At 40.8% G+C, this 109,073-nt stretch overlaps 1 protein-coding gene and 1 non-coding gene across 9 annotated transcripts; both read right to left on the bottom strand.

Annotated features, from left to right (window-relative positions):
- Positions 1-2,370: 2,370 nt before the first annotated feature.
- On the bottom strand, positions 2,371-105,791 carry SIDT1 (SID1 transmembrane family member 1). 8 transcript variants are annotated; one of them, XM_061167198.1, is made up of 26 exons: positions 105,540-105,790; positions 104,857-105,425; positions 72,902-73,023; positions 71,772-71,942; positions 63,400-63,445; positions 56,103-56,204; positions 55,402-55,485; positions 53,473-53,560; positions 51,857-51,928; positions 51,170-51,263; positions 40,015-40,058; positions 32,227-32,298; positions 30,749-30,894; positions 29,908-29,981; positions 28,828-28,894; positions 27,067-27,140; positions 25,558-25,681; positions 25,242-25,359; positions 21,517-21,653; positions 20,777-20,885; positions 16,444-16,523; positions 12,952-12,998; positions 7,388-7,493; positions 7,187-7,297; positions 5,884-5,997; positions 2,371-4,525 (listed from the first exon to the last, which is right to left on the bottom strand). In XM_061167198.1, the coding sequence occupies exons 2-26, from the start codon at positions 105,064-105,066 to the stop codon at positions 4,463-4,465; spliced, it is 2,475 nt and encodes an 824-aa protein (XP_061023181.1). In that variant the 5' UTR covers positions 105,067-105,425; positions 105,540-105,790; the 3' UTR covers positions 2,371-4,462. The 8 variants fall into 8 exon arrangements, with proteins under 8 accessions (XP_061023181.1, XP_061023184.1, XP_061023182.1 ...); XM_061167201.1 differs by lacking the exon at positions 105,540-105,790 and adding an exon at positions 82,660-82,847 and having other exon boundaries at positions 104,857-104,974; XM_061167199.1 differs by having other exon boundaries at positions 16,444-16,520; positions 104,857-105,789.
- LOC133074259 (U6 spliceosomal RNA) lies at positions 41,672-41,778 on the bottom strand. Its single transcript, XR_009697112.1, has one exon. It is a non-coding gene; the product is annotated as a U6 spliceosomal RNA (small nuclear RNA).
- Positions 105,792-109,073: the final 3,282 nt, after the last annotated feature.

Here is a 109,073-nt window from a genome sequence, read left to right on the forward strand (position 1 = left end):
CTAACCAATCTTATTTGAACTCATGTGTGTTAAAGCCTAAGATTTAGCAGGTGATTAATCTTATGGATGATGGTGTGTTAATATGGAGGAGACATTTGAACTTAGCCACACAAGTATATCTTGTTCCCACTGAAACTGTTGGTAATTAGTCAAATCCATTTCCTCTGCATTCCCTAATCAAGGTTGTTTTAAGACTCCCATGTCCTCCAAGCTGCACGTGGCCCAGACGGTAAGTAACCTTCTTTGCCTGAGATGTTTTCCAGGAACCTGGAGTCAGCGGCATCTAGCTCAGCTGAACTGGTTGAAACTAGGTGGGATCCCTGACCCTCCAACTGGGTATGCGTGGGTGTCTACCTGTGCCATTTGGAACATGCAGAGGCCCGTAGGCTAGTTATGAGAGCAGGAAGGATGTTGACACACCTTTTCCCCATCACCTATTCCAGTCTCGCCACGCTCCCTGCGCCCCAGCCCACCGTGCTTCGGGCTTCTTTATTCCTCATCCCAGATAAACCCTGCCCCGTGCCTTCGCGAAGGAGGATCTGAAGTTTGTTCTGCCATCTACTTGGATGGCTGCCATGTAGATAAACCCTGTCTTTGCTGCGAACCTCAGCGTCTCGGCGTTTTGGTTGCTGTACGTCGGGTAAAATGGACCTGGTTCTAAAACACTACCAAACAGCATTAAAAACAAAGCTCCCCACCCCCCCAAAAAAAGACTATAAGCTGGGCAAAATTATGGTAAACAAGGGCTTTACCTTACTTCGGGCAGATGCTGGTTCTATCTTTACTCGTAATGATTTTCATTAGTTTCACCAGGAGTCAGTCCCAGGCCTCCTCTGGGACCGGTTTTGTCACCTGCAGGCTGAACATCCCGGCTTTCCCTACAGATAAGGGTGGGGAGGGTCAGGGAAACGTTTGCACAGGGCATCCCCTGGACCGTGGTAGCAGTAACTGCTGGGGAGAGGACAAAGTCTAGGTTTTCTCTGAGATTCCCAGGGCAGAGCTGGCAGTAATGAGGTGTGACTTTGTGCACAACCAGTCTTTCCACTTGGCCCTAGCTTTGGTAGAGATTTTTCATCTGTGTGCAGTCTTAAGGGCCAGAGACAGTGATACACAGCTTTAAAAGGACAAGGAGGGGAGGGAGATGTTTGTTAACTCTGGACAGTTCCTCTGGAGGTGGAGAGTCCTCCTGGCCCCTTCAGGGCTTCCTGGGACTGAGGACAGAAAACAGCACAGCTGGTTTCAATGAAGGGCCCCCATGGGTGAGAGATGCCAGCCAAGCAGGGGAACCTGCCACCCTGCAGGATTCGAGATGTGCGGGTGAGGATCTTTTCTTTGCAGGCACTGCTTCTCCTGCTCTGCACACCTCCATGGACTGTCAGGTAGATGTGGCAGGTGAAGACCAGAGAGTTCCAGCACTTTGCACAAGGTAACACAGCATGCAGGTGAACATATCTGGACTAAAGTCTGACTCAAGAATTTTTCCAAGATTCATCTAGTCCTTCTATGAAGAATGTTTATCTTTGTTTTCCCCCTTTCCCCAAGTTTTAAACAGACTGTCTCCTAGGAGGAGAAACATTTGGGTATTATTGTTCCCCTGACACACAATTTGTGACCCCACAGACCGTTCTGGGGGCTGCCTGGAGCCGCAGAAGCAGCAGCTGCCAGTCATTGCCCCAGGTGCTGACTCTCTCAGCCATGGAAAGTCCCTTCCCCAAATAGACTCTGGTTTTCCACTGGCTACTCCTACTGCTAAAATAAAACTAGGCTGACCCCTCTACCACCCAGTGCTAACAGCTGGGGCTTCATCAGAGGTGTGAAGAGGCCATTTCTCATGTGCCGTTTTGCTCCTCTGGCTGCCACGTCTCTGCCCTCCAAGTGAACTGCTCTCGTTACTCTGTGCCTCCGCCAAGATCCTCCTCACAGGCTGGCTGTCTCCTGTTACCCTCCTGTTGAACTCGGAGTTGCCTTCCCCTCATGTAAAGAGAGAAGTCCATGAGCACAGAATTTGCACAGGCCTGTGCTAAGCATGGATGAGGGACCACTATGAATAACTCTGGCCATCCCCTCCACCCTGAGTTCCTATCAACCCAACAGACACAGTCAAATGCCTTTCTTGTATCTTCCTACCACTGCACAAATCAGCACTATAGAAAGAACTAACAACAAATACATTTAGAATTGATATTTATAGGAGCAGGCTTGGTCTGGGTTTTCAGTCCTGCTGTAGAGAATAAAACTGAATCACAATATGTGAGTTTAAGCACTAGGCAGACACTGTCAGAAAACAATGCTGAATAATCATCCACCCATTTCTACAGGGCCCCCTCTCCATTTCCATGGACATATTTCCCAGACAAGCTACCAAACAGGTTAATTGTCCTACAATTTATTCACTTCAGGCCACAGGGGTGCTTGAACAAACTTTGTTGTTTACATCCTGCCCCCACCTTTTTTGGATACAAAATCCTTTAGTGCATTAAAAATAATTAGGTCAACTCAGCAAAGTTAAACAGGTTTGAAATTTGTTTTAGATGTTAGATTGATAGAACCATTTACTAGGTGGCCTTCATCTGGCCTATGTGTTCAGTTCAGTTCAGTCGCTCAGTCATGTCCAACTCTTTGCAACCCCATGGACTGCAGCATGCCAGGTTCCTCTGTGCATGGGATTTTCCAGGCAAGAAAACTGGAGTGGGTTGCCATGCCCTCTTCTAAGGGATCTTCCAGACCCAGGGATCGAACCCATGTCTCTTATGTCTCCTGCATTGGCAGGTGGTTCTTTACCACTAGCGCCATCTGGGAAGTCACATGGCATATGGAAGCCAACAATTTTTAAGAAATAAGGAATAACAGAAGACCAATTACAAATTTGGGAGCATTTTAGAAAAAAAGGTCACAATGCTTCATTGAAAGCATCTCCGTGTTCTTAAAATTAGGGAAAGTTTGCTATTTAAACTTCCAAAATGTGTTCTGAACATTATTTTAGAGAAAGAATAATATATTTTAAAAAGGGTGGCTGATCCATTTCTCTAATGAAAGATCAGGAAAGCAGAGGTGAGAAAGTAACTTCAGTTTCACAGGCAGACATACCTGTGTGCATGTGTTTGCATGTACAAGAATGATGGCATCCTAGCCCAGGTAACAAGGGAGTTTGGTCAAAATGAGACTTCCTGGGGGCAGAGCAGCCACCAGCGTGAGAGTGAGGGTGGGAGGTGCTGAGCTTTTCAACACTGTCCTGGGGAGAGAATGTGAATCCGAGACAACCCCAAACTGGCTGAGCTCTCTGCCACTGGAGAGGAGGAGGGAGATGCGCTCACCCTGAGAGTGGCCTCCAGAGAACCTTGGGGGGAAGGTCTGGAGCTCTGATCTGCATGAAGCAGCAGAGGAGGGTCATGGTCAGTGGCACAGGAGCCTGAGAGCAGTGACCCTGATGAGAACACTTGTGTCTTCCCCAAGGGAGATGTGGGCACAGGATGGAGCTATTTGAATTGGAGGTACTTTTGCCTTTGCTAAATCTGTTCCAGGAGCCCAAGTCTTTTGTGCAAGGCCCGTTGACCTGATGCTGATGTCACCAGTCTCCTAGTGCTGTCAGGCATTCCTCTTGCTCCTCCTGATGGCAGAAGTTTCCCATTTCCCCTTCCACCTTGGAGCTGATCTGTGGAGAAACAGGGCCTTCCCAAGAAGATAGAGCCTGAGTCGTGGGGTCAACACACAACAGTGGGATGAAGACTCAGGGAACAGGGAAGCACCCACGCCTTGGTCCCAGAGACAGTTACCCGCCAAGAGTGTGTGACAACCTGGAGCCCAACCTGGAGTCTTCCTAATGCTGCTAGGAACCTGAGGGAGGCGTACAGCATCCCTGCAGTGGAGGTGACCAGCTGGTGCTATAGAACATCTATCCCAGTTGGGCAGGGCCTTGGAGCCACCCCTCTACCAGACTTCAGGGAATCACATCATCCCAGGACCTTGGAGAAGGAGGCTGGTGTTTGGGGATATCTAGAGCAGCGGATGTTGCAGAGGTGCATAGGGGGCCAGCCTGGAGTTTCTGGGCAGGAAATCTGGGCTGCTGGCCTCTCTGGGCAGGAAGGCAGGTGGAGGGCAGAGTGTAGCATGGTTCTGCCATGGCTGGCGAATCTCAGGTGAGGGTAGGAGGAGTCCCAAGGTGGTTGACTTCGATGCAGCTTGACCACATCTAGTTCAGAGTTGCAACAAAAGGGGATGGTGAGTGTTTCTGACTCTGGAGGGCTCATCTTTGTTCACAGCTGCAACTTCTCTTCTGCCTCCCTTTCTTGCAGGTTTGGGTCCCCCTTAGCTCCTCTCCTCCCTGTGGGAATGTGTACAGCGCTCACCCGACAGCGGGCAAGTGGAGCGTTTGGCAGTGGTGACTTTGCTGCAGTCCCTATGTTTTTCATGAAACAGCACCAAGATCAGTGGCTCTCTCTCCCTGGCTCTCTACGCTGGAGGCTTAGAAGACAGGAATCTGGTCTCTCCGAACCAAATCCAGGTCATCATCTAGGGTTAACAAAACCTGAAACAAGACGGGCAGAAAAATGAGAGGAATGCACAGTTGCGATAAGTCCCTGTTTTCTAAGGCTCACAAGTGTACTTAATTGTTTTCATGTCTTCTGCAGCACTGTGCTCTAAATAGGCACATGTAATTCCGCAATTCATTTATTCAAGTATCTATCAAGGGTCTATTAAGTGCTATTCTAGATGCTAGGGATACAGCTTAGGATAAAAGAGAGACACATGTCTACCCTGATGGAGCTTACATTTGAGAGAGGGCTTCAGACATGAAGCAAATGCAGGAACAGAGGCTACTATGTTAGATAGCAGTATGTACTAAGGATAAAAATTAAACTGTGGAGGGAATATAGGGAGTATGGGATGGGATGAGGTAAAAAATTTTTTGGGGGGTAGCTGGGACATCATTACCACTTAGAAGGGGACATTTGGGTGGGGACCTAAAGGGAATAAAACCTTGTTGCAATAGAATATTGCTATAAGAATTGTTCCCCCACCCTCCACTTATAGTTCCCTCTACCATCACTCTCTCTGTGATGGTAGAGGGAACTCTTAGCTCCACTTTTATTATCTGTCTCCCCAGAGAATGTGAGATTCAAGAAAGCCTTAAGGAAGAATGTTTATACAGACTGGTTAAACTTCCCAAACTGGCCACTAGGAGGCAGCCCCACTCCACTCTTGAGGTTCCTAAAGGGTCAGGGTGAACCCTGGAGGCCCCTATATCTTGTTAAAAGAACTTGTGTGCAGGTACCATATACTTTTATTTTGGAAAAGTCAAAATTAAGATGGAATTATGCTGGGAGTTGTCATCCTGGGTTGTTATAACATGCACAGCTTCAAGGAAGGTGTGTGGGCAAAAAACAAAGGAACTTCAGGAGAGATTTGAAAGAGACTGGTTAAAAGGCAACAAGAGGCCTGGCTGCTACCCTGAGCCAGTCGAGGAACTTGTAAGATGTTTGCATTAGTAAGGTATGTGGCGAGACTAGGGGGGAGGGAGGAATGTGAGTATGACACAAGAAGGAATCACCTAGTGTGGCTGAGATGGTACCACCTAGTGTGGCTGAGTGCCACCAAAAGCGCTTCCTGGGGGAGCTGGGCATGTGAGTTCTAATCACCAGTGCAGTCCAAGCATTGTGCAACTGAAGGAAAATGATTTTATCACTGTGTCTTAAAATATTGAAGAGTAAAAGAACAAAATGAAGATCTAACTAGAGGATACAACGTTAAAAAAAAAAAGATAATCTGTACATTGAATCATAATGAAGACTTGGAAATTAAAAATAGGAGGATGTAAGTAAGGGGGGAAGAGGAAAAAAGAGAATACAAGATGTAAAGAGAGAAGAAAAGTTTTTATAAACTCACCAAGAATGAGAAAAACAGGGCAGTAGCAGAGAGGAAGTGCCAGATGTCATGGTCGTCAAAGAAATCCAGCAGGGTGCATTCTCGGTTCTTCTCCCGGGATTCGGCTGGCGTTCCCTGGAAGGAGGTGATGCAGGATGTGGGGGAGCAGTCCCACAGTTCAACTCCGTAGAGGACGGAGCATCCAGAAACCTACAGTCGCTACTAGATGCCTGGGTCACTACATGATCATTAGCTTCCAAGAAAACATACGTCCACACAAAAATGTGTCCACAGATGTTCATAGCAGCAGCATTCATAAAAGCCAAAAACTGGAAACAACCCAAATGTTCATCCATTGAACATCTGCTAAAATGAGGCATATTCATACAATGGGATGAAAAGTGAAAGTGTTAGTTGCTCAGTGGTGTCTCACTATTTGCGACCCCATGAACTGCAGCTCACCAGGTTCCTCTGTCCATGGCATTCTCCAAGCAATAATACTGGAGTGGGTAGCCATTCCCTTCTCCAGGGGATTTTCTTGACCCAGGGAATGAACCCTGGTCTCCTACATTGCAGGAAGAATCTTTACTGTCTGAGCCATTATTCAGCAATAAAAACACATCATACTGACATAATGTGATCTGTACATGGGTGGACCTAGGAAACATTACACAGAGAAGGCAGACTCAGACGGCATACGGTTCCATTTATATGAAATGTCCCAGATAGGTAGATCTATAGAGACAAAAGATTAGTGGTTGCCTCAGGCTAAGGGGTTAGGGAGAAATGGGGAGTGACTGCTAACGGATGTAAGATTTTTCCTGGGGTGATAAAAATGTTTTGACATTGATTGTGGTGGTTATGGTGATGGGGAGCTAAGACTTCCTCCCTGTTCTATGCCTCACATGCATCACCAGTTCCCTAGGCCTCACCTTTCCTATCTGTGAAATGGATTTATACACACCTGCATCTGGGTATCTGGATGATGACTATGATAAGGTGGAGATGATAAACTAATCAAGCTTTCTGTACATATTAAGCATCCATTGGGAACAGGATTGCAATCATAATACAACACACAGTGAAGATCACATTGGCAGTGGGGATAGGACTTCATGTTAAAGAAGCGCCACCCAGATAATAATGACACGGCATTTATTGAGCATTTATGTGTGGATATTTATATAAAACCAACCCCTTTTAAAAAAGCTTTCACATTAGAGAATATAAAAAAGATAAACAGCAATAAGCCCGTGAAGAGAGGGAGGTAGGAAGGTCAGAAAAGCAAGATGGAGAGAGCACATTGTCCATTGTCTTCTCTTACCTCCCAGCTGCTGAGATTCTGGAAGAAAAAATACAGGGCGGCAGCCCACACGACAGCGGTGGCGACAATGCAGAAAAGTGGGATCAGGAGGATCTTCTCGGAGCTGCGAAGCTGTGGGTGAGAAGCAAATGCTGCCAGGCTGCATGCATCACCTGGTCACCTGAGGGGGACCCGTGGTGCCCAGCCAGCAGCCGCTCTTACCTTCATGATGATGTAAAAGGCCAGGTAGAGCAGCAGGTTGCAGATGAAGATGCCCAGCATGTAGGAAGCGAAGTCCCTGGGTCGGTTGATGAATCCAAAGAGGGCACTGAGCGCACAGAGGAATTGTTGTGTAGCCAGGAAGCTGGATTTGTAGTATTACCGACCCTTCCAACCCCCACCCCCATTTCTGCTGGGAGGGGAATTAAAAATCTTTCAACTTTCAATTTATTAAATCTCTTTCAGAACATTCATTTTAATGATTACAAAGTTCCTATCCATGGATGTACCTAAACCATACTCTCTAGTTGAAATGAGTTTTCTCTTTGTCCTTCAGTTGTTCACTATTATAAAAAACTGCAACAATGAATACTTTTAGACATATCGTGCTTTTTTCTTTTTGCATTTAAGATGATTAGATTACTAGACATAGAATTGTCTCAGCAATTGGTTTGACACATATTACCAATTTTTAGCTAGCTGTCTAAATATTGAAGTTTATTTGGTTGGGGTTTGGCCTTAATTTTATTCCAAATTTCTACTCGGTTATAACAGAAATCTTTATTATGTGGGGCTTCCCTGGTGGCTCACGTGGTAAAGAATGCCTGCAATGCAGGGGATAACAGAAATATTTATTATATAGCTCTTTCTTATCTTGTGGTTTTGAAAGCTTGTTTTTAATACAGAAACACTATGCACATGTATGATATATAGTTGGATTTCTGGCCTCTTCATTCTGATTCACTAATTTATAATTTTGAATCAGTGCTTCACCATGTTATTATTGTTTTATAGATTATCTAACATAGGTTGTCAGATGTAGTTTAGTCGCCAATTTGTGTCCGACCCTTATGACCCCATGGACTGTAGCCCACCAGGCTCCTCTGTCCATGGGATTTTCCAGGCAAGAATATTGGAGTGGATTGCCATTTCCTTCTCCAGGGGATCTTCCTGACCCAGGGATCAAACCAGGGTCTCCTGTAATACAGGCAGATTCTTCACCAACTAAGCCACCAGGGAACTCCCGACATAGGTTAGGCTAGTTTGCACTATCCAATATGGTAACCACATGTGGCTATTTAAACAAAAATTAAATAAAATTGAAAGTGAATTTTCTCAGTCAGACCCCATTTCAAGTGCTCAATAACCACAAGTGGCTAATAAACATTTAAGCTTTGTTCCAGAAAGTTCTGTCGAATAGTGCTGGGCTGTCACTATACACCTCTGTGCCTTCTTTCTTCTGTTAATCCTCTGCAGAGACCTTTGAAAATTTTGTCTAACTAGGTAAATAAATTTCCAAATAAAATCCTATTAACTTAGTTCCATTTCTGGTTCTAAATTTGCACCTTACCTTGAGAATTGATATCTTTACAATAGTTAATCTTCTCACCCAGGGCATGCTATCTTTCTTCATTTAGCTAAGTTTTTGTCTATATCTCCTAATGAGGTAGTTAAATGTTTTGCAGAAAGAGCCTACATATCTCTCAAAGTTTATTCCTAAGTATTTAAAGTGTAAAGCTGTTATTAACATTTTTGTTCCTTTTTTAAAACATATTTTTTATTGAAGTATAGTTGATTTACAATGTTGTGCTAATTTCTGCTGTACAGCAAAGTGACTCAGTTACACACATATATACATTCTTTTAGTGTTCTTTTCCATTAGGATTTGTCTCAGGGTACTGAATATAGTTTCCTGTGCTATACATTTAGGCCTTGTTTATATTCTATATGTAATAGCTTGCATCTACTCACCTCAAACTTGCAGTCCACCTCTCCTCCATCCCCCTGCCCATCCCCTGCACTTGGCAACCACAATGTGTTCTCTATGTCTATGAATCCGTTTCGTGACTAGGTCCATTTGTGCCATATTTTAGATTTCACATATAAGTGGTATCATATGATACCTGTCTTTCTCTTTCTGACTTACTTCATTTACTATGATAATCTCTAGTTGCATTGGATGCATCCATGTTGCTGCAGATGGCGTTATTTCATTTTTTAATGGATGAGTAATATTCCATTGTATATATGTACCACATCTTCTTTATCCATTTCTCTGTCAGTGAACATTTAGATTGTTTCTATGTCTTGGCTATTGTGAGTAGTGCGTCTATGAATGTATAAGTGCCCATTTCTTTTTGAATTATAGTTTTCTCCAGATATATGCCCAGGAGTGGGATTACTGGATCATAGGGCAATTCTATTTTTAGTTTTCTAAGGAACCTCCATACTGTTTTCCAGAGTGGCTGCACCAACTTACATTCCCACCAACAGTGTAGGAGGGTTCCCTTTTCTCCATACCCTCTTTAGCATTTGCTGTTTGTAGATTTTTAATGATGGTCATTCTGACCAGTGTGAGGTGGTACCTCATTGTAGTTTGATTTGCATTTCTCTAATAATTAAGTGATGTGGAGCATCTTTTCATGTGTCTACTGGCCATCAGTATGTTTTCTTTAGAGAAAACGCTATTTAGGTCTTCTGCCCATTTTTTTTTTTTTTTTAATTAGTTGGAGGCTAATTACTTCACAACATTTCAGTGGGTTTTGTCATACATTGATATGAATCAGCCATAGATTTACACGTATTCCCCATCCCGATCCCCCCTCCCACCTCCCTCTCCACCCGATTCCTCTGGGTCTTCCCAGTGCACCAGGCCCGAGCACTTGTCTCATGCATCCCACCTGTTCTGCCCATTTTTTGATTGGGTTGTTTGTTTTCTTTATTATTGAGTTCTATAAGCTGGTTGTATATTTTGGAAATTAAACCCTTGTTGATCACATTGTTTGCAAATATTTTCTCCCATTCCATTGGTTGTTTCATTATGATTTCCTTTGCTGTGCAAAATCTTGTAAGTCTGATTAGGGCCCATTTGTTTGTCTTTATTTTCATTTCTATTGCCTTGGGAGACTGACCTGAGAAACCATTGGTATGATCTATATCAGAGAATATTTTGCCTATAATCTCCTCTAGGAGTTTTATCAAGTCATATATTGTGTTTAAGTCTTTAATCTATTTTGAGTTTATTTTTTTGTATGGTATAAGGGTGTGTTCTAACTTGACTGATTTATAGGTGGCTGTCCAGTTTTCCAAACACCAGGCATCAAATCGGGATTTTATTGTATCGGGTATTGTAATGGGAAAAGAGACTTTTTCCCATTGTATATTCTTGCCTCATTTATGGAAGATTAATTGACTATAGATATGTGAGTTTATTTCTCGGCTGTCTATTCTGTTCCATTGATTTGTATGTCTGTTTTTGTGCCAATATCATGCTGTTTTAATTGCTGTAGTTTTGTAGTATTGTCTAAAGTCTTGGAGGGTTATGCCTCTTGCTTTCTTCTTTTTCCTCAGAATCATTTTGGCAATTCAGGGTCTTTTATGGTTCCATTTAATTTGGGGATTGTTTGTTCTAGTTCTCTGAAAAATATCATGGTAACTTGAAAGAGATTACATTAAATCTGTAGGTTGCCTTCGGTAGTATGACCACTTTAACAACATAAATTCTCCAAACCCAACAGCATGGGATAGCTTTCCATTGATTGTTTAAAAAAATACCTTTTAAACTCACACCTAAATAAATATATAAAATATTTAGGAATAAACCTGACAAAGGAGGTAAAACATTTATATGCTAAGAACTATAAAATATAATAAAGGAAATTAAAGATGATTCAAAGAAATGTTTTTGTTCACTTTTTATTCCAACTGACTTTGTTCTATGTAATATAGGAAATTTCCTCTTCTCACAATTTGAAATCTTCAGTGTATTCTAAACTCTTGTATACTTTTCACACAGATTCATCAGTTATTAGTATTTTGCCACATTTGTTTTATTTTCTCATTCTGTCTCTCTATATGTATACATACATCTCTCTATATATTAATATATATTAATGACTTTTGTAATATCCATGGGAAACTGATGGAGACCTTAGTGAGGAGGTAACCCCCCCTACTGGGCAGTCACAGTACTAGTGTGTCATTGTGCCTCATTTCCCCCTACCCTGCAGGCATTGGTGTCCCACAGAGCTCCTGCTAAGAAGAGAAAGGCCATACACCTTGTCTTGTGAGCAGACTTGGTTTGATTTTAGTTCTACAAGAGGCAAGGACAGGCCAGGTGATTCTGACCCTCTGGACATTGTCATCGGTTTTACATTATCATATCTCCTACCAGCACCCTCCACCCTGTCTTACAAAGTCACTACAACCGTAGGGTCTTCACTAAAAGGGTGGCCAGGAGAACATCACAGGTGATCATGGCCAAGAAACACCCATCTCAAAGTGTCCCTCAGTAAAGCACAGTCCTTCACAGGTATGGACCTTCCCCAAGGTAACCCCTGGGGCAGCAACATTGTGGGAAGTTTATTTTGGATGCACATGGCCCCTAAATAAGATTCAAATTCTCATGACTTGATTCTGGTTTTCCTGGGGTGTGCTTCTTTCTTCATATCTGATACCTTAAAGGGAGGAGGAGGAGAGTCATCTATCTATCAAAGGTCACTGATCAGCTAAGAACCACTAATACAAGCAGCTAAACTTACTTATTTTTTGAGAGAGAAATAAAATGTCACTCATTCACATTTTTAAGTATAAGTTGCAAACACTAGATACATAATATATAGCTAGCATAAACGTACTTTTCCTGCACTGTTCTACTTTGAGGTCATTTGAGGAAGCAAAGGGGCTTCCCAGGTGAGTCTAGTGGTAAAGAACCTGCCTGGTAAAGAAGTGAGAGACACGGGTTTGATCCTGGAGGAGGGCATGGCAGCCCACTACAGTATTCTTGCCTGGAGAATCCCATGCACAGAGGAGCCTGGCAGGTTACATAGTCCATAAGTTGCAAAGAGTTGGACACAAGTGAAGCAACAGCATGCATGCAAGAGGAAACAAAGCCAAGGTAATAGTGAAGGAAAAGAAAAGGAAGAAGAACGATACACGCAGAGTAGGAAGACTGAGACCTGGAGGGAAAGAAAGAAACAGGAAAGAGACTCTCACACACACACACACACCATCCCGTTCCCCCTAGTAAGAAAGAGAAATGCCTACTGGGTAGCATTATGGAAAGCTCTAAAAAGTTTAAAATGGTTGCATTTTTGACTACTGGCATAGTTAATCTCTCTCTTTATAAATATGTGTGTGTGTATGTATATGCATATATAGCTAATCTAATTTATCCACATAAATATAGCAAATTTGATGTTTGTCTTGTTGAACAAATGAGTTCCAGGCATCGACGTGTGGAACTCATTGCTTTAAGGTAGGCCACTGCTCGGAGAAGGCAATGGCACCCAACTCCAGTACTCTTGCCTGGAGAATCCCAGGGATGGAGTCGCACAGAGGTGGACACGACTGAAGTGACTTAGCAGCAGTAGCAGGCCATTGCTAGTACACAAGTGCATTTTTTGCAGGGCAACAAGTAGCTTTCTTTCAAGTCTCTAGAACAAGCCCAGTCCCACACTCTCCTTAATTTCAGATTTCTTTGTAAAAATAACAGCCAAGGAAAGCTAAGCCACAGTGTTACAGAGAAATTAGTAAAGAGAAAGACATGTTTTCCTAAGACTACTTACAAGGACCAGTTAACCAGGTTCCCCACGATGAGTAATACCATTCTGTCCTGGAAAGGAGGAGAGAAAACAGTGAATGAAAGGCTGAGTGCACTACTTCTTACTATATGGGAAGCATCAATTATGGGAAAACTGCTTTAGTGAAAACAGTTTTTATATCGATATAGGAGAGCTGTGCCTATGAATGAACACTAATCCTCTAAAGGACTAAATGGTAAAACCTCCAACTGCAAGCAGATATGACCTCCTCCCTGTAAAAGAAGGCCTAGTAAGTAAAGTCTTGCTGTTTCCTTCCTGTTTTTAAAGGAGCTGGGCATCTGGGATTCTTTCCCTGGGTTGTGGTGACTGGTGGGACCTAAGGCAGCTCTTGAGACACAACTGGAATTTGTTTCATTACTCTGGCTCCAAGGAGGTCCCATAGCTCTCAGGCTTCTGGTTTCTAGACACACGATTTGAACACATTATTGACCGGAGACATATCAATACGTTTTAGAGAATGATACAATTGACATCACCGTGAGAAGCTGTTAGCACCTAAAATTGACCAAGAGCTCATAATGTAATTCACGATTGTTGTTATCTTTCACATTTTGCTCCATTTGGTTTTTGTTCCAATCTTGTGTATATTACAGGGCTTCCCTCATAGCTCAGTTGGTAAAGAATCCTCCTGCAATGCAGGAGACCCTGGTTCGATTCCTGGGAAGATGTGCTGGAGAAGGAATAGACTATCCACTCCAGTATTCTTGGGCTTCCCTTGTGGCTCAGCTGGTCAAGAATCCACCAGCTATGCAGGAGACCTGGGTTTGATCCCCGGTTGGGAAGATTCCCTGAAGAAAGGAAAGGCTAGCCACTCTAGTATTCTGAACTGGAGAATTCCATGGACTGTATAGTCTGTGGGGTTGCAAAGAGGCAGACATGATTGAGTGACTTTCACATCACTGTATATATTATAAACTCAAGTGTATTACTATAAATTTTTTTAAATGATATATCACAAACTTTTGAGTGAAGAAGAATTTTTTGGTGAATTTTATGCAAATAGTTTCTCTGATAGTCTGAGTGACATATATACTAGTGTCTGAGAAGATCATAGTTCTTCAGAATATGGATCCAGATGATGTGATTATTAGACCAACAAAAAGACAAAAAACTTAGTGATTGATTCTGATACAGAAAGTGAAAATGAAATTCATGGTGCTAGAGAAAACTTCACAGGTGTGTCAGTTGTATATTGAATGTAATAACCTGCATAGTGCTAGTGAAATAACAGAATTTTTGGCTGGCCAAAATAAAAATTGCTGGCCACAGGCATTAGTTTCTGCAAAAATCCCCTGGTCAAAGATTAAACTTATTGGTATGGGAGAAAATAGAGAGGTAAGGTTCATCTCAAGGGACAATTACTCTAACAATAACTCTAACTCTATTATTCATAATCTGCTTGTAAAACTTTTAGGTGCTATCTGATTATACTTTAGTTTTCATGGCCACTCATCTGTTTTAAAGTAGTGATTCTCTTTGTGGGTAATCTATTAAATTTTATTAAATAAAATCTATTTAATTTTAATAAAATTAAAATTTTATTTAATAGATTTTAAATAAAAATCTATTAAATAAAATCTATTAAATATTAAATAAATCTATTAAAAGAAATATCTTCCTTTAAAAAAAATTAATTCACCTACTAGAAATACCAAAATCCAAAACACTAACACCAGTTGCTGGCAAGGATATGGAGCAATTCTCATTCATGGCTAATGGGAATGCAAAATAGTCCAATCATTTGGAAGACAGTTTCCTAGAAAACTAAACATACTTTTACCATGTGATCCAGCAATTGTGCTCCTTGGTATTTACCTAAAGAAGCTGAAAACAGGCCTATGCAAAAATGCCCACATTTTATAGCACAGTTTTTCATAACAGCCCAAACTTAGAAGCAACCAAAATGTCTTTCAGTAGGTGAATGGATAAATAAACCATAGTACATCCAGGCAATGGAATATTAGCACTAAAAAGAAATGAGTTATCAAGCCGTGAAAAGACATGCAGGAAACATAAGTGTATATTGTTAAGTGAAAGAAGCCAATCTGAAAAGACTATATGCTGTATTATTTCAGTCATATGACATTCTGGAAAAGATAAGACTAAAGAGACAATAAAAAGATCAGTAGTTGGTGGGATTGGGGAGGGAGGGGGTGGGAAGAATAGGTAGGGCACAGAGGATTTTTAGGGCAGGGAACTACTTTGATACTGTAATGATGAATTACAAACTCATCAAAAAACCCATACTATGTACACCACCAGGAGTGAACTGTAATGTAAACTGCAGACTTGGAGTGACTATGATGTGTTAACAGGTTCATCAACTAACAAACACGCCCCTCTGGTAGGGATGTTGATATGGGGGAAGTTGTGCCTGTGTGGAGGAGGGGCATTTGGGAAATCTCCATATTTTCTTCTCAATTTTCCCCGAACCTAAAACCTTTTAAAATACTCTAAAAATAGTCTATTTTAAAAAATACAGCATGCATAAATTAATGTAAAAACAAAAGCACTAATTTCCCCATAAGGTTCACATCTGAGGCTTGTCTCCCATAATACTCACAGGTCCTAATGGGATTTTACATTCTCTCCTGAGTAAAACCCTCCAGCCTCAATTTCCTCAATTTTTAGTGCCTATAGCTCCTGCCCAAACTCTACACGGTTAAAGACATTCACATTTATATATTCTTTATATAAAAATCCTTCTGATTATAAACTATCAGCAGGAATTCAGTGGACACCTATGTGCCAGGCCCAAAGGGCCTGGTTCTGACCACAGGCCTGGGTAAAGACTGGGGCAGTGGCTCAGAGGACGGATGCAAGTTCTCTGGGGTCCCTGGCCAATGAGCCAAGGCAGCTGAGACCAGCACCTTGATCCCTCTGCTCACTGTAGAAACATGTAATATACTGAAAACTATAAGGCAGAATATTTAGCAGTGTATTTTTACCAAGAACCAATAACTATAAATTTGAAGAAAGCATTCCTACTCACTGTCAGAATCAAACAGTACACAAAAAGCAAACAAATGAAAACTCTGGAAAGTATAAGTTCCTGATGAAAGTGATTGGAATGACCATATGATCCCATTGGCTTGGGATGGTCCAGGTGTCATCATTAATACTGCCTTCTATTCACAAATGAAATAGTCATACCTCTTGGGATGATTATTTTACAGGGACACTCTGTCTTGATCCTCCCTCCCTAGCAGTCATCACTGTTTGACAGTTTTATATATATTTTTTCTTTATATATTAGCAATTTTTATGTAAAAAGGGCACCATTTCATCTTGTCTTTTAAGAGTGAGAAGAAAAGGAAGCAAGATGCCTCTTCCCTCACTAACTGGACCTCAGCCACCCTAGGCCATCTGGCCCCCTTGGTTTGGGGAGCCTTGAGTGACTGTCCCGCTGTCCTATTGTCTGGGAGAGGGCCAAGGGACACAAGGACATGCACGTACCATATACAGAGGCCGGCTGCACTGCTGGATGCAGTCCGTGTAGAGCACCATAGCGGCCCGCCGGAAAATTCCCCAATCTGCTGATGACACAATCACATGGTGAGAAGGCTTAGTCACTGATAATATAGAACACTCCACTGTGGCCCGAGCTTTTGTGGCCAGGATGAAGATGTCCTCACCTCATAAAAGCCATGCTTTGCACCTAATAGGTCAGTAATAAATACTTGCTTTAAAAAATGCACCACCACCCCCACCGCCACCAGGGATTTCATGGCAGGTGTGCCTTATCCATGCGGCATCCCGCAGAAAGGCAAGCAAGATGGACACAGGGGACGAGCACTCACAGATCACTCGGGCAGTTGGCCAACCCGCCTATGGTCTCCTGTGGCTAAGTTTCGCTCTGTTGATGGTTTACTTTAGTGCTGTTTTCTTTACAGCAGAGATGTGATGGGGCTTCTCAAAAGTCACCTTAAAACATCTGCTCTCTCTAGACCATGGGAAGTCGTAACTTGTAAAGATTCGAATTTGTATTTCTCAGTGTGGTTAAAAATCAGTAAAAATTAAACCAGGGGATACTAGGGACTATTGAGCATGTCCAGAAAGCCTGAATGTGGATTGAAACAATAGTCAAAGGAACATAGATGGGAGAGAGAGAGGGGGGAGCTTTTTTTTTAATGCAATCCTTCAAAAGGATGGTATGAAACACATTGAGTGTGCATGTTATAACTGTTATATAAACAGGACCAGAGCCCCAGGGGGGGGCTGTCCTGTGAGCCATCCGCGTGTAGATGTCACAGGCAAGGCTGGGGTCTGCCTGAAGCGAACATTTCAGTGAAGGTGGACTCCAGGTCTGTTGTGACTGCTGCTATTTAACACGGCCAACCCTGGGTTCAGCTGAAGCAGCTGGACTAGATACACTCTGGGGCCGGGGTGGGAGGGGGATGTGCATGCACTAGCCCAGAGGAGGTGGGTTGGTTGGGGTGCATACCTGTCTCTGAGTCTCTGTCTGTACCCCCTTCCCACCAAATCCTGCCCAATCTGGAAGGGGTGTTCAAAAAGCAGACTTGGCAGGTCAGCCAGGCAGGTTGTTTTGTTAAGGAAACAACCTAGAAAACCCCGGGAAGGACAGCTGAACATTACCTGTGTCAGACACATCTGAATCAGTGGGAAGCAGAGAAATGAGAAGAAAAAAAAAAAAGATTTGTAAGAAGGAAGCCAAACAGGTAAACTACTGATTGTTTTATTTTCCTCTAGAAATGGATGACTTTAATTTTGTTTTCTGATTACAAAAGAAATGTTTTCTCATAAAGAACACAGACTGCTTCTGCCTGTTTCACATGTACAGAGCATGAGTCAGACTTTTCTTTCCCTGTGCTTTTTTGTGCACTCCTTGCAGCTTATACCCCTTCCTCTCTCTGTGGTCCTTTTGGGGAGGCAAGGGACACAATAGTGATTTGGGCAAGTAGTTCTGTAGTTTTCTGTCTGGGTTTCCCTGGTGGCTCAGATGGTAAAGAATCTGCCTGTAATGCAGGACACCTGGTTTTGATCCCTGGGTCAGGAAGTTCTCTGGGAGAAAGAAATGGCAATCCACTCCAGTATTCTTGCCTGGGAAATCTAATGGACAGAGGAGCCTGGTGGGCTATAGTCCATGGGGTTGCAAAAAGTCAGACATGACTGAGTGACTAACAACACTATACAGTGCTCTGCCTCCTTGCTGTCACTGTTCCTGTGTCCACATTTATTTTCAGGAAAGGCTGAGGGCCACAGGAAAAGGAGTCTGTGATTTGAGAAAGCAAAGGCAGTTGTCTGACCACTCTCCACTAACCCAACTTCTTGCCTCTGGATTAAATGCAGATGCAGTTGTCACAATGAAATAGCGAATTTTCCTTTTGACTCTGGTAAATCTGTAACCACTTGGGGAAGACTCCCTAGGTACAGGAATTTAAAATATTCAGATAAGCTATGTGAGGACTATCTTCCCTTTGCTTCTCCAGACCCACCTGCCATGTCTCTGTCCCTACTATGCCTGGGGAGGCTGACTATAGGGACCATGCAGTGGGTCCCCTTAATTCCATTGGGTTTGGACAGTGAGAAGCCCCAGCAGGAGACTGGAGGGACAGAGAAAGGACAGTCAGTTCAGAGTACGATAGTACTCTGCCTGTTACCCGCCCTGTGAGGCTGCCTGTCAACCAAAGGACATTGATCCTTTCCTGCTGACTTGCTCTCCATGATGCACTCCTTCCACATCTTGGTAACCACTTCCTCTGTGTCCTTTTGGGCTTGTGGATAGTAAGCTTCTCTGCTCCTAACCTCAGGTTACTTTCATTCTTCTCTACCCCATTCCTATCCTATGGAGAGTCCCTTTGTGAATAAATCATTTGTCTTTGGGCATGGCATTTTTTCCTGTTGGGACCCTGACAAACTATTTCATGGTTATAATAGACTACATTAAATTCCTCCTTTTAAAAAAGGTATGGGGCAAAGGTGATACAAATATATTAAAAGCACCTCTATCTATTAATGGTCATGACCATTACATGTATCTGTATTCAGTTTTATTTTTCCAACTTGGAAAACCCAGAAAAATAGTGCTTAAATTATTTTCCTTTTGAGAGTTTAGTTTGTACAGTTTCATTCACTTTCGAGTATGGAGGATGGGACATGAACAGAGAGCTGTACCAGATGTCCTACACAACTAGCTCATGATGCGTCCACTGGAGGAGTTGGAGGTACCCTGGCTACGTTAACACCAAGTACTAATCTACTGACCATGCCAAAAGGGAAAATTAAATTGATAAAATGAGAGATTGTTTTATTTTGTTGTCTAGTCTTAAAGCTGGGCTTCTATGGTGGCTCAGATGGTAAAGAATTCTTTACCCAGATGGTAAAGAATCTGCCCACAATGCGGGAGACTGGGTTCGATCCCTGGATTGGGAAGATCCCCTGGAGTAGGGCATGGCAATCCATTCCAGTATTCTTGTCTGGAGAATCCCCATGAACAGAGAAGCCTGGCAGGCTACAGTCCATGGGGTCGCAAAGAGTCAGACATGACTGAGCGACTAAGTACACAGCACAGTTTTAAAGCCAATTGTTATATAGAATTGCTCTTAGATCTGGGCAACGGGGGTGCCATATTTGAAAGGCCCTCATTCCCCAGTGAGTGAGGAGTCTGCAGAGCAAGGGGACTGCTTCTCCCAGGCCACATTCTGAATTCCTGGACCCAAGAATTCCCTGCCCTGATGGCCTTGAGTTTTCTCTCAGAACCTGTATAAACTTTTCCCCTGGTTTATTTTCCTGAGGGCAGTATACACTTCTAGAGGCAAGGAATGGCCAATTGGATGTTGGACAAGTGTGTCCATATGCATACCTGTGAGACCCCTTTAGATGCAGGACAGAGCCAGGAGTGGGAAGAAAAGAGGGGCAGGGGCTGGAGACCAGCTCTCCTATAACAGCTGTGTTCTGTTCTATGTTCTAGGGTATTCTCCCATGCACCTGAGAATTTTAAATTTGAGCTTGTACCTTTCAGGTTGTAATAAAGGTGTATTTATTAGTTTTCTTTATAACATAAACATTTTCATATGTTTGGTATATAGACTTTTATTTACAATCTTGCCTTGGCTCTGAAAATATTAGGGATGAGCCTCTATGTTTATATATGTTGGTTTTTCTTGAAATATACAAATGAATATTTGAGTCTGACTTCCTATACCTTAAAATGATGGGTGAAATTTAGATGCTCTAATATGACTTGCTCCCATGTATGCTGAATGACCAACAGTAGATCAGAAGCTGATTTCCACAGGATCCTAGGCATTCTAACATGATCTGTTCACAGTGTCAGAGAATGTTAGGCAGGTATCCTGCCTCTGAGATTGGCAAGTTGGTCTCTAAAAGTTCCAGTCCCAGAATTTGAAAAGAATATATAAATTCTCGATAGCCACTTAGCATGGTTAGAGAAATACTCTTTTTAAATAGTACAAACTGAGAAATACTCTTTTCGGTGGAACTAGCAGTGTGATGATCATACTGTTCTGCAAACACACTTTCAAAGCCTGGTGAATTGCAAAGCTTTCGAGACTTGGAGTTAGAAGGATTCCTCAGCTCTGAGCTAGCTTAGTTTCTCAGTTGAAAACATAACTAGTGATAATAAGTTGCTGAAATTTTATACAGGAGAGGAAGCTCTTAGAGAAAATATATGCTAATAAACACACACAATTCAGAGCATGTGTTCACGGTGACCAATAACACTCCCATTTAGGATAAGCAGGACAATTTCTTCTCAGGGAGGGGGCTGTTAAATGGCATGTTTAGTACAGAGGAACAGGTGACTCACCTATCTTGAAACGACCCATGTAGTAGATCTGGGTGCTGAGGGCCAGAGAAGCCAGAATATGGATTGCAGAGAAGATGACCCAGAACCACACGTCATTTTTCCCAAACACCTAGAAGTAAAGACAGTAAGTTACCATCATCTATTTTTTCCCCCAAAGAACTCACTAAAGTTGTTCCGTCTCTTGTGCATGCATACGTTGTCAAAAACCGAGCTGTGTTTATATTTTGGATTTCCCTGTCCTCTGGGCTCTCAGGGATCTTACTACACTTAGAGAAGGAGAAATAATGGCTACCTTGCCACATGAAAAAGAAAGAAATGGAAAAGGGCAGCAGAGGGTGAGGCAGCTGAACAGCAGTCAAAGAGGCAGTCGGTCTACAGTTGGAGGCTGATGCTCTCCAAATAACAGAAGATGACTGACACTTGTCCACACACGTTTGGGAAGTGGCTTCTCTTCTTTCAGGTCAGTCTCTGTCCCACTAGGGCCTATGTGTGTCTATTCCAGTTTTACGTGAGTCAGGTCCCAGCTCTATATTAACACTATCCAGGGTCAGTTATACAGGGATCTGTTACAGTATCAAAAATTCTAGCTAAATAACAAAAATGCCATGAATGGACCAATGATGAGAGTGTGTCATGGGCCAAGGATTATGATTAATTAAACCTGTACACCTGAGGTCCAAAAAAACCACAAACAATAAAAAGCCTCCCAAGAGGGCTGCTGGTCGTGGGGAGGGACACACCACTCCGAGGACGGTGAGTGTGATGACCAGGGCAAAGGAGGCGTAGGCGGCGTAGGCGCTGGCGTTGATGTCCGGGTGGCGGGTCTGGTAGAGCTTCAGCATGCAGAGGCCGGCAATCATGTACATGAAGGAGGTGTCTGAGGAGGAGCCGAGACAATCAGGATCCAGTAGGCGGCAGACAGATCTTTAGAGAATCCTACCCTCCCGGCCTTAGAGTATTTGCTGCCCTCAGCCCGTGTGGTGACCTCCAGTGTACTAGCCTCCCCAGAAACATTCGAGGCAAACTCTACACACTCCACTTCTCACCCCCTCCAAGAGGGGGGCTCCTAGCTCATAAAAGAAAAGTATCAGATGATATGATGAATAACTGACTACCCCCACTTGCAGGGGTGAATGTGTATAAATGCCCCTGTCCAACAATGAAAGAACCCCTAACAGTGACAGGATAGTGTGACAATAAAGAGAGTCCCAGTTGGACGCAGGAGGTCCTTCTCAGCGCCCTGAAATGTAACCACACTGATTACTGCTCATGTACACAGCTTTCTAGCCTAGGGACAGGAGACACCTAGAAATTACACATGGCTTAGCTGTATGAGGGTTGCGGTTGTTTAGTTGCTAAGTCATGTCCAGCTTTTTTGTGACCCCATAGACTGTAGCCTACCAGGCTCCTCTGTCTATGGATTTCCCAGGCAAGAATATTGGAGTGGTTGCCATTTCCTTCTTCAGGGGATCTTCCCCACCCAGGGATCAAACCCACGTATGATCCACCCATTGCAGGTGGATTCTTTACCATCTGTGCCACCAGGGAAGCTCCAGGAGGATTAGGGGACTGTAAATTAAAACAACAATGTAATGTCCCATGTTACTAAAAAATGTGGCAAACTGTAAATATCTAACAATAACACAAATTAGTGATGATATGGGGGAAATGGGAACTCTCACTCAACTAGTGGGAGTGCAAATTAATACTCTGGGGAGAAACTTAGCTTTTTTCTTTTTTGGTAAAATGGAAGATGCATAAAGCAGGTGATTCCCAAATTCTACTTCTAGGTGTTCCAGGGAACCTTTCTGAAATGTGCACAAAGAGACATATATGAAGATATGCATTGCAAAATTGTCTGTACCTGACCTGCCTCTTGAGAAATCTGTATGCAGATCAGGAAGCAACAGTTAGAACTGGACATGGAAGAACAGACTGGTTCCAAATAGGAAAAGGAGTATGCCAAGGCTGTATATTGTCACCCTGCTTATTTAACTTATATGCAGAGTACATCATGAGAAATGCTGGGCTGGATGAAGCACAAGTTGGAATCAAAATTGCCAGGAGAAATATCAATAACCTCAGATACGCAAATGACACCACCCTTATGGCAGAAAGTGAAGAAGAACTAAACAGCCTCTTGATGAAAGTGAAAGAAGAGAGTGAAAAAGTTGGCTTAAAGCTCAATATTCAGAAAACTAAGATCATGGCACCCAGTCCCATCAATTCATGGCAAATAGATGGAGAAACAGTGGAAACAGTGTCAGACTTTATTTTTGGGGGCTCCAAAATCACTGTACATGGTGACTGCAGCCATGAAATTAAGATGATTACTCCTTGGAAGAAAAGTTATGACCAACCTAGACAGCATATTAAAAAGCAGACACATTACCTTGCAAACAAATGTCCATCTAGTCAAAGCTATGTTTTTTCCAGTAGTTATGTATGGATGTGAGAGTTGGACTATAAAGAAAGCTGAGCGCCAAAGAATTGATGCTTTTGAACTGTGGTGTTGGAGAAGACTCTTGAGAGTCCCTTGGACTGACTGTAAGGAGATCCAACTAGTGCGTCCTAAAGGAAATCAGTCCTGAATATTCATTGGAAGGACTGATGTTGAAGCTGAATTTCCAATACTTTGGCCATCTGATGCTAAGAGCTGACTTATTTGAAAAGAGCCTGATGCTGGGAAAGACTGAAGACAGGAGGAGAAGGGGACGGCAGAGGATGAGATGGTTGGATGGCATCACTGACTCAATGGGCGTGAGTTTGAGTAAACTCCGGGAGTTGGTGATGGGAGGCCTGGCATGCTGCAGTCCATGGGGTCGCAAAGAGTTGGACACGACTGAGCAACAGAACTGAACTGAACTGAGCAAAATACTGGCAACCTCAAAGTGCTGTTCAACAGAGAAATTAATAAATGCGGTATATTTTTATTACATGGTGACAATCTTAAAAAATGAATGAACTGGATATCCTTGATTCATTACCAATAAATCTTGAAAACATTGTTGAATGAAAAAAGGGTGTAGAACACAGTGTGATAAATTATTATTAATTTGTTATTCAAATTAAAATGAAAAACTATTCAAATGAAGAAAAATTATAAAAACAAACTAGAAGTATAATATAAAATTAATTAACTAAATATAATAAAATTAATAAATTTAAATAAAAATTTAAATAAAAATAAAATTAATAAAATATAAAATTAATCATAGTTGTTGCTTCTAAGGAAGGAGAGAGTGGACAAGTTTGGAAAGCAGTTCAAAATGGGACCTCAACTTTACACAATGTTGTATTTTTTTAACAAAGTAGATTAAGGCAAATATTTTAAAGTTTTGGCATTTGTTCCTTCTGAGTGGTGAATGGTATTGTTCTCTATAGATTTCCTCTATTAAAAATGTCTTCTAATTTTAAAAAGTTAAAATATGACAGAATTTCTGTGGTGTTAACAGCTGGAGGCTAGAGCACAAACACAAAATGACTATTTTCAAAATTCACATCCTCAAGTGCAGAGGACATTGTTAATTGCCTTCTTCCAGTATCACCTATTCCTGCTCCATCCTAATAGCATGAAGATGCCAACTCAAATATCTCAGCTCCATTTCTGTTCAGAAATGCACACCTCACAGCCTGTTTGCTTAGGAAGGCTCACAGCACTTCTGGTTCCAGGGAAGTTTCTCCCTTGTCTAAAGGTAACCTCCCCTCCTTTGACATGGTGATTGGTGTAGCAATCCTGGCCCAAACTAACACACACACAGAAAGAATCTGAAGTGCATTCAGGGCTGTGTGAGCTATTGAGGAGTGAGGGGCTGTCATCTGGGGAATCTGGGGAAAAGAACTTTCCTCGATTTCAAATGATGGCTCCTGGAAGCCAGCTTGCTGCCTCCCCCAGACATCATGGTATGGAGATACGAAGCAAAGACCCAATGTAGCTATTTTTGCCAACAGGAGGAAACACAGCCTGAGGAGAAGACTAACATGCAGTCTGGGTGCAGCCAAGGCGGGTGGTCACAGAGCAGTGGAGCCAGGGCCACCGCTGGATTTGTGCTGATAAATATACTGGTTATTTAATCCGATTAGAGTTGGATTTTTTTTAAATTACTTTCAACCCAAAGCAGGCAAACTGCTAAGTTAAGCCAAGCTACATTGAGGGAGATTTCTAGATGCCTTGTTGGTAGATCTACATGACCTGCTGCCTGACACCTAACCCACTGCCTACCTGCAGACCTAGCCATGAGATCAATACTCAGTGTTCAGTGCTTTCTAGTCGATAAAATGTGGTCAGGGAGAAAAAATAATACAATGTGGGAAAATCATGCCCTGAGGAGAGGTACCCTCTGATCACTTCAGTACACGTAAATGTCATTTAATCCTTGCAGTTACGAGATTGGCATTTTTGAGAGAGTCCCAGGATAAGACTCCTATACCTCAGATCTGTGTAGCTGATATAAATTGTGATTACCGAACTGGAAGTTGGAGTAATTGGGGCAGACGTGGTAACAAGCACTGAGCACCCCTTCCATCATCAGTGCAATGCCCATGGCATAGAAGAGACCGAAGTGTTTGGGAATCCCGTACTCCTGAAAAAGCAGGAAGCATGGTCAGTGGGAAGATCCTCATTAGTGATTTTGCCACTGAACCCAGCACCCATGCTCTCGCCCTGTGTGGTCCCTTACACATGATCCATCATCACATCAGATGTCCCTCCTACTTGCAGATCCTGCTTGGAACCATAACCCTTCCTAGCTCCCACCTCCCTCTACCTGCCCTCTACTCACCACAGCAAAGATATCCTTGGCTTTTAGAGCTTTTCGATGGAGAATATCCCGGTGCAAGACTATCAGCAGGAAGAGGCAGCCCAGGAGCACATGGCCCAGGTTACTGAGAATGTTGTTGAAGGCACTAAGGAGATAGAGACAGTGAGGGAGTCAAGACATCTGAGAGCTTCAGAGACTGAACGAAGGCATGGAGGAGCGAGTGTTTTCTACCAATAAACTTTCCATGAGACTTCGGGACTGAAAATCATCAGAGAGCATCTTTGTCCTAACTCCATGTTAGGATGCTTTGCTTAGCCTGTGATAATGTGTCCATTTCCTCCCAGGAATGCCTGTTCAGCCTCACTGACACCCATTGATCCTCTCTTGTCCCGATGGCACTGGCAGGGAATGAATCCTAGGAAAGAGAGCTATTCTGCAGATGGGTAGCTGGGCCATTCAGCTAGTTGCAAGAGTGAATTCAAATACATGGACCCATGTTTTATGTCAATATTCAGCTCTGTAACTGTGAATTTCAGGATAAGTATCAACTGGTCACAGTCAGCAGATTTCTTTCAGAAAACTGAGACTAGTTCATTCTGGATGAAGAAGCCAGGCTCCCAATTGCCAGGAAAATCCCTCTTTCCACTTCACCATGTTCTGGAGGATGGAGCACAGCCTTGGGAGCAACAGGTCCAGCTATGAGGCCCAACATCACTCACAGTTGAGGGAGCTTCTGTGAGTCCTTGCCTTTCTAACTAAGCCTTAATATCTTTATCTAAAAATGGGGGTAATGAGACTTCTCTGGTGATCCAGTGGTTAAGGCTCCACACTGCCAATGCAGGGGGCATGGGTTTGATCCCTGGCCAGGGAACTAAGATCCCAATGCTGTGCAGTGCAGCCAAGAAAATAATTTTTTAATGATAATAATAATTAAAAATAATCTCCTTAAAAATAGCAATAAAACTACTAAATTAAAAAAAAAACAGTGGTAATAATAATCATATCTGTCTCATGAGGTTGTTTAGTGGATTGAATGTATTTGCAGCTCATGCCCATAGACAAGGGTCATCACAGCTAGGGACCTGATATTTTCAAACACATCCCACCTTCTCCTTAGCAGATTATTCTTAGTGCTGTTTCCTGAGCTCCTCCCCCGCCATACAGGAGTGGGAGAGGAATACCTAGTCTCAAATCCTTGATTTCATTCCTGTTTACCCTTGATTAGGGCTTCCCTGGTGGCTCACGTGGTAACAAATCTGTCTGAAATGCAGAAGACCCAGGTTCAATCCTGGGTAGGGAAGATCCCCTGGATAAAAAAATGGCAAGCCCACTCTAGTATTCTTGCCTGGGAAATTCCATGGACAGAGGAGCCTGAGGGGCTATATAGTCCATGGGGTCCCACACTTACTTTTTGATTGAGGTAGTTTCCTACAATTGTTTCTAGTATTTTTTAAAAATACACATTCCACACCACATTACACAAAAAGGCATCTCTCATTGCCTCATGGGCAACCAGAGGACTGGGCTTACCTCAAGAAACCCAAGGGGTGAGCACAGAGGAAGTTATAGTAGCAGATATCCTGGTTGCCAGTGACGTTGACAACCTGTAAAAGCAAGAGCGAGAAGAGGAGATGCTGTCTGCCTCCATCCCCTGAGCCTGAAATCACAGAAAGCAGACCCCAGTGCTTGCAGTGATCAACTGTCAGAGATTTACAGTGTAACCAGTGCTCCTTCTCAACAGGGGATGAGTCATTATCTCCAGCCTTTACACGGTACAGACACATTTCCTTTAAATGCTACCATCTTGCTTTGAACTGAAATATTCTGTGTCCCTCATTATGTAGCAAGGCAGAATTCAACTGAAAACATTTCCTTTGTTCTCATTGTAAAAGGATTCAGAAAGGATGCTAACATTGGGGCCTGCCTATCAGGACTGAAACAGTACATCCTATTTTCTAGATGAATCCTGGGAGTGTAAACAGCTGTCCCATCCTTTGCATTGAATTGAAAACCGCAGGGCAGGTGGACATAAGGAGATATGTCGTCAGTTTTCCATATTATCACTATCATTAAGAACCTTCCTAGACCACAGGATAGCTGTATCTTCTGACAGAGCCCCAAAGTATTCAGAGAATATTTAGAGTATAAATCGTGGTGCTCAAACCTTATAAAGTCCTTGTCCTCATCACGTATTAAGTATGGAATTGGTGAAATATTATTAAACTGTTGACTCTCAAATGTGGGTGTATATTGGAATCACAAGGAGTTTCATCAATATTGATCCTGATTCCACTCTGATCTAACTGCTGTGGGGTACAGCTTGGACACTGGTATTTTAAAAAATCTCACAGATGATTTGAACACACAACAAAATTTGAGAGCCATTGTATTAGAAATACCTTTAACCTGGTGCTATTCTAAATGGGCTTTTTCATGTGTCTTTGATCCTAGACAAGATCAAACGTGGGGTGCAGTGGGGATTCTTAAGCTGTTTTAATTATTGTTTTTGTTTTAATTCTTGATTGCCTTTGCAAAATCTATTCATTTATTCTTTATTGCAAAGGGTCTTTGTTGCTGCATGTGGGCTTTCTCTAGTTGCAGCTAGTGGGGGCTACTCTCTACTTGTGGTGCGTGGGCTGCTCATTGTGGTAGCTTCCCTTGTTGTGGAGCATGGGCTCTAGAGCACAGGCTCAGAAGTTGTGGCACACAGGCTTAGTTATTCTGTGGCATGTGGGATCTTCCCACACCAGGGATCAAACTCGTGTCCCCTGCATTGGCAGGTGGATTTCTATCCACTGTGCCACTAGGAAAGTCCTTTGTTTGTTTATTATTTATTTTATATTTCCTTTTCTTTTAATATTTTATTAGTGAAGCTGTTCTTACTTTTACAAAAAATATTGTAAAATATTTTTACAGCCGGGACACTGGCTAAATTAGATATCAGGTTTCTTTGTTTTGGTCTGAAACTTTACCCATCATCCCACGATGATCAAAAGTTCAGACTGGTTAAACAATAGACATAGCTGATAGATACCAAGACTAAATGAGTGCAAGGTAATAATTTCAGATTGGTAGACAAAGTGATACAAGAGGTCTGTGATAAAACATTGGGGAACTAGATATAAAGCTCAGTCAAAGACGACTGGATTTCTCAATGGAGAAATCCTGTGGGAATCCAAATGAGAAATTAATTCTTGGGCAGAGCTCTTTATATCTTTCTCTGTGAATTATAGCAAAGATCTTTCTCTGTTGTATGAAAGCTGGGATTCGGGGGTTTGAGGCAACACTTACTGTTTGGTAGGTGATAACCAGTTGGATCACAGGCAGTGCATAAAACACAGCAATGGTAATGATGTTCCTATGCAGACAAAAGGAACCAGAAATGGTTATTTCCAAATTAACAATGGAATTTTTGCTCTTTTATTTTTTCAATCTTTCCACCCATAACTGCCTACTTAACTCACAAAAGTGATTAGAAACTGATTACATGGTTCCTATTTCTCCAAACTTTCTCTCATACAATCATTTGCATAACAGGGTAAATAATACTTCTGGTTTAACGAAACTATCAATAAAGGCCTATCTCTTTAGGATATCATTAGATTAAAAATGATCAGAGAGTAGGTAATGGGTGATGGATCACATGAAGGGAATGTGGCTCTCTTAGCTACCTCCTAGTTCCAAAACGCTGGTCCCACTATGCTATGGAGTTCCACGTGACCCCCACTGGCTGGCTCTTATTTCCCTCTAGCATCCATGTCCAAGTAAAAGGTCATCCTTCCAAAGAAAAGAATGAGAGGAATTGTCACACTGTCAGTCGGGGGTTTCTGAGGGAAAAGAGGGGACCCGGCCAGGCACCTCAGGCTTTCTGCCTGGAAGAAGGCTGCCTCTGTGTGGTCTATTTATCACAGGTCTCTTTATCATTGGCTGATGGTATCATCTTGCCTCAGGGTGATTTCTAGTTACCCTGAGGTGCTGTAGGAGTCTCATCCCAGAAATCACTGGCTCTCCTAAGGGTAAGTCCTGATGAGAGAAGAGGGAATGATTCCAGTTTAACATGCCTCTTGGAAGATGGTTTTAGTATCTTCCTGGAAGAGGATTTAATGTGTCCCTAAAAACACGGGATTCCACTACTGTTCTTATTTATACTTTGTATGTATTTCACTTAGGACTGGTTGCCTTTGATTGTGTTTTGTCTGTTTTTCCTATGCATTGTGGCTTAAACCCTTTAAACACCTATATGTGTATCTCAGTAAACACCAAAACGTGTGATTTGGTCACTTATATGGATCACATAAGTCACTGTGGCTTTTACAAAGAAAATTTTAATTTTACTAAAGAGAGCCATAGTCCTTCTCGTCATCTACTCACCAAAAATAAATCTTATACTTTTTGCTGACAATTCTTCGGTCCTTCCTGGACAGATCTGACAGGTAAAGGAACACCTGGGATGCCAAGTAAAAAGAGAATGCAAAACTGTACTTGGATTTCTTGCATAAAATACAAAGAAGAGCTTTACACATTTCAGTTTAATCCCTCATTAGGGATTACAATTATTAAACAAGACTTTTCTCGTAATTTTGCTTTTCCTAGGATGCCTTTAAAAATCCTAGTATTTCCCTTGGCTTTAGGGAAACTGGCTGATGTGAGAAACCCATTGGGAATCTTGAATGCTTCTTAAATCTCAAGAATTGATTTCCCAGTTTTCAGAGATGCCCACTGTGTGATTCTTGAATTACAGAGTTGAAACCATGCCATTCACCTTCATGTCGCTTACTGGGTACAACATAATCTGATACATATGAGTCAGAAAGAAATGAGCTTTTACTCCTGAAGCATTTTATGTCTGGAACCAGGGAATTTTTCCAAGTACACCCTTCAGTGGAATCTTTTCCTCCACCTGGTTGGAACCCTTCCTCATTTTTGTCCATAATCAGCCACTTCAGATCCGTGAGCATTTTAGTGCTCTGTTCTCTATACTGCTGTCACTTTTTCCCTCCAGAAAGGAGTGTTAATTAACTGAGTATTGCTTTTAGTAGGTAGTTAAGCTTTATCTAAAAAGCCCCCTGAGAAATTTGACTTCCCCTGAAGAAAAAAAAAAAAAATATATATATATATAAATATAATAAAGGCAATTGAGGCATTGTTGAAGTTGTATTTGACTCCTGAACTTTCTGTCCTCTGGAGGGTATGGCCAGGCAGAGAGAGGTACCTTGGTGCGGATGATGTTCTTATCACTCTCAATGTCTGGCATGGTGTCAAAGTCACTTTCCTCCACAGAGCTGTCAGTGTCTGACTGGCATGGCTGTCTACCATCAGAGGAGGACATTTGTCTGCCAGGACTGGAGCTTGACTCATCTGAAACAGAGGAGACTCTTCTGCCTTCCCAAGCTGAGAAGAACCCGTGGAACGCATCTCTCTTTGCAAAAAGCACAGTGCTGACTCATTCTAGGACACGTTATGTTGGTAAAACCAACTCCTTACCCACAACACATGTTCTCTCAATTCTTCCTCAATGGACTTCTGATTTTCCTTGTCTCCTATTTTTATATTTAAATCACCTGTTTCTAGGGCTAAATACAAAATATAAAGGCATCTGCTCTATTAACTCTTTAGATGCAAAGATAATATGCTTATATTTCATGTTTCATATTTTGAAACATGAACATAAATATATAAACATACACATGCATGAACTTATGTATAGCATCTACCACATGTATATGTAAGCACCCACATATCCAGCAGCTATATATTTCTCATGGATAAGGTATTTGTACACTGAAATCCCTCACATGCTGTATCTGTGATTATATAATGGAAACCACATTCTCAGGAAGAATCCTTGTGCTCCTGTGAATGTTTCCGAGAGCAGATGGGAATTTGTGCAGCTTAATGAGCACATGAGCCAAGCCTACCTTCCACTTTTATTTCTTCTGTTCAGATGGTTAAAGAAAAAAAAAACAAAACGACAAAACCCTATTCTTGCAGAGCCAGAAATAAGCCTCCGGCACTGAGCCCACATGCTTCTCAAAGTTACAGAATAACAGGGCAGGAATACAGGATTCCCAGCCCCTCTATACTGACAGCTTAAAGCATACCATTCATAGACCTGTAAGCATCATAGAAGTATGTGGAAGCATCAATGCCCTCCAATGCTAACAGGACAGGGATCAGAATTCTGTCCCCTTAAGGCCACTTAACCAGCCTGAGGGTTGCCATATGAATGACTGGGTGTTAGTGAGCAGGTTCAATTATGAAGTTAGCCCAAATGGAGGATTGCTAGGCTTCAGTCATGTTCACCTGCTGCACAGCCTCATCTTCTGAGCGCCCTTACTCCACTGAAACCTGAGGATGAAACAATCGGTCAATTGATGTTGGGCTCCCTGACATCAGACTTTTGATGCATTTTCCACACCCTAAACTCAGGCTGGGTATGAAAAAAACCCCACAGGAGTTGACAGCAATGGTACAGAAAATTCTGCTTGAATGTGGCTAGTAGACTCAAGAAACAGATCAATAGAACCAGAAAAAAAGCTGGAAGGAAAACTCCAGATCACCCAGTCAATTAATCTTATACAATGACTACCTTGCCCACTTTCACAGTTATTAGTGGCTGGAGGGCCACTTGTATCCTATTCTTGGGAGAATCAGGAGACACTTCCATGAATGGACTCATTGTAAAAATACCTATTGCCCCGTAATTGCTCCCTTCAGGGGTACTGGCAGCAATGGGATTTGACACCGACATATTTCCAGAGCCTGTTAAAAAAAAAAACAAAGAGGCAAACGCTTTGTGTCTAGTTGCTAGAATGAAAGGACACAACTTTAAATAGTTTGATTGTCTTTTCACTCTAATATAAGGAGCCTTCAGGTCAATTTTATGGTATGGAGGCCAAATGTAGTTCGCCACCCGTTCCTGCATGACCCTTAAACTAGAAATGGTTTTAAATTTTTTAAATGGTTGGAGGAAAATCAGAAAAGCAATATTATTTTATGACAGGTGAAATTTTAGATTTTAAGTGTATATAAGGCTCTACCAGAACACAACCACTCATTTGAGTCTGGCTATGGCTACTTTTAGCTACCAAGGCAAAGAGGAGCAGTTGACAGAGACTCCATGGCCTGCAGAGCCTGAAATATTTACTATTTGGCACTTTCCAGAAAAGAAATGTTGCTGATTCCTGCCTAACAATATTGCAGAATCACAAGGAGTGTGGGTCTTGGAATCACTGTGAGAAAGGTCACCACTGAACACAAACACCAGAAATAAATTTCTATGATTCAGGCACTGTAATTCAGAGGTTTATTTGTCACAGCCATTAGCAGTACCCTAACTGTAGGTAGGATTAGCCCTGACAGGAAAGAAATTACTGCACTCCTTGGAACAAACAAGAGTGAACTATGTACAGGAATATGGGTTATTTGGGTCATAACACAGAGATGGAATGGACTTCCCTGGTGGCTCAGACAGTAAAGGATCCACCTGCAATGCAGGAGACTTGGGTTCGATCCCTGGGTCAGGAAGATTCCCCTGGAGAAGGGAATGGCAACCCATTCCAGTATGCTTGCCTGGGAAATCCCATGGACAGAAGGCCCTGGCAGGCTGCAGTCCATGGGGTCGCAAAGAGTTGGACACGACTGAGTGGTGAACATTTTCACTTTTTTTCAGAGATATAATAGGTGTGTCTGTTGTCAAATGGCTGTTGGCAGTGAGAGAAAAATATTTCTAAGATGGTGCTCCTCAAACTACTCCAGTGAGGTTTGGAAAGCCCCAGAGAAAACTGCCTCCTAAGCTTCTCACTGGTTATTTGAAAAGATGCTATCCCATTGAGTTTATCCACTTATGAGAATTAGGAGGAGCTGAACAAAAGAACAGAAAAAAGGATGCAGGCATCTATGCCGTCTCTCTGACTCTGACTTAGTGCCACAATATTTCCGGGGGCTACAATCATCTGTGAAGACACCAGAGAACATTTCTCTGCTGCCTCCTAAGCTTTGTCAGGATCTGGGATATTGTCAGGCTGGTGGGAATTTCCATCATGTGTCTTCTTCCTGAGAGGTGAGATTGCTTGTATCACACTACAGGTGAAGAAGTCTGTGAGTTAACTGGTCAGTGTCTTGTACTTTTGCAGAGAAATCTATTTTCAGTGAAGACATGTAAGATATTCTATATTCTCATTGCAAATATATTTCCATTTCTTCTTTGAAAAGATCATCTGTAATTCTTTACATTAATGCTACAGTTTGCAACACATGTAAAAGAACCAAAAGCCTCAGACAATTAATTGTTTGTCACAATCAGTTCTTTTCATCCAGCTTTCAAACTTCATTCCCACTGGTGGACAGTAAAAACATTCATAGTTTGGGGAGCCAATCTGTAGGCTTCATCATGTTTTTACTCTCTGTGGGCCTATTCCTTTCCTCCATGGAGAAAAATAACTAAATCCTAAGTTCTAAACATTTAACCAGTGAACAAATCAATAGCCTTGGAGACTCAATTTCCTCCCTCCTTTTGGTAGCCTAGCCAAGAGCCAGCTCAGTTGGACAGCAAGGCCTCTGGCTAATGCAACATTCCTGGCAGGCAAGGCAATTCCCAGGACTCTCACAATGGACCTTGGCATTGTTCCTAGGCTTGGGACTCCTTGATATAGTTCTTACTATTTAGAGATAGTAGATGTTCCTTGGCTTTTCTTGGGCTTACCCATAAATATGTAACATGGTATCAACACCATCTGTGCTTTTTATCCAACTTCAAGGCAAAGAAACAGGTTACTTTCAGACTCTCAAGAGTGAGAGATTAAATCTTTTGAGCACAGTAAGAGTATTATGGGAAGATGCCATGTACAGTTTGACCGACTCTCTTTGGCCAAGGACAGATTTGGCTGTATTTGGGCAGAGCGCTTTGCTGCTGCCACTATTGAGGGTAACAAGTACTATTACCGCTAGGACTGCTCCTAAGGCTTCTGTACCATTGCTGCGGTGGCTACTGCTACAACTACTGTCACTACTGCTGCCGCACGTAGAGTGTCTGGCACACAGGTTGTGATAAACATTAGGCAGCAGTGGTGACAGTAGTGTGTGTCAGACACTCTTTTAAGTTCTTTCCAAGAATTCATTCTTTTTAATTTTTCAATAACCTTGTGACATGGGTACTATTACTATCACCATTTTATTTATTTATTTATTTATTTTTACTTTTATTATTTTTTTTTCCAGTGGGTTTTGTCATACATTGATATGAATCAGCCATGGATTTACATGTATTCCCAATCCCGATCCCCCCTCCCACCTCCCTCTCCACCCGATTCCTCTGGGTCTTCCCAGTGCACCAGGCCGGAGCACTTGTCTCGTGCATCCCACCTGGGCTGGTACTATCACCATTTTAAAGATGACAAAAAGGAGGCACTCACAGATCAAGTCATTTGTCCCGAATCACTTAGATAGTGGATAGATAATGGTTCATTGCACTGATCTCAGTTAAAATTTATCTTCTTAATTGAAAAAAAAGGAAGGGATTTTCCTTTAACATATGAATAACTGGCAGTGAGTGTGTTGCTTTTATAGTGCTCATTTTTCAAAAGAGACAAGGAATTGAGGCACATTTGCATTTCCACTCATATGTTCAAAAAAGGTACCTAAGCACAATATTTGTTTTTTAGATGGGCTGCTGCTGTTTGCCTGTAATTCCTTATAGTGTGTTCTTTTTATCAAGGTCATTGTGTATGTGTGTGGGGAGAGGGGCAGGCGACTGTCAAAGAAACCACCATTCTGGTCTCTTCCTTAGGTGATGTAACTTTCACATTTCCCTTAGTATCTTTCACATTTTTCTCTTTTCAAGCCTAAATTCCCTTCTTTTAATCATTAACTTAGGTCCTTGTTTACAGTGTACTTTAAAAAAATATTACATGTGAAAATAGTGAAAATGATACTAAAATCATAAACTGCAGAATTTCGGGTCTTTTCTGTTCCTAGGAAGCCCTCTGGTACGGGAAAGAGATGAATGTGTAGGATAATGCTTGAGTTCCACTGTGGTGGGGGGTTGAAGTGGTCTGTGGGAGGCAAAGGGTTTTTGTGTATGTGATCAAAAGAGGCAAAAAAAAAAAAAAAAAAAAAATGCGAAAACTAAAATCAAAGCAAGAGTGCAAACAAAAACAATCACTGTTTTGTTAGGCAACAACTTCACTAAAAAGAAGAAGCCAGCTGTGTAAGTTTGTTCAGACTTGGATGATTTCTGCACTCTACTCTGGCTCACAGTTGAGCAGGACCTGGTTTCAGTATAGTCCCCAGTCCCTTGCACTCCAAAGCAACCACAACACCAACAGTTCTGTGATGGACAAGAGCATCAGAATTTTCATATGAAGTACAATTGTTCCAAATCTGTACACTTTTATATGCACAATTAAATAGGAGACTGGCCAACATGGGATAACAATATTCTGTTAACTTTTCTAATGTCTAGAAATGCAAGAACCAAAGCACTGCCTCCCAAATTTCAAATGTGATTGATGCTCCCAGAAGGCAAGCCATATTTCTGTTTAACTATATGGTATATAGAAAGCAGAATTAAACACAATATACCAGTTTATAGGACAGACTGAGATGTTCTGGCTGGGAATAAGCAAACATATAAAGTTGTGAATGAGCTCATCTTAATGAGGAAACTTGTTCTGGTATGTTTTTCTTTACACGTGAGCCCTTTGCCATCTGTCTGCTTTGCTAACTTAGAATAGGATATGCTTGCTTGCCTGCCTTTTATGTTAATTGCTCCATGTGAGGAGAAAAACTTCATTTCTTTTTGAGCAGGCTTGACTCTTTCAGGGACTTCACATTTATAACTGTCCTGCATGCGTCTATCTCTAGCCTTAGAAGGTTGGAAGCTAAGAAGGAGTTGGAAATGATGTGAATGAGCTGCTGTAAGGTTTCATTTTTATGCCAGTTGGCTACCTATTCCAGCTGGTGTCATGTTGTATTAATATGCCAAAAGTTGAGGAGAAAATAAGGAAGGCCACTCATCTTTTCAAGGATGTAAAACTAAAATTCCTCTAGAAGAAAAAAACAGGCAAGCAAAATCAAGGAAATTTGGAATCGATCGGAGAGTCAATACTAGAACCTGAGACCCGTTACCACAGATTCTGAGGATGGCTTGTGTTTCCCGAATCGTCTGCACTCAGCACACTGCTTGTCTTCTCCCTTCCGGACCCTGCTGTCTGCTGGGAGGCTGATTCAGTAATAGCTCCATCCAGGGAAGGATCTGATTGGTCATTTGGTTCCTCAGTCTACAGACTAGTCAGGTTTGTCCAGCTCCCCTACTTGAGAAAGTACCCCCTTCTTAGGCTGCAGGCAGCATCATGATGACAGCGCATGTGTCCCAGAGGCCTGTGAGTTATGCTTCGTCTGTCTCTCTTTTGAGGTGGTAACTGATTTCTGTACAGGCTCTTTAACGGTGATGTGAAGTGTAGGGTTTCTCCACTGACAGAGTCCCTGAGTGATAGAATGATAGTTGCTCAGTCGTGTCTGGCTCTCTGTGACCCATGGACTGTAGCCTGCCAGGCTCCTTTGTCCTTGAAGGAAGGACACAGAGGCTTGCCTGGTGTCCCTCAGATTACCAGAGAGGCCCCTGTCTTAAGTGACAATGGAGAATATGGGATCCATCCAGTCATACCACAGTAATCAGTAACCTTCTCGCCCGAAGCTGCTCTTTACAAACACTATTTCCACTTCATCTGGGCTCCAGGGTCTTATCTCCTTCTTCTTCCCATGAAGTATGAAAGAAATTCTTTTGCTTTTTTAGTTCAGTTGAAGCCAGTGTCAACATTTTTCAAATAAGACTTACAAACTGCAGGACAAATCAGTGAAAAACAAAAGCAGGGGAGCTAACAGATTTTCCAAATGCAGCCATTCTGCTGCTGCTGCTAAGTCGCTTCAGTCGTGTCCGACTCTGTGCGATAATTAAGAGCTGCCAACCATTTGGCGAATTGTAGGGACCTGGCTCCATATCCTCCACCTCAGGCACACCTAAGGTGAAAACATCAGGCCCAGTTCCTCTGATGTCTACCTCCACATTGATTGAAGCAGCCAGCAGGCCAAGTCTAGTGGGATCCCCTCTTTCAGACTCTGCTCCTAGCATTTTTTTCTAGGCTCTAGCCCCCAGGGCACTTCCTGTATCTCTGAGCTCAGTTAAACTTCCTGTAGCTCCTGTGGGCACACTGATCCTGGCCATTCTGTACCCTTGCTCTTCTCCAGAATTTCCTCCCGTGAATCTCTCACATTAGACTACAGGTAAAATCCCTCACTTGCTTTTGTCTCTTGCTCCAGACTGGTTTCTCAGTGATCTGCTTCCTACGATTAAGAGTCACTAACTGGTTCTTTCCTCGGATGGAGATTGTCTTCCCTGCTCTTTTTTGCAGCACCTGAGTCTTGTCTCACCAGTGGTCATGTGCTGTCTTTCCCCATAGCCTCTCTGCATGACAAAGGTCCCTTTCGTGCATGTGTGCTCAGTCGCTTCAGTTGTGTCTGACTCTTTGTGACCCTATGGACTGTAGCCCACCAGACTCCACTGTCCGTGGGATTCTCCAGGCAAGAATACTGGAGTGGATTGCCATGCCTCCTCCAGGGGATCTTCCTGATCCAGGGATGGAACCCATGTCTCTTGCATCAGCAGGCAGGTTCTTTACCTCTAGCGCCACATGGGAAGCCCACAAAGGTTCCTTGCTACTGCTAAGTCACTTCAGTAGTGTCCGACTCTGTGCGACCCCATCCCTGGGATTCTCCAAGCAAGAACAGTGGAGTGGGTTGCCATTTCCTTCTCCAATGCATAAAAGTGAAAAGTGAAAGTGAAGTCGCTCAGTCATGTCCGACTCTTCGTGACCCCATGGACTACAGCCTACCAGGCTCCTCCGTCCATGGGATTTTCCAGGCAAGAGTACTGGAGTGGGGTGCCATTGCCTCCTCCGACAAAGGTTCCTTACTTCCTCCTAATTTCAAAGCCCTTTGGCATGAACATTCTTATTTTCTAACTAAGCTAGGATTTTGTTCCTGTCTTCTCACCTGTGCCTGGCAGCCCACATTTTAAGTCAGTGATTCTCAGTTGGGGGTAGGAGTAGGGAGAACATTTTGCTCCCAAAAGGACATTTGACAATGTCTGGGAATATTTTCTATTGTCACAAGGAGGGAGTGTATTATTGAATTCCAATAGATTGAGGTGAAGGATGTGGTTAAACATCCTACAATGTACAGGGCAGCTCCCAACAATAAAGAATCATCTGACTGTAGTGTCAATAATGTTGAGTTTGAGAAGCCCTGATCCTAGAGAAGGATGACCTAACCCTAATTCTATAAGCAGGCTTGACTGATCTTAGGTAAATAGATTCCTTTGCAGTGACTGGTTTAGAAATAAGTATATGATCCATTCTAGGCCAATGAAACATGAAAGAAGCTTCTAGGTGCTTCTGAAAAAGTCCTTCCCTCTGGACATTGTCAGTGAGGACCTACCTCACCACCAGCACTAGGGGAAAAGCAGAACCAGGGGAATGGCAAGCAAAAGGACCTGAGCCACTGGATTCAGTGAATCCTGAAGTCCACCTTGTTGCTCAACTTTCAGGGAGAGGAGACACTCTTTATTGTTTAAGTATGTTTGAGATAAACTTTGTTGTTACCTGTAGCCACATGAATCCAACTGATGCATCTTTATTTATTTAATTTTTGGATCACTCATCCATTTCTGCTTGCCATCTGAAGGGTACCTCTAGCTCTGAGCTAATTTTCAGAGCCTTCTTGATCTTGTCAACACTAAGTAACTCACGCTGATTTAGGCTTTTTAGAAAATAGGATACATAAAAGGTAACAACTTCCAGTTTTAAAATATAAGTCCTGGGGATGTCCTGTACAACATGGTGACTAGAGTTAATAATAATGTACTGCATATTTGAAAGTTGCTAAAAGAATTGATCTTAAAATTCTCACCACAAGAAAAAATTATGTGTAGTGATGGATCATCTTGGGCTTCCCCGGTAGCTCAGATGGTAAAGCGTCTGCCTGCAATGCAGGAGACCAGGGTTCAATCCTTGGGTTGGGAAGATCCCCTGGAGAAAGAAATGGCAACCCACTCCAGTACTGTTGCCTGGAAAATTGCATGGTTGGAGGAGCCTGGTAGGCTACAGTCCATGGGATCGCAAAGAGTCAGACACGACTAAGCAACTTCACTGGTGGTGATGGATGTTAATTAGATTTCTAGTGGTGATCATTTTGCAGTCTATACAAGTATAGAATCATGTTGTACACCCAAAACTTATACCGTGTTATATGATTGGTTCTTACTAGCTCTGCTTTCTGTAGAAAGACTACAGATTAGACTACTCTGGAGGGATGGAAATCAACAGAGGATTTGGAAATCACAGAAGTCAAAGAGACAGAAGTACCAGTAACAGTTATCTTTACTTGACATCAGTTTGAATTGAAACCAGGGGTTTTCCTTACCATCATTGGAACCAAAGCTTCCATCAGTGGATTTTCTCTGAAACCTGCAGACAAGACATACACATGTTCCTAAGACAGCAAAAACCTAAGCATTTTATGTTTGTTTCCATAGACTTTGTTGCAGATTTCTCTGCTGGGATCTCAAACAGACCTTTGGAGGTACAGAAATTGGAACTCTGACACACTGCTGGTAGAACTGTAAAATGGAGCAGCCACTTTGAAAAACCATTTGGCAGTTCCTCAAAAAGGTAAACCTAGAGATGCAATACGACCCAGCAATTCCACACCTAGGCACATACATGCCATTTATTTCCACATTCGTTTATTTTCAGATCATTCACATGCCGTAAAATTCATCCTTTAATGTGCACAATTCAACCAATTTTAGTATATTCACAAAGTTGGGCAACCATCACTATTCTCTACGTCCAGAACATTTTCATCATCACCCAAAGAAATCTCAAACAATAGCGGTCACTCCCCATTCTCTATTTATCCCTGTCCTGGGGAACCACTAATGTACTTTTTACTGCTATAAAATTGCCTATTCTGGATATTTCATGTATAAATGGAATTATATTGTATGTGGTCTCTTTGGCTTCTCTCACTTAGCATAATGCTGTGTGGTAGCATGAATGAATACACAAGTCTTTTTTAAATGTTTAATTTTATTGGAGTATAGTTGATTTATAATGTTGTACTAGATTCAGGTGTACAGCAAAGTGATTCAGTTACACATATACATACATTCATTCTTTTTTAGGTTCTTTTCTCATATGGATTATCACAGAATATTGAGTAGAGCTTCCTGTGTTATACAGCAGGTCCTTGTTGATTATTTATCTTATGTATAGTAGTATGTGTGTGTCCATCCCAAGCTCCTGATTTATCTCTCCACTCTATCTTTCCCCCTTTATAACCAGAAATTTCTTTTTGATATCTGTAAGTCTGTTTCTGTTTTGTAAATGAGTTTCATTTGTATCTTTTTAAAAAATGAGATTCCATGTAAGAGTGATGTCATATAATATTTGTCTTTCTTGGTCTGACTTAGTATGATAATCTCTAGGTCCCTCCATGTTACTGCAAATGGCATTATTTTGTTCATTTTCATGGCCGAATAATATTCCTCTGTGTGTGTGTTTGTGTGCGCGCGCGCACGCGCACACACACACACACACACACACCATATCTTCTTTTTCCATCCCTCTGTTGATGGACACTTAGGTTGCTTCCATGTTTTGGCTATTGTAAACAGTGCTACAATGAACATCAGGGTGCATATATCCTTTCAGATTATGATTTTCTCTGGATATATGCTGAGGAGTGAGATTGCTGGATCATATGGTAGTTCTATTTTTTCTTCTTTATTTTTTAAACTATGAAAGTATGATAACACATTTATAAGAGACTCCAAAAATATAGAACAAAGTTACATATAGTTCCACTATATATTACAATTATTTCTTTTTTTTTTTATTCAAAATATATTTATTAAGCATTTTATCTTTGTTTTTCCTGTATTACTTACAAGAAAACATAAATATTGAATTGCTACTCTACAATTATTTCTTAAAGTAGGTAAATTAAGATTTTTAGTTGGTGTTTCAACATAAAACTCTCAAAAATTAGTAGAATGTATAGACAGAAATGTAAAAGGAAAAACATGGAACACTTCATGAATTTGCATGTCATCCTTGCGCAGGGGTCATGCTAATCTTCTCTGTATTGTTCCAGTTTTAGTATATGTGTTGCCCAAGTGAGCACTGGTAGTTCTATTTTTAGTTTAAGGAACTTGCATACTGTTCTCCATGATGACTGTATCAATTTACATTCCCACCAACAGTGTAGGAGGGTTCCCCTTTCTCCAAACTGTCTTCAGCATTTATTGTTTGTAAACTTAAAAAAAAACATTCATTTGACAGCTTGGAGTCTTAGTTGCAGCACTTGGGGTCTTTCGCTGCAGTGCAGACTCTCTAGCTGTGGTGAATGGACTTAGTAATTGTGACGTGGGGGCGTAGTTGCTCTTCTGTTCAACCAGGGATCAAACACATATCCAGGGTGTTTGATGTGTGTTGATCCCTAGTTGCATTGCAGGGTGGATTCTCAACCACTGAACCAGCAGGGAAGTCCCTATTGTTTGTAAACTTTGGTGATAGCCATCCTGATTGGTGTGTGGTGATATCTGTATGTAATTTTGATTTGCATTTCTCTGATAGTGATGTTGAGCATCTGTTCATGTGCTTTCTGGCCATCTCCATGCCTTCTTTGGAGAAATGTCTATTTAGATTTTCTGCCCATTTTTTTGATTGGGTTTTTTTTTTTTGGACATAGAGCTGCATGAGCTGTTAGTATATTTTGGGAATTAATCCCTTTTCGGTCACTTCATTTGCAAATACTTTCTCCCATTCTCTGGGTTGTCTTTTTGTCTTTTTTAGGGTTTCCTTTGCTGTGCAGAAGCTTTTAATTAGGCCCTGTTTGTTTATTTTTGTTTTTATTTTCATTACTCTAAGAGGTGGATCAAAAATAGATTGCTGCAATTTATGTTAAAGGATGTTCTGCCTATGTTTTTCTCTGAGTTTTTTTTTTTTCTCTGAGTTTTATAGTGTCCAGATTTACATTTAAGTGTTTGATTTGTTATAGTGTTTTTTTTGTGTGTGTGTGTACAGTGTTAGAGAATGTTCTAATTTCATTCTTTTACATGTAGCTGTCCAGTTTTCCCAGCACCACTCATTGAAAATCTTTTTATGGCTGGATAATCATATCTATTGTATGGATATACCAAGTTTATTTGTTTATACTTGATGTACACTTTGATTATTTCCACATTTTGGCTATCATGAATAGCACTACTATGAATATTTGTGTGCAAGTTTTTGTGTGGATATATGTGTTAAATTCTCTTGGGTATATATCTAGGAATGGAAGTGGTTGGTATGAGGTAACTCTATGTTTAACTTTTTTTTTAAAGCTGTTTTCCACTGCAACTTGATAGCAGGAACTATTTTACATTCCCACTAGCAATGTAGAAGTTTATCATTTCCCTGACATCATTATCAACTCTTGTTATTTTTCCAGTAAAATTTTTTATTGTAACCATCCTAGTGGATATAATATGATATCTCATTGTAGTCTGACTTGCATTTCCCTGATGGCTAATGATGTTAAACATCTTTTCATATGCTTATTGGCCATTTATATATTTTCTTTGGAGAAACATCTATTTAATTAAAAAATGCCCTTTTAAATTGGGATATTTTTCTTTTTATCATTGGGTTGGAAGGATTCTTAATATAGTTGTAGATACTAGACTATTATGGATATATGATTTGCAAACTTTTTTTCCAATTTTTTTGTGTTGTATTTTCACTTTCTTGATAATGTCTTTAAAAATACAAACGTTTTAATTGTGATGCAGTCCAACTTATTTGGACTATTTTTTTCTTTTGTTACTTGCACTTTGGGTGTCATATCTAAGAAACTATTACCTAATCCAAGGTCACAAAGATTTATCCCTGTGTTTTCTTCTAAGAATTTTATACATTTGACTCTTTTATTTAGATCTTTGTTCTATTTAGAGTTTACTTTTTTGTATGTTCTGAGTAGTGCTGAAGCTGAAATTCCAATACTTTGGCCACCGGATGTGAAGAACTGACTCATTTGAAAAGACCCTGATGCTGGGTAAGATTGAAGGCAGGAGGAGAAGGGGAAGACAGAGGATGAGATGGTTGGATGGCATCATTGACTCGATGGACATGAGTTTAAGCAAGCTCTGGGAGTTGACGATGGATAGGGAGGCCTGTCGTGCTGCAGTCCAAGGGGTCATAAAATGTCGGACACGACTGAGCGGCTGAACCGAACTGAACTGAGGTAGGCGTACAAGTTCATTCTTTTTCATGTGGAAGCCTAAGTGTCTCAGTGCTATTTGTTGAAAAGAATATTCTTGTTTCATTGAATTGTCTTGGTATATCCTTGTCAAAAATCAACTGACCATAAATGTAAGGGTTTATTCTGAACTTTCAATTCCGTTTCATTGATCTATATGTCTTTTCTTATGTCAGTGCCAGAGGGTTTTGTTTTTTTTTTTAATATTTATTTTTTTTACTGCCCTGGTTCTTAGTTGTGACACCTGGGATGTTTTAGTTGTGGCATGCGAACTCTTAGTTGAGGCATGTGGGATCTAGTTCCCTGACAAGGAATCAAACCCAGGCCCCCTGCATTGGGAGTTCAGAGTCTTTGTTCTTTTTGTCATGATTGTTTTTTCTATTTGGGATCCCCTGCATTTCCATATGAATTTTAGGATGAGTTTATCAATTTTTGGAAGAAAGTCAGCTGGAACTTTCATAGGAATTGTGTTGAATCTGTAGATCAGTTAGAGGAATATTGCCACATCTTTTAGTTTATATTGCTGCTATAACAAATTATCACAATATTATGGTTTACAACAATACACATTTATTATTTTCAGTTATGGATGTCAATTCTAAAACGAGTCTTATGTGGCTAACATTAAGATATCAGCAGGACTGTATTCCTTCTGAAAACTCCAAGGAAGGATCCACTTCTTTGCCTTTTCCAACTTCTAGAGGTAGCCTTCATTCCTTGAGGCATGGCTCCTTCCCCATCTTCAGATACATTACTCTAACCTCTCCTTTCCTCATCATACCTCCTCCTGCTTTGACTCTCTTGCCTTTCTCTTATAAGGACCCTTGTGATTACATTAGAATGTATAGTTACATTATACATTACACAGATAATCTAGGATAACCACCATAACTTTATCACATCTGTAAAATCTCTTTTGACATGTAAAGAATATAGTCACAGGTTCTAAATATTAGAATATGGACATCTTTTGGGGGCCACTATTCTATCTACTATACCATTTAAACAATATTAAGTCTTTCAATTCATGAATACAGGATGTCTTTTCATATATTTAGATTTTCTTTAATTTCTTTCAAGGATGTTTGTAGGTTTCAATGTACAAGTCTTATATTTAATTTGTTAAATTCTTTTCTTAAGTGTTTTATTTTTTTTATGTTATTGTTAATAGATCATTTTCCTAATTTCATGTTTGAATTGTATATTTGCTAGTGTATAGAAATACAATTGATTTCTGTATATTGATCTTGTATCCTATAATTTTGGCAAACTCAGGGTTTCTTTTTAGAGATGATGAAAGTTAGATAGTGGTGATGGTTGTGCAACTATGAATATACTAAAATCATTGAATTTTTAAAAAGGAGTAGATTTTATGGTCTATGAATTACATCTCAATAAAGTCATTAATGTGTTTGTTCTCCAGCTGAAGTTATTTTTTTTATTAATTGCTTGCCTCCTTATCTGTCTTCCCTTTGTACAATATAAATTCTATTAGAGCAGGGATCTAGACTGTCTTGTTCATCACTGAATCCTTAACCTTTGGGACAGGGCCTGGCACCCAGGAAAGGATAAGTAAACATTTGTTGAGCCATATCATTAAGGAGGGCAGTTACAATTGGGTCTGATGGGTCTAGCTGGCAAATGAGGCTCTAGTGAAGTCCCTCTGAAAAAAAACAAGTTTAGTGATATTAACTAGCAAGCTATTATATGAGCAGATAAAAAATGACTGTGTTTGTATTAATGGGCTTTACCCACATTTGCTCTAGGTTTTGGAGCTGACAAAATTCTTTACTAGAGGAGTTCAGTGATTTACAAAGCTAGTGTGGGGTAGGCAGTATATAATGAATGAAAGAAAAAAGAGTAAATGAGAACTATTCTAGGTTGGTTGAAAAATGGCTACACTTCATCTTGTATTCAGCCCATTCAATCAAAAATGCAGTCTGTTTCTTCACCTCTTGCATCTGGACTGGGCTCATCACTCGATTTGACCAAGGACACCAAGGGGGAAGTGATATTGTATCTCTTTAAAGCGTACACCTTAAGGAAGCCCTGCATTTTTGTGTAATTTCTCTTGGAGATACAATAAACCAGGGCTTGCCTGCTGGAGGTTGAGGGGCAAAGTACAGCTGAGGCCGGTCTGGAAGAGTCAGTGCTTCTCTAACCTGTCCAATAATTTCACATTATGACCACCCCAGCTGAGATCTCTGAAACCTAGTGCATGTGTGCATGCTAAGTCACTCAGTCGTGTCTGACTCTGTGTGACCCTATTATGGACAGTAGACAGCCAGGCTTCTCTGTCCACGGGATTCTCCAGGCACGAATAATGGAGTGGGTTGCCACGCCCTCCTCCAGGGGATCTTTCCGACCCAGGGATCGAATCCACATCTCTTGTATCTCCTGCATTGCAGGCAGGTTCTTTACCACTAGCACCACCTGGGAAGCCCCTGAGCCTAGTCCAGAGTTCAAATTGGCAGAATCATCCAGCTGACCCATAGATTTATGAGCAAATATAAATATGTATTGCTGTATGCCATTGGAATTTCTATGGTTGATTTTTACGCAGTGTTATTGTGGTAACAGATAATTAATACAGGAATCAACAGAAGGACAAGTAATCAGTATTATGCAGTTTGAATTCAATGTCTGGCGGGGTGACTGAGAGGAAGGAATGAAAGACATGGATGCAGTCAGTGCTTGACTCAGAGTATCATTGCAGGGGCTCCATAAATACTTGTTAAATGAACTGCAGCTCGGAGGTGGGAGGGGAATGGAGTTGAGCCAAAAAAACATTAAAAAAGAAAAGAAAAAAACAGAAAAAAGCATAAAAACACTTTGGATTCTGAGCTCCCTGAGGACAGGAGCCACGTCTCTAATCAGTGTTTTCACCCTCATCTCATAGCAATAGCATGTGCTGCAAACACTACAGGTATTGGTAATAAGGAACAGGAGGCTCAACAAACAAATGGTATTCTGCTCCAGGACTGGCTTCACTTGCTTTTGTAGAAAACTTTGTGATTTCTGCTCGTTCAATGAAGGAAGATTTCTGTTAGCATTTTCTCTCATTCTGTTTCCCTAGTTAGATGTCAAGTAGTTCTTATGTCTCCAGATCTCTATTTTCAGTTTGCCTGTATTTGGAAAGATTCTATTTTTGTACAGTTGACTGTAGCACAGTAATCTGGGGCGGCCAGAGGTTTCAATAGAGCTTTAGGCCGCAACTTTTAAAAACTGTGCTCACTTCAGCAGGCTGCATAACAGCTTTAGAGAGATTGATATCCAGTTATTAACTTAATTTTTCTCTCTCTTATTGTTGATTATTTCTGCTAGGTAACTAAAGAGGTAAAATCCTATTATCTAAAATCTAAAACATCAGTGGTAGAGACAGTGGTAGAGGCAGAAAAGATGAACTTCTTTTTCCATGACACTAAAACTCATCTGAATCAAAGTTGGCAGCTTTTTGGACCCTTTTTCAATTGAATCCATGCTGGGGTGCCAGGCTTTGGATCTGGTCTCCTTGATCAGGACTGCCTTCCCTCACATGCCCTGCCCACTCCAGTCCCATCTTGACCAGCTTGCTTTAAGAGCTAAGACTCTGGAGCCAGACTCAGTTCAGTTCAGTTCAGTTCAGTCGCTCAGTCGTGTCTGACTCTTTGTGACCCCATGAACCACAGCATGCCAAGCCTCCCTGTCCATCACCAGCTCCTGGAGTCCACCCAAACCTATGTCCATTGAGTCGGTGATGCCATCCAACCATCTCATCCTTTGTCGGCCCCTTCTCCTTCTGCCCTCAATCTTTCCCAGCATCAGGGTCTTTTCCAATGGGTCAGCTCTTCGCATCAGGTGGCCAAAGTATTGGAGTTTCAGCTTCAACATCAGTCCTTCCAATGAACACCCAGGACTGATCTCCTTTAGGATGGACTGGTTGGATCTCCTTGCAGTCCAAGGGACTCTCAAGTCTTTTCCAACACCACAGTTCAAAAGCATCAATTCTTTGGCGCTCAGCTTTCTTTATAGCCCAACTCTCACATCCATACATGACCACTGGGAAAACCATAGCCCAGACTAGACAGACGTTTGTTGGCAAAGTAATGTCTCTGCTTTTTAATATGCTGTCTAGGTTGGTCATAACTTTCCTTCCAAGGAGTAAGCATCTTTTAATTTCATGGCTGCAGTCACCATCTGCAGTGATTTTGGAGCCCAGAAAAATAAAGTCTCACACTGTTCCCATTGTTTCCCCATCTATTTGCCATGAAGTGATGGGACCAGATGCCATGATCTTAGTTTTCTGAATGTTGAGCTTTATACCAACTTTTTCACTCTCCTCTTTCACTTTCATCAAGAGGCTCTTTAGTTCCTCTTCACTTTCTGCCGTAAGAGTGGTGCCATCTGCATATCTGAGGTTATTGATATTTCTCCTGGCAATCTTGATTCCAGCTTGTGCTTCTTCCATCCCAGCATTTCTCATGATGTACTCTGCATATAAGTTAAATAAGCACGGGGACAATATACAGCCTTGACGTACTCCTTTTCCTATTTGGCACCAGTCTGTTGTTCCATGTCCAGTTCTAACAGTTGCTTCCTGACCTGCAGACAGGTTTCTCAAAGGCAGGTCAGGTGGTCTGGTATTCCCATCTCTTTCAGAATTTTCCACAGTTTATTGTGATCCACAGTCAAAGGCTTTGGCATAGTCAATAAAGCAGAAATAGATGTTTTTCTGGAACTCTCTTGCTTTTTCAATGATCCAGCCAGACTGCTAGGTTCAAATCCCATCTCCTTCATTTAGTGGCTGTGAATTCTTGGTCAAATTACTTAACCTCTCAATACCTCAGTATTCTTAACTGTCAAATAATAATCATAATACTAGTATTTACTGTTGTTGAGATTTAGATGAGAATCTACTTAGAAGGCCCAGTGCAGTGCCTGGCATAGAGCAAGTACTTGTTCTATGTTAGTGGTTATGATCTAATCAATTAATTGAGCTGATAACCAGTTAATATATATATACTTTCCAGGTGTATTTGCTTGTAGACTAGTGTTTTTGTTTTTATCATTTTTTATTTGAAAATAATTTCAAATTTTTGGAGAAGCTATAAGAATAGACCATAGAATACCCATATATTGTTACCTACATTCACTTATTGTTAGCATATTACTCCCTTTGCTATATCATTCTTTGTCTCTGGGTGCATGTGTGTGTTTTCATATATGTGTGTTAGTTGCTCAGTTGTGTCCAACTCTTTGTGACCCAATGGACTGTAGCCCACCAGGCTCCTCTGTCCATGGGATTTTCCAGGCAAGAATACTGGAGTGGGTTGCCATTTCCTTCTCCAGTTTTCATATATATGTATATATAAAATTTTTTGGAATGATTTAAAAGTAAATTGCATATGTCATCAATTTTTATGCCTAAATACTTCCCAAAGAATAAAGATAGTCTCTTACATAATCACAGTGTAGTTGTCAAATTCAATACACTTAACATTGATATGATATTCTTATCTTGTCTGTATTATAGTTGTGTCAATTGACCCAGTAATGTCCTTTATAGCATATTTTCTTCTAGTAAAAGATCCAGTCTGAGATCAAGTATTATCTTTAGTCATCATGTATCTTCAGTCTCAGTCAATCTCGAACATTTCTGTAGCTAATTTTTGTCTTTTGTGACACATTTTAATAGATTGTTCAACATTTTGAGTTTGTCTAGTTTTTTCCTCATGATTATAGTAAAAATGGGCATTTCTGGCTGGAATACTGCACAAGTGAGGCTGTGTCCTTTTCAGGGTGTCACACCTGGAAGTGTCCATCTTCCCTCTGGTCATATTAATATTCATCACCCTGTCAATCATCCAGTTTCTCCTCTGTATAATTACTATTTTTCCCTTACAACTTCCAAGCCTTTTGTGGGGAATCACTTTAAGGCCATGCAAATATCTTGATCCTCATCAGATTTTCCTCCTAGCTTTAGTATTCATTGATGATTCTTAACCTGATCTATGCAAAATACTGATTTTCCAATTCAGGGACTCTCTCCTTATTTACCAGTCAGTGTTTGGTGTTCTGCTGTAGGCAAGAGTCCTCCCTCCTATGTCAATATTTGCTAATGGCTCCTTTCCCTAATGTGGAAATGTTTTGGTAATTTTGTTGAATTCATTGAATGTATATATGTAAGTATTTAGGTCCTTCCTTCCCTCTTACCTTCCTCCTTTGCTCCCTCCTCCCCTCCCTCCCTTTTTTTCCTTCCTCTCTCCCTTATTGATAAGGATTCATGAATTTCTGTTTTTCTCAATGGTTTATAATTCACCATTCTCCTTAATTATTTTGGTGCTCAAATTGTCCCAGATATGGTCAATGGTTTTTGAAGTCAGTTTCTCAGTTGCAAAGCTTCATAAAGGTCACAGAGGGATTCATTTTAGGGTCAGAGGTAGGCCTGTACTACTGAGAAGTTGTATTGCTGTGGTAGCTGTGAGGTTTTTCTACAGATGAGGCTAATCTTTCCCAGTAATCTGAAAACTACATTGGCTTTGTTTTCTTCAGATGCTCAAGAAGAGAGAACATTTGTTTATTGTACCTCCTGCCATTCCTTTGCAGTTGTTTCACAGAGACCAGGACAAACTATGGAATTCTCAAGTTCAGGCTTGTTCAGAGATACAAGGAAAGACTACAACTCTTTTTCACTGGGGGCTCCAAACTCTTGGGAAGGGAAATTTCCTTGGTCAAATTACAGCACGATTATCTCCTTTTTCTCTCAGGGAATATTTGACTGTAAAATTGATGCTGTAACAGTAAAAAAGCACCTGGTAATATAGTGTCACAGCATATTTATTATTCCTGGCACTTATTATACCGCAAGATTTATTTTAGGCATTAATTCTACTTTTTGATGCAATGCTCAAAGCTGTTTCTAAATCTCCATGTTAGGTAAAACTGATTTCCTACATTCCATAAGATCTACATTGAGCATTTTCTGTTCTAAAAAATACCCAAGCTGCCTTTCTGTTGAAGTTTCACTAGCTATGAAAATAGCTATCACTACCAACACTTACTCTGTGTAGGACATTGATATAAACACTGCACTTATACTGATCTGTGAGGTAAATTATTATCTCATTTTACAGATGAGGAAACTGAAGTACAGAAAGATTAAGTAACTTGCCCAAGATCACACAGTGGCTAAGGTAGAATTGAATCCAGTCAGTATGACTCTAAAGTCTAATGTGCTAACTGCTAAGCAGAGACAGGTGAAGGGGGTTGACATTTCTTGAAGTTCTTAACATACCTGATATAATGAATGAATGCAACAAACAGGCATCCCAAGTAGAAGGAGAAGAAGATGAGGAAACTGAGAAGAATGGATTTCACATAAACGGATCCTGAGGGAAGAGAAATAGATCTGGTCAGGATGTCCTCAGGAGAAAAGAGGACCATGTTTGGGACAGGACAGCTTCACAGGCCCATCTGCATCACACCCATTCTTAAATCCTAAAATAATCCCATTAAAAGCAGGGAAGCTACTGGAGGTCACCCAGTCATGGTCCATAAATGACCATAAATGGCTGCCTTTCACAGTGATGACTTCCTTAGGGGAGCTGGGAGGGACTTCCTATATACAAAATCATAACTGACTTCCCTTTCTTTCTGTAAGGAATTTAACAAAATGCTTTGATTCTCTCTTCTATCTCTAAGGTAAACGTTTGTTTTCTTATAATATTTCTCTGGAAGGATGACATTAGCACTGAATGACATGATCTCCTTCTTGACAGGAATCTCTCCACTGAATCCCGGTACAAGGAGAAGAGGGCAGCAGAGCATGAGGTAGTTAGACAGCATCACTGACTCAATGGACATGAATCTGAGCAAACTCTAGGAGATCTTGAAGGACAGGGAAGCCTGGTGTGCTTCTGTCCATGGGGTTGCAAAGAGTTGGACACGACTTAGTGACTCAACAATAGCAACCAAAACTGACCTTTAATGGAAGGAACAATGGTCACTTGAAGGTTCTTTGCACGTTGTAGATTCCAAGTCTGGTTTTCCTTTTCTGGTAAAAAAAAAAGAACAAAGCACAATGGGTCAGATACTAGGTTCCTGGCCTCTCATCTGAACAGTTGTCTAAAAACTATCCAGGATGAATTCTAGTTGCTAAATTTTCTTTTAGCAAGAGCTACATGAAAACCAAACCACGAAACCATCAAACTGTCTAATACTCTTTGGTTAAAACTTTCCATTTGACCTTTGTTTGGGTGCATTTTGGTAGCACCAAGTGACTTAATCAAGAATGTAGCCTCATTTCTTAAATGAAGAAGTCTTGACCTTTCTGCTCATATCACCTATGACTCAATATACCATGGAAATCTGAGGAAAACAGCTGCAAAAATAAAGAGCTCATTCATCTTTTGGTTTGCATTTTTCTAGCCAGTGAGAATTTGTTTTTCTTATATAGCCATTAAAAGACTTGTAGTTTACAAGAACATTGGATGTTGGCAAAACTCTAGAGTTATGTAACTAAGAGATTAAAGAATATATGAGGAGGCTCAAGCGGGAGGGGATATATGTATACATTTGGCTGATTCACATTGTTGTTCAGCAGAAACTAACACAACATTGTGAAGCAAATATATTCCAATAAAAATTAAAACAGTGCTTAAAAAAAAAAATACATGAGAAGAAGATTCACCTGAATACCAAGAGAACAGTGTTACACTCAACAGTAAACACTCTCCATGTTAGTCACATATGGCCCATCAGCTGTTGAGGGGTCCATGTTTTCAATCAATAGCCTTTTCCATTGCCATGGTAATTAGTGGGTAGTTGCCCACAACCACTGTATTGTGCCTAAGAGCTTACACATTGGGTAAGTTGTCAATTGGGATAAATTGCCCTACTTTGCTTACTTACTATCTTGAAAGGGACAATTTTGGCAGTGGGAATTGAGAATTCTGACTTTTCCTGGGGAAATGATGACTACAAATATAGGTGGCTCCATTACTGCTAGCTACCAAAATGATCTTAGAAAATTGACCTCGATTTGCAGTATTAAAATCATTATTTGTGTGCGTGTGTGTGTGTGTGTGTGTTAGTCACTCAGTCATGTCTGACTCTTTGCGACCCCATGGGTTATAGCCCACCAAACTCCTCTATCTGTGGAATTCTCCAGACAAGAATATTGGAGTGGGTAGTCATTCCCTTCTCCAAGGAATCTTCCTGACTCAGGGATTGAACCTGGGTCTCCTGCATTGCACAGGAATTCTTTACCATCTGAGCTACCAAGGAAGCCCCATTACTTCATAGTAGTAAATATTTGTTGAGTAAACAGCCAACTTACCTCATATAGTCTGAGGAAGTACAAGACTTAGAAAAGATTCAAGGATCAATAATGTCTTGAGATCTATTATTTTCTTCCCTTTATTTTTTTCTCAAGTACATCTCAGACTGCTTTGCCAAGCCACTGCTGATAACCCTGACTTCTTGGAACTAGAGATGGTTGAAAGGGATCAGAAGGGGCCAAAGTGAACTGTTTGATTCGTTTCCATTCCATTCCATTACGTTTTTCTACATAGCCAAATATTCCTCACTGTTGCTTACCCTGGATGAAGAAAGATCCTCCACAGGCATAATCTTCAGGCTTTATCACAAACACCACAAAGAACTGCTCACCTGGAAAATCTTTCTTCTGCATAAGACATAAAGATAGTGAGAGAAGAAGGGAGAAAATTCATGGTGGTGGGGGCAAAAAGAAGGAAAGAGAAAAAAAGTAAAGTTCACCCCTCTCACTAATTCCTTAGAAAGGACTCTCACATTCCCATGATCTACTCCAGGTTAGCCATAATAAAATAACTGTTATATCCAAGAAATTATGTAGATACACTCTTCTGATTTCAGTCTGTCTTGTGCTCACTTGAGTGCTCAGAATTGTATAAAATATATGTCAACAGCCTACATATTAAATTCTTCAATAAAATTTATTTTTAGAGTTGTTTTAGCTTTTTATAGTGGTATAGCTTTTTATAGTGTTTTTATCTTAAAATTCAATGGTAAATGACTTTCTGAAAAGTCATATAGTCAGCAGATAAATTAATTTAGGTTAGGGAAGCAAATACTCAAGTTAGGAGACCTGAGTTATAGTCCTGGCTTTGACTTTCTCTGAGTGAGCTTCTCTGTGTCTCAGGTTGTTATCTATGAATGAAGCATGGTTGACAAGATAATGTTTAAGATCTAGAATATTTATACTATTTTGACTTTATATTATTCCCAAATTTCTGATGTTTAACCTACTGAGAAAATGGCCCAAGACTGAATCAGGAGTCCAGAGAGCTGTACTAATTTATTGCCAAATACATTCAGAGTAAGAAAGTACTGATACACTCTGCACTTCATTAATTTACTGTCTAGATGGTGTAAAAATCTGAGTTTCCTATTATGCTTATTTTTTTTCCTTTTAAATTTAGGACTATATAATGCTGAGGTGTAAAGGAAAAAAATACTAAAACAAGAGCAGATATTTGCAGTATCAAATCTGAGACATTAAAAATTAAAGCCTGACTAATAGAAGTTTTTAGGTCTGATACTTAAATTATAAGTAACTTCTCCTCATTCATGGCCTGTTATTCAATAAACAGTATCTCCTTACCTAGAGAACATATCAAATTGCAGGTACCTCAAGTAAATACCACTCTAAAGGCAGGAACAGAATCTCTTTGAAAATATGCTGACATGATGTGTATATATTTTTGCTACAAAATTATCATTGAAACAAAAATTTAATTATAATACCAAAAAGGCAAACTTCTACACAAATGTGATTCATATTCCCTTGAACTTACCCATTCTGTCCAGAGTTGAAGTTATCTTTTGGTTACTGTCACTAGTACAAAGTATCAAAATATGTGTCTTTTAAATTGAAATATACTATTTTCAGGTGTCTCAGTGGTAAAGAATCTGCCTGCCAATGCAGGAGAAGCAGGAGATGCAGGTTTGATCCCTGGATTGAAAAGATCCCCTGGAGAAGGGAATGGCAACCCACTCTAGTATTCTTGCCTGGACAATTCCATGGACAGAGGAGTCTGGTGAGCTGCAGTCCGTAGTGTTGGAAAGAGTAAGCAACTGAGCATGCATGCAAACATAGTTGATTTACAATATTGTTTTAGTACAATATATTTAGTTGTTTTAAATTGATCAGATAAGCTTTATGCTAAATTGGCACCGCCCTCGCATTGATTAGACCGGAATCTTTCACCCTTACCTCTGTAAGCAATCTGTCAGACACCTCTCCTGCTGCGTCACAGGTTCCCAAGATTCCCCAAGGGGAACAGGGCACCTGGTAGAGTAGCATTATCCACCAGGTATAGCAATCTTTGTTTTGAAATCAATCAGAAAGGAAAGAGATTCAGCGTACACAGTGAGCGGTAATCCTTTAGATTTCTCTAAATTCAGTGGGTGACCAAACTGGTTCAGTAGGTAACCTGATTATAAACTTTGTCACTGACGATGATGCCCACAGAAGTGATGTCTCACCTGTAGTGTGATGGCAGCTTTCTTAGTCATGGACTGGTAGACACCATTAAATTCCACATTGTGGTCGAGATCATATACTGGGCACTGTCATGTGCATGGGGGATAAAAAGGGAAACATCACTAATGTCATATATACATACCACACATACCACCTGGATCACAGAGGAGGGGGTCCTTACTGAGCCAGAAACCGTGAAGAGTTTCCTCCCAGAACAGTCATGAAATAGTTTTCCTAAAATTTGGTGCCTTGTCCTCTGAAGTCAAGGTCACTTTATATTAATATTAAAGAGAACATAAAAGATCTGTCCTAAAATATATCACACCTTTCCCATATTTTATTAGTACTTTATGAGACAGAAAGGGCCTAATGACACAACAAAAAATTCAAAACATAGAACAAGCAGTAGGTTTCTGTTTTTCTTGTGCAGTTTACAACTTGGTCTTCCTTATTCTCTGTCACGATCATCCCTCCTTCCCTTCCTTCCTTTGTTCATTTTGGTGAAGAGTCAACGTCTCCCTATCTCCCCAGATCAATGTCTATAAACACCTTCTGTGCACTTATGTGCACAAGATGCAGCTTTTAGTATTTAGCAGTCTTGTCAGCAGTACAAAGTAAGAGGATGAAATGGTGCTCACACTCTCATTTATCCTGAGACAATATAAAACTCCATATTGGAAGCTTGACAAGTTATGAAACTCACCATGATATTCTGGACTGAGACAACAGAGCATGGATAAGCCAATGTAGACACGACTTTAATGATAACTGAGTCTACGTCTTCAGGAAATTTGTACAGGAAATACTGAGAATTAAAAAACAAAAAAGGATTTGTTAATGCTAAGAAATGTTTAGTCACAAACTATTTTCTCATGAATAAGGTGGTTTCCTCTAATATGAGGCACAAAGTTCAGATGTAAATCTCAGTAAGCCTCCAGTAATTCAGCCAGCCATTCATCTCTTGCATATTGAGCAGATGCTCTGTGAGGGCTCAGATACTAGGAATACAGCCATGAGCAAGACAAAAGAGCCATTTAATACAACATTGCTATATCATTTTTTATGATATTTATTTCTCAACTAAAGTTTGCTACACTTCATTCCAATTTCAACTTAAGAAGATCCCCCCACCCTTTGAATCAGAGATATGTGAAATACTATAGGAAACAAAGTTTACCTGTATGTGGTCATTTTGAAATATGAACTCTTCCTTGAAAGGCAGACAAGCTTGTTCTTCAAGAATCTTAACCACCTTCCCATAGGCAAGGATTAGCACTACACCCACCTTTCCCCTAGACTTTTTTTTTTTCCAAAGAATCTATTTCTTGGCTGGAACTCAGTGAGATGACATTTAGATTCAAAGACCAAGCCCTACATCTAGGCTCCTGAAATATGTTCACAATTTTGTGCAGGCTAAGATATCTTTAAAAGTATTTCTCAAATATCAGAATAAGGAAACTAGATTCAAAGACCAAGCCCTACATCTAGGCTCCTGAAATATGTTCACAATTTTGTGCAGGCTAAGATACCTTTAAAAGTATTTCTCAAATATCAGAATAAGGAAATATTTATAATAGAGGTTATACTATTTACCTACTTAGATTATCAATTCACCAGAAAAATTTATTAACTCTAAGGTTATGGTTTTTCCAGTGGTCATGTATGGATGTGAGGGTTGGACTGTGAAGAAAGCTGAGTGCCAAAGAATTAATGCTTTTGAACTGTGCTGTTGGAGAAGACTCTTGAGAGTCCCTTGGACTACAAGGAGATCCAACCAGTCCATTCTAAAGGAGATCAGTCCTGGGTGTTCATTGGAAGGACTGATGCTGAAGCTGAAACTCCAATACTTTGGCCACCTCATGCAAAGAGTTGACTCATTGGAAAAGACCCTCATGCTGGGACAGATTAGGGGCAGGAGGAGAAGGGGACGACAGAGGATGAGATGGCTGGATGGCATCACCGACTCGATGGACATGAGTTTGGGTAAACTCTGGGAGTTGGTGATGGATAGGAAGGCCTGGCATGCTGCGATTCATGGGGTTGCAAAGAGTCGGACACGACTGAGCGACTGAACTGAACTCAAGTTTTAAACATGTTGCTAATAATGAAGAAAGGGGACTTCTTCCCAGTAATTATAAATATAGTAACTGGTTGAGAAGCTTGACATGAAATACATGATTAAGACTTTGAGGAAAACCAGACAAAGATGCCACAAAAAAAAAGAAAACTACAAGCCAATATCAGTGATGAACATAGATGCAAAAAATCCTTAACAAAATTCAGCAAATAGAATCCAACAACATATTAAAAATATCATACATCATGTCCAAGTGGGCTTTATCCCAGGGATGCAAGGATTCTTCTATATCTGCAAGTCAATCAATGTGATATACCACATTAACAAATTGAAAGATAAAAACCATATGATTATCTCAATAGATGCAGAGAAAGCCTTTGACAAAATTAAACATCCATTTATGATAAAAACCCTCCAGAAAGCAGGAATAGAAGGAACATACCTCAACATAATAAAAGCTATGTATGTGGTACATATACACCATGGAATATTACTCAGCCATTAAAAAGAATTCATTTGAATCAGTTCTAATGAGATGGATGAAACTGGAGCCCATTATAAAGAGTGAAGTAAGCCAGAAAGATAAAGACCAATACAGTATATTAATACATATATATGGAATTTAGAAAGATGGTAAGGATAACCCTATATGCAAAACAGAAAAAGAGACACAGATGTACAGAACAGACTTTTGAACTCTGTGGGAGAAGGTGAGGGTGGAATGTTTAGAGAGAACAGCATCGAAACATGTATATTATCAAGGGTGAAACAGATCACCAGCCCAGGTTGGATGCATGAGACAAGTGCTCAGGGCTGGTGCACTGGGAAGACCCAGAGGGATCAGGTGGAGAGGGAGGTGGGAGGGGGGATTGGGATGGGGAACACATGCAAATCCCTGGCTGATTCATGTCAATGTATGGCAAAAACCACTATGATATTGTAAAGTAATTAGCCTCCAACTGATAAAAATAAATGGAAAAAAATAAATAAAAAATAAAAAATTAACTTAAAAAAAAAAAAAAAGCTATATATGACAAACCCATAGCAAACACTATCCTCAATGGTGAAAAATTGAAAGCATTTCCCCTAAAGTCAGAAACAAGACAAGGGCGCCCACTCTCACCACTACTATTCAACATAGTTTTGGAAGTTTTGGCCACAGCAATCAGAGCAGAAAAAGAAATAAAAGGAATCCAGATTGGAAAAGAAGAAGTAAAACTGTTTGCAGATGACATGATCCTCTACATAGAAAACCCTAAAGACTCCACCAGAAAATCACTAGAGCTAATCAATGAATATAGTGAAGTTGCAGGATATAAAATTAACACACAGAAATCCCTTGCATTCCTATACACTAGCAAGGAGAAAACAGAGAAATTAAGGAAACAATTCCGTTCACCATTGCAACAAAAAGAATAACATACTTAGGAATATATCTACCTAAAGAAACAAAAGACCTATACATAGAAAACTATAAAACACTGATGAAAGAAATCAAAGAGGACACAAATACATGGAGAAATATACCATGTTCATGATTGGAAGAATCAATATAATGAAAATGAGTATACTACCCAAAGCAATTTACAGATGCAATGCAATCCTTATCAAGCTACCAATGGTATTTTTCACAGAACTAGAACAAATAATTTCACAATTTGTATGGAAATACAAAAAACCTCGAATAGCCAAAGCAATCTTGAGAAAGAAGAATGGAACTGGAGGAATCAACCTGCCTGACTTCAGACTCTACTACAAAGCCACAGTCATCAAGACAGTATGGTACTGGCACAAAGACAGAAATATAGATCAATGGAACAAAATAGAAAGCCCAGAGATAAATCCATGCACCTATGGACACCTTATCTTTGACAAAGGAGGCAAGAATATACAATGGAGAAAAGACAATCTCTTTAACAAGTGGTGCTGGGAAAACTGGTCAACCACTTGTAAAAGAATGAAACTAGAACACTTTCTAACACCATACACAAAAATAAACTCAAAATGGATTAAAGATCTAAATATAAGACCAGTAACTATAAAACTCCTAGAGGAGAACATAGGCAAAACACTTTCTGACATAAATCACAGCAGGATCCTCTATGACCCACCTCCCAGAGTATTGGAAATAAAAGCAAAAATAAACAAATGGGACCTAATGAAACTTAAAAGCTTTTGCACAATGAAGGAAACTATAAGCAAGGTGAAAAGACAGCCTTCAGAATGGGGGAAAATAATAGCAAACGAAGCAACTGACAAAGAATTAATCTCAAAAATATACAAGCAACTCTTGCAGCTCAATTCCAGAAAAATAAATGACCCAATCAAAAAATGGGCCAAAAAACTAAACAGACATTTCTCCAAAGAAGACATACAGATGGCTAACAAACACATGAAAAGATGCTCAACATCACTCATTATCAGAGAAATGCAAATCAAAACCACAATGATGCACCATCTCACGCCAGTCAGAATGACTGCTATCCAAAAGTCTACAGACAATAAATGCTGGAGAGGGTGTGAAGAAAAGGGAACCCTCTTACACTGTTGGTGGGAATGCAAACTTGTACAGCCACTATGGAGGACAGTGTGGAGATTCCTTAAAAAACTGGAAATAAAACTGCCATATGACCCAGCAATCCCACTTCTGGGCATACACACCAAGGAAACCAGAATTGAAAGAGACACGTGTACCCCGATGTTCATTGCAGCACTGTTTATAATAGCCAGGACATGGAAGCAACCTAGATGCCCATCAGCAGATGAATGGATAAGAAAGCTGTGGTACATATACACAATGGAATATTACTCATCCATTAAAAAGAATTCATTTGAATCAGTTCTAATGAGGTGGATGAAACTGGAGCCTATTATACAGAGTGAAGTAAGTCAGAAAGAAAAACACCAATACAGTATACTAACACATATATATGGAATTTAGAAAGATGGTAACAATAACCCTATATGTGAGACAGCAAAAGAGGCACAGATATATAGAACAGTCTTTTGGACTCTATGGGGGAAGGCGAGGGTGGGATGATTTGAGAGAATAGCATTGAAACATGTATATTATCATATGTGAAACAGATCAACAGTCCAGGTTTGATGCATGAGACAGGGTGCTCAGGGCTGGTGCACTGGGATGACCCAGAGGGATGGGATGGGGAGGAATGTGGGAGGGTAGTTCAGAATGGGGCATACATGTATACCCATGGCTGATTCATGTCAGTGTATGGCAAAAACCACTACAATATTGTAAAGTAATTAGCCTCCAATTAAATAAATTAAAAAAAAAAAAGACTTTGAGGAAACCAAACAAAAAAGCCCCATATCAAGACTTTAGTAAATCTATCACTTTGAAGGAGCAGTGAAACCCATTAAAACTTCATTTTGCATTCCATCATTCTCTTTACTAATCTTATCCTGAGAACCAGAGCAAGGAAAATAGAACTTTTCAACAATCCAAAGCCTTCCAAGTGGGGAACAATTATCTTAAGATTAAAAAGTGTCATTAATGCTACTGTCTGGAAGTCTGTTCATGCCTTGAAACAGATGGCAATGCTCTCAAGAACCCACTTCATTTTGTGCTTTTATTTTGGAGCTTGATTCAAATACATAGAATATAGGGCTCTTCCAAAGATACTCTGGAATTCCCAACATGTGTTCTTGGTTCTTAGGGAAACCATACTTTGTTACCTCAAAAGCATTATTATGGCTACTATTAGCAGTAATGAAAATGAATGTCATATATATTCCTATATATTCTAGAAGTAGGTTTTGTGCAAGCTATAGGCCGCTACTGAAGTCTTATCTATATGCCAAAGTATTACCAATCTTCTTTTTTAACAAATTGCTTTAAATTTTATTTATTTATTTACTTAATTATTTGGCTGTGCTGGGCCTTTGTTGCTACATTCGGGCTCTCTCTAGTTGTGGTGAGTGGAGGCTACTCTCTAGGTGCAGTGTGGGCTTCTCACTGTGGTGGCTTCTTTTGTTGCAGAGCACGGGCTCTAGAGCATGAGGGCTTCATAACTAATGAGTAGTTACTGCACAGGGGGTTAGTTGCCCCGATGCACGTGGAATCTTCCTGGACCAGGGATCAAACCTGTGTCCCCTGCATTGGCAGGCAGATTCTTAACCACTGGAAGAATCACCAGCAAAGTCCCACCAATTTTCTTTATCTCTAAATTACCATAAATCCCAAGTAAATAAACCCTTTGCCTTGATAATGTACTTTTACCAGAAAGAAGCAAATGACAAGGATCTAAAGCAATGCCTGGAATTGAGGCTAAAAATCACCATCTTACGTCCTGATTACCTATCCAGTTTCTGTTACCTGCTTCTATCTATAGGAACAGAGGCAGGCAGTGATGATGCAGGTTGTCTGAAACTGTACAAGCGTTTGGGTGAATTTAAAGGTACAGAAATTTTTTCCTACAGTTGAAGAATATAAAAAATATAGGCCAAAATGGGAACTGTTATGAGTAAAATAAGACCTTATAGGTGTCAAAGAATTTCTGTTTTGTTTCATGAGTTTTTCTAGGTATATTTTACTCTAGTTTGTAATTTATATACAAATTATTTGGACTTTAGTGTTTAATAATTTTTTTTAAATGGAAAGAAGCTGCAATATATAATCATCACTGGTTTTCAGTCTACAAAGCACATCACGACATTCAGGACTCTGGACTGGACTATTAGACTGTACTCTTTCTGCAGTTGGGGTGCAAGTTTTTCCTTTCCTGTCTAGATACCTCCCATTGCACCCCGCAAATAGTGCTTTCAAACATTTCATGAATTAAGTGACCGATCCTTTGAGGTCTATGGACTGTGGGTCTGTAGTCCTCTTCTGTCACTGGGTGGCAGCATACATGCACTGTGGAGACTTTTACTGATGGGAAGTGTAACTCTAAAAGGTGTGCAGGTGTCAGCTTTGGCAGATTTGGTGAACTGACTGTGCACATTGATTTCCAACTCTGTGTTCAGTGATGTCATGATGACAGTCTGAAATCGGCCAGGGTGGAAGTATTTACACTGCAGAAATGGGCAAACTCTACAAAACAGGGCTTTCTCTCTGAGAACAGGTTCACCAGCTCACAAGTGATTGTAATAGATTTACAACAGCATCCATACAATATGTTAATCCCAGTTCTAGTATATCCAAGGCCACTTTTGACCAAAGTTGTATTGCAAAGTACTGAAAATTTACAAGAAACATCAGGACATTAAATAAATCTGCTTTAAACTTGGCTATTACATGAACCTTACTCTTTCAGAATCTATGAAAGGAAAAAGGAAAATAGCTAGTGGTATCACTAGAAAAGCAGCCTGAATTAATCAAAGTTTTAATCTGTTTATTTGGTTTATGATTAAGGCCTAGTGGAGAGCATAACCCAAGTATCTATATCTTCTGATAATTTTTGTCAGCATACCTGTTCTTTCTTAATGATGGAAGAAATTAATTTTATCCATAACACTGTAGATATTAAAATCTGTCTCATTTTTGTTATATTTTCCAGATCAGTTGTTTACTTTTGTATCTGTTTAGTGGTGGCCTTCCACTCTCTGTCTCCCCATCCCCATCCTAATTATAAGGTCCTTGCAGGCAGAAATTGCTCCTTTCTTCTTCTTCATCCTTCTATCCATGGCACCTAATACTGCCTAACACTGTACCTGGTGTGCATAGTTGGCCCATAATTTAATGAATGAAGGTTAAGCCAAGGGATATCTGTAAACATGTCATGCCTCCCATTTCACACCAGTTCAAATGATGTGTCTAAAATCTCAGTTATATGAACCACATTCCAAAAATACAAATATAGCTCAAGTTGTAAAAGATTAAGGGCAACACCATGTGCTAACTCAACCTGTTACCATGGTTTCTTTAGGTAAGAATCATGATAACCTTGAAGCCTTCACTTACCTGAGGTTGAGAGGGGCTGGCAGTGAAGTGAAAGGTAACATTTGTCCTGAGAAATACAAGGGAAAGGGGGGAAAGTGAAAGAAAAACATAAGTTAGCAAGCAAAAGTTATTTCTTAAAAAAATCTCAAACTAGATGCAAGAAAATCCCTACCCTTTGAGAAAGCAGTTCTGTCTGGGCCCATAAAAGTGACAAAGTACACTGCATGGGAACTTGGTGGTTTCAGTTGTCAAGAATGATCAAGTTGGGAAGGGATCAATTTTATGTCTTTATAAAAATAAACCCATAAGTTTATACCTATACAAGTAAGTACTTTGACTTTTATAGACACATTTGTCTTCAGATTCTCCTAAGATTTTATACTCAACTATAGGTTTTAGGTGTCAGAAGTGGGCTGAGAGAGGAAAAGAAGGCTTGAGGTTCTTTTGCATAATTCAGATAGAACTTAAAAATAATTTTGATGTATCCATGGCAAAAATATCACTTTTTAAAAAGCATGATGAATAGATAATCACCATGGGAGGGTCTCTAGGGATAGGAGCATGCTTTTCCTGCCCCAAGCACCCCACAGTTGTCTACATTTCCCTCCAAGATCAGGTCTTCTTTGGGTTAGACATTGCCTTCTGAGACCCTTCTTAAAATGCACATACCACCGAAAAATATAATGAAGTTATTTTCTTTTCAATTATCAATTTTCTATAAATTATTTTATTATATATCTGCATCTTCTGTGAAAGACAGCAATGATCCAGCACTGAGGAGAGTGTGAGGAGGGTGTGGGAAACATACATTTGTAGCATAGAGTGCTATTGAGAAGGACACATGTGAACAGTTCAAGAGTCTGGAAAATGCAAAAACAGATTAGGTCTTCTCTGTAGTCATGCAAGGGCTGTTTGGGGCTTTTGTTCTTTCTGGTTCTTGTCTCATCTTTAATTGTGAGGATCACTCACACATACTCACTGTACTCTCAATGCCTGCATCAGGAGAATGGCATGATCCCAACCTTTCAGTGTGACCTGAACTTCTGGAAACCTGAACTTTTGGGGCCCCTCCCCAGCTTCATCCCCTGATGCTCTCTAAAGAGTCTTTTTTATCCACTCCTAATTTTTCCCTTTATAAAAATTAAACCATTTAAAATTTTTACTAAAGATTCCTTTAGAAAGGGCATGTCAGGACATTGAAGCATGAAATTTGTAATTGGAGGTGTTGTTTAGAAGTCACAGATTTTGAACACTGTTTCTAAAGGTAATGACAAACAATTTAGGCCATTAGCAGACTAGACATAGAATTTAGCAATAGATACAATTTATATATATATATCCACTCTCAATAGAAATCATCATTAGAGTCAAGGGTTGGTCCTGCTGAAGCATGGTTAATAACACATGACCTTACGTGACGTAAAGAAGCTGAAGTTGGTGTCAAATCCAGCTCTGTGCGTGCTCTGAGACTCCACAGCCAGAGTCAGGAACCACGTGCTGTGCATGGTTCTCTGCAGCATGGGGAATGTCATCTGCAGTTACCAGGGCAACACGGGCCCTCAGTTCTGTCTGTTGCCAGGTCAGGGGAACAAAAAGGACAGTGGTTTTCTTGGCTGGCAACAGACAGGTTAAGATTTCCAGAAGCAAACAGTTTTCATTGGCCAGAAATTTGTTTTTAAATTCTCCCCTGTCATTTGCATTCCAGTTAAGACTGAATGTGTGGACATGGATAGGAATTTTCTGGGTTTTTTTCCCCTTGTTCTTTCTGTTTTCTTTACTAGTACAACACATACAAACTTTGAAAACATATTTTCCTTAAGACTATCACAAGTAATCTCCTCTTTCTCCTGAAGTCAACAGTGTGTGCAAAATAAACATGGTGTCTGTTGCAGATGAAAGGTTCTGTTTCCTTCCCCATAGGCCTCAGCAGAGGTGGAGAAGGTTTATTTTATCAGGGGTCATTAAACAACAGGACAAGTCTAATTGAAACACATGTACACCTTCAGTTTTAGAGAAGGAAGTGTGTAATTTTCGACTTATTTGTTTGAAAAAATTAAACACAGGAAACACGTTTACCTAATAAATAAGAAAACCTAAAAACTAACTTTGTTTCCTCACTGTGGCTAGCTTGAGGAAGAGTGAAAGAGAAAAAGAACAGAGGAGTCAAGAGAGATTGGAGAAGAGGGGAGAGGGGTCCATGGGGAAGGGAGAGAGAGAGTGTGTGTGTAGGAGGTAATGAAACAGGACAAGGAAAGGGAGATGGGAAGAAAGGATCAGTGGAAAGACAAAGTCAAAAGCTAAGTCATTTTTTGAGGTGAGTCAGAGAAGACTGTGAGATTAATATTCATCTTATTATACGACAGCAAGCCCCTGGCACAGACAGACCAGAGTGGGGATTCAAAACCCTCACTTTGTTTGTCGAAGGAAATTACTCTGGTTATTCACCTGGACTATGGACTTCAGAGTATCATTTCCTGTTATCTCCTTCCTGCCATCTGTCATGAACTGACTTTGTTTACCACAAATCTCTCCACAGCCCTCCACCATCTGTAGCCCTCCACCTCATGGCTCTGGTCAGAGTATAAACTCTCCATGCATGTGCTAAATTCTGTCCTTTCTTCTCTTCTCTGGGACTTTGCTTCTAGAAAAATCCAACTGTCCTATAAACTTTATTTGCATTGCTTCTCCTTGGTTTACAAACATACTCTAGTCTCAACCATTTTCAAAATAATTAACAAGCAAAAGCACCCAACAAAGTTGTACTCTTTCCCCTGAATTTCCCTCCTTCGATGTCATTCTGTATCCTCCCTCTCCTTCACAGATCAGCCTCTTCACAGGGTGCTGTGCTCCCATCCCTCATTCCCCTTTCCTTCTCCACTGCTGTCAGCGTTCTTTCCCTACCATCTCCCTGAGGTTGCCAGTCACCTCCTCTTGGCTAAATCCAGTGACTTAATCCCTAATGTTCTTTCCCTCTCTGTGACATTTAACACTGACTACCACACCTTCTTCTGTATGGGCTTCCCTGGTGGCTCATATGGTAAAGCGTCTGTCTGCAATGCTGGAGACCCTGGTTTGATCCCTGGGTCGGGAAGATCCCCTGGAGAAGGAAATGGCAACCCACTCCAGTACTCTTGCCTGGAATCCCATGGACAGAGGAGCCTGGTAGGTTACAGTCTGTGGGGTCGCAAAGAGTTGGACACGACTGAGCAACTTTACTTACTTTACTTTACCACAACTTCTGCCTTAGAACTCTTCCCTCCCGTGGGCTCTGTGACACCTGCTTTCCTGAGTTTTCTCTCATGCATCTGATCATGCCGACTCAGCTTCTTCTGAGAGTTCCTGTTTCTCAGACCATCCCTTACAAGAGGATGTGACACACAGTCCTGTTTTTGATCTCCTCATTTTCCTTAACCATATATATCTTCATTCATATATGTATAACCACATGTTATAATTGCCATAAAAATCTCATATATATGTATGTATGTATATGTCTGTATACACACACACACACACACACACACATATACACACAGTTGCTGCAACAATGCCAGAGAATCACAAGTTTCCACATTCAGCCCAGGGCTACCTCCAGAGCTCCACTCACTGAAGAGTGTTTCTCTGCTGGGCTTCTGCACTTCACTGTCCCTCAAGGCATCTCAAACTCAGTATATGATCAAAATGGAATGTACTACCCTTTCCTTGACCCTTATCTGCCACGTCTGTCCATAAGCCTCACCTGACTTCTGACATCATTGTTGGAGTCATCTTGGATTCCTCTCCACAACTGCTGCTCACTCTGTCTTCCTGATTCTATTAGTATAAATGTAACACCTGAAGCACTGTCTGTGCTCAAGTAACATCCAATAAGAAAACAAACACGAATCTGAAAAGCAATGTAAATCATTATGTAGTCTACCCCAAATATCAAAGGGCAATTACATAGGATGATGCATAGCAAAATGGTCTAAAAGCCTCTTCACTCATCCATTTCCTCAAAAATCTATTGCTCTTTACAGCACAGTAGCTGCACTAGCACACTGAAAACTCTCTCTCAAACCAGACTCAAAATCCCACTTAGAAGTTTACAGGAGGGTTGAAGGATTCAAGTACTCATATAAGACTGTATTTTTAAAATTTTAATTTATTTTTTAATTGAAGGATAGTTGCTTTGCAGAGTTTTGTTGTTTTCTGTCAAACATTAACATGAATCAGTTGTAGGTATACATATGTCCCCTCCTTGTTTGACCACGCCACATGTATTTTTTGGATTTGTAAATTGTCCCCATGTGTATTATTTGACTCTTTTTCTCCATTACAACTTTGTTGCCACCATAATATATTCAGGTCCTGATAATTTTTTATTCTTCTCTATTCAAATTCAAATTTTATTCTCTTCATTTGCCTATGTGCCTCTACCCTGACCTCTCCAATTCATCTTCCACATGGCTACCAAAATCATCTGAAAGATCAGATTCATTAGTGGCTTCCATAACCTGCACGGTGAAGTCTAAAACCCCTGGTACAGCATAAAGATCTCCCAGAGCAAGGATGGGGTACTGCCTGCTTCTCCCCTTGTCTCCTGTAACTTCGCCTTGGGCACCATGTGGCCCAGCCTTCCACGTGAAGCTTCTCTTTAGTGGGCACTGTGTTGTTCAGCCCTCTCTCCTGAGCATTGTGCTGGTGTACATTCGACACTCTGCTGGGTACCTGCACTTCAAGTTCAGCATGAATTTATCATCTCTTCCTTCCCTCCTCAAAATTCTCATTTTCTCTTAGAGGCACCGCCATCTACAAGTTACATGGTCATCCTTGACTCTCCCATTTCCCTTACCCCAAATATTCAATCAAGCTTTGTCAACTTCACCTCCAAATTTTTCCATTCATCTCCTTATTATTTATGTTGATCACAGCATCAGTACTTTTAATTTCTCTGCCTCCAGTCTTGCCCCCTTCAAATCCATTCTCCACATACCTATGACAGTTTAGACAACTGTCTAAATTTCTTAACAGCCCTTTCAAGCTCCTCCCACCCCAGGGTCAGGTGTCTGCCTGTTCCTGCAGCCTTCTGCTCTTCCCTCTCTACAGAGTCATACTCTGGCACACCGAACACCAGAGCAATGGTGTCTGGGAAAAGGAGTGAGGGAAAAACTGGGGTGTATGTGTGTGTGTATGTGTGTGTGTAGGCAGGTGCAGGAGAATTAAGACAGCAAGGAGTAATGTTTAAAAGAATAATTTTATTTTTAAGCTGGATTTAAATAAAGAAATGCTTACTGGAATTAAGAAACATTTTTAGGTCAACAAAAATTCAGAAGGCAGTTTTAAAACAGAAAGTAGAAATAGCATGTTACAGTGGGAAGAACTGAGAACTGCAAGTCAGAGTCAAATCTAGTCTTGATTTTGCCCATTCCCAGATGTGTGAGTGTGTACAAATCACTTAAGCTCTCTGGGTATCAGTTTGCTCATCTGTAAAAATGAAATGAGTGAATTCAATCCCCAAATGTCCTTCTATTCTTAAAGTTTATAATTCGAGAAAAAAAATCCCAGTATATGTTTCATGTACCTTCTAGTCTGACACAGAAAAACAAACAAGAGAAACTTCAGTGTTAGGAATGTTGAGTTAATTCTTCAGCGTTTCTCTCAATACCTAGAGTCCAGATGTTTCCAGTCCTCAGCTCTTGCCTGATGCATCATTCTCTGGATTTCTGGGCTTCCAGCAATGCAGGATCCCTGGTTCTATCCCTGGGTCGGGAAGATCCCTTGGAGAAGGAAATGGCTACCCACTCCAGTATTCTAGCCTGGAGAATTCCATAGGCAGAGGAACCTGGCAGGCTACCATCCATGGGGTTGCAAAGAGTTAGACACAACTGACTGACTAACACACAGCCAAGGCTAGTGTGGGACAATCCAGAGCCAAGGAGGAGGGGACACATAAATCTCAGTTACATCTCTTCTCTGGCTTATCTTAGTCTCAGAAAAGCTCTTGTAACTATGTACCTTTTGAAATGGTCTTGAATGTCTGGTTGCTGAAGTCAGGTCACATTGTGAGAGGTGGAAACAAAAAGCAATCTGAGGGAATAGATTTGCAATTTCACTACATGTGAATCATTCATTAACACTCGCAGGCTTGTGACCTTATGACTTCAGTTTCACAGAATTCAGTTCTCCAAAGTGTCTAATTAGCCTTAGAGATACCAGCCCTCCAAAGTGTCTAATTAGCCTTAGAGATACCAGCCCTAGAATTCAAGTACACTGCTACCAAGTGACAGTGACAGGTTAGACACATAGAGACCAATTAGTAGATGCAAGGCTTCTCTGCAGCTCAAAATGCCCTCTGTTCAAGTAATGTCCAACTCCTTCAGATTATGAGCACGAATTCCCATACTGTTTAATATCACAGAAAATTTAAACATTAAAACAAACACAAGAACCACATTTAGAAATTGCTTAAGGGTAGTTGTTCTCAACTTTGGCTGCACATTAGACTCACATGGAGATTCTATTAAAAATATATATACTATAATGATCAAACCTCCCTCCTAGAGACTGATATAACTGATCTTTTTCTGCCTTTTTTGGGGGGTAGGTAGGTGGTTCTCTGCTCTTGAAATCATCACATCACTTTTTTTACTCCAAAGTTAATGGAGGGACTTGTAAAATGCTCTAACTACTTCTCCATCCTTCTGACCATTCATTAATCCATCTGTCCATCTATATCCAGTATATATACACTGTCACAGGGTATAGAGAAGACCAAGATAAATATTTGATTACTATTAGCAACTCCACTGGCTAAAGACTTCGGAATAAACCGCCTGAGAAAATTTAAGGAAAGTTTTATAATGGAGCAGAACATTCTGATCAGAAAAATAAGCTGCAAAAATACATTTCTCTATAGTTAATAATGCTTTTTGCATTAAGGAATATCTCATATAATATGATATACTATATCAACTTTCTCTTATTTAGTATCAGCATGATATTTCATTTACTATCTTTTATTTACAGTTATATATTCTTTTGTAAAGATTGTACTCTTATAAGCAACACATAAATGGACTCAAATATGCCAAGTAAAAGACTAATGGGGTTTAGAAAACCCATCACATATGATATGTTGTTCATTTTCATTGGGTAAATATAAACACTGATTCTCCTTCTGAGATTTTTCTGACTCTGTCCCAAAGTTCTAGTGAGAGGTCAAAGTCGGGATTGTTTTCTCAAGTAGTTTCTGGCCCTGAGATCTCCTCATTTTTGCCCCAGAAAACCTATTCACTCCACGGAAATGGAGTCTGAACCTGAGCAGTGCTCAGACTTGTAGGCTCTAAGATCCTCAACCAGAAGAAACCAGAGCCACAGAAGGGTGGCTGATACTGGAGGTGGCAACCAAAATCTTGCCAGAGTTTTCTTATTGATTTGTAGAGGTTCTTTATGTATTCTGTATATGAGTCCTTTCTTATGTATGTTGGAAACATATGCTCCAGTCTATGGCTTGTTTTTCTGTTCTCTTAATGATACCTTTTGATGAGTACAAATGAAAATTTTAATATAACCAATTTGATGATATATTTTAAAAAGTTTCCTTAGAACACTGAGAAGGGAGGAAATGGTTTGAACCCTTGAGAAACCTTGAGCTTAGAGTAGGATGGGACAGGAAACTCCCTGAAGTTTTTGACCTTATTAAGGAATAACCTTAGCCTTTCTTTTTACCTTTTCACACAGATTTATGCAATATTTTACGTGAGTAACCTCTGAGAGGGAACAGATCCTTTGGAGACAATGCCCTCTACTGAATTTGTTAGACTCCATGTCTAATGTAAACAATTTGAGATGATGTATCCTGACTGATTTGGTTTCAAAAGACAGTAGTGCAAGGAGAAGGAGGAAGCAGTCATTAAGTTTTTTACACAAAGGACAAAGCCACATAAAATATTATTTTCAGTCTGTAAACATTCTTAACCAGAAAGAGAAAACTGGAATAGTAATAAGGACGAGAAAAGCAACTTAAGATCTTCCTTAAAACAAAACTAAAACTGCCTTCAGGAAAGTGGCACTGGTGAGGAACACAGAAGTACCCATCACTAGTGCTTGGACATCACTCTAGCTTGGGTGACAGACAGGAGGGGGTCTTCACAGACCCCCAGGAATGGATACACCTGTCAGGTCCACCACTCTCTCCTCTGCTCCAGTCCCCTTCTGCCTCCCTGTGGCACAGATTAAGACCCTGCTGCCCAGCTGTGAGCAGCGGAGCTCAGAAGGTGCACAGACAATATGTCAAGTGGATGACTTCCTTCTGGAGTGCTGATCTGGAAGGGAGGAAGCAGGATCAAGCACGCACAGCACAGGAAGAGCAGACAGGAGAACAGAGAAAGGCCACAAGGAGTCCTGCTTACTGCAGCTGGAAGTGCTTGAGCTTGGTAACCAGCAGTTTGTACTGGGCACCCAGGGGCGCCATGGATGCGACATCTACAAATATCAGTTGCTCCAGAGGTCCTGTTTCATTGGTTGCTTCTGAGGGGCAAAGGGTACGGCTCACTTCCTGGTAGTTGTAGCTCCTCTGATATCTGCAGCAGCCAGGGGAGGAAAAACCAGCAAGAAGGAAAAGGACACTCAGTGAACAAGCAGGGAAAGAAACGTTTCCATTCAGTTCTCTCTGAATTTCTTTCCAGGTCCTTATATTTAAAATTTCCTACTGGACCTACTGACAGTGATTTTTACAGCTAACATACTTGGCACAGAATTGTGTGACATTATAACACAGATATGGGGACTGCTGTGTGCCAACCAGTTTACTTAGGCTGTGCCTGCATCACCACATCACCCTCCTAATTCAATCAGAAAATTAATCAGATTTTGGAAGGGAAACTGTTCTGATGAAACAACCTGATTCCATTTTGCCACTCTTTAAGTCTTTGCTAAACGAATATAAAGAAAGCCCCAGAGTCCAAGTCAAGGTATCAGAGTCAGTATTTCAGTCCTCACATTCTTAACTTGCAAAATTATTTCACACTGTACTCTGTGCCCATGTCTGCATGCCTTCTGGTTTGTTCTTGCTTGTGTTCTTGTGACCTATATAATTTCCCTTGTGAAAATATAAACTCCACGAGGAAGGGACTTCATTGTTGTTTTCCACCACTGTATCCCTAGCATCTATCATTTAGTAATGCTCAATAAATATTATGGGATAAAGAAAGCACACTTAGTGAACATTGTGAAGAAAGGGAGGTGTCACTCACTTAAGGTGACTGCAAGGTCTACCTCTGTCCTCTGTGGATGACCCACTAACCAACCAAGACATTCTTCAGGTGCTACAATTCTAGGTTCTTATCAGAGATTATCAAAAAGGAGAGAAGCTGGACAGAGCCAAACCGGTCAAGGCATGTACCATGTCAACTGTTTGCACTTAGCATGCATACTAGTCAATGTGTCAAACATCTGATTTCTCTAGGGAAAAGATCAGTTGAAGTCTAGGATGTTGAAGGAAAACAAATGTAATGAGGCTGTCAGGGAAAGATCCACTTACAGTCCTTGGAAGAGCAGAGGAACCTGCCAGGACAGCACCTCTTTCTGCTGGCGAACCACAACCAGGACCGGGTAGTCGAGGTTTTCGGAGGAGCTATTCACATACACCCGCACGGCAGTCACCTACGAGCAGGGCAGAGACACAGGAAACACAGATCACATGCACATGGACAAGTACATCATAGCTGCCCTCTGAAGCTCTGAAAAACTTCAGTTCTTACATTTGCTGCTAACCATAACCCACTCCAGTATTCTTGTCTGGAGACTCCCGTGGACAGAGGAGCCTGGCGGGCTACAGTCCATGGGGTCACAAAGAGTCGGACATGACTGAACGACTAACACTTTTACTTTTCACTTTCATAGGTACTCCAAATATCCCAGCTGTCTTCTCCTCATTCATATTGTAACCACAGTCAGTTTCAACACTGCTGCACAATCACCAGCGGAAATTAGAAAACAAACTGATGCTTGGGTCCAACCCTCAAAATTCTGATTTAAGTCATTTTGGGTGAAGCAAAATTATGGAGGTGTTGAACGGCAGACTGAGGAGTTTGAATTGGGCAGTCAACACAAGATTAGGAGAATAAGCCCAGAACAGAAAAAGAAAGATGTCAGTGTGCTTCTATTCTTATCTGAATATAAATGGTAAATATACAAATACCTTTAAAAAGAAAAAAAAAGACCTACAAGTGCCTCAACTGCTTACAAACTTTAATTTTGGTTTGTAAAATCATTCTGTGCTTTCAACCAAAATGTTATTGCCATGTTTTTTTAAAGCCTAGCAGATGGCCTGATGTTCCCCTAGCCACAGATATGATAGGGGCTGAAGAGTCTTCTCTTTGCCCTTATCCAAGGTATAATCAATCCCTAAATGCTTTTTTAAACCAGCAGCTCCTTTGTTCCCTGGTGGTTCAGACGGTAAAGAATCTGCCTGCAATGCAGAAGACCTAGGTTCAATCCCTGGATGGGGAAGATTCCCTGGAGAAGGAAATGGTAACCCACTCTAGTATTCTTGCATGGGAAATCCCATGGACAGAGGAGCCTGGAGGGCTACAGTCCATGGGATCGCAAAGAGTCAGACATGACTGAGCGACTAACACACACAGAAGGATAGTTTTAAACAACTATCATGGTTGTTTAAAAGATAGGAAATTGAACGATGCCCCCTGGATTGAGATGGTTCTAATGTTTTCACTTTTTATAATGTTTATACTACAGACAATAGAAAAGAAAAAGTTTATCTTTCATATCAGATGTTTTCTCCCTAATGTATTTAAGCCTTGAAAGTGAAACTGAATTCTCTCAGTTGTGTCCAACTCTTTGCTACCCCATGGACTGTAGCCTACCAGGCTCCTCCGTCCATGGAATTCTCCAGGTAAGAGTACTGGAGTGGGTTGCCATTTCCTTCTCCAGGGGGTCTTCCCGACCCAGGGATTGAACCCATGTCTCTGGCATTGCAAGCAGATGCTTTACCATCTGAGCCACCAGTGAAGCCCATTTAAGCCTTAGTGTTCTCTTGAAAAGTAGGGGAAAGAAATGAAACAAGAAAGCCTTGCAGTGAAACCCTGAAGATCTATGACCTGTTCAAAATGGAAATTGAGAGGCAACAGAGTATCATGGGTATCATAGATTATTACTATTTGGGTCTCGTATATCATCCTTGATGAAGCCAGTTTTGCTTTTTAGTGTTAACAACAGTCCAAGATTAATTTATTAATTAGATAAGAAAGCTTGCTCACAAAGGGAATGTTTTCTTGTGCCCACATTCTACATGTTTCCATGGAAATTATGCTGCAGCTGATCATTGCCAACATCATGTCTCTAATGCAGACTTCTTTCCTAAGCTGTGGATGTTCCACAGGCACAAGGACAAACTGTCTGAAGTGGAACCTGTCACTTCCTTCACATCTAACTTTAATATCTTCTGAATTTCCTTGCTTTTTTTTTTGAGGAGGTTGCAGCATGCAGAACTTCCCTGACTGGAAATCAAACTCATGCCGCCTGCAGTGGATGTGCTGAGTCTTAACCACTGGATCATCAGGGAAGTTCTGAATTTCCTCGCTTGTTGAATGAACCACACAGCCATTCTGAGCCTGAGTCATCCCTGATTCCTACCTCTGTAGCATTCTCTATCAGTAGGCCATCAAGTTCTACCACTTTTACCAACTTCATATTGTCCGTACCCAGATTCTCCCCTCCCCCATCCATGACACCCTCCTGGTCCAGTCCTTGACCCCCATTGATGGTACCTTATCTAGCCTTTTTATCCCCATGGCTCTACCCCTTCAGATGCCAATTTCAGCTTGGCATTATCCTTGATTACAAGGCCTTTAGTGGATCTGAGAATTTTCAGATTTACTTTCAAAGGAATAAGAATAGTATTTTTATGAAAAGATAGAACAGAATAATGAATATTCATGTACTTATCACCCAGCTTTTGTTGTTGCTGTTCAGTCACTCAGTTGTGTCTGACTCTTATCCAGCTTTAATAATTATTTTTAAAAGTGTACCATTTTACTTTATTTACACCTTTTCATTCCAATCCCAAAGAAAGGCATTGCCAAAGAATGCTCAAACTACCGCACAATTGCACTCATCTCACATGCTAGCAAAGTAATGCTCAAAATTCTCCAAGCCAGGCTTCACCAATACGTGAACTGTGAACTTTCAGATGTTCAAGCTGTTTTTAGAAAATGCTGTGTGGATCACAACAAACTGGAAAATTCTTGAAGGGATAGGAATTATCAGACCACCTGACCTGCCTCCTGAGAAATCTGTATGCAGGTCAAGAAGCAACAGTTAGAACTGGACATGGAACAATAGACTGGTTCCAAATCGGGAAAGGAGTACATCAAAGCTGTACATTGTCACCCTGCTTATTTAACTTATATGCAGAGTACATCATGAGAAATGCTGGGCTGGATGAAGCAGAAGCTGGAATCAAGATTGCTGGGAGAAATATCAATAACCTCAGATATGCAGATGACACCACCCTTATGGCAGAAAATGAAGAACTAAAGAGCCTCTTAATGAAAGAGGAGAGTGAAAAAGTTGGCTTAAAGCTCCATATTCAGAAAACTAAGATCATGGCATCTGGTCCCATCACTTCATGGCAAATAGATGGGGAAACAGTGGAAACAGTGTCAGACTTTATTTTTGGGGGCTCCAAAATCACTGCAGATGGTGACTGCAGCCATGAAATTAACAGATGCTTACTCCTTGGAAGAAAAGTTATGACCAACCTCTTTAATGTGACAGCACATTAAAAAGCAGAGACATTACTTGGCCAACAAAGGTCGTCTAGTCAAAGCTATGGTTTTTCCAGTGGTCATGTATGGATGTGAGATTTGGACTATAAAGAAAGCTGAGCGCCGAAGAATTGATGCTTTTGAACTGTGGTGTTGGAGAAGACTCTTGAGAGTCCCTTGGACTGGAAGGAGATCCAACAAGTCCATCCTAAAGGAAAGTCCTGAATATTCATTGGAAGGATTGATGCTGAAGCTGAAACTCCAGCACTTTGGCCACCTGATATGAAGAACTGACTCACTTGAAAAGACCCTGATGCTGGGAAAGATTGAAGGTGGGAGGAGAAGGGGATGACAGAGAATGAGATGGTTGGATGGCATCACTGACTCAATGGACATGAGTTTGAGTAAGCTCCCGGAGTTGGTAATGGACAGAGAAGCCTGGCGTTCTGCAGTCCATGGGGTCACAAAGAGTCAGACACGACTGAACAACTGAACTGAACTCCATTTCCTACACACATCTTTTTTTGATTATTTTAAATATCAAAGATGATACCATTTTATCTGTAAATATTTCAATCCATATCTCTAAGAGATAAGGCCTCCTCTTTTTAGTATAACATATTACCATTATCATACTTAATAAAATTAATGATAATTTTAAAAATTATCCAATACCAACACAGGGATTCCCTGATAGCTCAGTTGGTAAAGAATCCGCCTGAAAAGCTGAAGACCCCGGTTCCTGGGTTGGGAAAATCCCCTGGAGAAGGGAAAGACTACCCACTCCAGTATTCTGGCCTGGATAATTCCATGGACTGTAAAGTACATGGGATCGCAGAGTCGGACACGACTGAGCGGACGTCAGAAGAAGAACACAGTGTTTGAATTTCTTCATTTATTTAAAAATTGTGTTTTTCTGTATTAAAAATATTTTGAGTACAAAGAAAATCCATATATTTCATTTGGTTGATAAGTACTTTGAATCTCTTTTAATCTAAAGGCAACCCTCTCCACCACAACACTCTTTGGCATTTATTTGTTGAAGAAAGCTGCTCACAAAGCAGTACAAATCTGACACACTCATATTCTAGATTTTGTTGGTAGCACCTTTTGGTGTCATTAAACAAGTTCCTTTATCCCTTGTATTTTTTATAGACTGGCAGTTAGAACTAGAGGCTTGATTAGATTCATGTAACTACATCTCTCAATCTTTTCCTTGGATTTTGAATTAGAGTCCAGAAAGTTTTCACCACTCCAGATTGCTGAAGCCTGTATTTCCTTCTAGTATTTCATGATATCATATTATTAATACTTAAATCTCTATCCCTTTGTGATCAACACTAGTATATGCTATGAGGAATGATTTTAATTTTGTCTTTTTTTTTTTCCCAATATGTCTCTCCAGTTGTCCCAACACTACCTATTAACAAGTTCATCTTTTCTCCACTGGTTTGAATCACTCAGGGCTTTTCTTAATCACTGTCTTGTTCTCTAGTTTATTTGCCTGGTAGTCCCCCACATGCCTAATTCCTTGCTGTTTGTCAAAAGGGCTGTGTCTCAGATATCTGGCCTTTTAATTTCATTCTGATCCTTAATGTCCTTTTTGGGCAAGTCTTCCCTGATATTTCTCTATTCCATTCAATAAATGGATGTCCCTCTCTTGGAGGGGGCTGTATGGCTTCTGATTACCTCTATACAGCATGTTAATACCACTGTAAAATAATAGAAAAAAATGTGGCCTTTGCCCCCTGTTCCTGAAACAGAGTTCCTAAAACCCTTGTAATTTCCTAAGTGATAAGAGCACTAGTAGCATCTTTTGTTCTAATATTTGGTCTTATTCCTGGCTCCTGACAGAGCTCCTAAATCCCTTGGAATTTCCTGGGTGATAAGAGTTTGTTTTGTTCCAATGAAGAGATTCTAGGTGGCTCCTGGATAACTCCAGAATAGGAGCTGGTTACCCAAAAGACCTAGCCATGATTAGAAGCTTGGAACTTTCAGCTATGCCTCCATCATCCAGGAAGTGGAGGGGGCTGGAGATTGAGTTAATAATTGGTCATTCCTATGGATGAAGCCGCCATAAAAATTCTTACAATATAGGTGTGGAAAATTTCCAGGTTGGTGAATGCATCCAATACCAGGAAGGTGGAGCACCCCAACTCCATGGGGACAGAAGCTTTTGTGCTCATACACTTCTGGACTTTACCCTATGCACCTCTTCCATATTGCTCATCTTGACTTAAAAGTGAAAGTGTTAGTTGTTCATTCAGTCCTGTCTGATTCTTTGCGACACTGTGGACTGTAGCCTGCCAGGCTCCTCTGCCCTTGGGATTCACCAGGCAAGAATTCTGAAGTGGGTTGCCATTTCCTACTCCAGGGGATCCTGAGTTATATCTTTTTATAATAAACAAGCAACCTAGTAAATAAATTGTATTTCTTCTATGAGCTGCTTAGCAAATTAATCAAACCTGGCAGAGGAGGGGTGTCACAGAAACCTCTGATTAATAGCTGGTTGGTCAGAGCATGGGTAACAACCAAGACTTGTGAATGGCATCTGAAGTGGGAGGTGGGTGGTCTTGTGAGACTGAGCCCTTAACCTATGGGATCTGATGCAGACACTAGGTAGATCCTGTTGGAACTGAGCTGAATCACAGGACACACAGCTGGTGTCACCAAATTGCTTGATGTGTGTAAGATCCACACATCTGATGTCAGAAGTATTGGGTGAACAGAAGAAAACGGAAGTTAGCTTTTCCTATAGACAACCCCAAACCATTTTTTTAAAATGTAGTCAAATTGACTCCTTTCTTGGCCATTTCTCCCATCACTTTTTAAAACTGAGACATAGATAACACCACACAAATCACTCTTAAAAGTATAGAATTCAGCAGTTTTAGTATATTCACAGAGCTATACAATTATCACCACTACCTAACTCCAGAATACTTTATTGCCCCACTAAAGAAGCCCTCTACCCATTAGCGGTCACTCCTAATTCCCTCCTTCCCTCAGTGCCTGGTAACCAATAATTTAATCTCTGTCTCTGTGGATTTGCCTATTTCACATAGGTGATTTCCTATTCCGTATATTATGAAATAATATATATGCTTTCTTGTGTGTGGCTCATTTCAGTTAGCATAATGTTTTCAAGGTTCTTCCATGTTGCAGTATGTGTCAATACTCCATTTCTGTTGATTGCTCAGTAATATTCCAATGGCACGAATAAAGCACATTTGTTTATTCTTCAGTAGATGGAAATTTTGGTTGTTTCTACTTTTGGGCTATGAACATCTGTAAAGAAGTTCTTGTGTAAACAAGTGTTTTCAGTTCTTTTGAGTGCATCCCTAGGAGTATAATTTCTGGGTGACATGGTAACTCTTAAAACATTTTACTTTTTTTTGTTTTTAATTTTTGACTGTACTGGGTCTTCATTGCTGCATGCAGGCTTTCTCTAGTTGTAGTGAGCCAGGGATACTCTCTGGCTGTGGTGCATGGGCTTCTTACTGCAATGGCTTCTCTTGTTGTGGATCACTGGCTCGAGGGCATGCAGGCTTCAGCAGTTGTGGCACTCAGGCTTAGTTGCCCCACAGCATACAGGATCCTCTAGGACCAGGAATCAAACTCATGTCCCCTGCATTGGCAAGAGGATTCTTAACCACTGGACCATCATGGAAGTCCTCCTATGTTTAACTTTTTGAAGAACTGCCAAAATGTTTTCCCAAGAGGTGCATCATTATACATTCAATTTACATGCATCAGCATGTAAATTTACATTTTACATGATCAGCAATGTAAAAGTTTCAAATTTCTCCACACCCTTGTCAACAAAAACTCCCGTCTGTCTTATAGATAATACTTATCTTAATGGGTATGAAGTGGTACCTCACTGTGGATGTGGACCTTCCAATATTCTAACAGTTAATTTAGTTTACCTGCCTGACTCTTCTGGGAAGCTGAAAACATCATCTTTGGCATCTCTGGTGCTGGCACAATGAGTTAGCTTAGAAGCAGGCTCATTTTTGAGGTTCAAAAACCAACACCAGCATTACCCACAGCACATATGTTTAGAGCACACTTTCGTCTGGCTTAAATCTATAGTAGTCAGAACCAAGGTAAAAGGCTAAGGAAAGCTGTGAACAAGCCAGCTTTATCTTTAGCTTGAATCGCTTCCCTTTTTGTTACCTAGGCTGCAGACTCCTCCTCCCTCCTTATGTACTTTATGCCAGAGGGATTTCTCTCTTTTCTTTTTTTCAAATGTCACTCTAAGGCAGTAGTTCCCAAATTTTAGTGTGCTTTTCAGCATTCAAATCTCTCAAACCCAACCCCCAACATTTCTGATTCAGCAGATCAGGAATAGAACTTAAAAACAATATGTTTTAAACAGAATGCCGGGAGATTCTGATGCACATGAATTGGAGCCCACACTTTGGGAAGTACTGCTCCAAAGGAACCATCTAGTGGATGGCCCCATTTGTCAACACCTTGCCAGTTGCCTTTGTGGGTTTTCCTGATGGCTCAGTTTGTAAAGAATCCGCCCAAAATGCGGGAGACCTAGGTTCGATCCCTGGGTTGGGAAGATAATCTGCAGAAGGGAAAAGCTACCCACTCCAGTATTTTGGCCTGGAGAATTCTATGGACTGTATAGTCCACGGGGTTGCAAAGAGTCAGACACAACTGAGTGGCTTTCACTATCACACTTTCACAAGGTGCACAACCATGAAATCACCAATGCCACTAGCAGGTCTGGAAGCTAGTGTGTCTGGTGGGGCCAGCTGTAAAGAGGTCTGCTTGGAGAGGAGCAGAGCATATGTATTACTGCCATGGTTACTCTAACCCACTCTTTATTGCCACACTCTTATTCCTAGGCTGGTTCTCATAACCCACTTACCTTTTTATTTTTGCATAATGATCTTACTAATTATGATTTTAAAACCTCAGAAGAGACACAGATATAAAGAACAGACTTTTTGGACTCTGTGGGAGAAGGCAAGGGTGGGACGATTTGAGAGAATAGCATTGAAACACGTATATTACCATATGTGAAATAGATGACCAGTCCAAGTTTGATGCATGAAACAGGGCACTCAAAGTTGGTACACTGGGACAACCCAGAGGGATAGGATGGGGAGGGGGGTGAGAGGATGGTTTGGGATGGGGGACACATGTACACCTGTGGCTGATTCATGTCAATATATGGCAAAACCCACCACAATATTGTAATTAGCCTCCAATTAAAAAATAAATTAATTTTTTAAAAAAGCCACTGTGTTGGCTTCCCCAATAGCTCAGTTGGTAAAGAATCTGCCTGCAATGCAGGAGACCCTGCTTTGATCCCTAGGTTGGGAGGATCCCCTTGAGAAGTGATAGACTACCTACTCCAGTACTCTGGCCTAGAGAATTCCCGGACTGTGTAGTCCATGGGGTTGCAAAGAGTCAGACATGACTGAGTGACTTTCACTTTCACCTGTTTAGGCTTCCCTGGTGGCTCAGATGGTAAAGCGTCTGCCTGCAATGCAGGAGACCTGGGTTTGATCCCTGGGTTGGGAAGATACCCTGGAGAAGGAAATGGCAACCCACTCCAGTATTCTTGCCTGGAAAATTCCATGGACAGAGGAACCTGGTAGGCTACAGTCCATGGGGTTGCAAAGTGTCGGACACAACTGAGCCACTTTGCTTATATTCAATAGACACACAACACTGTAATTATCCTTCAATTAAAAATTAAAAAAACAAAACCTCAGAGATACTGGCATAATAAATTGCAAAAAATATAGTAGAGTAAGAGGTAGAAAACACTGGGTAGTTTTTCAAGATGAGCAGATAATGCACTCCCCCTCCCTCAGGAAAGGATAAAAAGTCCTGTTCAGATGTTGCTTTGCTTTTCCAGAGGCAAATATTCAACTGAGAAAGTTAGATTACCTTTGCAGCAATGAAGCAAGCCATGTAAAGGCAAAACTAAATGCAGGTATTGAATGCATAATGGACTCTGATACCTTGTAACAGACCACTTTTAAGAGCCAAGATTTCCCCTCCTGTTGCTGCTTCCTGTTGTCATGACAACAAAAGCACTTATATATATATATATAACTTGTTAACCATGTTTACTACAAGTAGGGAATTGCATTATAAATATGAGGGAAGAAGTATTTAAGTATTCCCATCTCTGATATATAGATCACAATTATGAAAGGTCTTGAAGCTTAGAGAGTCCCTTTTTAATCCTTCAGAACATGTCAGTAGGGAAAAGTTCAAAATAGCAAATAATGCAGCTCTGTTGCAGGAAAAGGGTAAAAATGAGTTTAATTCAAGATCTAGTTTGGTTTTGCTAAAATAATGAGACTTTATTGGAACATGAGATGAAAAATCAGAAATTCAGTTCAGTTCAGTTCAGTCGCTCAGTCATGTCCAACTCTTTGTGACCCCATGAACCGCAGCATGCCAGGCCTCCCTGTCCATCACCAACTCCTGGAGTCCACCCAAGCCCATGTCCGTTGAGTAGGTGATGCCAACCAACCATCTCATCCTCTGTCATGTACTTCTCCTCTTGCCCCCAATCTTTCCCAGCATCAAGGTCTTTTCAAATGAGTCAGCTCTTCGCATCAGGTGTCCAAAGTATTGGAGTTTCAGCTTCAACATCAGTCCTTCCAATGAACACCCAGGACTGATCTCCTTTAAGATGGACTAGTTGGATCTCCTTGCAGTCTACATGAGATTAAAAATCAGAAATTACTGGTTTCTATTATTAGGGCTTCCCAGGTGGCGCAGTGGTAAAGAATCTCCCTGCCAATGCAGGAGATGCAGGTTTGATCCCTGGGTTGGGAAGATGCTCAGGAGGAGGAAATGGCAATCTGCTCCAGTATTCTTGCCTGGGAAATCCCATAGACAGAGGAACCTGGTGGGCTACAGTTCATGGGGTTGCAAAGAATCGAACACTACTGAGCACACACACAATTAACTAGGCATACCATTGTTTTATTATGTGATCTTGAAAAACTGATTTTACATGTAAAATAGCTACAACAGTATTCACTAATGGTTCCTCTTCCTCATGTTACAAACATCACAGAACAAATCTTTTACAAACAAATACAAATGATTTCATAACTGTTTTAATTACTTATGTTCATTGGGTGTATATCTCGGGGATGTTTAGGTTCTTTGTCCTTCTGTCCCTCCTTTATTCCTTCCTCCCTCTCTCCCTGCCTTCTCTGTTTCCATTCTTTCTTCCTACCTGCCCATGCTCTCTCCATCATTCATCAAACATTCACTAAATCAGGAGCTATGGGAGGTACTAAGGATATACTAGAGGCAACCCTGTCCTTGTGTAGCTCATGATCTAGTCACAGAGACAGATGGTGTTATTATCAAAAGTATAATGTGATGGTGTTATAGTAGCGACATGAGCAGTGCTGTGAGCACCCAGAGGACAAAGGGGCTACCCATGTGGAGGAGTTAGAGTGAAAAACACAGGAGCTAGTCAGTCACTTACCAAGTTATAATGGAGTGGAAACTGTTCACATAGGTCCTGCTGTTGCCTGGCTGGTGCACATAACCTGGACTCATAATGTTAGAGAAACTTTTATCTGGGAAGATACTCAGGGAGATCATCTAGTCCAAAGGTTCCATTTACAGAAGAGGAGCCAGAGACTTTATTTTTTTGGGTTCCAAAATCACTGCAGATGGTGACTGCAGTCATGAAATTCAAAGACGCTTGCTCTTTGGAAGAAAAGTTATGACCAACCTAGACAGCATATTAAAAAGCAGACACATTACTTTGCCAACAAAGGCAAAGCTATGGTTTTTCCAGTAGTCATGTATGGATGTGAGATTTGGACTATAAAGAAAGCTGAGTGCTGAAGAATTGATTCTTTTGAACTGTGGTGTTGGAGAAGACTCTTGAGAGTTCCTTGGACTGGAAGGAGATCCAACCAGTCCATCCTAAAAGAAATCAGTCCTGAATATTCATTGGAAGGACTGATGCTGAAACTGAAACTCCAGCACTTTGGCCACCTGATGCGAAGAACTGACTCATTGGAAAAGACCCTGATGCTGGGAAAGATTGAAGGTGGGATAAGAAGGAGATGACAGAGGATGAGATGGTTGGATGGCATCACCGACTCAATGGACATGAATCTGAGTAAACTCCAGGAGTTGGTGATGGACAGGGAGGCCTGGTGTGCTGCAGTCCATGGGGTCGCAAAGAGTCGGACATGACTGAGTGACTGAACTGAACTGAACTGAGCCAGGGACAGAGAGGTGATGTGACTTCAGCTATGGGAGAATCATGTCTAGAATCCAAGCTTTTTGCAGTCCAATCTCCACATAATTCTTGGTCAGATCATGCTATCATCACCATTTTGAATCCCTGACTCCACTGTGGATACAGACTTTGACTGGGACATCAAGAAGCTACATAAACACCATGAATGAAGGGAGAGGCAAGCCACAGAATAGGATATTATTTGTACATATATAACAGACAAAGCATCAGTATCTTGAATATATAAAGAATCCTGAAAACTCATAGAAAAACACAATAACCCAATGGAAAAAAATGGGTAAAGAATATAAACATCAACTGAAGAGAAGAATGACCAAAGAACATGTGAAAAGATGGGAAAACTTTATACTCATCAGATAGGGAAAACTTTATACTCATCAGATAGGTAAAGACAAAAGTATGAAATACCATTTCAAGAATGGAGAAAAATAGGAACTCTTGCATATTGCTTATGAAAATGTTTGGTATAACCATATCAGAGAGCAAATTGGCAATATGTACTAAAGCTGAAGATGGTTTCACATTACATTCTAGCATTTCCCCTCCTAAGTTTATACACAAGGAAAACTCTTACATACTCACAAGGAGTCATCAACAAGAATGAAATGAATGAACTAGAATATGGATGAGTATGAAAAACTAAAGGAGATAAATTAAGAGAAAGTTGCTGAAGGATGCATACTGCATGATCCTATTTACAAAAACTTTGTAAATAAGCAAAACAGTATCTATCTACTTGTCTGTCTATATTTCTGTCTTTAATAAAATATATACATATATAAACATGGAAATAATAAACACCAAATTTAAGACCATTGTTTTAAAAAACTTGGAAGAATCTGAGACTTTACCCCATTTGCCACAGTTTCATCAATACTGATAGAAGATCCAGACTCCTGGGTTAGAGGCAAAGACTTTATTAGTCTGGTCACAACATGGGCAGAAAGCCTGCCTGACCTTTGCCCCAGAGGGGGATACCATCTCTGTCTTCTGAGGTGTTCACTATATAAATGTCCTTGAAAGAATGGTAAAGAAAACTTTCAGTCCTTGCTTTCTTGTAAGATGTGCATAAATCAAGAGACCTATGAAAAATTACATCCAATATGATCCAGCAATCCCACTTCTGGGCATACACACTGAGGAAACCAGATCGGAAAGAGACACGTGCACCCCAATGTTCATCGCAGCACTGTTTGTAATAGCCAGGACATGGAAGCAACCTAGATGCCCATCAGCAGATGAATGGATAAGGAAGCTGTGGTACATATACACCATGGAATATTACTCAGCTGTTAAAAAGAATTCATTTGAATCAGTTCTAATGAGATGGATGAAACTGGAGCCCGTTATACAGAGTGAAGTAAGCCAGAAAGATAAAGAACATTACAGCATACTAACACATATATATGGAATTTAGAAAGATGGTAACGACAACCCTATATGCAAAACAGAAAAAGAGACACAGATGTACAGAACTGACTTTTGAACTCTGTGGGAGAAGGTGAGGGTGGGATGTTTCGAAAGAACAGCATGTGTATTATCTATGGTGAAACAGATCACCAGCCCAGGTGGGATGCATGAGACAAGTGCTTGGGCCTGGTGCACTGGGAAGATCCAGAGGAATCGGGTGGAGAGGGAGGTGGGAGGGGGGATCGGGATGGGGAATACGTGTAACTCTATGGCTGATTCATATCAATGTATGACAAAACCCACTGGAAAAAAAAATTACATCCATATAATGGTTACTTTGGGGGATGAAGAAAGAGGATGGGCAGGGGTAAGTAGGGAATTCTGATAATCTTTTTGCTTCCTAAAGTTGTGGGTACATAAGTATTTGTTATGTTATTTTCTATTCTTGTTTATACATATGAAATATTTCAACTATCATCATCATCATCAAGAAGCCCTGGTGCACTAGCATTTGTGTTTGCCTACTTCTGAGCAATAACTGTCACTTTTACATTTTATACAGGTTCTTTGTTTTTGTTTTGGCTGCATGACTTGTGGAATCTTAGTTCCTCAACTAGGGATTGAACCCCAGCCCCGGCAGTGAAAGTGCTAGGTCCTAACCACTGTATATTGAATTCTGTATACAGCTTCTTTGTTATTCAGGGATGTGGCAAACAGTCTCCAAAACTTACCCTCATTGCTCTCCTGAATCATTTTGCTATAGTCTGACCTTACTAGTGCTTGACCTGCTTATATTAACTTCACTGATTACAGCCTCCCTCTCCCTCTCTCTCTCTCTGTCTCTTTCTCTCTCTTCACCGGCTGGAGAACCTTACATTATCTTTGGTCTGATTAACATGGCTCATTTCTTCATTGCTCTTCCCTGGAAAAGAAAATGAAGATGAAGCCAGTACTGCACTGGACAGTAATGTGCCAGCCTAGAATTCTGTGTTATTAGGTGTATGAATTTTCTAGGGCTGCCATAAGAAAGTATCACAAACTGGTTAGCGTGTATATTATCTATGGTGAAACAGATCACCAGCCCAGGTGGGATGCATGAGACAAGTGCTCGGGCCTGGTGCACTGGGAAGACCCAGAGGAGTCGGGTGGAGAGGGAGGTGGGAGGGGGGATCGGGATGGGGAATACGTGTAAATCTATGGCTGGTTCATGTCAATGTATGACAAAACCCACTGAAAAAAAAAATAAATAAATAAATTAAAAAAACAAAACAAAACAAAAAAAACAAAAATGTTTTCTCTCAAAGTTCCAGAGAGTAGATCTGAAATCATGATGTGAGCCAGGCAATGCTCCCTCTGAGACTCTGATAGAATCCTTTCTTGCCTTTTCGTGATTCTGGTGGTGATGGTCAATCCTTGAGGCTCCTTGGCTTGCAGCTGCATCATTGCAGTCCCTGCCTCTGTCATCATGGTGTTCTGTTGGTGTATGTGTTCCACATTCTGTTCTCCTCTCTGTGCATGTCTGGGTCCAAAATCTCTCTCTTTTTACAAAGATTTCAGTCACATTGAATTAGGGCCCATCTTAATGACCTCATCTTAACCGAACTACATCTGCAAAGACCCTTCTTCCCATTAAGATCACATTCACAGGTCCTGGGGGTTAGCAGTTCAACATTATTTGAGAGGAGGGCATAAATCAATCTGTAACATTAGATTTGTAGACTTTTTAAGTAGTGAAATCTCCAGGACTCTGCACCTTTTCCTGACCAGCAGCTGATCTCCAACCTGTATCCCCCTGCCAAGAGCTTCATGCTGAATGACGGCAGGCTGCTGGCAGAGTCCATTATGTGACTATTGAGTGAAAAGAGCTGCCCTGGAGAAAAGTGACCTTGCAGTTCTGAATCCTTTTCTTATTAGAAGCTAGAAGGTCCTAGTAAATGAAGCATTTCGTCCATGAGTTTCATAACTACTGCAGCCTGATGCAGCCTTAGAAAACCATCTTCTGTAAACCTCTGCTATAATGCAGAAAGATACGTAGACCTGGATTTTATTTCTGATATTACATCTACTATCTGGGTGACTTTGGACAAATCACTTAAATTCTCAGTTTCCTCAACTGTAGAATGGGAACAATCACACCCAAACTATCCATTTCCCTATACTATGGGTGACCATGTTCTGCGACCTGCCGAGTATCAGGCAGAGTAGAAGGCAGAGCTGCCCTACCCAGCTCTGGGTTGGGACAGTAGTTTCCCACTCCTGCACGTTCACCAGTTAATCAGCTGTTGACTGACTGTTTTCCATATGTGGAGACACACTTACGAGCCCAACTACCCCAGCAGAGGAGAAGGTTGTTTAGTCCATCTCACATAGGATATTAATTTCCTTTCACAGTTTGGCTTCCAGCTTTCCTGGAGGAGCTAGTTCATCTCATCGAAAAGAGCAGTTTACCTCTTGGAAGGTATTTATTTCCTATTTTAGATTCTCAGCATTTTGTATTCAGAGCACTCTCCTAAGAATCATGCTTTACAGACCTTGAATCACCCATGTCATTATGCCAGCAATCATCTGGACAGAAATACATTTATATACTCTTTCCTCATTTGGCTTATGATTCTTTATTTTAAACATTTAAATTCCAATAAAAACATGAGAAAACAATGACGATAGATATAATAATTGGCAGGCTAGGAATATAGAACAATACACGGTCTAGATTCTAGCTCCTTTAGGATGGACTTTGTTCATTCAGTAAATATTTGACTCCCCACCCTGTGCCAGGCATTGTCCCAGGCATGGAGATACATTACTAAGCAGTGTGGATGTAGCCTTTGCCCTCACTGAGATCCCATGTTTGCACACGGAATGCCAATTCAACAAGCAAGTGCATTAACATTCAAGTTACTGTGGAAGTGCATGGCACAGACTTTCTGGGAAATATCTTCCTAAAGGATGAATAGAAATTAACCAGAAAAATGCAGACAAAGCAAGAGAAACGTCCAAACAAAGGGAACAGTACAGCAGACACAAGGAAGAAAAGAGAGGAAGGAGGGAAAGAGAAAAAGAGAAAGAGAGAGAAGGCAAGATGCAAGTCTGAAGGATTAAGGGAAAACTGGGTTTGCTGAAGTGTGAGGTCCTGAAAGGCCATGATGGTCCTGAAGAGTCTTAAAGTCACAATAGGGAAGTTGGAGCTTTATTCTAAGGACAATAGAAAGCCTGTGGGAGGTTTTAAGTGCTACCACCCTTTGCCATGACCATTCCTGGATGCCCAGTGCTGCCTCTGTTGCTTCTGAACAGCTGCCTCTCTGCATCACTGGCTCCACGTCAGTCTGGGGAAAGCAGACCTGATAGGCAGCACTGAGGACACACGCCCAGATCTGGGCTTGGTGGGTGTGGGACAGCAGACGCCTGCTGCTCTGCTTCCCTGGTGGAAAGAGCTCTACTCCAGCAAGGACTCATGAAATGAGGGCCTTCCCCAAAACATACAGGAATGGGGTTCACATACTGGGCAGTCAAAACATGACCAAATTCCACTACACTTGGAATCCCTTTCACATGTAGCACTGAGACTATTCCACATAACAATGTTCCACAGAACACATTTTGGGAAATTCTGTGATTTTTTTTTTTCCCCACAAGAACTGGTGTCAAGTCTGGTATGTCTGGAAGACTCTTAATTCACCTTAATCTCGTCATTTAATATCATAAAACTTATGAACTGTATGGACTGTACTACCCAATTTAGCACTTAATTACATCATATTTTCATGTTTCATATTTGCTTATTGTTCCATGTATTTGTTTTGTCTCTCTTTGAGGACTTTATCTGTGACATATTTGGAATCAAGCATGTATTTGACACTTAGTTCCCTTGTGGCTCAGATGGTAAAGAATCTGCCTGCAATGCAAGAGATCCAGGTTCAGTCCCTGGGTCAAGAAGATCCCCGAGAGAAGGGAATGGCAACTCACTCCAGTATTCTTGCCTAGAGAATCACATGGACAGAGGAGCCTGGCAGATTATAGTCCATGGGGTCTTAAAGAATCAGACACACCTGAGCAACTAACAACACTAATACATACTCCACAGTTATTGTTTTCATATGACTGGAGGTAGTCCAGCTAAGGTTGTAACTTTTCACGAGTCTTAAAAACACCCCAGGATGTCAGGGAAATGGCTGTTATTGACTCTTCAGCATTATTTCTATAGATATTCCTTCCTCTCCACTTGTTTTCTTCCTGTGAGACCCCTATTATGTTGATGTCATGCTTGGGTCTGCCTTCCCAATTTCTGAATTTTTCTCCTTAATTTCTACATGTCTTTAGGTAGATTCCCAGCTTTATTCTCCAGTTCTCTAATCTATCATTCACTCTAATGTTCAACCCATTGCTGAGGTCTTTGTTATTTTTTAAACCTGGAATGTCCAGTTGGTTCATCATTATAACTGTAACCTGTTTCATTTGAACAGTGCCCTCCTATTCATATCTCTTCCAGGATATTCACTTTGCTTATTATGATGCCATATTCTTCCTGTTCATTAATTCTGCTACATCTGACAAAGGTTGATGTTTCTCATGTTAGTTCCCTCTGCAAATCTGTTATTTTCTCCCATAAGCTCTGATTCTCTGAGGTACCATTCACCTAAGGTAGTAGTGAGAACCTCAGAAGAGAGAAGCTAAATGCAAAGGGAGTGCAGTGTAGCAGTGGACACTGAAAGGGTGGAGACCCTAAGTTGACCACACCCATTATCACCCCTCCAGGTTCTTTGTCTCCCCCACCAATTTTACTTCTACCCCTCTCCCCCACTGCCTCCCCACCATTCCTGCTCCCATCCTGACCCGCTGGCCTATACCCTGAGAAGGCGGCGGTGGGGAAGCAGGGGCTGCTCAGAGTCAGCAGGTCAATAGGCACGGTGGTTACCCTGCTCCCCTCTAGCCTCCACAGACATCATCCCACAAGCCAGCATCCCCGGGTGGGTGCTGCTTGCTTCCTCCCTCCTGATGATGACAAGGCCAGGTGTCAGTCCACCTGGACCAAACCAAAGAAGGCAAGAAAGCACTATGCAAAAGCTCTCCCCCCTTGTAAACTGTGGGCAGCCATTTGCCTCTCACGCCAAGAGCTGGCCATCTTCTGTCTCTCCAGGGCCTCTCACAGCCTTTGCCTTAGCTCCTCCATCCCACTGCCCTCCCTCAGGTTGAGGCATCTCCAGCCTGGGCTTCTGGGACAGAACCAGGGGTTTCTGTTGATTCACCCACCTCTCAGGCATCCGGGTCTGCTCATCTCTATGTCTGATTCCTCTTTCCTCTTTATCTTTCCTTTGTCTCTCTATTCCCTGCTTCTACTCCTTCTCCTATGAGGGGGTTAAAGAGGGAAAAATGATTATTTTTCTGATTTGAGGCAGAACACAAGAAGCTACTCCCTGGCTTTTATTTATATTCTGAGTGATTGCACTGCAGGCATGCTTCTTCTAGAGCTATTCTGAGGCCTACTTAATTAATGCTCTAATGATGGAAAAGCACTACAAAACTGTGATAATTGTGAGAGTTATGATCTGACACTTATCAGCTGTGTATTTCTGTAGTGGTATTCATTTCCAGACTGGTGCCATTTATAATTTCAAACATGTATTGTCAGAACATAAGTGTAACCTAAAGTAAACTGCTTCCTAAGCAAGACAAAACCAATCATCTGCAAACATCTTCTTCTTCAAAATCTTCAAAGAAAATTTCCCGAGACAAGCAGAAGACATCTTAGGGAAGACCATATTTAAGAGACAAAACTATTTCTTATTGTGGAGTAAACACTGTGGCAGAGACGATATATATATATATATATATATATATATATATATGACTTGAGTTCTACTCTGACGCTCAAATGAAATACTTCTCATTAAATGGGCAAAGACAGAAGTCCTTGCTAGCCTAGACCTCCTCCCTTCAGTCCCTGATCACTTATGTCTGGGTCCATGTAGCTGTCTTTCAACAAACATCCTCATTAGAGACACCCCATGAGAACTTTGGTGGGGTTGATAGTGACGCTAGTGATAAAGAACCCACCTGCCAATGCAGAGACAAAAGAGATGTGGGTTCAGTCCCTGGGTCAGGAAGATCCTCTGGAGGAGGGCATGGCAACGCACTCCAGTATTCTTGCCTGGAGAATCCAATGGACAGAGGAGCCTGGCAGGCTACAGTCCTTGGGGTCGCAAAAGAATCAGACATGACTTGGCAACTAAACAACAGCAACAGCATCCAAATGCCTTGCCTGTTTTTAGAGGAACTTCCTCCCCTCTATCGCACTTGTGTGTTTGGTGGGAGGAAAGAGTGCCTGTAGATGCCACAGAGGCCAGATACAGGACCCATGCTCAAATGGTTGGATGCTCTCACCTGGTACTTTCAATGGTGATTAAATGATTCAAGATGAAGGGAGAGTTTAGCATTCATTGCCAGTAGTGACATCAGTAGGGACCATGACAGTAGGGTCTAGGGGTGACCATATCTAATGGATGAAAAGGTGGTGGTGCCTAGATGAGCATCCTGGCCACAACATTCCTGCTTCATGCCTGTTGTTATTTCTACAGTGTATTCTCTCTTGGTCACTCTGGTGTGAGCTTAGGAACTCAGGCTGGGTGCTACCCAATATCCGTCTAGTAAATTATTTTTCTGCTTATGTTGGTTAGTTGATTTCTGTTGCTCTAGCCAATAACCTTGCCTGACCACATACCCTCTTTCCTTCTCTGTCTGCTTTACTCATACCCTGCAGCTAACTTGAACCTTACTATCCACAGATCACCCTAAACCACCTCTGCACACCCAGACTTCCCTCTGTTTGCCTCTCTCATTATCCCCCACATTTGTCTCTTTAATACCCAGATAAACACAGTCCTTCTCCTAGAAATCTTTAATTTCTTTACCCTTGGTGAAGACAATATGGGGAGAGTTTGGGGACAAATACAGGATTCCTTTTTTGTAAGTATTAGAAAGGATGAAATAAAATGGTGAGCACTTACATGCTAATTTGGGAGGGAGCATCATATATACCACTGGTTAGGTAAATTAAGACAGCTGTGAGTCACTTCATCCACAAAAGGGCAGTTAGATCTAAAGGGACAGAATAGTCAGTTATTCCTGTTTGCTATACTTTATCTTCATAGCTTATTTCCAGACTCAATGGGAATCTGGAAATACCAGTTCTCAGGATTAATACTGCCTTAGGGTAACAGGTTAACTGCTTGGGTCTCCAAGCTGCACTCTGTCTGTGCAAAGAAGGAACCCAGCATTAATGATGATAAAGCACTAAAGAGATGAAGATTGGTCCATAGGGTGTCAGGGTAGGATCACAGCTGGTGGGCAGATGTGGCTCTGTGAAACACTGAAGGAAATTTGTCAAATTCAGTTTTACTTAGTGTCAATGCTGCTTGCCTGACTTACAGAGACAAAGAGATGTTTAGATAATCCTTAGAAGAAAAACAGAAATGAAAATTCTCTTGTGTCAATTTTCAGTAATTGTAAGGGAGTCAGACATAAAACTCATAAATTGTATGATCAAACGACCTAACTGTGGAAGTATGACTGTAGTTCTTAAAAACTGTGTTTATTGTTGTTGATAATCATAAAAGATGTGCTTTTGTGGGAGGCTTTAATAGAAATATCCCAAGGAAATGTCCTTAGGAACCCAAGTTATGTTCCTGGCTTTGCTTCAAACTATTTACGTAATTTGGACAAGTAATTTATTTTACCAGCTCAGTTTTCTCTCCTGTTAAGAGGAAGAGATTGGGTAATTTATAAGGTCCTTTCAGGTCTTAAGTTTAAATTACGATTTTCTCTTTTTTATGGTTTTGGGGGATATTTTATATTTCTTTTTGGAAAGGATAGAAAAAAGTCTCAAATGCAATCCCAATGACACATTTCTGAAGCTAAGCAAACTTGACAAGGAAAATCTTGTTGGCATGAATAAAGGCAAAAACAGCACATGAAGTCAAGACAAACATACACTGAGTGCCCAAATAATATATGTTCTTCATCCTCCACCACTGGTATTAATAAAATTCTATAGCAAAACCTTAAAAATTGAGAGACCAGCTCTCCAGTAAATGAGAGGATCCATCATGGCTCTGAATCAGGAAAGAAGCAACAAGTGTATCTTCTGAAATGAAGGAGAAAGAATATTTTGCCAGTAGCAAAGCGTCAAAAAGCCAGAGAAGAGGAAGAACCTTGTTGGGCTGATAGTGTTCACAGAAGACTGGAAAGACAAAAGGGATGGAAAAAAGCAGAGAGACATAAGATACATAAAGCAAAGGAGCAACAAGAGACTAGAGGTGGTGGTAACAGAGAGGAAGGTTGGGAACAATAGTGAGGACAATGAATCCTAAAAAGAGAGTTGCTTTAAGCTCTTTGGTCTAAGATAGGCCATAAATATACACGTAAGACTGAAATACTAGGGCAGTCTTTTCAACAATGGTGCTAGAACAATTGGATACCATAGGCAAAACAAAAACCAAATAAAATTCTAGACAGAGACCTTACATCTTTCACACACACTTACCCCAAACGAATCACAAACCTAGATGTGAAATTCTCAACTATAAAACTTCCAGAGGATAACATAGGAGAAAATCTAGGTGACCTTAGATTTTATGACAACTTTTTAGATACAACACCAAAGGCATGATTCATGGGGAAAAATACTGATAACTGGTAATTCATTAAAGAATGACTGTTCTGTAAAAAATACTATTAAGAGAATAAGAAGATAAGCTCACAGATGAGGGGAAAATATTTGCAAAACTTGTGTCTGATAAAGGACTGCTATCCAGAATCTACAAAGAATACTTAAAAAACAACGAGGAAACAAACAACCCAGTTTAAAAAGGAACAAAAAATCTGAGAAGATGCCTCACCAAAGAATATATGCAGATGGAAAATAAGCATATGAAAAGATACTCAACCACATATGCTATTAGGAAGTTGCAAGTTAAAACAATAACATATCATCCTACACCTATCAGACTGGCTGAAATCCAAAGCACTGACAACACAAGATGCAGATAAAGGTGTGGAACACGAATCCTCATTTATTCCTGGTAGGAGTGCAAAGTGGTACAGCCACTTGGGAAGACAAGTTTGAGAGGTTTCTTTATAAAACTAAACATACTCTTACCATATGATCTAGAAATTAAGCTCCTGGGTAGTAACTCAAATGAGTTGAAAACTTGTGTCCACACAAAATCTGCACCCAAATGTTTACAGCAGCTTAATTCATAATTGCCAAAAATTGGAAGCAACCATGATGTCTTTAACAGATGAATGGATAAACAAACTATGGTACATCCAAACAATAGAATATTTAGTACTAAAAAGAAATAAGCTATCAAGTCATGAAAAGATATGCAGGATCCTTGAAAGCATATTGCTAAATGAAAGAGGCAAGTCTGAAAAGACTACATGCTGTATGATGTTAACTATGTGACGTTCTGGAAAAACAAAACTAAAAAGAGTAAAGAAAATCAGTGGTTGCTGGGGTCTGAGAAAAAGGAAGAAAGGAAGAGTAGGTAGAATACACAGGATTTTTGTGGGAGTGAAATTATTCTGTACAATCTACCATAATGATGGATATATGACATGATGCATTTCTCAGCACCCACAGAACTGTGTAACACCAAAAGTAAACCTAATGTAAACTATGGACTTTAATAAATAATTAAGGTCAATACGATATCAATATTACATTAATATCAGTTCATCGTCAGTGTGCCATGCTAATGCAAGATATTAATAATAAGGGAAACTGTGTGGGTGGAGAGAGGATATATGGGAACTCTCTGCATTTTCTGCTTAATTTTTCTATAAACCTAAAACTGCTTTGAAAAATAAAGTTTAGTTAAAAGTATATACATATAGGAGAACAGTGAGGAAGCTAACAAAGTTGAAAATCTTTTGCATCCCAGGTTAGGCAGAAGGAGAGGTTAATTTTTATCTATACTCTTCACAGTATCAAGTGTAAGTTCCCAGGAGGCCAAAAGATGTTTTTACTCAGGGCAACATGTTACTTGATGATGTTAGATAAAATTTAATTTTGTCACCATTTTTGGAAAATAAGTATTTTATTCAAATACTTTAAAGTTTAACCAAAACATAGGTGATCTTAACTTTTACATAGCCAATATTTCCGTAATTATATACTGACATCCCAACCATCCTTGGGATCAACTGTAGAAGGCTGGGTCCAAAATAAAGTTCCTTCAAAGTATGGGTTGACAGCTAGCCCCTCAAGAGCTTTTCAGGGGTTCATGCATGCGAGGTCACTTCAGTCATGTCTGACTCTGTGATTCCATGGACTATAACCCTCCAGGCTCCTCTGTCCAAGGGATTCTCCAGGAAAGAATACTGGAGTGGGTTGCCATGCCCTTCTCCAGAGAATCTTCCCAACCCAGGGATTGAACTCATGTCTCCTATGGCTCCTGCATCATATGCAGATTCTTTAGTACTGAGCCACCAGGGATAGAGAGAAAATGTCCCAGGTCTTGGGGACTGTGACAGGGAAGTGGATTTCTACCAGTTTCTTATCAGGAAAGAAAACTTATATGCAGCTTTCTCTGCACGCTTTTCTCAATATGACACCTTCACGCCAGCCTCACTCTTCTTGTTCAACCAACTGAAAATTCCCTGTCAAATCTTGTAACAAAATTAACATCTGCATATAACTTCTTGCCAGTAGTAAAATCAATTTCTTTGGCTATTACTGTCACTTCAAATAGACTGAGGGGGTGAGGGGAATAAAAATTTGAAGTAATTAATTAGTACAGCAAATTAATTTTAACTAATGCTATTATTAATAACATTTACTATATAATTTAAATTTGCTACATAAGACTCAGCTTTGCTTTTTAGGAATGAAGTGCTATCTTGTAACATGTAAATCAACTGCTTCTCCTATACAATTTTTATACACGTTCTGAGAAACATATATAAAAACCAAAGGATCTTAGGCTGAGGACTTAATGGAATATGATGCTCTTATTGCTGATCTTAGGTTTTGAGCAAAATACAAGTCCTTCAGTTCTCTTTTGGTTTGTATTACCAACTATGTACTGGAAAACCTCAAAGTTTCCATTTTCAAAATATTCAAGAGAAGAAAAAAATCAGTGTTTATAAATTTATTTTTATTTTAAGCGAAATAGAAAGGACTGTGAATGTATTATCTGGTAGCCCATGATATATTTGATATTTTTCTTAACAAATAAACAGAAAGGGTAGGGAGGCCCAACTCTAATAGCTCATTAGATGTGCCTTTAAATCATTAATGCACCATCTTGATGTGTTGACATGGAACTTCAGTCAGCTTCAGTGTTACACAATGCAGGAGGAGCTGGCTAACATACTCTGGGTTGCTGCATGGCAAGGAGTAATAGTATCAACAAGGTGTGATTACTTCTATTTGAAATGAAGAAAGAAATGCTAGCACTTCTAGCAACAAAGAGGTTTCATGGTATCTTCAGCTCAAGCTGACAGGAATGACCTAGGGGATATACCAGGTTAACACAAGGAAACCAAGTTAGGCAAGGCAGAAAGGCAGAAAATCTCAGTGAACTGTGTGAGAACCTAAAATACTCCCTTAGAAGAGACCATCACCGCTGTAAAAATCTACCCCAAACCAAATAACAACTGAAAAACCAAACCCAGACCTAGAGCAAGCCTATTGACGTGGTACTCGGAAAAGAACAAAAAGGAATTGATTGGAAAACAAGTTCAGCACATGCAGCAGAGGTAGAAGGAAAAAACAAAACAAAACCACTTCCAGGCAGCGAGGAGCCCTATGGGAAACCCCTCAAAGCATACAAAAAAGAGTAATTTTTTGGAAGCAGTAATTTAAAGTTTCCATTTACTTGCTTTTATATGACAAAGAGAAATGATCTTTTTGGCAAGAAATTTCTAGTCTACATTCAAAAAATCTACAATCTCATACATGGTTAAAAAAAAAAGTCAGAACACAGAACCTTAGTTCTTGAATAAGGATCAGAACTGCAATCTTCTCATCAGTGGAAAAAATAAAGTTCAGGGAGGCAAGAGAATTTGCTGAAGGATCACATGTAGTTAAAGGGATAAAAACACATAAGGGTAGAACACACAAGGACAAAACACTGCCCCTCCCCAGTCAGTGCTTCCCTTGCCTTGAGTAAAATTAAAATATTATTTTTTTACTTTTATTATAAAATGCTTATTGTATTTATTGTGAAATGTTTGGAAAGTACAGAGAAGAACATTAAAATTCTCTGTAATCTCACCACCCAGAGATTGTAGGTAAACAACAAGGACCTGCTATATAGTACAGGGTACTACATTCAATATTTCATAATAACCTATGCTGGAAAATAATCTGAAAAAGAATATACATATCTATGTAAAACTGAGTCATTTTGCTGTACACTTGAAACTAATACAATGTTGTAAATTAACCATTCTTCAATTTAAAAAATTCATAGAGACAGAAAAAATATTCTGGCTCAGAAATGAAAAAATAAATGACATAATTCAACATTATCTTACTGTTCCTAATGAATTAATGAAACTAGACAATCATGATCAATGGTGGCTGTCATCACAAGAAGAGACTAGACATTATGTGTCGCCTGGTAGGAATATATATTACTCCCACCTCTGATGGCAGTCTTGCCAAAGAAGAAATAGGACATATACTTCTGTATCTGAACAGCCCTTCCCCTTTCTTTGTGCGTATCCAAGTTCTACTTATCTATTTTGACCTTTTCAAGCCTCATTTCCTCCAACAAAATTATCTGTAGAATGTATGACTTCTCTAAAGTCTTATAGTCCTGGGACCAGTGCTGTCCAAAAAAAATATAATATGAGTCGCATTTTGCTTTCAAATTTTCTAGAAGCTACAATAAGAACATACAAAGAAACAGGTGAAGTTAATTTTATTGATGTATTTTATTTAACTGAATATATAAAAATATTTGATCAATAAAATATTAATGACACATTTTATGTTGTTTATTTCACAATGTCTTCAAAATCTGGTGTGTGTTCTACATAGCACATCTCATTTTGTAACTAGTCACATTTCAAATGCTTGATAATCATGTGTGTATAGTGGCTAAAATATTGGACAGCACACACAGAATTCATTATACAGTTTAGCATACGACTATCAGGTCAAGGCAGGCAGAACATGGGTCCTCCATAAGATCAGACTCCTAACTGGAGTAATGTCAGCCTCTTAAACACCCTTAAGACATGTCAATACTTTTTTTTCAGAGCCACACAGGAAAAAGTGAGAGGTAACCCTATGGACTGAATGTTTGTGTACCCTCTCTCCTCAAATTCACCAGCTGAAGCCTAATCCCCAGGGTGACAGAATTTGGAGGCAGGGCCTTTGGAAGGTAATTAGATCATGCGGTTAGAGTCCTTAGGATGGAATTAGTGCCCTTATAAGAAAAGACAGGAGAGGGACTTTCCTGGTGATCCAGTGGCTAAGACTCTATGCTCCCAAGGCATGGGGCCTGGGTTCGATCCCTGGTCAGGGAAGTAGATCCTCTATACTGCACCTAGAGATCTGGAGTGCTACATCTAAAACCCATCAGAGCCAAATAAATAAATATTTTTTAAAGTAAAAAAAAAAGAGAGAGAGAGAGAGAAATAGAGAAGAGACAGGAGAGAGCTTGTTTCTCTCTCTGCTGTCTGGGCTACGTGAGGACACATCTGTAAGTGCTGTTTACAAGCCCGGAAGTCAGCTCTCACCACATGCAAGTCTGCTAACACTTTGATCTTGGACTTCCCAGCCTTCAGAACTGTGAGAAATCAGTGTTTGTTTTCTAAGGCACCATCTGTGGTACTCTAACAGTCCGTGCTGACTGAGACAGTAACCAGCCACCCAGATACTGTGCTAATGAGATGACTCTCTCTTCACACACAAGCACCAGTCCAGTTCAGCAAGGAGGTGTGGGAGGACAGTAGAACAGGCTTCTCTGCTGCAGGATATATAGAACACAGGGGGAGACAGACAAGATGGGGAGAGCTGAGGCATCAAGATTTTAAATGCTTCTTTGTAAGTAGTAATATACATAACTAAAAGTTAGTCCTGCGATGTCCTGATATATATTTCATTGTTCATGAGAACTGGATAGGCTTTTTGAATCAGGATCTGAAAGGTTGCTATAATTGGTTCTAGATACTGCTAGATATTAATAAAGTCAAGCTTTGTTCCTTAGGCATAGAAATGTTTATGTCATTAAAAAATAAATGCCTCAGTTTAATAAACAAAGTATGTCCAGGGAAACATTCCAAATTCAAAAATCTATAGCACGCGATGAATTCTGTTACTGAAAGAGAAGACCTCTTGCTGGGTGATGCTCAGACTTTTATTTAAAGCCTTCTTATCACCATCTGGCTCAAACAGAAATATCTGATTGCTGTCACCACCTGTTTCTACAAGAGATTCTCATGTCTAATAAACCTTTTAAGCTCTATGTCCAAGTCAAACATATCCCTGGCAACTTTCTCAACAAGGTGATTTCCTTCTGGTTTGGCCCCACCCAGTCTCGTGATTATAGAACACCCTGACTGAAACAATGAAATCCTCGCCCCTTAAAGGGAGTCTCCAGACACTGCCCCTCCAGGGAACTGAAAGGAACCATGATCTTACCTAACCTATACCTTAAATAGTTATTTTCATTATTATTTTTTAAACCAGTCACTCCATTCTTTCAGTGGTTTTTCTTTTAATGGCAACTGAATATTTACATTACTTTGCCTGGAAGGCATGTAGGACTTTTCCTGGTGCTTGCTTAGCTGATTAGCATGACACACTTGGCTGAATAGTTCTGGGAGACAGAGTTTGGTATGGGAGATGCAGTGGCTGACAGGAAAGATTAGGAACAAAGTCTCCCATGGCAGTTTTGTCTCTCCACCAAAGTCTAAACTTAGAATAGTCTTTCTCTTCCAAGCTAAAGGAAAAGTAATGGCAAACCTATCAATGGCTTGACGAGATAAGGAAGATAAAATGAAATTAGAAACTAGCCTTTTTATTTCTAAATCAAATTCTTTTTTATTCTTTTAGATGGCACTTAACCACATTGCTTTAATTTCTTCTTCTTTTACTTACAGCATTATAATCAGTATTTTCAGATATGTATTTATAGGAAATATCCAGTGTAATTTTAATGATGATTAGTCTTTTCAAAGTAAAAATCTTTGTGTCCACCAGCACAAATATAAACACTGTTCTATGTATTTCTTTCAATGTTTTTCATTTTTCCAATTAGAATATACCTACGTCTAAACCAAATTCTTAGTTGTACTGAAGAGGAGTAGATGGGAAATGACCTGTGCAGGAGAAAGAGCCCTGATCAAAACTTTGCTTGGGCTAAAGGAAAAAGGTCATGGCCAAGCTTCTGCTCTTGGATTCATAGATCTTTATTTAACAGAGTTCTTTAGTGAGTGTGGAGTTGGTGATGGAGGCAAAACTGCTTGATGTGAGACAGTAACAAAAATTTAGAGACTGAGAGGCCAGCATGTGGGGTGATGGGTGGCCAAGAAGGTGGTAACAAGCCAGGGTTTGGAAAATAGTGCTACTATCTTGACATTTCTTCTGGTGGGGGGAATAGCTGGTAAATTGTTATGACAGCATTGCTTAGATTTCAGATTTTTTAAAAGGGTATATTTAAAAATTTTTTTAATTTATTTATTTAATTTTGGCTGCACCAGGTCTTTGTTGCTGTGCGCAGGCTTTCTCTAGTTGAGGTGAGCTTCTTACTGTGGTAAGAAGTGGGATTCTTACTTCTTACTGTGGTAGCTTCTCTTGTTGCAAAGAATGGGCTCCAGAGCTTGGTGTAGTAGTTATGGCATATCAGCTTCAATGCTCCTTGGCATGTGGAATCTTCCCAGAACAGGGATCGAACCCATGTCTCCTGCACTGGCAGTAGAATTCTTAACCACTGGACCACCAGGGAAGTCCTAGGTTTCATCTATTACGTATTGATTCAGTCTATCCCCTCAGTTCAGTTCAGTTGCTCAGTTGTGTCTGACTCTTTCCGACCCCATGGACTGCAGCACACCAGGCCTCCCTGTCCATCACCAACTCACAGAGTTTACTCAAACTCATATCCATTGAGTCAGTGATGCCATCCAACCATCTCTGTCATCCCCTTCTTCTCCCACCTTTAATCTTTCCCAGCATCAGGGTCTTTTCCAATGAGTCAGTTCACATCAGGTAGCCAAAGTATAGGAGTTTCTGTTTCAGCATCAGTCCTTCCAATGAATATTCAGGACTGATTTCCTTTAGGATGGACTGGTTGGATCTCCTTCCAGTCCAAGCGACTCTCAAGAATCTTCTCCAACACCACAGTTCAAAAGAATCAATTCTTTGGTGTTCAGCTTTCTTTATAGTCCAACTCTCACATCCATATATAACTACTGGAAAAACCATAGCCTTGACTAGATGGACCTTTGTTTGCAAAGTAATGTCTCTGCTTTTTAATATGCTGTCTAGGTTGGTTGTAACTTTTCTTCCAAGGAGCAAGCATCTTTTAATTTCATGACTGCAGTCACCATCTGCAGTGATTTTGGAGCCCAAAAAATAAAGTCTGTCACCTACTTTCTGATTTAATCTATCACCTACTCAACTATTCAGTTCCCTCATGCTATTCCAAACCTTCAGTAAAATTCTGCTATATCCAATTGGATTCTGTTCATGGTATTATAAGAAGGGGGTGCTGGTTTCCAAAACAGGGCAAAAGGGACCAAAGAAGAGAGGAAGCCACCCAGAGAAACAGAATAATGGTTTGGATGGCTAGGTCAGAAAAATGACATCTCTGGAGAAAGCATTTGGAATACTGGACTGGAGAGAGAGAAGGGAAATTTTCCGAAGTAAGTGGATTGAGGGTTCCACTGTCTTATTTGCACATTAAAGAGAAGTTTCAGAAGGCTGTACGATTTGAGGACATTTGGTTCATATTATTCCATATTGGCATTAAAATAATTAAAATACTTGAGTCCCATGGTCCCCCACTGTATTTCCCAGACTAGTAAAATTTAGTGACTGTCAGCTTTTTATTGCATCATGCAAAGATATTTTAAAAACTAATTATCACCATTGTTTCACAAAATAAAGGACATTTTAGTATACATAAAGGCAAAATAGGAAGAGCATAACCTCAGAACAATTTTTTAAAATTTCATTTTTATCTGAAATGATCTCACAGTCAACCTACTAAAAAGCATATATTTTATTTAGTTGTAGCCTAAAGATTCCTTAAGTTTTTTTTCTACCTGTTTATTCATTTTTTCAAAAACATTAGTAAACTGTTGTGCCAAGCACTGTGCTAGGTACTAGGGTGGAGAGAATGTAGCAATACAGATACAGAAAAGTATCAGTATCTCATGGTTTTCTGGGAGTGTCAAGTAGGTGACCCTAACTGCAAACAGTGTGACTTGTGCTGTGGTAGAGGAACTCACTGAATACTATGGGTAAAAAGGTTCAAACAACAGCTAAAAAAAAAATGTCACTCTATCTCTAAGCGGAAGTGTAAGAACTATTAAAGCCTGATGCTAGATCTTACTCTGCATCTGTCATTTGAGTTTCCTTACCAATGATTTAGAGGGAAACTGACAGTACACCCCAGAGATCATGGGATTTTTCAGACTTTTATTTTTTCTGAGCCAGTAACAGGGCTGGGAACATACTTCAATGCAATGTCAGATGACCCATATAGCACACCCAACCAGAAGAACTGGGTTAGGAAGAATGTAAGGAGTAAAAACTGACACTCTCCCCCTCTTGTCTACAGTGGAATGGCTGTGCACATAACCACTCTGCTCACTTTAGGGTGTACAACCTGAAGGTCCGTGGGGGACAGGACAGGGTAAGAATATGGTGACATGGTCCATGGTGAAGACCAAGCTTAGGATCTGGTGCCAGACTAGATGGAGCACTTGCTCAGTACACACACTGGGGAAATGTCTGGGAGTGGTGATGGACACAGTGGTCCCTCTGGCTCAACACTACTCCAAGCTACCAGGTTTCTGAGTTTCTATCCTAAGTGAGAGTTAGGAAGGCACATCTTGGTATCTTAGTCTGGTTCTGAATTTCCAGAGGGAGTCGGGAATGCTGGCACAGCAAGGGATACATATACATTTATACAAATGTATACATTCATACACACATTCATTCATAGACGTTTATGTGAAGAAGAATGGGAGGCAGGTAGACTGGGGAGTTCTTCCGCTGTGCCTCAAAGGTCACTGTGTTAGAGGGGGTAAGCTAACTATGCCTTTTTCTCACATGGTACAACCAGAGTATATGTGTCAAAGGGATAGATGCTGGAACAGTCTTTTCCTTCCCTTGTCTCACCTCAACTTTGGTCAGAAATAGGTCTAGAACTTGCACTCAATTATCCATCCTTAAATAAACTCAAAACCTCCATAGATTGGCTGAGGGCTTCAGCTCTGGTATCTCTGACCAGGTCATCTGGCTTCTCTGAAGCACATGCGTGTGACGAGGATACAGAAACGCAGGCAGTGGCTCTTGCACACACACAGAGGTTCTTCAGTTTTCTTCCATTCTCACACATTCCCATTTTAGATTCTGAGCAGCTCTCCCTCCCCAGGCGCTATGGAATACAAGGGTCTGACAGAATCAACCAAAAGAGATGAGGTTCCTTCCTCACGGGGGCTTGGGAACAGAGGTGTGGTCATTTTCCTTCTCAGCTTTAAAAATTGTGACCTCCCTAGACAAGAGCCGGTCAGGGGACCGAGACCCGCAGAAGGTGCGGGGAACCGGCGCCCCTGCAAAGCCCAGTAACGCCCGCGACCAGGCCCGGGCGGCGCGAGGGGAGGCGAAGTTGTCCCCGAGGCCGGTGGCAGAGGATGCGGCAGCTCGGGCAGTGACAGCTTTGAAGGAGAAAGGGAACGATGGTTCCATGGTCCCTGAGGTCTCCCGAGGTCGACTCCCCGGAGACCCAGAGCAGCGGCGGGGCAAGTTCCTGGGAGCGCGGAGAGCGAGTGTCTTACCTGGCCGGGCTGGCTGGTGTAGTTGAAGGAGTAGATGTTCTCGGTGGGGAGGCTCACCACCCCGCTGTAGATGTGATCGAACTTTGCACCCCTGGCGGGGTTGCGAGGGTCGCGGCGTAGCGCTGCGGGTGGTGAGGGGCGCCCGGGTGCCACCGCCGGCAGAAGCCAGGGCAACGCGCAGAGCAGCGCCAGCCGCGTGCAACCGTGCATGGTGGGCGCCGCGGCCCGGCCGCCGCCAAGCCCAGAAGCCCGGGGGGAGGGGGCGAGCGCAGAGCTGGTCCTCCCAAAGACCCCGGCGGCCACGGCGCTGTCTTCAGCGCGGCGCTGGCAATGCCTGGCAAGTCCCGCCGACGAGTGCTGGCAACGCGCTGGCGAAAGGCTGATCAAATATTTATGCAGCCTCCTGGGGTCTCCACGGCAGGTCACCAGGCGGAGGTAGTGGGTGCACAGCAAAGGGGGGCGACCGGGGGCTCCTGCCGCCTTCTAAGTCCGTTTCCTCCCCCTTTTCTCATTTCTGAGAATCTCTCACTTAGCCAACCAGAATTTCAACCGATCTCTTCCCCCTCAACCTCAAAAAGAAAAAAAACAGAATTGGAAACATTAAAAGGAAATACCCACTAGTCTTGAGGAATCAAGACCAGCCATTGAGCAGGAAATTCAATCCGTTTTAAATAAATATGCACCTTCCTGCAAGCGAAGGAACAGAAAGCAACAGAGCCTGTCCAAGAGGGTGCACGAGTCCGCATTTCCAGTCTGCTACCTGCAGAGAACTCCTGCTCGTCTGAGAGATGGTTATTAACTCTCAAGTCTCCCTTCTCTTACAGAATTCCCAGTTCTCCCTTCCCAGTCACCTGCTTTATTTCCTTATCACCTCCTAATCTCAAGGAACCTCACGTCATCACTTTTTCTCTCCCTCGCCATACGGAACATATGTAAATATGTACAGTCATAAAAAAATAAATATGGTAAAGAAAACAGCCTTAACACTGCCGTAAGTCGAGTTCCGGAAGTTGTCAAGAAGACCAGAGCAACTGGGTTTGTGCAGAGGACACACAATCTGCTCCAATTTCGGGTCTACTTTGTCTCCGCAGTGACTCTCAGATTGGCAGAATCCCCAGGATTCTGTATTGTTTTTCAGGAGAGAAACCACAACCCCAAAACAAAAGGAAATACCCTTCAGGCAAAAATTAGGAGATTCAATTTAAACAATGAAGAGGCAGGTCAAGAGTGGGTTGAAACCAACACGATATTGTAAAGTAATTATCCTTGATTTAAAAATAAAGTAAAATTAAAAAAAAAAAAAAAAAAAGAGTGGAGTGAGGAGAGGATCTCCAGCAAGTCCTTTTAGAGCACCAGATAATCCCAGTTCAGGAGGACTCTGTTTCATTTCAGCTTCAAGTTATTTGTAAACTGGAAGAGAATATAATTGAAATCAACCTGTAGGAACATTAAAAAAAGAAGCCACAAAGAAGAAAAAAGATCATGTTCCAAGAGTTAAGATTGCAGATTAAAATCCCAGCATTTATCATTCAATGGAAAGGGTTTCTCTCTTTTTTAAACCTCATTGAATTCCTACAATTTATTAAAACATCAAAAAATTAGTGTGATACATTTGATATACAGTTGTAACTGTGTGATCAGAAAACAATGCAGATTGATTCAGATGACTTCCTAGTAGGACTTTAAAACATTTTTTACTTTAAAAAATGTTTTTGAAAATATATGGGCACGAGGACAAAAGTGCTCATTCAAAGAAGAGTCTGGGGGGTAAAGTTTAAAATAGAACTGAGGTTCTTTTTTTTTTTGAGAGACATAATTTCAAGCAGAATTTGAGTGATGTTAAACTGCTGTATTTAAAATGTCTATGTTTCTTTTTATAACTTAAAAAAGTTTCATAAACTTGGTGTTTGTAATTTCCTTTGAGTTCAACTGGCCTGGCCAGTTCAAGCACTTGCTAGAGGTGTAGGATCATGGATATTTCACCCTGCTTATTTAACATATATGCAGAGTACATCAAGAGAAACGCTGGGCTGGGTTAGATTCAAGATTGCCAGGAGAAATATCAATAACCTCAGATATGCAGATGACACCACCTTATGGCTGAAAGCGAAGAAGTACTAAAGAGCCTCTTGATGAAAGTAAAAGAGGAAAGTGAAAAAGGTGGCTTAAAGCTCAATATTCAGAAAACAAAGATCATGGCATCTGGTCCCATCATTTCATGGCAAATAGATGGGGAAACAGTGGAAACAGTGACAGACTTTATTTTTTGGGGCTCCAAAATCACTGCAGATGGTGACTGCAGTCATGAAATTAAATGACGCTTGCTCCTTGGAAGAAAAGTTATGACCAACCTAAACAGCATATTAAAAAGCAGACACATTACTTTGCCAACAAAAGTCTGTCTAGTCAAAGCTATGGTTTTTCCAGTAGTCGTGTATGGATGTGAGAGTTGGACTATAAAGAAAGCTGAGCACTGAAGAATTGATTCTTTTGAACTGTGGTGTTGGAGAAGACTCTTGAGAGTCCCTTGGACTGTAAGAAGATCCAACCAGTCCATCCTAAAGGAAATCAGTCCTGAATATTCATTGAAAGGACTGATGCTGAAACAGAAACTTTGGCCACCTGATGCGAAGAACTGACTCACTGGAAAAGACCCTGATGCTGGGAAAGATTGAAGGTGGGAGAAGAAGGAGATGACAGAGGATGAGATGGTTGGATGGCATCACCGACTCAATGGACATGAATTTAAGTAAACTCCGGGAGTTGGTGATGGACAGGGAGGCGGTGATGGACAGGGAGGCCTGGTGTGCTGCAGTCCATGGGGTCGCAAAGAGTCGGACACGACTGAGCGACTGAACTGAACTGAACTGAGGATCATGGAGTCTTACTCAAACACTAAGAAAGATGAGGAATTGGCCCGTTACAAGGTGGCCCCTTCTTTAAAGAGCTGTGAGCTGTGCTTAGTTGCTTAGTCGTGTCCAACTCTTTGTGACCCTGTGGACTGTAACCTGCCAGGCTCCGCTGTCCAGGGAATTCTCCAGGCAAAAATATTGGAGTGGTTTGCCATTTCTTTCTCCAGGGGATCTTCCCAGCCCAGGGATCAAACTCAGGTCTCCTGCATTGCAGGAGGATTCTTTACTGTCTGAGCCACCTGGGAAGCCCTTTTTAGAGGGCAAGTCTCATTACTAGAAAGATATTTCACAATTTAAATTGAAATATGCTTCTCTTCACTGGTGTGAGGTCTGCTGTCTGGAACCACAGGAATAAACCTAATCCTTCTTCCACATGACAGCCTTGTAGGTATTTGAAGGAAGCTATGACTCTTCAAGGCTTTATCCTAATTTTAAGTAATGAATTTAGAAGCAATTTGAACAGACCCTTTATCATACAGAGCCCAAAAAATCTATTTTAAAGCCTTTATAGATGATATCTATACCAGACAACTTGAGTGTTATATTGCAAATCAGCCTATGCTATGACTGACTCCTAATTCAAGCCCGAATTCAATGATTGACCTTAGGTAATTAATCTCCCCAGGATCACAAGATTGCTGTAAGTATGAAAGGGAGGAAGAATATGTTTGAAATTATATTCAAAAATATAAAAATAAAAATATAAAAAATAAAAAAATAAAATAAAAAAATACAACCAAATATTATGATATGACAGTTAAAATTCAAGCTGAAAAATGAAACATGGTCAGTCAGCCAGGTTTTAAAAATATCTACAATGCTGAGGTTTCACTGTGAGAGACTGAACATACAGACAATGGCCAGATCATATACGACAAGAGACCCCTGACCCACAGCCAGTCCAGGAAACCAAACCACAAACTACCAAATGGCCCTGAACAGTCAGGACTTGGTCAATGACTGCCAACTTCTCCAAATTTAGCTCTGCTTCCAACTCAGGATCAATCAGAGGAAGCCAAATATGTTCCACAAACTGTAAAATACACCCGACCCTAGCTTCTCCATGCCATCAAGATCCAACCAGAGTGCTGCTGAAAATGTCCTTTTTTCTGTATAAAGCTTTCCCACTTTCCTGTTTGCCTTTGAATCTCCACTAAACACAGGTGGTGGTTCACTATAGCAAACTCTGAATAAATAACCTCTGTTTGTTTTCTTCGGGTGGTCTTTATTTTCTTTATTTCTTTATTTTCATAGTTTTCCTGAAAGTTCCATGGGGATGTCTGCACTGCCTGTCACCGCCAACTC

Source organism: Dama dama, chromosome 19, assembly GCF_033118175.1.
Source record: "Dama dama isolate Ldn47 chromosome 19, ASM3311817v1, whole genome shotgun sequence".
Taxonomy (NCBI): Eukaryota; Metazoa; Chordata; class Mammalia; order Artiodactyla; family Cervidae; genus Dama; species Dama dama.

What these genes read in the sequence shown, in the direction of transcription:
- SIDT1 (XM_061167198.1), bottom strand. Translation starts at nt 105,066, where the DNA reads ATGCACGGTTGCACGCGGCTGGCGCTGCTCTGCGCGTTGCCCTGGCTT. An exon ending in ACACCAGCCAGCCCGGCCAG is followed by an intron (nt 73,024 to 104,856) that starts GTAAGACACTCG and finishes CCCTGCTCGTAG; the next exon opens with GTGACTGCCGTGCGGGTGTA. An exon ending in CATTGTTCCTTCCATTAAAG is followed by an intron (nt 51,264 to 51,856) that starts GTCAGTTTTGGT and finishes CTCTTCCCTCAG; the next exon opens with GATCCGTTTATGTGAAATCC.